The 144,179-nt window shown below is 40.4% G+C and overlaps 2 protein-coding genes and 3 pseudogenes across 4 annotated transcripts; all 5 read right to left on the minus strand.

Moving 5' to 3' along the window:
* Positions 1-9,625: 9,625 nt before the first annotated feature.
* Positions 9,626-35,465, minus strand: Mrgpra2a (MAS-related GPR, member A2A). 2 transcript variants are annotated; one of them, NM_001172588.2, is made up of 2 exons: positions 35,371-35,465; positions 9,626-10,798 (listed from the first exon to the last, which is right to left on the minus strand). In NM_001172588.2, the coding sequence occupies exons 1-2, from the start codon at positions 35,379-35,381 to the stop codon at positions 9,814-9,816; spliced, it is 996 nt and encodes a 331-aa protein (NP_001166059.1). In that variant the 5' UTR covers positions 35,382-35,465; the 3' UTR covers positions 9,626-9,813. The 2 variants fall into 2 exon arrangements, with proteins under 2 accessions (NP_001166059.1, NP_001371138.1); NM_001384209.1 differs by having other exon boundaries at positions 9,626-10,801.
* An 11,642-nt stretch (positions 35,466-47,107) lies between these two features.
* Mrgpra2b (MAS-related GPR, member A2B) lies at positions 47,108-72,883 on the minus strand. Of its 2 annotated transcripts, none has more exons than NM_153101.3 (2): positions 72,789-72,883; positions 47,108-48,272 (listed from the first exon to the last, which is right to left on the minus strand). In NM_153101.3, the coding sequence occupies exons 1-2, from the start codon at positions 72,797-72,799 to the stop codon at positions 47,288-47,290; spliced, it is 996 nt and encodes a 331-aa protein (NP_694741.2). In that variant the 5' UTR covers positions 72,800-72,883; the 3' UTR covers positions 47,108-47,287. The 2 variants fall into 2 exon arrangements, with proteins under 2 accessions (NP_694741.2, NP_001368930.1); NM_001382001.1 differs by having other exon boundaries at positions 47,108-48,275.
* On the minus strand, positions 85,754-86,608 carry Gm7255 (predicted gene 7255; annotated as a pseudogene).
* On the minus strand, positions 122,492-123,550 carry Mrgprc4-ps (MAS-related GPR, member C4, pseudogene; annotated as a pseudogene).
* Gm9717 (predicted gene 9717) lies at positions 138,676-139,614 on the minus strand (annotated as a pseudogene).

Here is a 144,179-nt window from a genome sequence, read left to right on the forward strand (position 1 = left end):
CTTTGACAAGGGAGCTAAAACCATCCAGCGGAAGAAAGACAGCATTTTCAACAATTGGTGCTGGCACAACTGGTTGTTATCATGTAGAAGAATGCGAATCGATCCATACTTATCTCTTTGTACTAAGGTCAAATCTAAGTGGATCAAGGAACTTCACATAAAACTAGAGACACTGAAACTTATAGAGGAGGAAGTGGGGAAAAGCCTTGAAGATATGTGCACAGGGGGAAAATTCCTGAACAGAACAGCAATGGCTTTTGCTGTAAGATCGAGAATTGACAAATGGGACCTAATGAAACTCCAAAGTTTCTCCAAGGCAAAAGACACCGTCAATAAGACAAAAAGACCACCAACAGATTGGGAAAGGATGTTTACCTATCCTAAATCAGATAGGGGACTAACATCCAACATATATGAAGAACTCAAGAAGGTGGACTTCAGAAAATCGAATAACCCCATTAAAAATGGGGTTCAGAACTGAACAAAGAATTCTCACCTGAGGAATACCGAATGGCAGAGAAGCACCTGAAAAAATGTTCAACATCCTTAATCATCAGGGAAATGCAAATCAAAACAACCCTGAGATTCCACCTCAAACCAGTCAGATTGGCTAAGATCAAAAATTCAGGTGACAGCAGATGCTGGCGTGGATGTGGAGAAAGAGGAACACTCCTCCATTGTTGGTGGGATTGCAGGCTTGTACAACCACTCTGGAAATCAGTCTGGCGGTTCCTCAGAAAATTGGACATAGTACTACCGGAGGATCCAGCAATACCTCTCCTGGGCATATATCCAGAAGATGCCCCAACTGGTAAGAAGGACACATGCTCCACTATGTTCATAGCAGCCTTATTTATAATAGCCAGAAGCTGGAAAGAACCCAGATGCCCCTCAACAGAGGAATGAATACAGAAAATGTGTTACATCTACACAATGGAGTACTACTCAGCTATTAAAAAGAATGAATTTATGAACTTCCTAGCCAAATGGATGGACCTGGAGGGCATCATCCTGAGTGAGGTAACACATTCACAAAGGAACTCACACAATATGTACTCACTGATAAGTGGATATTAGCCCCAAACCTAGGATTCCCAAGATATAAGATACAATTTGCTAAACACATGAAACTCAAGTAGAATGAAGACTGAAGTGTGGACCCTATGCCCCTCCTTAGAATTGGAAACAAAACACCCATGGAAGGAGTTACAGAGACAATGTTTGGAGCTGAGATGAAAGGATGGACCATGTAGAGACTGCCATATCCAGGGATCCATCCCATAATCAGCATCCAAACGCTGACACCATTGCATACACTAGCAAGATTTTATTGAAAGGACCCAGATGTAGCTGTCTCTTGTGAGACTATGCCGGGGCCTAGCAAACACAGAAGTGGATGCTCACAGTCAGCTAATGGATGGATCACAGGGCTCCCAATGGAGGAGCTGGAGAAAGAACCCAAGGAGCTAAAGGGATCTGCAACCCTATAGGTGGAACAACATTATGAACTAACCAGTACCCCGGAGCTCTTGACTCTAGCTGCATATGTATCAAAAGATGGCCTAGTCGGCCATCACTGGAAAGAGAGGCCCATTGGACACGCAAACTTTATATGCCCCAGTATAGGGGAACGCCAGGGCCAAAAAGTGGGAGTGGTTGGGTAGGGGAGTGGGGGTGGGTGGGTATGGGGGACTTTTGGTATAGCATTGGAAATGTAAATGAGCTAAATACCTAATAAAAAATGGAAAAAAAAATATGTGTTTTCTCATTATTATCCAGTATACGCTTCATTTGTTATCTGGATATTTGGTCTTGAAAACTTCTAAGGATACTGAGTTTAGTCATTATTTGCTAATAGCATTTCATGCTCCTCCAGGCAATACCTGGGCTGGAGTTAACTAAGAATAAGCAAGCCACTCACAGAACATACACGTTAAGATATTAATATCGTATACTGGCTGGTTTCATGTCAACTTGACACAAGCTTGAGTCATAAGAGACTAAGGAGCCTCAGGTGAGGAAATGCCTCCATGAGATCCAGTTGTAAGGTATTTTCTCAATTAGTGATCCGTGAGGAGGACTTAGCCTATTGTGGGTGGTGCCATCCCTGGGCTTGTGGTCCTGGGATCTATAAGAAAGCAGGCAGAGCAAGTCTTGAGGCACAAGCCAGTAAGTAGTGCCCTTACATGGCCTCTGCATCAGCTTCTACGTTCAGGTTCCTGCTCTATTTGAATTCCTGTCCTGACTTCCTTTGGTGAAGAACAGCAATGTGGATGTGTAAGTCAAATAAACCTTTTCCTCCCCAACTTGGTATTTAGTCATGGTGTTTTGTCACAGCAATAGAAACCCTAACTAAGACAACATGTAAGGGCAGATTCCTTTGTACAATAAAGTACAAATGTCTTCCTGTAGTGTGGAATAGAAAAGTATCTTTTTCTACCACTCTGCATGGTTAGCATTAACTCTTCAATCATATGATCAGTTTTACATGGATGATGGCATCCCACTGCCATGAGTCTTATTGGCTGTTAACATAGCTTCTTAGTAGTGAAATAATTTTCTTTTTTTTTAAAAGATTTATTTATTATTATATGTAAGTACACTGTAGCTGTCTTCAGACACACCAGAAGAGGGAGTCAGATCTTGTTACAGATGGTTGTGAGCCACCATGTGGTTGCTGGGATTTGAACTCTGGACCTACGGAAGAGCAGTCGGGTGCTCTTACCCACTGAGCCATCTCACCAGCCCTGTGAAATAATTTTCTAACATGTATTTTGCAGGTTGGAGCACACTATATGCAAAAACAAAACATTACTATTAAGAGAATAAAGAGTAGGAAACTCAGGAAGGATTCCTTGAATCCTTTCATGCTTAGGAGACAAGAGTCAAGAAAAGATCAAAACTGAAGAAACCCCCCCCCCTCTCTCTCTCTCTCTCTCTCTCTTTCTCTCTCTCTCTTTTTCTCTTTCTCTCTCTTTTACATCAGAGACACTTTTGTGAATTATCTTAACTCCTTCCCAGATATAAACAATTTTTAGAACATACTCTTAGAAATAGTGTCTTTGGCAGCCTAAATATTTACTCTTCTCAGGAAATAATGCCCCTCTTTGTTTTTAGATCTAAATTTTGAGGGCTAGGGGCTGCTATTCTCGACCTGATGTGAACATTCTCAAATTATGTTTGCACCTAACATATATGTCATAAATGGAATACCAATAAGAACCAAGGTTAAGGAGATACTCAGTTATTTCCAGGTAACCATAACCATGTGTAAGAAACATGTCTCCTTGCCTGATCACATTTACTTGCTTTGGAAGGGCTAGCTTGAAAGTTTCTGTTTTTGTTGTTGCTTTTAGGTCTTGGTGCATATCTCAAGATGGCCTCAAGCTCTAACTTCTCCTGCTTTAGCTTCCCAAGTTCTCGCATTATAAGCATGCAACCACCATGTACAGCATGAGTTCATTTTGGTTTTTCTAACTTCCCTCCTTGTCTCTGAAAGCTCTTTTTGAAGATGCCACAGAGGAAACATCTGCTGGCTTGTTTTGGACTGTTCCTCATTCCTGGGATGAGAACTATTCTGGTTCATCTGATACCACAATGGGGTGTATGTAAATCACAGACATTAAGGAGTTAGTACCAATAAATCCATTTATGAGCAAACTCAAGCAACTAAGAAGTTGAAGAGTACTTAGTCAAGTCCATCTGGAGTTCATGGTAAATTTAATTCTGTCTGTCCCATGGGTGAAGTGCTAGCATCTAAAAAATTATAGTTTGTTAGAAGATAAATTTTGAAGTATGTCTGTAGACAACATTTACTAGAATTCCAAGGAGCATTTATTCCTTTGAAGAACTGTGGAGCTAGCCAGTGCCTTCTCCCTCACCCTGGAGGATCAGGGGGAAAGAAATAGTAGTTCAGAAGTGGGGGCTGGACAGGAGATTCACCTTTGGAATTCATGATAACATACTGGACCTAGACAGTTTATATCTTTACTAAAAATAAGCCAAATATATCTGAAAACAATAAAGTCTAAGCAATGTTTTACTTTTAAAGTCTAAGCAATGTTTACTTTTAATAATATTCAATAGAATAAACCATTAAATGCACAGCATTATTTCTCTCTTTTGTAAACCTGTAGCAAGGTTTCTTTTATTTTTCAGCTAATTTCAGAACTGACATTTGAAAGCAAAGTTCTTACATAAGCAGCTTTTCCATTCCTCCTAATCTTTACAATTTTTCCCTATAATACCTGCATTTCAATGAAAGCCTATGTAAGATAAGGAGATCTAAGGTAATATCTGTACCTGTTTTTATGAACTTGGCAAAACAGCTCTAGTTGTAAAACTGGGTGAGTACACACACACACACCACACACACACACACACACACACACACACACACACACACACACACACACAAACACACCCACACACCCACCCACCATTTCCTTATCTATTTACTTGTTGATTAAACCCCAGACTGAGTCCATGAATTGGCTATAATGACTAGTTCTATAACAAACATATATTTTTTAGAGAGCTCTGTTGCACCATGACATTGATTTCTTCCAGTGTGTATTTTAGCTCCTAATTCAGGTTTTGGGGAAGATTTATACTGATTTGCATAGTGATTACATTAATTTAAACTTTTAGCCAGTAGTTGACAAAAGTTCCTATTTCTTGACATCTTTACAAATACTTATGAATTTTGATTTTCTTGATGATGACCATTCTTGAGGAATTCTCAATGTAGTTGTAATATATGCTTCCCTGATGGATATGGATATTGACCACACTTTCACAACCATTCTTCATTTGAATCCGTTTGTTCTATTCATTTGTCCATTGTCTTAGATACTTTTCTGTTGCTGTGACAAAACATCATGACCACAGAACTTATATTAAGCATTTAATTGGGCTTGCAGTTTCAGAAAGTTAATGACTGGGATGGAAGAGCAGAGGCATGGTAGTAAGAATAGGTGATAGGTCACATCTTTAAGCACAAGTATGAGACAGAGAGAGCTCAAAATGGTGTCTTTTGAAACCTCAGAACCTGTTTACATAGTGGATTAAGTTGATGGATTTCCATCTATTGAATTATCCCTGCACCCCTGGGATGCAGCCTACTTGATCATGGTGAATGATCATTTTGATGTGTTTTTTGGATTTGGTTTGTGAGAATCTAATGAGTATTTTTGCATCGATATTCATAAGGGAAATTTGTCTGAAGTTCTCCTTTCTTGAGTCTTTGTGTGGTATAGGTATCAGTGTTACTGTGGTTTCATAGAACAAATAAGGTAGTGCTCCTTCTGTTTCTATTTTGTGGAATCGTTTGAGAAGTATTGGTGTTAGGTCTTTGAAGGTCTGATAGAATTTTGTACTAAGCCTATCTGGCACTTTTTTTTTTTTCGGTTGGGAGACTTATTAATGACCGATTCTATTTCCTTCGGGTTATGGGACTGTTTAGATGTTTTGTCTGATACTGATTTAACTTGGTACCTGGTATGTGTCTAGAAAATCACCCATTTCATCTAGATTTTCCAGTTTTGTTGAGTATAGGCTCTTGTAGTAAGATCTGATGATTTTTTGAATTTCCTCAGTTTTTGTTATGTCTCCCTTTTCATTTCTGATTTTGTTAATTTGGATACTGTCTCTGTGCCCTCTAGTTGTTTTGCCTAAGGGTTTATCTATCTTGTTGATTTTCTCTAGAACCAGCTCCTGTTTTTGTTGATCCTTTGTATAGTTCTTTTTCTTTCTACTTGGTTGACTTCAGCCCTGAGTTTGAATATTTCCTGCCATCTACTCCTCTGGGATGTATTTACTTCTCTTTATCTAGAGCTTTCAGATGTGTTTTTAGGCTGGTAGTGTGTGCTCTCTCCAATTTCTTTATGGAAGCACTCAGAGCTATGAGTTTTCCTCTTAGCCCTGCTTTCATTGTGTCCCATAAGTTTGGGTATGCTATGGCTTCATGTTTATTAAATTCTAAAAAGTATTTAATTTCTTTCTTTATTTCTTCCCTAATCAAGATATTCTTGAATAGAGAGTTGTTTTCTTTCATAAGCTTTATGTTTGTTGTTGTTGTTGTTGTTGTTGTTGTTATTAAAGTCCAGTCTTAGTCTGTGGTGTTCTGTAGAATGCATGGGATTAATTCAATCTTGTTTCTGTTCAAGTCTCTTTTGTGTTTGATTATATGGCCACTTTTGGAGAAGTTACCATGAGGTGCTGTATTCTTTAGTTTTGCATGAAATGTTCTGTAGATATCTGTTAAATGCATTTGGTTCATAACTTCTCCTTGTTTCATTGTGTCTCTGTTTAGTTTGTGTTTCCATGATCTGTTCATTGGTGAGAGTGTGGAATTGAAGTCTCCCACTATTATTTTGTGAGGTTCACTGTGTACATTGAGCTTTAGTAATGCTTCTGTACAAAAATGGGTGCCCTTGCCTTTAAGGCATAGATGCTCATAATTGAGAGTTCATTTTGGTGGATTTTTTTCTTTGATGAGTATGAAGTGTACTTCCCCATCTTTTTTGATAACTTTTGGATGAAATCTATTCAAAGGATATTAAAATGGCTACTCCAGCTTTTTTCTTGGGACCATTTGCTTGGAAAAAATTTCGAGCTTTTTACTCTGAGTTAGTGCTTGTCTTTGTCATTGAGGTGTTTTTCCTGTATGCAGCAAAATGCTGGGTCCTGTTTATGAATAGAAATATGTAGCATTGGTGGTGGGGAACAGGGGGTAGCCACTAGAAAGTCACAGATGCTATGGAAGTAAGAAGTTCCCAGGACACATCTGGGATGATATTAGCTGAAATACCTAACAAAGGAGAGATATGACATGTAGTTACTACCTCCAGTACATAGGCATGGCCTCAAGTTGAGGAATGGAGCCTATCACCCATCTCAAAAATGTTTACCCACTATTGTTCATGTGTAAAGGAAATGCAGGGACAAAAAAAAAATGGAGCAGAGAATGAAGGAAAGGCCCTCCAGAAACCACTCTACCTAGGGTTCCATCTTATCAGCACACATCAAATCTCAATATTATTTCTGATGCCAAGAAGCACTTAATGACAGGAGCCTGGTATATCTGTGACCTGAGAGGCTCTGACAGCACTGACTAATACAGATGCAGATTCTTACAGCCAACCTATTGGACTGAGTCTGGGGACCCCAATGGAAGAGTTAGGGGAAGGAATGAAGGAGCTGAAGAGGATTGCAACCCTATATGAGGAACAATATCAAATAACTGGAACCCCTCCTTCCCCCAGAGCTCGCAGGGAATGAATCACCAAACAACGAGTCCATAAACATGGAGGGATCCATGGCTCTAAGTACATATGCAGCATTGTTTTTTTTCTGGCATCAATGGGAAGGAAGACCCATGGTCTTGTGGAGGCTTGGTGCCCTAGGGGAGTGGGATGGTAGTGGGGTGAAGAGGGCATGGGTTGTTGGGTGGAGGAGCACCCTCATAGAGGCAAAGGGGAGGGGGATTGGATGGGGGTTTTGGAGGGGAAACTGGGAAAGGGAGAAACAGTTGAAATGTACATAAATAAAATGACCAATAGAAAAAGAAAGAAAGGAAGGAAGAAAAAGGAAGAACGAACGAGAGAAAATAAAACTTAGAGCCCACACTCAATGACATGCTTCTTTTAGCAAGGCCATAACCCTCAGTCCTCCCCAAGAAGCCACTAACTGGAGACCAAGTATTCAAAGCTATGATTTTACAGGGGCTGTTCTCATTCAATCCACCACACTCATGTTGATTGAATGATTTTTTTCTATCAGTGTTTAATATTTTCTTTCTTTGAATATTTTGAATACTAATCCTCAATGTTATGAACATCTGGCCAAACCTTTCTTCCATCAGTGTCTCATAAGTTTCTTCTCCCTTTTTTCTTTTATTTTCTTTTTCTTTTTTTTCCTTTGTGGAATGTTTTAATTTGATGCTATGCCATTTGCCAATTTCAGCATTTGATTGGTGCAGGCAGGGAGACTGCAAGCCTAACCTTTGATATGATTTCCTATGGGGAAAGGAAAACAGGAAAGAAGACATTGAAATTAAGTGTTAAGGAGTTAAAATGGGGCTCAGCAGTTGAGACTCTCTTCCAGATGACCTAAATTCAATTGGGAGCATATACATGGCAGCTCCTAACTTTCTATAACTGCAGTTCCAGGGGATCTTGTACCCTCACAATGACACACATGCAGCCAAACATCATGCACATAAAGTAAAAATAAATAATATTTTAAAAAGGAAATAAAAAAGACAAAGAAAAAGTTGCATAAGTGAGAATTCATCTCTAAATATTTTTATGGATTGGTCTGATTAAAAGTTCATATAGAAAGATGTTAAGCCTTCCAAAATAGGACATAAAAGAGTGAAATAAAAATAAACAAAACAGAAAACAGGTTTTTGATCTTTTAAGGTCAGTCATAGGGGCAGCTGTGGAAGATTTTGACTCTGTGCATCGTTTCCCTTTGGGACTACGTATCTCTGTTTTAGTTGGTGAAAACAAATTTGTTTAATATTTGGCTTTGTCTCTCCTTTTTGTTGGTACTTGCTTAGCAACCACAAGGTATGTTGTGTGTGCAGAGACAGTTGTAACTAGCCCTTCATGAATAGGTACGATAGACAAGTTTCCACTGGCTGGTCCTAGTCTCTCATGCCTTTAGATGGGTCTTGGTAGTTGGAAATTGCCTATTGGAGTGCAGTGGTCTGCACCATAATAGACTGCTCTGTATTTCTGACTTTCCACACCATAGCTCCTACATGTAATTTCTGGCAACTGCTTCCCCTAAACCCTTAGCTCTACTTGCTAACTTCTGTAATCGATGGCCCCAAACTTTAAACATCGTTATTCTCACATGACTATACTTAATCTCTCACTGTGTTCATATCTTTGGCTCAAGATCTTTCCCTTGTAGTTAACTTCAGACAAGCACTGCATACATTATAGCAAGATCTGAGAATTCTCAGAGATATGACCATGTAGGGAACTTGGATTTCCCAAGCTCAGGAATCTGTCCAAATGGATTGCCAAAACTACACAGAGATGGGAGGAATAGTAGAGAACTTTCCCAGTGCCATTACATTATACAGGCTACAGGAACCTTGGCTGGTCAGAATGCAACTTTGGTTGGCACTCAGAACAATGTTAATTTTCCTTTTCAACTCTCTCCTTTCTCTTTTCCCTCTGCTCATTTGTTCTGTTGCAGCACATCTGTGACTTCCATGTATGAAAGCAGGTTTTTTTCTACTCTACTCTCTCAATTCTCTTTTTAATGCTACTATTTCTAACACATTAAAATGTGTTTGTGCATGTGTGTGCATGTGTGTGTGTGTGTGTGTGTGTGTGTGTGTGTGTGTATGTTGAGGCGCCTTTTTTCCCCTTATTTTCTGTATATGAAACCCTGCCTTCTGTTGTACACCCCAGATGTCATGTGTTACTTCGTCTTTCATGTTCTGTTTTGTAAAACCTGTATTCAGGTACAGAACAATCACAGACAAGAGAGTCATGGCTCTGGACCTGGGCTATTTCCATGGCAACAAAACTTGCAAAGAAACCGCAAGAAAACTTCAGAGGAAGTTAGGAGAATTTGATTAATGTCAAGAAGGATGCAGACATGATACTTTCTGATTAATGCTTTTATTCAGGAGGGGTAGAAAAACTAAGTTAGTGGAGAGATGTTGAAGTTGTTGGTGGACCACTGAGGCATGTCAAATCAGTAAGCTGAGAGAAGAGTGGACAGTGGTCAAGTGCAGCAGGGCAGTGCTCACTCCAAAGCCACCTCTGAGATCCAGGTAGAGGCTCTTCATCAAGGCTCTGCTTTGTTACTTGACATCTCTACCATGTTTTCAGCTGTCTCAGGAGTGTCCTGCAGTGCACTCTGGAGAACCATTTTGAGGGTCTGGTGCTTCAACCGATGTCTGAAAGAGCCCACGAAGAAGTAGATGATGGGGTTGGCACAGCTGTTAATAGCAGTCAGGACTTCTAATGCTAGATAAAGATTAACATCTAATACATGGAAATCATCCTTAATCTTGAATAACAGGATGCAGTAGATGACAAAGGGCAACCCGCAGAGGAGAAAAACCAAAAGGGTCAGCAAGATGGTCACATGAAATCTGGTAAGCTTCATCTGCCCAGCGCCACAGAACAACCTGGCCAGCAGAGCCAGGCTGGACAGACAGAGGACCACAAGCAAAAATATCATGTACGAGGCGGTAAAGATGTTAGTTGCCAGACACTCATTGTCATTATCATATCTGGTATGTAAGACAGCACAGAAATAGCTATTCAGAATGCAGATCAACAGGGATAGGACCCAGATCACAGCACACATGACAGTTGATGTATGTACTGGACGGTGGCAGCGATACCAGGTGGGGCACAGGACAGACAGGCAGCACTCAGTGCTGATGGCACTGAGCATGCTTATCCCTGTGATGTAGACAACCATTATAATGGTGTTAAAGCACAAGTGAAAGATGATGCTGAGGTAGGAAACTTTGAGAAGAAACAGGGTGGAAGCTATGATACTACTGAGGAGGAAAAGGAAGTCAGCCAGGGCCAAGTTTAGGATGTAGACTGAGAAGGCATTCCTGCGCAAGTGGAAGCCCAGGAGCCAGAACACAATGGCGTTTCCCATCAGTCCGACCAGTCCGAAGATGATGATCATCAATTTTGGGATCAGAATCCTAATGTTGATACTTCCAGGGAGGGTTTCGTCCATTGGATTTGTTGTCACTGGTGCTGTTGGTGAGGCTGAGGTCTTAAAGGCAAGAAATGCTTCACCATTGCTGCTGGGAACACAAAGGAGACATGAGGCCTTCCCTATGAACTCACCTTTTGTTTTCCTTTTTTGTTGGCTTTTTTTAAAAAAAATAATTTTCAAATGTTATTCCCTTTCCTGCTTTTCTCCCTTCTGGAAACCCCCTATTCCCTCCTCTCTCCCACTGCTTCTATGAGGGTGTTCCTCCACCCCACCACACACACACTCCCACATCTCTGCCCTAGATTCCCCTACACTGGGGCATCTATGGAGTCTTCATAGGTTCAAGGACCTCTTCTTCCATCCTCTGCTTCATATGCAGCTGGAGCCATGTGTACTCCTTAGTTGATGGCTTAATCCCTGAGAACTGGGGGGTGTCAAAGGGGGTGTGGAGGTCTGGTTGGTTGATATTGTTGCTCTTCCTGTTATGTTGAAAACCCCTTCAACTCCCTCAGTCCTTTCTCTAACTTCTCTAATAGGTACCCTGTTCTCAATCTAATGGTTGGCTGCTAATATCCACCTCTGTGTTTGTAAGGCTTGGGCAGGGCCTCTCAAGAGACAGCCTTATCAGGCTCCTTTCAGAATGCACTTCTTGGCATTCAAGATATTGTCTGGGTTTGGTAACTGTATATGGGATGAATCCCCAGGTCAGACATCCTCTGGGTGACCTTTCTTTTAGTCTTTGCTCTACACTTTATCTCCATATTTGCTGCTGTGAGTATTTAGTTCTCCTTCTAAGAAGGACTGAAGCTCCCAAACTTTGGTATTCCTTCTTATTGAGCTTCATGTGGTCTGTGAATTTTATCCTGGTTTGCACCTTTTGGGCTAGTATCCACTTATCAGTGAGTGCATACCATGTGTGTTCTTTTGTGATTGGGTTACCTCCTTCAGGATATTTTCTAGTTCTATCCATTTGCCTAAGAATGTCATGAATTCATCATTTATAATAGCTGAGTAGTTCTCTGTTTTGTAAATGTACCATATTTTTTCTATCAATTCCTCTGTTGAGGGAAATTTAGGTTCTTTCCAGCTTCTGGCTATTATAAATAAGGCTGCTATAAACGTAGTAGAGCATGTGTCCTTATTACATGTTGGAGCATCTTCTGGGTATATGCCCAGGAGTGGTATTGCTGGATCCTCCAGTAGTACTAGGAGCAATTGTCTGAGGACCCACCAAACTGATTTGTAGAGTGGTCGTACCAGCTTGTATTCCCACCAGCAATGGAGGAGTGTTCCTCTTATTCCACATTTGTGCTAGCATCTGCTGTCACTCATCTGCTGCTGAATTTTTGATTTTAGCAATTCTGACTGATGTGAGGTTGAATCTTAGGGTTGGTTTGATTGAACACACCTTTTGTTAAAGACATATTTTATTAATACATATTTGTTGGGAACAAGCAAAAGAAACCAATTCTAAGAACTACCATTTCATTTTCAAACTTCATTTAATCATAGAAACTAAATCAAAGGTCCCAGGACCCAGTGGGAGGTGGGGACTTCCCAATACCCAACCAGCTTCTACTATAAGGAAATAGTTGTCAGAGTCCAGATATCTCAGGGCTCACTTCTTCATCTTGCTGGCAGGGTCAAACTAATTTTCTATTCCCAGGCCTAGGAACTTACTCCTAACTTCATTGGTGAAAACTCCCTTGCTCCACCCCTCATGTCAAAACATGATTGGACAATGTTACAGTCCATTCTTCTCCCCTATCACTAAAGTTCCATTCCTTAAATAATCTGTACAACATTACTTCAAGGTAATAGTTAAGCTCTAGGGTCTGTTCTGCAGCCCCATGGACGACTTGATTCAGCAGAATAAGCTTGATTGCAATAAATTTTTGTCATCTGCACTGCCATAATATTTGCATTTTGTTGGATTTATGTTGGATTCAAGCAGACCCCATGCCATACTAACTGTATAAGGTGATGAGTTTTATTATGAGATTTTCAGGTGTTTATAATGCACATTTTATGATCATTAATTAATTGTTGGGCCTAGCTTGCTTGCTAGAAATAACTGTTCTTGTGTTTCAGGGGAGGTGATACAGCCTGGCAAAGGACAGGCAACTTATTAAGATCCCCAAATCTCTGGAGCCCACCCCTCTCCTTTGAGCATTTCCTTAGAATCATCACCTCCGTGTTTTTGATTATATGTGGATGGGAGAAAAGCCAGAGAAGAAATACCCAAAGCTGGTAAATATCCAACTTTGAGATGGCAGTTAATACTGTAGATTAAGAAACCATCAAGAAGCTGGACTCCAGAAATTCAAATAACCCCATTAAAAATGGGGTTCAGAGCTAAACTAAGAATTCTCAACTGAGGAATACCGAATGGCTGAGAAGTACCTGAAAAATGTTCAACATCCTTAATCATCAGGGAAATGCAAATCAAAACAACCTTGAGATTCCACCTCACACCAGTCAGAATGGCTAAGATCAAAAATCAGGTGACAGCAGATGCTGGCAAGGATGTGGAGAAAGAGGAACACTCCTCCATTGTTGGTGGGATTGCAAACTTGTACAACCACTTTGGAAATCAGTCTGGCAGTTCCTCAGAAAATTGGACATAGTACTACCAGAGGATCCCACAATACCTCCCCTGGGCATATATCCAGAAGATGTCCCAACCGGTAAGAAGGACACCTGCTCCACTATGTTCATAGCAGCCTTATTTATAATAGCCAGAAGCTGGAAAGAACCCAGATGCCCCTCAGTAGAGGAATGGATACAGAAAATGTGGTACATTTATACAATGGAGTACTACTCAGCTATTAAAAAGAATGAATTTATGAAATTCCTAGGCAAATTGATGGACCTGGAGGGCATCATCCTGAGTGAGGTAACAGAACTCACATGATATGTACTCACTGATAGCGGATATTAGCCCAGAAACTTAGAATACCCAAGATATAAGATACAATTTGTAAAACACATGAAACTCAAGTAGAACGAAGACCAAAGTGTGGACACTTTTCCCTTTCTTAGAATTGGGAACAAAACAACCATGGAAGGAGTTACAGAGATAAAGTTTAGAGCTGAGACGAAAGGATGGACCATCTAGAGACGGCCATATGTGGGGATCCATCCTGTAATCAGTCTCCAAACGCTGACACCATTGCATACACTAGCAAGATTTTGCTGAAAGGACCCTGATATAGCTGTCTCTTGTGAGACTATTCTTGGGCCTAGGAAACACAGAAGTGGATGCTCACAGTCAGCTATTGGATGGAACACAGGGCCCCCAATGGAGGAGCTAGAGAAAGTACCCAAGGAGCTAAAGGGATCTGCAACCCTATAGGTGGAACAACAATATGAACTAGCTAGTACCTCCAATGTTTACTCTGTGTCACAGTTTGATGGGATTATATAAGTTTTATATATTTTTTATTACATATTTTCCTCAATTACATTTCCAATGCTATCCCAAACGTCTCCCACACCCTCCCCCACCCCCAATCCCCTACCCACTCATTCCCATTTTTTGGCCCTGGCGTTCCCCTGTACTGGGGCATATAAAGTTTGCCTGTCCAGTGGGCCTCTCTTTCCAGTGATGGCCGACTAGGCTTATATTTTTAAAGATAATCATGGCTGAAAGTGCATCCTGAGTCCCTGGAGAGTCTGAATTTATAATGTTGGATCTGCTAAAGCTTTGGGGGATTTTGCAGTTGGAGTGGGTAGAGGACTGTGTGGATTTTTCATTGTGAGAGAGTCAGAAGTCATTTGAGGATCAACCATAAAACCTTGTAGTTTAATGTGATATTTTTGGGGTGTCAGGTTGGGAAGGGGTGGACTTTGTCAGAGTGCGTCTTCTCTGTAATTTTTATTAGGTTAAGAAACAGGTGGGAGATCTATGAAGCATATCTTTCTGTATGTATGTAAGGTTACCTCCAGAGATCAGCTGATGAGAATGGACACAATAAATATATTAAACCATTGGTGGACTCCATATGATGGTTGTGTTGCTGGGACTTGTGGGCTACTTGGATGAAATAAGTCAGTGACAGTGTGTTCCTTGGGGTCACAGCTTTCTCTAGCATCCTCTCTGTATGCTGAGTTTGTTTATTAGTTCTTGTGGCCTTAGGGGGACTTAGAGCTGTTAATGTAAATCAGACCTTTTCACCTGAAAAAGTTAGGACTGGACCTTCTCATTCTTAATTAATATTTAAATCTTTTATCTTGCCTGAACTCAACAGCAAGGACTTCTAGTACTGTGATGGTTTGTATATGGTGCCCAGGATGTGGCAGGATTAGGTGTGGCCCTGTTGGAGTAGGTGTGTCTCTTTGGGTGTGGGTTATAAGACCCTCATCCTAGTTGCCTAGAAGCCAGTATTATGCTAGCAGACTTCAGATGAATAGGTAGAACTCTCAGCATCTCCTGCACCATGCTTGCCTGCCTGGATGCTGCCATGCTCCTGCATTGATGATAATGGACTGAACCTATGAGCCTGTAAACCAGCTATCAAATATTTTTTTCCTTATAAATGTTGCTCAGATCACCATGGACTAAGGCTGATGATCTTCAATAACAACATAAATAATAGAAAGCCCACATACACATGGAAGCTGAGCAACACTCTTCTCAATGATATCTTGGTCAAGGAAGAAATAAAGAAGGAAATTAAAGACTTTTAAGAATTTAATGAAAATGAAGCCTCAACATACCCAAACTTTTAGGACACCATGAAAGCAGTCCTAAGAGGAAAACTTATAGCTCTATGTGCCTCCAAATAGAAACTAGAGAGACTATACACTAGCAGTTTGACAGCACACCAAAAGCTCTAGAACAAAAGGAAGCAAATTCACTCAAGAGGAGCAGACAGCAGGAAATAATCAAAATTATGGCTGAAATTTAACCAAGTGGCAAAACACAAGAACTATTCAAAGAATCAACCACACCAGGAGCTGGTTCTTTGAGAAAATCAACAAGTTAGATACACCCTTAGCTAGACTAACTTGAGGGCACAGGGACAGTATCCTAATTAACAAAATCAGAAATGAAAAGGGAGATATAACAACAGAACAGGAGGAAGTCCAAAACACCATCACATCTTACTACAAAGGGCTACTAAACAAAACTGGAAAACCTGCATGAAATGGACAAATTCCTAGACAGATACCAGGTACCAAAATTAAATCATGATCAGATTAATGATATCAACAGACCCATATCCCCTAAAGAAATAGAAGTAGTCGTTAATAGTCTAATAATAATAATAATAATAATAATAATAATAATAATAATAATAATAAAAAGCCCAGGACCTGATGGGTTTAGAGCAGAGTTCTATCAGTCCTTCAAAGAAGCCCTAGTTCCAACTCTCCTCTAAATATTCCACAAAATAGAAACAGAAGCTACTCTAACCAATTCATTCTACGAAGCCACAGTTACTCTGATATACAAACCACATAAAGACCCTACACAGAGGGAGAACTTCAGACCAATTTCCCTTATGAATATCGATGCAAAAATACTCAATAAAATTCTCGCTACCAGAATCCAAGAAAACAACAAAATGATCATCCATCATGATTAAGTAGGCTTCATTCCAGGGATGCAGGGATGGTTCAATATATGGAAATCCATCAACATAAACAAACTCAAAGAGAAACACCATATGATCATCTCATTAGATGCTGAGATATTGTTTGACAAAATCAAACACCAGTTAATGATAAAAGTCTTGGAAACATCAGGAAATCAAGGCCCGTACCTAAGCATAGTAAAAGCAATATACAGTAAACCAGTAGCCAACATCAAACTAAATGGAGAGAAACTTGAAGCAATCGCTCTGAAATCAAGAACTAAACAAGGCTGGCCACTTTCTCCCTACCTATTCAACATTGTACTTGAAGTCCTAGCCAAAGCAATTATACAACAAAAGGAGATCAAGGGGATATAAATTGGAAAGTAAGAAGTCAAAATATCACTATTTGAGATGATAGGATAGTATATATAAGTGACCATCAGACTTTCAAAAGTGAAATCCTAAACCTGATAAACAGCTTCAGGGAAGTAGCTAGATATAAAATTAACTCAAACAAATCAGTGGCCTTTCTTTACACAATGAATAAAGAGGTTGAGAAAGAAATTAGGGAAACAACACCCTTCACAATAATCACAAATAATATAAAATACCTTGGTGAGACTCAAACTAAGGAAGTGAAAGATCTATATGATTATCTCTTCAAGTCTCTGAAGAAAGAAATTGAAGAAGATCTCAGAAGATTGAAAGATCTCCCATGCTCATTGATTGACAGGATTGAGGTAGTAAAAATGGCTATCTTACTGAAAGCAAACTACAGATTCAATGCAATCCCTATCAAAATTCCAACTCAATTCTTCACCGAGTTAAAAAGGGCAATTTTCAAATTCATTTGTAATAACAAAAAACCTAGGATAGCAAAAACTATTCTCAACAATAAAAGAACCTCTGGGGGAATCACCATGCCTGACCTCAAGCTGTACTATAGATCAATTGTGATAAAAACTACATGGTATGGGTAAAGCAATAGACAGGTAGATCAATGGAATAGAATTGAAGACCCAGAAATGAACCCACACACCTATGCTCACTTTGACAAGGGAGCCAAAATCATCAGGTGGAAAAAAGATAGCATTTTCAACAAATGGTGCTGACTCAACTGGCAGTTATCATGTAGAAGAATGCAAATTGATCCATTCTTGTCTCCTTGTACAAAGCTCAAGTCTAAGTGGATCAAGGACCTCAGCATAAAACCAGAAGCACTGAAACTTGTAGAGGAGAAAATGAGGAAAAGCCTCGAAGATATGGGCACAAGGAGAAAATTCCTGGATAGAACAGCAATGGCTTGTGCTGTAAGATTGAGAATCGACAAATGGTACCTCATGAAACTGCAAAGCTTTTGTAAGGCAAAAGAAACTGTCAATAAAACAAAAAGACACCAACAGATTGGGAAAAGATCTTTACCAATCCTAAATCAGATAGGGGACTAATATCCAATATATATAAAGAACTCAAGAAGATGGACTCCTGAAAACCAAATAACCCTATTAAAATTGGGGTACAGAACTAAACAAAGTATTCTAAACTGTGGAATACTGAATGGCTGAGAAACACCTGAAAAAAATGTTCAGCATCCTTAATCATCAGGGAAATGCAAATAAAAAATCCCCTGAGATTCTACCTCACATCAGTCAAAATGGCTAAGGCAAAAAATTCAGGTAACAGTAGATGTTGGCAAGGATGTGGAGAAAGGGGAATACTCCTCCATTGTTGGTGGGATTGCAAGCTGGTACACCACTCTGGAAATCAGTCTGGTGGTTCGTCAGAAAACTGGACATAGTACTACCAGAGGATCCCACAATACCTCTCCTGGGCATATATTCAGAAGATGTTCCAACCGGTAAGAAGGACACATGCTCCACTATGTTCATAGCAGCCTTATTTATAATAGCCAGGCATTGGAAAGAACCCAGATGTCCCTCAAGAAAGGAATGGATATCCAAAATGTGGTACATTTGCACAATGGAGTACTACTTAGCAATTAAAAACAATGAATTTATGAAATTCTGAGGCAAATGGATGGATCTGAAGGATATCTTCCTGAGTGAGGTAACCCAATCACAAAAGAGCACACATGATATGCACTCAGTGATAAGTGTATATTAACCCAGAAACTTAGAATACCCAAGGTACGATTTGCAGAACACATGAAATTCAAGAAGAATGAAGACCAAAGTGTGGATATTTCGTTCCTTCTTTGAATTGAGACCAAAATATCCATGGAAGGAGTTATAGAGACAAAGTTCAAAGCTGATACAGAAGAAAGGACTATTCAAAGATTGCCCCACCCCGGGGATCCATTCCATATACAACCACCAAACAGAGACACTATTGCATATGCCTGCAAAATTTTGCCGACAGGACCCTGATATAGTGGTCTCCTGAGGGTATTGGCCAGTGCATGAGAAATACAGAGGTGGATGCTCACAGACATCCATTGGACTGAGCATAGGATCCCCAATGAAGGTACTAGAGGAAGGACCCAAGGAGCTGAATGGGGTTTGCAGCTCCATAGAAGGAACAACAATATGAACTAGCCAGTATCCCCAGAGCTCCCAGGGACTGAACCACCAACCAAAGGATAGAGGGAGTGTGTTTTTCAGAGGGGAAACCAGGAAAGGGGATAACACTTGAAATGTAAATAAAATATCCAATAAAAAAAAATAAGAGTTGCCTTGGTTATGGTGTATGTTCTCAGGAATAAAACCCTAACTAAAACAAGTATTATGTTGAATCATACAGTAAAAGCAAGCATCTTTGACTTTTCTTGTTTTATTTGAGATATTAGAGAAAAGGCTTTCAGCTTTTCCTGTGATATTGCCTGGGCCTCACTGAGTGTGGTGTTTATTATGTTGAGACACACTCCTTTTGGACCTATCCATTAAGTTTCATCTTTGGCATTTTGAAAGTAATGCATTTTAAGAAATGTCATTTTTGCATCTGTTTGGATGATTTTACTTGAGTTTTGGTTTTGGTTTTGGTTTTGGTTTTGATGTGTGTGTGTGTGTGTGTGTGTGTGTGTGTGTGTGTGTGTATTCATGGGTGAAGGGCAGAGACTGATGTCCATTGTTGTTTTTCTCAAATGCTTGATAGCTTAGTTTTTTAAGACAGAGCATCTCACTGAGCCTATAGCTCACTCATTTAGCCAGACTAATTGTCCCCCAAGCCCAGAATGACCCTCCTGTCTTTGCTTTCTTTACTGGTATGTGCCATACCTGGTTTTATGTGAGGTGCCAGGTGTTTGAGTTCTGGGTCTCATGCTTGTGCAAAAGGCACTTTACCAAGTGAATAATCTTCCCAGAATCTCCCTCCCTATATTTCGTTCATTAGCAAATGTCATGATTTCTTATTTTCTAGAGTTGAGGACTGAAGCTGAGGCTTGTGTGTACCAAACACAAATACCACCCCCAGGTCTCCTTGAAATCTCTTGAGCTTATTGGCAAGAATACGATCTATGTGTGCAAGGAATGGGTTATGGATTTAGTGCTCACAATCGGACTGTGTGCACCTAGAGATTCTAAGCAGCTTGCTCATTTACTCTGAGTCATTTACTCTGAGCTTCCAAACTTGAGGTTTGGGGTGATCTTGCTGTTGGGGGGGGGGGGATGTTGTCACTGTCTTACCACTAGGAGGCAGACGAAGCAAAGGTTTGTCCTATGTTCAAAGGTGGTGATAAAAGGCACTAGAGAGGACCACACACAGGGAGTGTGCCTTCAGAAGTCTCCACTGGCTCTGTGTTAGATGCAGGCACCTCTTCTGCTCTCCAGCATGTGCTCAGGCACTGTAGCACTCTTTCTAGCTGTGGTGTACCCAGAGCTCTCATACAATGGTTTGGTGTCCATTTTACAGTTTTTCCTCAGTCATTACTGCCTGGGACTGGGAGAGGGGTGTAGTGGGCATTGTGGTAGGAAACACTGACATCCCTAAGCCCACAGAGACAATGTAGCACTTTGGAGGAACAGGATATTTCTGTTGCAGGCTTCCTTTTGCTGAGGTAAATTCATGGTTAAAAGTAGCATGCTCAGATACAGGTAAGCAGGCCAAGGCAGAACCCAACCAACAGTGGGCTACTGTTCTTCCCATCTTGCATGGGGATAGGTCCAGAGGCTTCACAATGGTCTCTGTCTTGGGAAGAGACATCTATATGGCTCACACTGATTTCTAAGGCAACACCTTGAGGATTCTACTTTGTCTTAAGTTAGTAGCTGGGACTTTAGTAGGTGATGTGCTGTGTGAGGTGGGAGCTGGATGGTAGGATATAATGAAGTTTGTTATACCAGACAGCTAATGGATGAAGGAATGTGCATTGTCAGGGATCCCCTGAAGCCCAGACTAAGGCTGCTGCAGCAGCAAGTGAATCCCAAACCTGTCCCTTTTGGGGACAGTCTCTGTGGCCTGCCAGGGTGGGGTTAGAGAGTCAGTATGAAAACGCTGGCCAGTGGATGAGGTGTTTTAGCTCTGTCTAGTGTTGGATCTCACTGAAGTGGGCCTGATATTTTGTAAGGCTAAGTCACAGGTTCGCTTTCCTGTCTTATACCCCAGTGGGTGGAGTCTTCTGTCATGGTGAGGTGGGGTAGAGATGGGAGAGACAGCCATTAGCCCTCGGATAATGAAGTTCTAGAGTCTCAGGTCTGAGCCACTTGCTTAAAGGAAGGGATGTGGGGTTCTGACTAGCACTAGGTGTCATAATGAAACACCTGAAATAATATTTTCAATTTAAGATCTGGACTCAATTTACTTTATTTTCTTGATTTAGCAGGGATCTCTCTCTACTAATATGGGGAGAGGTGATACAGGAAACTTTCCCTTTCTGCTTCTAAGGTGTCTTAAAAAATACTAAAACCAGTTATTCTAGTCTTGTGCCTAGTTCTCAGTTCTCCTGAAGATGCTGTGGTCAATGAATATGTGTTTCACAATGAAAATAGATGGGGGATGATATTGAATTATTTGGGACCTTTCTGCATTTCCATTGATCAGTTATAAGGCTTTCATGTGAAGTGAGGCCTATGAGGGGCAGGAGGAATAACACCACGCTGTAGACCAAGACAAGCAAAAACCCCAGAAATACTGAACTTTAGATTTACAGAATAAACAATAGACCCTAACATAGAATGATAAACAAAGGCATAGGAGACACAATTCTCTTAACCTGAGTAGGGCTTCAATCAAAAGAGAAAAGGCCCATAATGTGTTTCTTTGCCAAAAGAAGGTTTAAGACTCTATCTGCACCTGGGTGGTGGTGCCACCTTTGATCCCAACTCTTGGGAGGCAGAAGATCTCTGTCAGTTACAGGTCAGTATGGTCTACAGAGTGAGTACCAGTACTCAAACCTTATTTGAAGGAGAGAGAGAGAGAGAGAGAGAGAGAGAGAGAGAGAGAGAGAGAGAGAGAGAGACTCCTCAGCCCAGAAGCATGTACTAAGGGAGGGGTTCCAGCATTTCTTAGCTTGCTCACTGTTGCCAAGGAGGTAGATTATATTAGGAGAGCTGGGAAACTCTTGGCCTTTTGCTTGGGGGAAAACACCAAATATTTTTATATAGCAATGCCCATATGTACCTTGCACCTCTTTTGGATGTAAATGTCTTCTCTGACAAGCAGTGTAGATCTAGGATGTTGATTGTTATCTTGGCACTGGATCTACTAGGGGAGAAAGTACTAACTGCTGAAGAGGTAATAAAGCCAAACACAAGGGTCAGCTGAAGTCTAAATACTGGAGTTCAAGTTTCAGGTACAAATGCAAGGGATACAGAAAGTAAGGTTGTGTGATATAATAAAGAACCGATTACAGAGCTTCTGAGGCAGCACTATTTTTGGCTCCAGACAACCGGCCACCTTCCTGGTGAGAGCACAGGGGTCCGCCCTGCCCGAGAGGTTTCTGCCTCAGGCTCCGCGGGAGCCAACTTGGTTCCGGGACTCCGCAGAGGGCAGGCTGCACGGGTGAGGGTGTGGAATACAGAGGCCAGCAGTTTCTGGGACAGGCAAGAGCCAGAGACCTTCTGAGGCGGCGCCATTTTCGGCTCCAGACAACCGGCCACCTCCCTGGCCAAAGCAACACAGCTTCAGGGAAAGATTCTGTTTTGGGCCTTCATCTTCAGCCAGGAGAAGGTCCAAACATCAGATAACTGTGCACCTTCTCTGAAAGAGGAGAGCTTGCCTGCAGAGACTGCTCTCACCACTGAAACTCAGAGGAGAGAGCTAGTCTCCCACGTCTGCTGATAGAGGGTAACAAAATCAACAGAGGAACAATCTCTAAACAAAGACAACTATAACAACTAACTCCAGAGATTGCCAGATGGCGAAAGGTAAACGTAAGAATCCTACTAACAGAAACCAGGACCACTCACCATCATCAGAACCCAGAACACCCACTTTGCCCAGTCCAGGGCACCCTAACACACCTGAATGGGTAGACCTGGATTGAAAAGCATATCTCATGATGATGGTAGAGGACATCAAGAAGGACTTTAATAACTCACTTAAAGAAATACAGGAGAACACTGCTAAAGAGTTACAAGTCCTTAAAGAAAAACAGGAAAACACAACCAAACAGGTAGAAGTCCTTATAGAAAAACAGGAAAACACATCCAAACAGATGATGGAAATGAACAAAACCATACTAGACCTAAAAAGGGAAGTAGACACAATAAAGAAAACCCAAAGTGAGGCAATGCTGGAGATAGAAACCCTAGGAAAGAAATCTGGAACCATAGATACGAGCATCAGCAACAGAATACAAGAGATGGAAGAGAGAATCTCAGGTGCAGAAGATTCCATAGAGAACATCGGCACAACAATCAAAGAAAATGGAAAATGCAAAAAGATCCTAACTCAAAACATTCAGGAAATCCAGGACACAATGAGAAGACCAAACCTACGGATAATAGGAGTGGATGAGAATGAAGATTTTCAACTCAAAGGACCAGCAAACATCTTCAACAAAATTATTGAAGAAAACTTCCCAAATCTAAAGAAAGAGATGCCCATCAACATACAAGAAGCCTACAGAACTCCAAATAGACTGGACCAGAAAAGAAATTCCTCCTGACACATAATAATCAGAACAACAAATGCACTAAATAAAGATAGAATACTAAAAGCAGTAAGGGAAAAAGGTCAAGTAACATATAAAGGCAAACCTATCACAATTACACCAGATTTTTCACCAGAGACTATGAAAGCCAGAAGAGCCTGGACAGATGTTATACAGACACTAAGAGAACACAAATTTCAGCCCAGGCTACTATACCCAGCCAAACTCTCAATTACCATAGATGGAGAAACCAAAGTATTCTATGACAAAACTAAATTCACCTATTATCTCTCCACGAATCCAGCCCCTCAAAGGATAATAACAGAAAAATAGAACAATACAAGGACGGGAACCAAGCACTAGAAAAAATAAGAAGGTAATCCCTCAACAAAACTAAAAGAAGACAGCCACAAGAACAGAATGCCAACTTTAACAACAAAAATAACAAGAAGCAACAATTACTTTTCCTTAATATCTCTTAATATCAATGGACTCAACTCCCCAATAAAAAGACATAGACTAAGAAACTGGCTACACAAACAAGACCCAACATTTTGCTGCTTACAGGAAATTCATCTCAGAGAAAAAGATAGACACTACCTCAGAATGAAAGGCTGGAAAACAATTTTCCAAGCAAATGGTATGAAGAAACAAGCTGGAGTAGCAATTCTAATATCTAACAAAATCGACTTCCAAACCAAAATAATCAAAAAAGACAAGGAGGGGCACTTCATACTCATCAAAGGTAAAACCCTCCAAGAGGAACTCTCAATTCTGAATATCTATGCTCCAAATACAACGGCAGCCACATTCATTAAAGAAACTTTAGTAAAGCTCAAAGCACACATTGCACCTCACACAATAATAGTGGGAGACTTCAACACACCAATGGACAGATCATGGAAACAGAAACTAAACAGGGACACAGTGAAACTAACAGAAGTGATGAAACAAATGGACTTAACAGATATCTACAGAACATTTTATCCTAAAACAAAAGGATATACCTTCTTCTCAGCACCTCATGGTACCTTCTCCAAAATTGACCACATAATTGGTCACAAAACAAGCCTGAACATATACAAAAATATTGAAATTGTCCCACGCATCCATTCAGATCACCATGGACTAAGGCTGATCTTCAATAACAAAATAAATAATAGAAAGCCAACATTCACGTGGAAACTGAACAACACTCTTCTCAATGATACCTTGGTCAAGGAAGGAATAAAGAAAGAAATTAAGGACTTTTTGGAGTTTAACGAAAATGAAGCCACAACATACCAAAACTTATGGGACACAATGAAAGCATTCCTAAGAGGAAAACTCATAGCTCTGAGTGCCTCCAAAAAGAAACTAGAGAGAGCACACATTAGCAGCTTGACAACACACCTAAAAGCTCTAGAATAAAAGGAAGCAAATTCACCCAAGAGGAGAAGAAGGCAGGAAATAATCAAACTCAGGGGCGAAATCAACCAAGTGGAAACAAGAAGAAGTATTCAAACAATCAACCAATCAAGGAGCTGGTTCTTTGAGAAAATCAACAAGATTGATAAACCCTTAGCCAGACTCACTAGAGGGCTCAGGGAAAGCATCCTAATTAACAAAATCGAAATGAAAAGGAAGACATAACAACAGATCCTGAAGAAATCCAAAACACCATCAGATCCTTCTACAAAAGGCTATACTCAACAAAACTGGAAAATCTGGATGAAATGGACAAGTTTCTAGACAGATACCAGGTACCAAAGCTAAATCAAGATCAGGTTAATGATCTCAACAGTCCTATATCCCCTAAAGAAATAGAAGCAGTCATTAATAGTCTCCCAGCCAAAAAAAGCCCAGGACCAGATTGGTTTAGTGCAAAGTTCTATCAGACCTTCAAAGAAGATCTAATTCCAGTTCTTCACAAACTATTCCACAAAATAGAAACGGAAGGTACTCTACCCAACTCATTCTATGAAGCCACAATTACTCTGATACCTAAACCACAAAAAGACCCAACAAAGATAGAGAACTTCAGACCAATTTCCCTTATGAATATCGATGCAAAAATCCTCAATAAAGTTCTTGCTAACCGAATACAAGAACACATCAAAACAATCATCAATCCTGACCAAGTAGGTTTCATCCCAGGGATGCAGGGATGGTTCAATATACGGAAATCCATCAATGTAATCCAGTATATAAACAAACTCAAAGACAAAAACCACATGATCATCTCGTTAGATGCTGAGAAAGCATTTGACAAAATCCAACACCCATTCATGATAAAAGTCTTGGAAAGATCAGGAATTCAAGGCCCATAGCTAAACATGATAAAAGCAATCTACAGCAAACCAATAGCCAACATCAAAGTAAATGGTGAGAAGCTGGAAGCAATCCCACTAAAATCAGGCACTAGACAAGGCTGTCCACTCTCGCCCTACCTATTCAACATTGTACTTGAAGTCCTAGCCAGAGCAATTAGACAACAAAAGGAGATCAAGGGGATACAAATTGGAAAGGAAGAAGTCAAAATATCACTTTTTGCAGATGATATGATAGTATATATAAGTGACCCTAAAAATTCCACCAGAGAACTCCTAAACCTGATAAACAGCTTCAGTGAAGTAGCTGGATATAAAATTAACTTAAACAAGTCAATGGCCTTTCTGTACACAAAGGATAAACAGGGTGAGAAAGAAATTAGGGAAACAACACCCTTCTCAATAGTCACAAATAATATAAAATACCTTGGCGTGACTCTAACTAAGGAAGTAAAAGATCTGTATGATAAGAACTTCAAGTCTCTAAAGAAAGAAATTAAATATCTCAGAAGATGGAAAGATCTCCCATGCTCATGGATTGGCAGGATCAACATTGTAAAAATGGCTATCTTGCCAAAAGCAATCTACAGATTCAATGCAATCCCCATCTAAATTCCAACTCAATTCTTCAATGAATTATAAAGGGCAATCGGCAGATTCATCTGGATTAACAAAAAACCAAGGATAGCAAAAACTCTTCTCAAGGATAAAAGAACCTGTGGTGGAATCACTATGCCGGACCTAAAACTGTACTAAAGAGCAATTGTGATCAAAACTGCATGGTACTGGTATAGTGACAGACAAGTGACCAATGGAACAGAATTGAAGACCCAGAGATGAATCCACACACCTATGGTCACCCGATCTTTGACAAGGGAGCTAAAACCATCCAGTGGAAAAAAGACAGCATTTTCAACAAATGGTGCTGGCACAACTGGCTATCTGTTATCATGTAGAAGAATGAGAATTGATCCATTCCTATCTCCTTGTACTAAGGTCAAATCTAAGTGGATTAAGGAACTCCACATAAAACCAGAGACACTGAAACTTATAGAGGAAAAAGTAGGGAAAAGCCTCGAACATATGGGTACAGGGGAAAAATTCCTGAATAGAACAGCAATGGCTTGTGCTGTAAGATCGAGAATCGATAAATGGGACCTCTTAACATTGCAAAGCTTCTGCAAAGCAAAAGACACCGTCAATAAGACAAAAAGGCCACCAACAGATTGGGAAAGGATCTTTACCTATCCCAAATCGGGCAGGGGACTAATATCCAATATATATAAAAAACTCAAGAAAGTGGACTCCAGAATATCAAATAACCCCATTAAAAAATGGGACTCAGAGCTGAACAAAGAATTCTCACATCAGGAATACCGAATGGCAGAGAAGCACCTGAAAAAATGTTTAACATCCTTAATCATCAGGGAAATGCAAATCAAAACAACCCTGAGATTCCACTTCACTCCAGTCAGAATGGCTAAGATCAAAAACTCAGGTGACAGCAGATGCTGGCGAGGATGTGGAGAAAGGGGAACACTCCTCCATTGTTGGTGGGATTGCAAGCTTGTACAACCACTCTGGAAATCAGTCTGGCAGTTCCTCAGAAAATTGGACATAGTACTACCGGAGGATTCCGCAGTACCTCTCCTGGGCATATATCCAGAAGATGTCCCAACCGGTAAGAAGGACACATGCTCCTCCATGTTCATAGCAGCCTTATTTATAATAGCCAGAAGCTGGAAAGAACCCAGATGCCCCTCAACAGAGGAATGGATACAGAAAATGTGGTACATTTACACAATGGAGTACTACTCAGCTATTAAAAAAATGAATTTATGAAATTCCTAGGCAAATGGATGGACCTGGAGGGTATCATCCTGAGTGAGGTAACCCAATCACAAAGGAACTCGCACAATATGTACTCACTGATAAGTGGATATTAGCCCATAATCTTAGGATACCCAAGATGTAAGATACAACTTGCCAAACGCATGAAATTCAAGAAGAACGAAGACCAAAGTGTGGACACTTTACCCTTTCTTAGAAATGGGAACAAAACAACCATGGAAGGAGTTACAGAGATAAAATTTGGAGCTGTGACGAAAGGATGGATCATCTAGTGATTGCCATATGCAGGGATCCATCCCATAATCAGCTTCCAAATGCTTACATCATTGCATACACTAGCAAGATTTTGCTGAAAGGACCCAGATATAGCTCTCTCTCTTGTGAGACTATGCTGGGGCCTAGCAAACACAGAAGTGGATGCTCACAGTCAGCTATTGGATGGGTCACACGGCCCCCAATGGAGGAGCTAGAGAAATTACCCAAGGAGCTAATGGGAACTGCAACCAGCAATATGAACTAACCAGTACCCCGGAGCTCTTGTCTCTAGCTGCACATGTATCAAAAGATGGCCTAGTCGACCATCACTGCAAAGAGAGGCCCATTGGACTTGCAAACTTTATATGCCCCAGTACAGGGGAACGCCTGGGCCAAAAAGGGGGAGTGGGTGGGTAGGGGATTGGGGGGGGTGGGTATGGGGGATCTTTGTGATAGCATTGAAAATGTAAACGAGGAAAATACCTAATTAAAAAAAGGAAAATAAAAAGAACCGATTAATCCCCAATAATGGATTATAAATATACCAAAATTGTCAGAAATGCCAGATAAATAATTCAATAGCCCAGTGTTAAAGACTATGAACATCCTGTAGGCATATTTGAACAAACAGAGGAAGAGAGGGTGTCAGCTGAAAACATAGGTGAGTCTGGATATGGAGGTGCACTCTTTTAGTGTCAGCTCTCAGGAGGCAGAGGCATGTGGTTCTCTGTGTGTTCAAGTCCAGCCTGGTCTGCATAGAAAGTTCTAGGTCAGCCAGGGATACAAGGTGAAACCCTATTTAAAAAAAAACAAAACTAAAGCAATAATAGCAGCAGCAACAGCAGCAGCAACACTTGTTGAGAAACATCAGAAACAAGGAAGAGAAGTTCAGCAAGAAAAATGAAGCTAAAACAAAACAAAACAAAAAGCCTAAAAAAACTGAATACCAAAACCAAACTATTCAAAATCAAACCCAATCCCAAATGGAAATGTTGAAGTTTAAAACACATTAAGGTAAAACCCCCCAGGAACCATGAGCAGCAAGCTACACCATGCAGAAGAGGAGCAGGTACTGAAGACAAGGTTCAGGAATTATTAAATCCATGAAGCAATAAAGAAAACACAGATGATATTTCTGCAACTTTTGAGAGCTCTGGGCCACTACTAAGAGATCAAACCCAAGAATCGAAGAGTTTAATCTACTTACAAAATGAAACACATCAGAATTTTGCCTGGAATTCTAAAATGCAGAAACACATGGTCTTACAGCTATGTACTTGATAAAAAGAAACATAGGAAGTCTGGATGTCTCTCATACCAACCAAGATTGCTTTGAAACAATACTATTCCTTGAAAGTGACAGATTAGTAAATAACCCCCTCCCACACATGGGCACAACTAAGCAATTCATGGCCACCCACTGAGCACCACTGATCTCCCAAGAGATCCTACACATTTGAGGAAGAAAGATAGCTCCACACACCAGAGCCCTGCAGGAAAGGAGGAATACATATTACACAAGAGGAATAGAAGAAGTGTTTGGAAGTTAGTAAGAGTAATGTATTATGTAAACCAGAAAGCTTGAAAGATGAATTTGTGTGTGTGTGTGTGTGTGTGTGTGTGTGTGTGTGTGTGTGTGTGTGTGTGAGAGAGAGAGAGAGAGAGAGAGAGAGAGAGAGAGAGAGAGAGTGAGAGAGAGAGAGAGAGGAAATAACATATTAAAACCAACCAGTAAAACGATTACATCAAATTACAAGCCTCTGAATGTAGTCCTCAATAATAACCCAATACTAAACAGTCTTAATTCTTCTTTAGAAAGTCATGGAAGGGCAAGATAGAAATGCTGGTTGAGTATATGAAACATCCCTCAATGCAAAAATATAGTCTGAGAGTGAAAGGATGAAGACAAAGGGCAAAGAAAGTAAAGGAAGGGAGGCAGGAGCAGCCATACTGATCTCCAACAGAGGAGACTTATGCCAAAACTAGTCAGTAGAGAGGAAGTCTTCCATTGCATATTAGTAAAGAGAGTGATCCAAAAGGAAGACACAAAGATCTGAAAGAGAGAGAGAGAGAGAGAGAGAGAGAGAGAGAGAGAGAGAGAGAGAGAGAGAGAGAGAGAGAGAGAGAGAGGCTTGAGAAGAGGGACAAGATCTGTAAGAGTTTGGGCAGGGGGTGTGGGAGATGAGGGAATGTAAGGGAGGTGTATTTGATGAAACTACAATATGTACATTATAAAATAATGGGGAAAACCCATTATTTAGTTAATATGTCAATAAAAAATTGAAAAAAGAGAATATAAGGATTGAAAATACATGTGCACTAAATGTTAGCACACATAATTTGTAAAGCAAATAACTGGATATATAATGATTGATAGGTCCAGGAACAAAAATAGTGGATGACCCTAATGCTCCACCCTCACCAATAAATACATTATCCAGAGAAAGTACTAACAAATAAACTTTAGAGTAAATATATCCCATAGATTAAAGAGACTATACATATTGAGAATATTCCATGTGATAGCTGTGGAATACACATTCTTCTCTACGAGAGATCATAATTTAGGTGACCCATGGAATCTCAGTGACTCAATTGCTTAAGCAGGACCTCAAAATGACAATATTAGTTGACATCCCAATATTGATTGGGGAATTCTCACAAGCTGCTACTCATGTATGAGATCCTCTTACTCTAAGAGGCATGGGATACTCCCCTCTCCAACAGAGCTGAAGCCCTTGTAGACGGTTTGTGAACCATCCTACAGGTAAGGGACATAAACACCTGGGCATGAAAAAAAAAGAGGAGAGAATATGTTATCTTCAGGGGTATGTCCCCTGATAGATTATGCAATCCCAAGTCATCAGCTTAAACACATATCCAATCAAGCAACACCAAATGATCTCAGCATGTTGTATGTATGTGTGTATGTGAGTATGTATATATGTATGTATATGTGCATACATGTGTTAAAATAATAAAGATTATGTTATGGATTTTATGGAGGAGCACATGGGAGGAGGACATGGGATGAGGATACGGGAGGAGTTGGAGTGGGGTGAGGAGGGGTAGAAATGATGTACATGTAGTACTCATGTATTAAATTCTTAAAAAAATAAATAACCAAATTCTTTACAAATAGAAATAGATTGAAATGATTTCTTTTGTCTTAAAAGATCATACTAGAATAAACCAAGAAACCAATAGCAAAGAAACTAAGAAAACTTAAATATATGGAGAGAGAAACTTATCTTGGATAAAGAAACTAGGGAGGAAATAAAAGATAACATTGTCACATGGTCAGCCCTAAAACATACATACATGTGACAATACACAGACCTAACATATTGTACCTAGGATTATATATGCACATATCTGTGTATGTATGTATGTACGCATGTATGCGTGTGTGTGTATATATATATCCTATGCATGTATATATACGATATGTATGTACATATGTATCCTATATACATAGATAAATATATGCATGAAATAACAATTAGGGAAAAAAGAGAAGGGTGTGGAGGGATATGTGGGAGTGTTTTAGAGAGAAAATGGAAGGAAAAATGTAATTAAATCATAATCTCAAATATAAAAATACTATTAGAAAAATAATTGACAAAACATGCTATTTCGAAAAAGAATCCTAGAATCATATGAAAATCAAAACAGAGATTACATAAGTTTCAAATACAACAAAGGCAGTTTATAGCTAGGAGTGCTGTTTTTAAAATATCAGAGCCCAATGGAGGAGCTAGAGAAAGTACCCACGGAACTGAATGGATATGCAACCGTAAAGGAGGAACAACAACATGAACTAGCTAGTACCCCCAGACCTAGTGTCTCTAGCTGCATATGTAGCAGAACATGGCCTAGTCAGCCATCATTGGGAGGAGAGGCCCTTGGTCTTCAAAGATTATGTGCCCCAGGAGAGGGGAATGCCAGGGCCAGGGAGCAGGAGTGGGTGGTTTGGAGAGCAGGGCTGGGGGAGGGTATAGGGAACTTTCTGGATAGCATTTGAAATGTAAATGAAAAAAATATCTAATAGTAATAATAATAAAGAACATCTAAACAAAATATCAGAGCAAACTAAAACAACTTAAGGATGTACCTCCAAATTCTTAGAAAACCAAGAACAAGACAAACCCGAGGTTAATAGACAGAGACAATCAAGATCAGGGCAAAGGTCAATGAAGTGGCCACTATAGAACAATACACTGAACCAATAAGATGAGCTGGTCCTCTGAGAAGCTAAACCAGCATTAGTATCATCAGTTAAATGAACCTAAAGTGACAGAGATAAGACCAAATTAAATTAGAGACTAAAGAGGGGACATAATGACAGAGGATTACTAGGGAATATTTTTGAAGAGTTATTATCTGATAAATTGGAAAAATCTAGAAGAAATGGATTCATTTCCAGACAATATTTAAAATGCAGTAGTTTTCTTATATAGCAGTAGGAAAGGTTTTAGAGTTTTACTGTAGTGAACAGACACCATGACCAAGGCAACTTCTATAAGGACAACATTTAATTGGGGCTAGCTTATAGGTTCAGAGGTTCAGTCCATAAGGCAAGAACATGACAACACCCAGGCAGGCATGGTACAGGCAGAGCTGAGAGTTCTACATCTTCATCTCAAGGCCTAAGGAGAAGACTGGCTTCCAGACAGCTAAGATGAGGGTCTTAAAACCCACACCCACAGTGACACACTTCCTCCCACAAGGCTACAGCTTCTAATAGTGCCACTCCCTGGGCCAAACATATACAAACCATCACAGGAAATATACTGAAGAAGAAATCAGGGCAATAGTCATAGTCAATGACCCAGGAAATTCCTAGGAGTAAGTATAACCAGGGTCAAAAGAATGGAATAGTGAAATAGGCTCAGAGGAAAGAAATTGAAGAAGACACTTAAAGCTTTGGAAAGATCCATGTCTGTCAATTGTCTGCATTAGTAATGTGAAAATGGATTTAGGGCAGTTTCCACCAAAGTCCAATTACATTCTTGCATAAATAGAAATAAAAATCCTATAATCATACAAAAACACAAAAGGCCACAAAAGACTATGGCAATCTTGAGCAAGAACAGTGCTAGGAGCATCACAATGTCTGGTTTCAAGCGGTAATACTGACCTCCACCAATGAACCAAGAGTGATACCAGCACAAGAAACGGAAAATGGAGACCAGTGTTGTACATTAGAGAATGCAATTGTAAAAACACACACAACTACTTTGATCTGACCCTCAACAACGGCCTCTTCAGGAAACAATGCTATTAAACAGGAAATCCACAGGTAGAAGATTGAAACTACCCCTATTTCTCATGCTGCCCAAAATCAATTAAAATGATCATTCCAGTCCAAATGAATATCACTAAGGCAATAAACAGGAATGGATGCTGGTGAGGGCACAGTGAAAACAGATCCCTTGACTACTGGAGGGAATATAAGTTATTGCAGCCAGTAAGGCAACCAGTGTGGCTATCATTCAAAAAGTAGGGTTAAAATTGCCATAGGCTCCACGTAGGCTGCTTTTGGGTGTACAGCTCAAGAAATCAAAGTCAGTATACAATAGAGACAATTATAACTGTTATAATTATGTTTATTGTGGTCTTATTCACAATAGTCAATTTATGGAAGCAAACTACATGTTCATAAAAGGATGTATGGATAAAGGAACCACACACACACACACACACACACACACACACACACACACACACACACACACACACTAGTTTTATTCAACTCTAGAGGAAACAATAAGGGGCTGAAATATGGCTCAGTGGATCAAGTGCTTGGGTTCAGATCCCCAGTTCCCTTGTACAAAGCCATGGAGATGGTTCAGGGGGTAATGCACTTGTCCTGCAAATATGAGGAGTGGAGTTCAGATCTCCAGAACCTACTTTTAAGCTGGGTAGCTGCATCAGCACCCTGTAATCCAGGCGCTTGGGCGGCAGAAACAAGGGATACTGGCTGATTTTATGTCAACTTAACACAAGCTTAAAGGAGGGAACCTCAAAAATGCCTCCATAAGATCCAGTTTTAGGGCATTTTCTTAATTAATGACTGATGGTATTGGGCCTGGTTAGTTGTTGTAGTGCCACCCGTGGGTTGTTGGTACTAGGTTCCATATGAAAGCAGGCCAAGCAATCCATGAGAAGCAAGGCAGTAAGCAGCATCTCTCCATGGCCTTTGCATAGGCTCCTGCCTCCAGGTTCCCGCCCTGCTGTATAGTCCCTGTTTTCACTGTTTCTGATGATAAACTGTTATATGGAAGTGCGAGCAAAACAGACCATTTCCTACCCACATTGCCCTTACCTCCCAAGTCGCTGTTGGTCATGGTTTCATCACAGCACCCTAACTAAGACAGGGGTCCCCCAGAGCGAGCTGGCAAGCCAGATTAGCTGGAATTGGCCTAGCTCTAGGATTAGTGAGAGACCCTGACCCAATCAATAAAGTTTTTGTGGGGAGTGTGGTCAAGGAAGATCCCTTATTTCTACTTCTAACCTATACTCACACGTGCATAAGCAATGGAATTATTTCAGATTGAGGAACATTGAGGGAATTGGAGAACTGAAAAAAATCCCACACGACAGTACAATTCGGGGTTATTTAGGGGATGGTGCAGAAGAGCAAGAGGAGGGAGGGTAGAGAGGGTGGTGAAGGCATGAATCCCATCCAGGTACTACATTTACATACAAAACATTATTAGCAAAATCAGTTATTCTGCATGATTTATACATCCTGATAAAAAAGATAGCTGTTCAAATTTGTCTCATAATGAGGAGATGGCTGTTTATTCAGCTGCTATGTTGCTTCCATATCTTAATTAATTTCTTGTCTTCATATCCTTGAACTTTACTGACAGTTTTAAGGATCATTGGACTGGGCTGGATTTCCCATCATTTCTCTACCTATTATAAAATCAATGCTGTTGTAGATTTGTTAGTGTCTTTCAGAGAACTCACAATCTCTTGAGATTTATAAAGCTACATTTTTTTCCCCTGGTTGTTGAGCATATGTGGGGACATACACTCCTTTTCATTTTTCTTTGGAAGGGACACATCTCCTCCCTGCTTAGTGTCTAATTTGTGATGCTGAATGGACAGCTCTTGCTGGCCCTATGCAGTCAGAGAATGCTCTCTGTTTCTCTAGATAGCTGGGCAGTCCCTTTGCCCTGAATTTGGGTGGGGTAGCTGACTGGGCTCTGTTGTTTGACAAGACCATTGGCTGACATCTGCTCCCCAACAGAGCAAGAGGATGTGCACTGAAATTACTTCAGTTCTGCTGGAACACTGCATGCATTCTCTGGTCATAAGGGTCTGTGATTTGAGCTCATCTGTTGAGCAGGTCAGCAGTAAAAGCTCTAGAGGTAAGGAGGTCAGAATGGAGTCTCATGAATATTAGCTAGCAGCTTCTAACCATTCCCTGTCCAGCCTGTTTGCACCAAACTCACCAAAACGGAGTTGCACACTGCTCATCTTTTCCTCTATTGGTCCTCATGGCAATGAAAATATACTGCCTGAGTATGGTGGTATGTGGATATAAGCACACAAAAGATATAACAATAGATTCACAAGTAAGTTGTAGATAGACTCTTACCTTTCCCCCATTCCTCTTGCTGGATATAGCTTGCTGGCTTGTGTAGGAGGAAAACTACAGTTACTACAGGATATTCGTTTGCTCTGGAGAAGTGCATTTAAAGTTGGAAGGAAGTAAAGTTTATCAATACCCCAGACAGCCTTATGGTTTCCTGCTCAGAGTCCTATTGGCAACAGAGAGTGTATGTTCTGTTATGTAATTTTCCTTCTGAGGTATTTCTCAATTTCTCCTTTTTCTATGCTTTCTCATAGGAAATCCCTCAACTTGCACTTTCTGTAAGTGACTGCTGCTTGGAGTTTCCTGTCACCTGGACAATAATACCAAGCAAAGTGAGAAGTATCCTTAAGTGCTCAGTAGGGATGAAACAAAGTCTCTATTGTGCTTCATACTCCCGTTGGCCTGGCTTCTCCTTTTCTCTAGTTTCTTCCAAATAACATAGAAATGCATCAAACAAAAGGTGAATGTCTTTTAAAACATTGTTCTTTGAAATCAATTGCTTGTTAAAGTATTTATTCCTAAACATCTTAATAGATGAGCTTATAGTTTTGATCAGGAAACATTCATTTTTATTTTAGAATTTGTCTCTGTAAACAATTATACAATCCAACCCCATGAGGTGTACAATTGTTCTGTGCATACTAGAAATACTGAGGAGTGACTTAAAAATCTATCAATCATCTGTCTGTCCAGCCAGCCATTCATCAATCCATCATCCATCCATCCATCTACCCACCAACTCACCCACCCAGTCACCTACCCAGTCACCCACCCTATCTCTCTCTCTCTGTCTGTCTATCTATCTATCTATCTATCTGTCTGTCTGTCTGTCTGTCTGTCTGTCTGTCTGTCTGTCTGTCTGTCTATCTATCTATCTATCTATCTATCTATCTATCTATCTATCTATCTATCTATCTGAGATGTGTTCTCATATATTCAAGATGGCCTTAAACTGGCTATATACCTGAGAATGACCATGAGCTTCTGATTTTCTTCCAATGCTGGGATAATAGGCATATATCACCACAGATAATTTAAGTGAATCTGGTAATCAAACCCAGGGATTCCTTCCTGTTAGGGAAGTGCTTTACAATCTGAGACATATCCTTATCCCCAGCCCATGAGTGAGAGAATTAAACAGGTAGTCTGTATCTGGTAAGTGAACAGTGGTGAGTGGAGCAAGGGTACCAAGAGTATTTGCAAGGTTTTGACTCTATCAACACACTGTTGAATCTGAATGTAGCAAGCCTGGAATTGACACGTATGGTCAAGAGACTGGGTTGAATGTGGGGAGGCCATTGGAGCAGAGGCTGTATGGAAAACAGTTATACAGAAGAGGGGAGGACTGGGCAGGTGATGTGGAAATGAAGACTTTGGCAGTCCTACTGATGTGGAGGTTGACTAAATACAGAATAGGTCATTGTATGGAGAGGGTGATAAGGTTAAAGAAGGTTAAAATATAGAGAAGAGAGGATTGACCATCTTGATGGATATGGTAGTTGCTATAAGTGAGGACAGGGTTGGTGCTCAATAAATCTGTAAACCAGAAAGGCCATGATCTAATAGAGTAAACAGTTACATCCTCATTAGTGACATTAAGAATGTAATTTTAAAATTTTTCTACCAATTTCTCTTTAAAAATAAAAACACCACCTATCTAACTAATGGCCCAGCTCTGCATCACTATTACCTCTGTGACTTTTAGATGTTGTGATTGTGCACCTCATTGAAGGCATATGCTTCAGTTATGTTGGATAAACGAGTTTTTTTATAGAAAGGAAGGTACTATAAAAACACTGGAAATGAATTTTATCACAGCTTACCCAATTTAATAGCAAGGATGTTAATGACACACAGTTGATAAGACATCATCAGCATACATGTACAGAAAGATTCAGAGTGTAGTTTTTTGTGATTTATCTTAAAGATGAATTTTTCACCCCTCTCAATTTGGTTTTACTCAATAGGTCTTTGCATGGTAGGAAACACTTTAGGAAAAACTGTGTAACTGACAAAATCACAAACACCTAAGTTTTGCAATAAGTTTAGCCACCCATGACATCACATCATGACACTCTGCCTGTGCTTGAACTTACAGCATTGTTATAGAATTTCCTGATACCTGTTGGGTGTCATAAAGGCCAAACTCTTCTATAACATTTGGACAGAAGCTGGCTAGATTCTGTCAACTTGACACAATCTGAGACATATCTGGAAGGGGGAATATTAAGTGATCATTTACCTTCATCAGATTGTTCTGTGGGCATTTTGATGGGAAATTTTCTTAATGAATAATAATAAAACGTGAAGGCCTAGATCATGGTGGGTAGTACCAACCATGGGCAGGTGGGCCTGGATTGAATAAGAAAACATGCTGAGCAAGCCATGAAGTTCAAGCCAGGAAGTAGTCTTCCTCCATGGTCTTCTCTTCAGTTCCTGACAGCAGGTTCTTCCTTGGTGTCCCCTGTGATGGACTGAAGTATGTAAGCCAAGTAAACCCTTGTCTCCCATATTAGTTTTGGTAAATCATAGTAGTAGACAAGCAAACTAGGTCAAAACATAGAATACGTAATCATCAGAGTTGTCTTCTGGGGAGAACTCTGAAGCCAAGGAACCTGAATTTTCAGCATTGAAACATAAGTGCCATCAAGCAGGGAGTGTGTGTGTGTGTGTGTGTGTGTGTGTGTGTGTGTGTGGTGAATATATAGCCTATATGATTTTTTAATAGATAACACATGACATACTTATATGAAAACATATTTATCAGATTGAACATATAGTAATAAAATAATCCATGAGTATACTTGGTTGAAAAATTTGAATGCTGTATGCTATAATTTCATAACTAATTTTGAAAGACATTATTTTTATTTTTACTTATGTGTATGTGTGTGTATGTGCTTGTATCTGTGTATGTGCACTTGTGTGCAGGTCCCTGTGGAGGTCAGAACTGGGCATTAGTCCCCTGAAGCTGGAGTTATAGTCAGGTGTGAGTTGCCTGATGTGGGTACTAGGAACTAAATTCTTTGGATGGGCACTAAGACTTCTGGTGCTGTATATTGGAATCTGGGCTCTTTGGAATTACTAACAGTACCAGAGCTCATGGTACCCATCACCAAAAACATTTGTAGGAAGAGCCCGACATTAAATCCCTATGTATTATTATTATTATTATTATTATTATTAATCATTAATTCTTTAATCCTTTTTTACTATCCATACTTCATCCTCCTCCTGGTCTGCCCCACTAAGTTATATTATATTAGAGAGCTGGCAATCTGAGAAATCATTGTGTTAACTTATTAGAATGAAAACTTTTCCACACTCTTTCATAAAGCAGGATTTGTAGGGATGGAGAGAAGGGCACTCAATCATTGTGGAGCTCAGTCTTGCAGCTCTGTCCAGGTAGACAGCCTTATTTCTAAAACCTGTAAAATATGTGTTTTCTCATTATTATCCAGTATACGCTTCATTTGTTATCTGGATATTTGGTCTTGAAAACTTCTAAGGGTACTGAGTTTAGTCATTATTTGCTAGTAGCATTCCATGCTCCTCCAGGCAATACCTGGGCTGGAGTTAACTAAGAATAACCAAGCCACTCACAGAACATACACGTAAAGATATTAATATCGTATACTGGCTGGTTTCATGTCAACTTGACACAAGCTTGAGTCATAAGAGACTAAGGAGCCTCAGGTGAGGAAATTCCTCCGTGAGATCCAGTTGTAAGGTATTTTCTCAATTAGTGATCTGTGAGGAGGTCTTAGCCTATTGTGGGTGGTGCCATCCCTGGGCTTGTGGTCCTGGGATCTATAAGAAAGCAGGCAGAGCAAGCCTTGAGGCACAAGCCAGTAAGTAGTGCCCTTACATGGCCTCTGCATCAGCTTCTACGTTCAGGTTCCTGCTCTATTTGAATTCCTGTCCTGACTTCCTTTGGTGAAGAACAGCAATGTGGATGTGTAAGTCAAATAAACCTTTTCCTCCCCAACTTGGTATTTAGTCATTGTGTTTTGTCACAGCAATAGAAACCCTAACTAAGACAACATGTAAGGGCAGATTCCTTTGTACAATAAAGTACAAATGTCTTCCTGTAGTGTGGAATAGAAAAGTATCTTTTTCTACCATTCTGCGTGGTTAGCATTAACTCTTCAATCATATGATCAGTTTTACATGGATGATGGCATCCCACTGCCATGAGTCTTATTGGCTGTTAACATAGCTTCTTAGTAGTGAAATACTTTTCTAACATGTATTTTGCAGGTTGGAGCACACTATATGCAAAAACAAAACATTACTATTAAAAGAATAAAGAGTAGGAGACTCAGGAAGGATTCCTTGAATCCTGTCATGCTTAGGAGACAAGAGTCAAGAAAAGATCAAAACTGAAGAAACCCTCTCTCTCTCTCTCTCTCTCTCTCTCTCTCTCTCTCTCTCTCTCTCTCTCTCTTACATCAGAGACACTTTTGTGAATTATCTTAACTCCTTCCCAGATATAAACAATTTTTAGAACATACTCTTAGAAATAGAGTCTTTGGCAGCCTAAATATTTACTCTTCTCAGGAAATAATGCCCCGTCTTTGTTTTTAGATCTAAATTTTGAGGGCTAGGGGCTGCTATTCTCGACCTGATGTGAACATTCTCAAATTATGTTTGCACCTAACATATATGTCATAAATGGAATACCAATAAGAGCCAAGGTTAAGGAGATACTCAGTTATTTCCAGGTAACCATAACCATGTGTAAGAAACATGTCTCCTTGCCTGCTCACATTTACTTGCTTTGGAAGGGTTAGCTTGAAAGTTTCTGTTTTTGTTGTTGGTTTTAGGTCTTGGTGCATATCTCAAGATGGCCTCAAGCTCTAACTTCTCCTGCTTTAGCTTCCCAAGTTCTGGCATTATAAGCATGCAACCACCATGTACAGCATGAGTTCATTTTGGTTTTTCTAACTTCCCTCCTTGTCTCTGAAAGCTCTTTTTGAAGATGCCACAGAGGAAACATCTGCTGGCTTGTTTTGGACTGTTCCTCATTCCTGGGATGAGAACTATTCTGGTTCATCTGATACCACAATGGGGTGTATGTAAATCACAGACATTAAGGAGTTAGTACCAATAAATCCATTTATGAGCAAACTCAAGCAACTAAGAAGTTGAAGAGTACTTAGTCAAGTCCATCTGGAGTTCATGGTATACTTAATTCTGTCTGTCCCATGGGTGAAGTGCTAGCATCTAAAAAATTATAGTTTGTTAGAAGATAAATTTTGAAGTATGTCTGTAGACAACATTTACTAGAATTCCAAGGAGCATTTATTCCTTTGAAGAATTGTGGAGCTAGCCAGTGCCTTCTCCCTCACCCTGGAGGATCAGGGGGAAAGAAATAGTAGTTCAGAAGTGGGGGCTGGACAGAAGATTCACCTTTGGAATTCATGATAACATACTGGACCCAGACAGTTTATATCTTTAGTAAAAATAAGCCAAATATATCTGAAAACAATAAAGTCTAAGCAATGTTTCTAACGACATTTTATAATACTGCATCTATTAAGGGTTAATTTATAAATCTATATAAAAATATGTGTGTGCTTGTGCATGTGTCTCAGAAGGACATTTTCTGTTGCAGCCAGAAAATTTAACTCTAATGAGTCAATGAACATAGAGACCTAGATTTAATATTGTCATTTTATAAATAATACTAGTTTTGTATTGATAAGTTTGTAAATTTAGTATATTACATCAAATTAAATACTAAAATACCTCATATCACCATTCATAATAAAATTTATTATTTATTAACAATGGGTAAGTGTTGAATGACAACTTTATCTTCCAATCCTAATAATGCCAAAATTTATGTTCATTTCACATGGGTCAAAGCCTAGAAAGGAATGCAAAAGTGTCTCTACATGAAAATCAGTCCTTTAGAGTTTCAAAAATCTTTTATGCATACATATTTTGTTTGCCTAGAAAAAATCAGTTCAGAAATTTTCTGAGCATTTAAGAAATGGATACATTTATTTATTTATTTTTATTTTTTAAACAATATTTTTATTAGATATTCTCTTCATTTACATTTCAAACGCTACTCTGAAAGTCCTCTATACCCTCCCCCTGCCCTGCTTTCCAACCCATCAACTCCTCCTGGCCCTGGCATTCCACTGTACTGGGGTATATTAAAATGGATACTTTTAGTAATATTCAATAGAATAAACCATTAAATGCACAGCATTATTTCTCTCTTTTGTAAACCTGTAGCAAGGTTTCTTTTATTTTTCAGCTAATTTCAGAACTGACATTTGAAAGCAAAGTTCTTACATAAGCAGCTTTTCCATTCGTCCTAATCTTTACAATTTTTCCCTATAATACCTGCATTTCAATGAAAGCCTATGTAAGATAAGGAGATCTAAGGTAATATCTGTACCTGTTTTTATGAACTTGGCAAAACAGCTCTAGTTGTAAAACTGGGTGAGTACACACACCACACACACACACACACACACACACACACACACACACACACACAAACACACACACACACCCACCCACCATTTCCTTATCTATTTACTTGTTGATTAAACCCCAGACTGAGTCCATGAATTGGCTATAATGACTAGTTCTATAACAAACATATATTTTTTAGAGAGCTCTGTTGCACCATGACATTGATTTCTTCCAGTGTGTATTTTAGCTCCTAATTCAGGTTTTGGGGAAGATTTATACTGATTTGCATAGTGATTACATTAATTTAAACTTTTAGCCAGTAGTTGACAAAAGTTCCTATTTCTTGACATCTTTACAAATACTTATGAATTTTGATTTTCTTGATGATGACCATTCTTGAGGAATTCTCAATGTAGTTGTAATATATGCTTCCCTGATGGATATGGATATTGACCACACTTTCACAACCATTCTTCATTTGAATCCGTTTGTTCTATTCATTTGTCCATTGTCTTAGATACTTTTCTGTTGCTGTGACAAAACATCATGACCACAGAACTTATATTAAGCATTTAATTGGGCTTGCAGTTTCAGAAAGTTAATGACTGGGATGGAAGAGCAGAGGCATGGTAGTAAGAATAGGTGATAGGTCACATCTTTAAGCACAAGTATGAGACAGAGAGAGCTCAAAATGGTGTCTTTTGAAACCTCAGAACCTGTTTACATAGTGGATTAAGTTGATGGATTTCCATCTATTGAATTATCCCTGCACCCCTGGGATGCAGCCTACTTGATCATGGTGAATGATCATTTTGATGTGTTTTTTGGATTTGGTTTGTGAGAATCTAATGAGTATTTTTGCATCGATATTCATAAGGGAAATTTGTCTGAAGTTCTCCTTTCTTGAGTCTTTGTGTGGTATAGGTATCAGTGTTACTGTGGTTTCATAGAACAAATAAGGTAGTGCTCCTTCTGTTTCTATTTTGTGGAATCGTTTGAGAAGTATTGGTGTTAGGTCTTTGAAGGTCTGATAGAATTTTGTACTAAGCCTATCTGGCACTTTTTTTTTTTTCGGTTGGGAGACTTATTAATGACCGATTCTATTTCCTTCGGGTTATGGGACTGTTTAGATGTTTTGTCTGATACTGATTTAACTTGGTACCTGGTATGTGTCTAGAAAATCACCCATTTCATCTAGATTTTCCAGTTTTGTTGAGTATAGGCTCTTGTAGTAAGATCTGATGATTTTTTGAATTTCCTCAGTTTTTGTTATGTCTCCCTTTTCATTTCTGATTTTGTTAATTTGGATACTGTCTCTGTGCCCTCTAGTTGTTTTGCCTAAGGGTTTATCTATCTTGTTGATTTTCTCTAGAACCAGCTCCTGTTTTTGTTGATCCTTTGTATAGTTCTTTTTCTTTCTACTTGGTTGACTTCAGCCCTGAGTTTGAATATTTCCTGCCATCTACTCCTCTGGGATGTATTTACTTCTCTTTATCTAGAGCTTTCAGATGTGTTTTTAGGCTGGTAGTGTGTGCTCTCTCCAATTTCTTTATGGAAGCACTCAGAGCTATGAGTTTTCCTCTTAGCCCTGCTTTCATTGTGTCCCATAAGTTTGGGTATGCTATGGCTTCATGTTTATTAAATTCTAAAAAGTATTTAATTTCTTTCTTTATTTCTTCCCTAATCAAGATATTCTTGAATAGAGAGTTGTTTTCTTTCATAAGCTTTATGTTTGTTGTTGTTGTTGTTGTTGTTGTTGTTATTAAAGTCCAGTCTTAGTCTGTGGTGTTCTGTAGAATGCATGGGATTAATTCAATCTTGTTTCTGTTCAAGTCTCTTTTGTGTTTGATTATATGGCCACTTTTGGAGAAGTTACCATGAGGTGCTGTATTCTTTAGTTTTGCATGAAATGTTCTGTAGATATCTGTTAAATGCATTTGGTTCATAACTTCTCCTTGTTTCATTGTGTCTCTGTTTAGTTTGTGTTTCCATGATCTGTTCATTGGTGAGAGTGTGGAATTGAAGTCTCCCACTATTATTTTGTGAGGTTCACTGTGTACATTGAGCTTTAGTAATGCTTCTGTACAAAAATGGGTGCCCTTGCCTTTAAGGCATAGATGCTCATAATTGAGAGTTCATTTTGGTGGATTTTTTTCTTTGATGAGTATGAAGTGTACTTCCCCATCTTTTTTGATAACTTTTGGATGAAAATCTATTCAAAGGATATTAAAATGGCTACTCCAGCTTTTTTCTTGGGACCATTTGCTTGGAAAAAATTTCGAGCTTTTTACTCTGAGTTAGTGCTTGTCTTTGTCATTGAGGTGTTTTTCCTGTATGCAGCAAAATGCTGGGTCCTGTTTATGAATAGAAATATGTAGCATTGGTGGTGGGGAACAGGGGGTAGCCACTAGAAAGTCACAGATGCTATGGAAGTAAGAAGTTCCCAGGACACATCTGGGATGATATTAGTTGAAATACCTAACAAAGGAGAGATATGACATGTAGTTACTACCTCCAGTACATAGGCATGGCCTCAAGTTGAGGAATGGAGCCTATCACCCATCTCAAAAATGTTTACCCACTATTGTTCATGTGTAAAGGAAATGCAGGGACAAAAAAAATGGAGCAGAGAATGAAGGAAAGGCCCTCCAGAAACCACTCTACCTAGGGTTCCATCTTATCAGCACACATCAAATCTCAATATTATTTCTGATGCCAAGAAGCACTTAATGACAGGAGCCTGGTATATCTGTGACCTGAGAGGCTCTGACAGCACCTGACTAATACAGATGCAGATTCTTACAGCCAACCTATTGGACTGAGTCTGGGGACCCCAATGGAAGAGTTAGGGGAAGGAATGAAGGAGCTGAAGAGGATTGCAACCCTATATGAGGAACAATATCAAATAACTGGAACCCCTCCTTCCCCCAGAGCTCGCAGGGAATGAATCACCAAACAACGAGTCCATAAACATGGAGGGATCCATGGCTCTAAGTACATATGCAGCATTGTTTTTTTTCTGGCATCAATGGGAAGGAAGACCCATGGCCTTGTGGAGGCTTGGTGCCCTAGGGGAGTGGGATGGTAGTGGGGTGAAGAGGGCATGGGTTGTTGGGTGGAGGAGCACCCTCATAGAGGCAAAGGGGAGGGGGATTGGATGGGGGTTTTGGAGGGGAAACTGGGAAAGGGAGAAACAGTTGAAATGTACATAAATAAAATGACCAATAGAAAAAGAAAGAAAGGAAGGAAGAAAAAGGAAGAACGAACGAGAGAAAATAAAACTTAGAGCCCACACTCAATGACATGCTTCTTTTAGCAAGGCCATAACCCTCAGTCCTCCCCAAGAAGCCACTAACTGGAGACCAAGTATTCAAAGCTATGATTTTACAGGGGCTGTTCTCATTCAATCCACCACACTCATGTTGATTGAATGATTTTTTTTCTATCAGTGTTTAATATTTTCTTTCTTTGAATATTTTGAATACTAATCCTCAATGTTATGAACATCTGGCCAAACCTTTCTTCCATCAGTGTCTCATAAGTTTCTTCTCCCTTTTTTCTTTTATTTTCTTTTTCTTTTTTTTTCCTTTGTGGAATGTTTTAATTTGATGCTATGCCATTTGCCAATTTCAGCATTTGATTGGTGCAGGCAGGGAGACTGCAAGCCTAACCTTTGATATGATTTCCTATGCGGAAAGGAAAACAGGAAAGAAGACATTGAAATTAAGTGTTAAGGAGTTAAAATGGGGCTCAGCAGTTGAGACTCTCTTCCAGATGACCTAAATTCAATTGGGAGCATATACATGGCAGCTCCTAACTTTCTATAACTGCAGTTCCAGGGGATCTTGTACCCTCACAATGACACACATGCAGCCAAACATCATGCACATAAAGTAAAAATAAATAATATTTTAAAAAGGAAATAAAAAAGACAAAGAAAAAGTTGCATAAGTGAGAATTCATCTCTAAATATTTTTATGGATTGGTCTGATTAAAAGTTCATATAGAAAGATGTTAAGCCTTCCAAAATAGGACATAAAAGAGTGAAATAAAAATAAACAAAACAGAAAACAGGTTTTTGATCTTTTAAGGTCAGTCATAGGGGCAGCTGTGGAAGATTTTGACTCTGTGCATCGTTTCCCTTTGGGACCACGTATCTCTGTTTTAGTTGGTGACAACAAATTTGTTTAATATTTGGCTTTGTCTCTCCTTTTTGTTGGTACTTGCTTAGCAACCACAAGGTATGTTGTGTGTGCAGAGACAGTTGTAACTAGCCCTTCATGAATAGGTACGATAGACAAGTTTCCACTGGCTGGTCCTAGTCTCTCATGCCTTTAGATGGGTCTTGGTAGTTGGAAATTGCCCATTGGAGTGCAGTGGTCTGCACCATAATAGACTGCTCTGTATTTCTGACTTTCCACACCATAGCTCCTACATGTAATTTCTGGCAACTGCTTCCCCTAAACCCTTAGCTCTACTTGCTAACTTCTGTAATCGATGGCCCCAAACTGTAAACATCGTTATTCTCACATGACTATACTTAATCTCTCACTGTGTTCATATCTTTGGCTCAAGATCTTTCCCTTGTAGTTAACTTCAGACAAGCACTGCATACATTATAGCAAGATCTGAGAATTCTCAGAGATATGACCATGTAGGGAACTTGGATTTCCCAAGCTCAGGAATCTGTCCAAATGGATTGCCAAAACTACACAGAGATGGGAGGAATAGTAGAGAACTTTCCCAGTGCCATTACATTATACAGGCTACAGGAACCTTGGCTGGTCAGAATGCAACTTTGGTTGGCACTCAGAACAATGTTAATTTTCCTTTTCAACTCTCTCCTTTCTCTTTTCCCTCTGCTCATTTGTTCTGTTGCAGCACATCTGTGACTTCCATGTATGAAAGCAGGTTTTTTTCTACTCTACTCTCTCAATTCTCTTTTTAATGCTACTATTTCTAACACATTAAAATGTGTTTGTGCATGTGTGTGCATGTGTGTGCATGTGTGTGTGTGTGTGTGTGTGTGTGTGTGTATGTTGAGGCTCCTTTTTTCCCCTTATTTTCTGTATATGAAACCCTGCCTTCTGTTGTACACCCCAGATGTCATGTGTTACTTCGTCTTTCATGTTCTGTTTTGTAAAACCTGTATTCAGGTACAGAACAATCACAGACAAGAGAGTCATGGCTCTGGACCTGGGCTATTTCCATGGCAACAAAACTTGCAAAGAAACCGCAAGAAAACTTCAGAGGAAGTTAGGAGAATTTGATTAATGTCAAGAAGGATGCAGACATGATACTTTCTGATTAATGCTTTTATTCAGGAGGGGTAGAAAAACTAAGTTAGTGGAGAGATGTTGAAGTTGTTGGTGGACCACTGAGGCATGTCAAATCAGTAAGCTGAGAGAAGAGTGGACAGTGGTCAAGTGCAGCAGGGCAGTGCTCACTCCAAAGCCACCTCTGAGGTCCAGGTAGAGGCTCTTCATCAAGGCTCTGCTTTGTTACTTGACATCTCTACCATGTTTTCAGCTGTCTCAGGAGTGTCCTGCAGTGCACTCTGGAGAACCATTTTGAGGGTCTGGTGCTTCAACTGATGTCTGAAAGAGCCCACGAAGAAGTAGATGATGGGGTTGGCACAGCTGTTAATAGCAGTCAGGACTTCTAATGCTAGATAAAGATTAACATCTAATACATGGAAATCATCCTTAATCTTGAATAACAGGATGCAGTAGATGACAAAGGGCAACCCGCAGAGGAGAAAAACCAAAAGGGTCAGCAAGATGGTCACATGAAATCTGGTAAGCTTCATCTGCCCAGCGCCACAGAACAACCTGGCCAGCAGAGCCAGGCTGGACAGACAGAGGACCACAAGCAAAAATATCATGTACGAGGCGGTAAAGATGTTAGTTGCCAGACACTCATTGTCATTATCATATCTGGTATGTAAGACAGCACAGAAATAGCTATTCAGAATGCAGATCAACAGGGATAGGACCCAGATCACAGCACACATGACAGTTGATGTATGTACTGGACGGTGGCAGCGATACCAGGTGGGGCACAGGACAGACAGGCAGCACTCAGTGCTGATGGCACTGAGCATGCTTATCCCTGTGATGTAGACAACCATCATAATGGTGTTAAAGCACAAGTGAAAGATGATGCTGAGGTAGGAAACTTTGAGAAGAAACAGGGTGGAAGCTATGATACTACTGAGGAGGAAAAGGAAGTCAGCCAGGGCCAAGTTTAGGATGTAGACTGAGAAGGCATTCCTGCGCAAGTGGAAGCCCAGGAGCCAGAACACAATGGCGTTTCCCATCAGTCCGACCAGTCCGAAGATGATGATCATCAATTTTGGGATCAGAATCCTAATGTTGATACTTCCAGGGAGGGTTTCGTCCATTGGATTTGTTGTCACTGGTGCTGTTGGTGAGGCTGAGGTCTTAAAGGCAAGAAATGCTTCACCATTGCTGCTGGGAACACAAAGGAGACATGAGGCCTTCCCTATGAACTCACCTTTTGTTTTCCTTTTTTGTTGGCTTTTTAAAAAAAATAATTTTCAAATGTTATTCCCTTTCCTGCTTTTCTCCCTTCTGGAAACCCCCTATTCCCTCCTCTCTCCCACTGTTTCTATGAGGGTGTTCCTCCACCCCACCACACACACACTCCCACATCTCTGCCCTAGATTCCCCTACACTGGGGCATCTATGGAGTCTTCATAAGTTCAAGGACCTCTTCTTCCATCCTCTGCTTCATATGCAGCTGGAGCCATGTGTACTCCTTAGTTGATGGCTTAATCCCTGAGAACTGGGGGGTGTCAAAGGGGGTGTGGAGGTCTGGTTGGTTGATATTGTTGCTCTTCCTGTTATGTTGAAAACCCCTTCAACTCCCTCAGTCCTTTCTCTAACTTCTCTAATAGGTACCCTGTTCTCAATCTAATGGTTGGCTGCTAATATCCACCTCTGTGTTTGTAAGGCTTGGGCAGGGCCTCTCAAGAGACAGCCTTATCAGGCTCCTTTCAGAATGCACTTCTTGGCATTCAAGATATTGTCTGGGTTTGGTAACTGTATATGGGATGAATCCCCAGGTCAGACATCCTCTGGGTGACCTTTCTTTTAGTCTTTGCTCTACACTTTATCTCCATATTTGCTGCTGTGAGTATTTAGTTCTCCTTCTAAGAAGGACTGAAGCTCCCAAACTTTGGTATTCCTTCTTATTGAGCTTCATGTGGTCTGTGAATTTTATCCTGGTTTGCACCTTTTGGGCTAGTATCCACTTATCAGTGAGTGCATACCATGTGTGTTCTTTTGTGATTGGGTTACCTCCCTCAGGATATTTTCTAGTTCTATCCATTTGCCTAAGAATGTCATGAATTCATCATTTATAATAGCTGAGTAGTTCTCTGTTTTGTAAATGTACCATATTTTTTCTATCAATTCCTCTGTTGAGGGAAATTTAGGTTCTTTCCAGCTTCTGGCTATTATAAATAAGGCTGCTATAAACGTAGTAGAGCATGTGTCCTTATTACATGTTGGAGCATCTTCTGGGTATATGCCCAGGAGTGGTATTGCTGGATCCTCCAGTAGTACTAGGAGCAATTGTCTGAGGACCCACCAAACTGATTTGTAGAGTGGTCGTACCAGCTTGTATTCCCACCAGCAATGGAGGAGTGTTCCTCTTATTCCACATTTGTGCTAGCATCTGCTGTCACTCATCTGCTGCTGAATTTTTGATTTTAGCAATTCTGACTGATGTGAGGTTGAATCTTAGGGTTGGTTTGATTGAACACACCTTTTGTTAAAGACATATTTTATTAATACATATTTGTTGGGAACAAGCAAAAGAAACCAATTCTAAGAACTACCATTTCATTTTCAAACTTCATTTAATCATAGAAACTAAATCAAAGGTCCCAGGACCCAGTGGGAGGTGGGGACTTCCCAATACCCAACCAGCTTCTACTATAAGGAAATAGTTGTCAGAGTCCAGATATCTCAGGGCTCACTTCTTCATCTTGCTGGCAGGGTCAAACTAATTTTCTATTCCCAGGCCTAGGAACTTACTCCTAACTTCATTGGTGAAAACTCCCTTGCTCCACCCCTCATGTCAAAACATGATTGGACAATGTTACAGTCCATTCTTCTCCCCTATCACTAAAGTTCCATTCCTTAAATAATCTGTACAACATTACTTCAAGGTAATAGTTAAGCTCTAGGGTCTGTTCTGCAGCCCCATGGACGACTTGATTCAGCAGAATAAGCTTGATTGCAATAAATTTTTGTCATCTGCACTGCCATAATATTTGCATTTTGTTGGATTTATGTTGGATTCAAGCAGACCCCATGCCATACTAACTGTATAAGGTGATGAGTTTTATTATGAGATTTTCAGGTGTTTATAATGCATATTTTATGATCATTAATTAATTGTTGGGCCTAGCTTGCTTGCTAGAAATAACTGTTCTTGTGTTTCAGGGGAGGTGATACAGCCTGGCAAAGGACAGGCAACTTATTAAGATCCCCAAATCTCTGGAGCCCACCCCTCTCCTTTGAGCATTTCCTTAGAATCATCACCTCCGTGTTTTTGATTATATGTGGATGGGAGAAAAGCCAGAGAAGAAATACCCAAAGCTGGTAAATATCCAACTTTGAGATGGCAGTTAATACTGTAGATTAAGAAACCATCAAGAAGCTGGACTCCAGAAATTCAAATAACCCCATTAAAAATGGGGTTCAGAGCTAAACTAAGAATTCTCAACTGAGGAATACCGAATGGCTGAGAAGTACCTGAAAAATGTTCAACATCCTTAATCATCAGGGAAATGCAAATCAAAACAACCTTGAGATTCCACCTCACACCAGTCAGAATGGCTAAGATCAAAAATCAGGTGACAGCAGATGCTGGCAAGGATGTGGAGAAAGAGGAACACTCCTCCATTGTTGGTGGGATTGCAAACTTGTACAACCACTTTGGAAATCAGTCTGGCAGTTCCTCAGAAAATTGGACATAGTACTACCAGAGGATCCCACAATACCTCTCCTGGGCATATATCCAGAAGATGTCCCAACCGGTAAGAAGGACACCTGCTCCACTATGTTCATAGCAGCCTTATTTATAATAGCCAGAAGCTGGAAAGAACCCAGATGCCCCTCAGTAGAGGAATGGATACAGAAAATGTGGTACATTTATACAATGGAGTACTACTCAGCTATTAAAAAGAATGAATTTATGAAATTCCTAGGCAAATTGATGGACCTGGAGGGCATCATCCTGAGTGAGGTAACAGAACTCACATGATATGTACTCACTGATAGCGGATATTAGCCCAGAAACTTAGAATACCCAAGATATAAGATACAATTTGTAAAACACATGAAACTCAAGTAGAACGAAGACCAAAGTATGGACACTTTGCCCTTTCTTAGAATTGGGAACAAAACAACCATGGAAGGAGTTACAGAGATAAAGTTTAGAGCTGAGACGAAAGGATGGACCATCTAGAGACGGCCATATGTGGGGATCCATCCTGTAATCAGTCTCCAAACGCTGACACCATTGCATACACTAGCAAGATTTTGCTGAAAGGACCCTGATATAGCTGTCTCTTGTGAGACTATTCTTGGGCCTAGGAAGCACAGAAGTGGATGCTCACAGTCAGCTATTGGATGGAACACAGGGCCCCCAATGGAGGAGCTAGAGAAAGTACCCAAGGAGCTAAAGGGATCTGCAACCCTATAGGTGGAACAACAATATGAACTAGCTAGTACCTCCAATGTTTACTCTGTGTCACAGTTTGATGGGATTATATAAGTTTTATATATTTTTTATTACATATTTTCCTCAATTACATTTCCAATGCTATCCCAAACGTCTCCCACACCCTCCCCGCCCCAACCCCCTACCCACTCATTCCCATTTTTTTGCCCTGGCGTTCCCCTGTACTGGGGCATATAAAGTTTGCCTGTCCAGTGGGCCTCTCTTTCCAGTGATGGCCGACTAGGCTTATATTTTTAAAGATAATCATGGCTGAAAGTGCATCCTGAGTCCCTGGAGAGTCTGAATTTATAATGTTGGATCTGCTAAAGCTTTGGGGGATTTTGCAGTTGGAGTGGGTAGAGGACTGTGTGGATTTTTCATTGTGAGAGAGTCAGAAGTCAATTGAGGATCAACCATAAAACCTTGTAGTTTAATGTGATATTTTTGGGGTGTCAGGTTGGGAAGGGGTGGACTTTGTCAGAGTGCGTCTTCTCTGTAATTTTTATTAGGTTAAGAAACAGGTGGGAGATCTATGAAGCATATCTTTCTGTATGTATGTAAGGTTACCTCCAGAGATCAGCTGATGAGAATGGACACAATAAATATATTAAACCATTGGTGGACTCCATATGATGGTTGTGTTGCTGGGACTTGTGGGCTACTTGGATGAAATAAGTCAGTGACAGTGTGTTCCTTGGGGTCACAGCTTTCTCTAGCATCCTCTCTGTATGCTGAGTTTGTTTATTAGTTCTTGTGGCCTTAGGGGGACTTAGAGCTGTTAATGTAAATCAGACCTTTTCACTTGAAAAAGTTAGGACTGGACCTTCTCATTCTTAATTAATATTTAAATCTTTTATCTTGCCTGAACTCAACAGCAAGGACTTCTAGTTCTGTGATGGTTTGTATATGGTGCCCAGGATGTGGCAGGATTAGGTGTGGCCCTGTTGGAGTAGGTGTGTCTCTTTGGGTGTGGGTTATAAGACCCTCATCCTAGTTGCCTAGAAGCCAGTATTATGCTAGCAGACTTCAGATGAATAGGTAGAACTCTCAGCATCTCCTGCACCATGCTTGCCTGCCTGGATGCTGCCATGCTCCTGCATTGATGATAATGGACTGAACCTATGAGCCTGTAAACCAGCTATCAAATATTTTTTTCCTTATAAATGTTGCTCAGATCACCATGGACTAAGGCTGATGATCTTCAATAACAACATAAATAATAGAAAGCCCACATACACATGGAAGCTGAGCAACACTCTTCTCAATGATACCTTGGTCAAGGAAGAAATAAAGAAGGAAATTAAAGACTTTTAAGAATTTAATGAAAATGAAGCCACAACATACCCAAACTTATAGGACACCATGAAAGCAGTCCTAAGAGGAAAACTTATAGCTCTATGTGCCTCCAAATAGAAACTAGAGAGACTATACACTAGCAGTTTGACAGCACACCAAAAGCTCTAGAACAAAAGGAAGCAAATTCACTCAAGAGGAGCAGACAGCAGGAAATAATCAAAATTATGGCTGAAATTTAACCAAGTGGCAAAACACAAGAACTATTCAAAGAATCAACCACACCAGGAGCTGGTTCTTTGAGAAAATCAACAAGTTAGATACACCCTTAGCTAGACTAACTTGAGGGCACAGGGACAGTATCCTAATTAACAAAATCAGAAATGAAAAGGGAGATATAACAACAGAACAGGAGGAAGTCCAAAACACCATCACATCTTACTACAAAGGGCTACTAAACAAAACTGGAAAACCTGCATGAAATGGACAAATTCCTAGACAGATACCAGGTACCAAAATTAAATCATGATCAGATTAATGATATCAACAGACCCATATCCCCTAAAGAAATAGAAGTAGTCGTTAATAGTCTAATAATAATAATAATAATAATAATAATAATAATAATAATAAAAAGCCCAGGACCTGATGGGTTTAGAGCAGAGTTCTATCAGTCCTTCAAAGAAGCCCTAGTTCCAACTCTCCTCTAAATATTCCACAAAATAGAAACAGAAGCTACTCTAACCAATTCATTCTACGAAGCCACAGTTACTCTGATATACAAACCACATAAAGACCCTACACAGAGGGAGAACTTCAGACCAATTTCCCTTATGAATATCGATGCAAAAATACTCAATAAAATTCTCGCTACCAGAATCCAAGAAAACAACAAAATGATCATCCATCATGATTAAGTAGGCTTCATTCCAGGGATGCAGGGATGGTTCAATATATGGAAATCCATCAACATAAACAAACTCAAAGAGAAACACCATATGATCATCTCATTAGATGCTGAGATATCGTTTGACAAAATCAAACACCAGTTAATGATAAAAGTCTTGGAAACATCAGGAAATCAAGGCCCGTACCTAAGCATAGTAAAAGCAATATACAGTAAACCAGTAGCCAACATCAAACTAAATGGAGAGAAACTTGAAGCAATCGCTCTGAAATCAAGAACTAAACAAGGCTGGTCACTTTCTCCCTACCTATTCAACATTGTACTTGAAGTCCTAGCCAAAGCAATTATACAACAAAAGGAGATCAAGGGGATATAAATTGGAAAGTAAGAAGTCAAAATATCACTATTTGAGATGATAGGATAGTATATATAAGTGACCATCAGAATTTCAAAAGTGAAATCCTAAACCTGATAAACAGCTTCAGGGAAGTAGCTAGATATAAAATTAACTCAAACAAATCAGTGGCCTTTCTTTACACAATGAATAAAGAGGTTGAGAAAGAAATTAGGGAAACGACACCCTTCACAATAATCACAAATAATATAAAATACCTTGGTGAGACTCAAACTAAGGAAGTGAAAGATCTATATGATTATCTCTTCAAGTCTCTGAAGAAAGAAATTGAAGAAGATCTCAGAAGATTGAAAGATCTCCCATGCTCATTGATTGACAGGATTGAGGTAGTAAAAATGGCTATCTTACTGAAAGCAAACTACAGATTCAATGCAATCCCTATCAAAATTCCAACTCAATTCTTCACCGAGTTAAAAAGGGCAATTTTCAAATTCATTTGTAATAACAAAAAACCTAGGATAGCAAAAACTATTCTCAACAATAAAAGAACCTCTGGGGGAATCACCATGCCTGACCTCAAGCTGTACTATAGATCAATTGTGATAAAAACTACATGGTATGGGTAAAGCAATAGACAGGTAGATCAATGCAATAGAATTGAAGACCCAGAAATGAACCCACACACCTATGCTCACTTTGACAAGGGAGCCAAAATCATCAGGTGGAAAAAAAATAGCATTTTCAACAAATGGTGCTGACTCAACTGGCAGTTATCATGTAGAAGAATGCAAATTGATCCATTCTTGTCTCCTTGTACAAAGCTCAAGTCTAAGTGGATCAAGGATCTCAGCATAAAACCAGAAGCACTGAAACTTGTAGAGGAGAAAATGAGGAAAAGCCTCGAAGATATGGGCACAAGGAGAAAATTCCTGGATAGAACAGCAATGGCTTGTGCTGTAAGATTGAGAATCGACAAATGGTACCTCATGAAACTGCAAAGCTTTTGTAAGGCAAAAGAAACTGTCAATAAAACAAAAAGACACCAACAGATTGGGAAAAGATCTTTACCAATCCTAAATCAGATAGGGGACTAATATCCAATATATATAAAGAACTCAAGAAGATGGACTCCTGAAAACCAAATAACCCTATTAAAATTGGGGTACAGAACTAAACAAAGTATTCTTAACTGTGGAATACTGAATGGCTGAGAAACACCTGAAAAAAATGTTCAGCATCCTTAATCATCAGGGAAATGCAAATAAAAAATCCCCTGAGATTCTACCTCACATCAGTCAAAATGGCTAAGGCAAAAAATTCAGGTGACAGTAGATGTTGGCAAGGATGTGGAGAAAGGGGAATACTCCTCCATTGTTGGTGGGATTGCAAGCTGGTACACCACTCTGGAAATCAGTCTGGTGGTTCTTCAGAAAACTGGACATAGTACTACCAGAGGATCCCACAATACCTCTCCTGGGCATATATTCAGAAGATGTTCCAACCGGTAAGAAGGACACATGCTCCACTATGTTCATAGCAGCCTTATTTATAATAGCCAGGCATTGGAAAGAACCCAGATGTCCCTCAAGAAAGGAATGGATATCGAAAATGTGGTACATTTGCACAATGGAGTACTACTTAGCAATTAAAAACAATGAATTTATGAAATTCTGAGGCAAATGGATGGATCTGAAGGATATCTTCCTGAGTGAGGTAACCCAATCACAAAAGAGCACACATGATATGCACTCACTGATAAGTGTATATTAACCCAGAAACTTAGAATACCCAAGGTACGATTTGCAGAACACATGAAATTCAAGAAGAATGAAGACCAAAGTGTGGATATTTCGTTCCTTCTTTGAATTGAGACCAAAATATCCATGGAAGGAGTTATAGAGACAAAGTTCAAAGCTGATACAGAAGAAAGGACTATTCAGAGATTGCCCCACCCCGGGGATCCATTCCATATACAACCACCAAACAGAGACACTATTGCATATGCCTGCAAAATTTTGCCGACAGGACCCTGATATAGTGGTCTCCTGAGGGTATTGGCCAGTGCATGAGAAATACAGAGGTGGATGCTCACAGACATCCATTGGACTGAGCATAGGATCCCCAATGAAGGTACTAGAGGAAGGACCCAAGGAGCTGAATGGGGTTTGCAGCTCCATAGAAGGAACAACAATATGAACTAGCCAGTATCCCCAGAGCTCCCAGGGACTGAACCACCAACCAAAGGATAGAGGGAGTGTGTTTTTCAGAGGGGAAACCAGGAAAGGGGATAACACTTGAAATGTAAATAAAATATCCAATAAATAAATAAGAGTTGCCTTGGTTATGGTGTATGTTCTCAGGAATAAAACCCTAACTAAAACAAGTATTATGTTGAATTATACAGTAAAAGCAAGCATCTTTGACTTTTCTTGTTTTATTTGAGATATTAGAGAAAAGGCTTTCAGCTTTTCCTGTGATATTGCCTGGGCCTCACTGAGTGTGGTGTTTATTATGTTGAGACACACTCCTTTTGGACCTATCCATTAAGTTTCATCTTTGGCATTTTGAAAGTAATGCATTTTAAGAAATGTCATTTTTGCATCTGTTTGGATGATTTTACATGAGTTTTGGTTTTGGTTTTGATGTGTGTGTGTGTGTGTGTGTGTGTGTGTGTGTGTGTGTGTGTATTCATGGGTGAAGGGCAGAGACTGATGTCCATTGTTGTTTTTCTCAAATGCTTGATAGCTTAGTTTTTTAAGACAGAGCATCTCACTGAGCCTATAGCTCACTCATTTAGCCAGACTAATTGTCCCCCAAGCCCAGAATGACCCTCCTGTCTTTGCTTTCTTTACTGGTATGTGCCATACCTGGTTTTATGTGAGGTGCCAGGTGTTTGAGTTCTGGGTCTCATGCTTGTGCAAAAGGCACTTTACCAAGTGAATAATCTTCCCAGAATCTCCCTCCCTATATTTCGTTCATTAGCAAATGTCATGATTTCTTATTTTCTAGAGTTGAGGACTGAAGCTGAGGCTTGTGTGTACCAAACACAAATACCACCCCCAGGTCTCCTTGAAATCTCTTGAGCTTATTGGCAAGAATACGATCTATGTGTGCAAGGAATGGGTTATGGATTTAGTGCTCACAATCGGACTGTGTGCACCTAGAGATTCTAAGCAGCTTGCTCATTTACTCTGAGTCATTTACTCTGAGCTTCCAAACTTGAGGTTTGGGGTGATCTTGCTGTTGGGGGGGATGTTGTCACTGTCTTACCACTAGGAGGCAGACGAAGCACAGGTTTGTCCTATGTTCAAAGGTGGTGATAAAAGGCACTAGAGAGGACCACACACAGGGAGTGTGCCTTCAGAAGTCTCCACTGGCTCTGTGTTAGATGCAGGCACCTCTTCTGCTCTCCAGCATGTGCTCAGGCACTGTAGCACTCTTTATAGCTGTGGTGTACCCAGAGCTCTCATACAATGGTTTGGTGTCCATTTTACAGTTTTTCCTCAGTCATTACTGCCTGGGACTGGGAGAGGGGTGTAGTGGGCATTGTGGTAGGAAACACTGACATCCCTAAGCCCACAGAGACAATGTAGCACTTTGGAGGAACAGGATATTTCTGTTGCAGGCTTCCTTTTGCTGAGGTAAATTCATGGTTAAAAGTAGCATGCTCAGATACAGGTAAGCAGGCCAAGGCAGAACCCAACCAACAGTGGGCTACTGTTCTTCCCATCTTGCATGGGGATAGGTCCAGAGGCTTCACAATGGTCTCTGTCTTGGGAAGAGACATCTATATGGCTCACACTGATTTCTAAGGCAACACCTTGAGGATTCTACTTTGTCTTAAGTTAGTAGCTGGGACTTTAGTAGGTGATGTGCTGTGTGAGGTGGGAGCTGGATGGTAGGATATAATGAAGTTTGTTATACCAGACAGCTAATGGATGAAGGAATGTGCATTGTCAGGGATCCCCTGAAGCCCAGACTAAGGCTGCTGCAGCAGCAAGTGAATCCCAAACCTGTCCCTTTTGGGGACAGTCTCTGTGGCCTGCCAGGGTGGTGTTAGAGAGTCAGTATGAAAACGCTGGCCAGTGGGTGAGGTGTTTTAGCTCTGTCTAGTGTTGGATCTTACTGAAGTGGGCCTGATATTTTGTAAAGCTAAGTCACAGGTTCGCTTTCCTGTCTTATACCCCAGTGGGTGGAGTCTTCTGTCATGGTGTGGTGGGGTAGAGATGGGAGAGACAGCCATTAGCCCTCGGATAATGAAGTTCTAGAGTCTTAGTTCTGGGCCACTTGCTTAAAGGAAGGGATGTGGGGTTCTGACTGGCACTAGGTGTCATAATGAAACACCTGAAATAATATTTTCAATTTAAGATCTGGACTCAATTTACTTTATTTTCTTGATTTAGCAGGGATCTCTCTCTACTAATATGGGGAGAGGCGATACAGGAAACTTTCCCTTTCTGCTTCTAAGGTGTCTTAAAAAATACTAAAACCAGTTATTCTAGTCTTGTGCCTAGTTCTCAGTTCTCCTGAAGATGCTGTGGTCAATGAATATGTGTTTCACAATGAAAATAGATGGGGGATGATATTGAATTATTTGGGACCTTTCTGCATTTCCATTGATCAGTTATAAGGCTTTCATGTGAAGTGAGGCCTATGAGGGGGCAGGAGGAATAACACCACGCTGTAGACCAAGACAAGCAAAAACCCCAGAAATACTGAACTTTAGATTTACAGAATAAACAATAGACCCTAACATAGAATGATAAACAAAGGCATAGGAGTCACAATTCTCTTAACCTGAGTAGGGCTTCAATCAAAAGAGAAAAGGCCCATAATGTGTTTCTTTGCCAAAAGAAGGTTTAAGACTCTATCTGCACCTGGGTGGTGGTGCCACCTTTGATCCCAACTCTTGGGAGGCAGAAGATCTCTGTCAGGTCCAGGTCAGTATGGTCTACAGAGTGAGTACCAGTACTCAAACCTTGCTTGAAGGAGAGAGAGAGAGAGAGAGAGAGAGAGAGAGAGAGAGAGAGAGAGAGAGAGAGAGAGACTCGTCAGCCCAGAAGCATGTACTAAGGGAGGGGTTCCAGCATTTCTTAGCTTGCTCACTGTTGCCAAGGAGGTAGATTATATTAGGAGAGCTGGGAAACTCTTGGCCTTTTGCTTGGGGGAAAACACCAAATATTTTTATATAGCAATGCCCATATGTACCTTGCACCTCTTTTGGATGTAAATGTCTTCTCTGACAAGCAGTGTAGATCTAGGATGTTGATTGTTATCTTGGCACTGGATCTACTAGGGGAGAAAGTACTAACTGCTGAAGAGGTAATAAAGCCAAACACAAGGGTCAGCTGAAGTCTAAATACTGGAGTTCAAGTTTCAGGTACAAATGCAAGGGATACAGAAAGTAAGGTTGTGTGATATAATAAAGAACCGATTACAGAGATTCTGAGGCAGCACTATTTTTGGCTCCAGACAACCGGCCACCTTCCTGGTGAGAGCACAGGGGTCCGCCCTGCCCGAGAGGTTTCTGCCTCAGGCTCCGCGGGAGCCAACTTTGTTCCGGGACTCCGCAGAGGGCAGGCTGCACGGGTGAGGGTGTGGAATACAGAGGCCAGCAGTTTCTGGGACAGGCAAGAGCCAGAGACCTTCTGAGGCGGCACCATTTTCGGCTCCAGACAACCGGCCACCTCCCTGGCCAAAGCAACACAGCTTCAGGGAAAGATCCTGTTTTGGGCCTTCATCTTCAGCCAGGAGAAGGTCCAAACATCAGATAACTGTGCACATTCTCTGAAAGAGGAGAGCTTGCCTGCAGAGACTGCTCTGACCACTGAAACTCAGAGGAGAGAGCTAGTCTCCCACGTCTGCTGATAGAGGGTAACAAAATCAACAGAGGAACAATCTCTAAACAAAGACAACTATAACAACTAACTCCAGAGATTGCCAGATGGCGAAAGGTAAACGTAAGAATCCTACTAACAGAAACCAGGACCACTCACCATCATCAGAACCCAGAACACCCACTTTGCCCAGTCCAGGGCACCCTAACACACCTGAATGGGTAGACCTGGATTGAAAAGCATATCTCATGATGATGGTAGAGGACATCAAGAAGGACTTTAATAACTCACTTAAAGAAATACAGGAGAACACTGCTAAAGAGTTACAAGTCCTTAAAGAAAAACAGGAAAACACAACCAAATAGGTAGAAGTCCTTATAGAAAAACAGGAAAACACATCCAAACAGATGATGGAAATGAACAAAACCATACTAGACCTAAAAAGGGAAGTAGACACAATAAAGAAAACCCAAAGTGAGGCAATGCTGGAGATAGAAACCCTAGGAAAGAAATCTGGAACCATAGATACGAGCATCAGCAACAGAATACAAGAGATGGAAGAGAGAATCTCAGGTGCAGAAGATTCCATAGAGAACATCGGCACAACAATCAAAGAAAATGGAAAATGCAAAAAGATCCTAACTCAAAACATTCAGGAAATCCAGGACACAATGAGAAGACCAAACCTACGGATAATAGGAGTGGATGAGAATGAAGATTTTCAACTCAAAGGACCAGCAAACATCTTCAACAAAATTATTGAAGAAAACTTCCCAAATCTAAAGAAAGAGATGCCCATCAACATACAAGAAGCCTACAGAACTCCAAATAGACTGGACCAGAAAAGAAATTCCTCCTGACACATAATAATCAGAACAACAAATGCACTAAATAAAGATAGAATACTAAAAGCAGTAAGGGAAAAAGGTCAAGTAACATATAAAGGCAAACCTATCACAATTACACCAGATTTTTCACCAGAGACTATGAAAGCCAGAAGAGCCTGGACAGATGTTATACAGACACTAAGAGAACACAAATTCCAGCCCAGGCTACTATACCCAGCCAAACTCTCAATTACCATAGATGGAGAAACCAAAGTATTCTACGACAAAACTAAATTCACCTATTATCTCTCCACGAATCCAGCCCCTCAAAGGATAATAACAGAAAAAAGAACAATACAAGGACGGGAACCAAGCACTAGAAAAAATAAGAAGGTAATCCCTCAAAAAAACTAAAAGAAGACAGCCACAAGAACAGAATGCCAACTTTAACAACAAAAATAACAAGAAGCAACAATTACTTTTCCTTAATATCTCTTAATATCAATGGACTCAACTCCCCAATAAAAAGACATAGACTAACAAACTGGCTACACAATCAAGACCCAACATTTTGCTGCTTACAGGAAATTCATCTCAGAGAAAAAGATAGACACTACCTCAGAATGAAAGGCTGGAAAACAATTTTCCAAGCAAATGGTCTGAAGAAACAAGCTGGAGTAGCAATTCTAATATCTAACAAAATCGACTTCCAACCCAAAATAATCAAAAAAGACAAGGAGGGGCACTTCATACTCATCAAAGTTAAAACCCTCCAAGAGGAACTCTCAATTCTGAATATCTATGCTCCAAATACAACGGCAGCTACATTCATTAAAGAAACTTTAGTAAAGCTCAAAGCACACATTGCACCTCACACAATAATAGTGGGAGACTTCAACACACCAATGGACAGATCATGGAAACAGAAACTAAACAGGGACACAGTGAAACTAACAGAAGTGATGAAACAAATGGACTTAACAGATATCTACAGAACATTTTATCCTAAAACAAAAGGATATACCTTCTTCTCATCACCTCATGGTACCTTCTCCAAAATTGACCACATAATTGGTCACAAAACAAGCCTCAACATATACAAAAATATTGAAATTGTCCCACGCATCCTTTCAGATCACCATGGACTAAGGCTGATCTTCAATAACAAAATAAATAATAGAAAGCCAACATTCACGTGGAAACTGAACAACACTCTTCTCAATGATACCTTGGTCAAGGAAGGAATAAAGAAAGAAATTAAGGACTTTTTGGAGTTTAACGAAAATGAAGCCACAACATACCGAAACTTATGGGACACAATGAAAGCATTCCTAAGAGGAAAACTCATAGATCTGAGTGCCTCCAAAAAGAAACTAGAGAGAGCACACATTAGCAGCTTGACAACACACCTAAAAGCTCTAGAATAAAAGGAAGCAAATTCACCCAAGAGGAGTAGAAGGCAGGAAATAATCAAACTCAGGGGCGAAATCAACCAAGTGGAAACAAGAAGAAGTATTCAAACAATCAACCAATCAAGGAGCTGGTTCTTTGAGAAAATCAACAAGATTGATAAACCCTTAGCCAGACTCACTACAGGGCACAGGGAAAGCATCCTAATTAACAAAATCGAAATGAAAAGGAAGACATAACAACAGATCCTGAAGAAATCCAAAACACCATCAGATCCTTCTACAAAAGGCTATACTCAACAAAACTGGAAAATCTGGATGAAATGGACAAGTTTCTAGACAGATACCAGGTACCAAAGCTAAATCAAGATCAGGTTAATGATCTCAACAGTCCTATATCCCCTAAAGAAATAGAAGCAGTCATTAATAGTCTCCCAGCCAAAAAAAGCCCAGGACCAGATTGGTTTAGTGCAAAGTTCTATCAGACCTTCAAAGAAGATCTAATTCCAGTTCTTCACAAACTATTCCACAAAATAGAAACGGAAGGTACTCTACCCAACTCATTCTATGAAGCCACAATTACTCTGATACCTAAACCACAAAAAGACCCAACAAAGATAGAGAACTTCAGACCAATTTCCCTTATGAATATCGATGCAAAAATCCTCAATAAAGTTCTTGCTAACCGAATACAAGAACACATCAAAACAATCATCAATCCTGACCAAGTAGGTTTCATCCCAGGGATGCAGGGATGGTTCAATATACGGAAATCCATCAATGTAATCCAGTATATAAACAAACTCAAAGACAAAAACCACATGATCATCTCGTTAGATGCAGAGAAAGCATTTGACAAAATCCAACACCCTTTCATGATAAAAGTCTTGGAAAGATCAGGAATTCAAGGCCCATACCTAAACATGATAAAAGCAATCTACAGCAAACCAATAGCCAACATCAAAGTAAATGGTGAGAAGCTGGAAGCAATCCCACTAAAATCAGGCACTAGACAAGGCTGTCCACTCTCGCCCTACCTATTCAACATTGTACTTGAAGTCCTAGCCAGAGCAATTAGACAACAAAAGGAGATCAAGGAGATACAAATTGGAAAGGAAGAAGTCAAAATATCACTTTTTGCAGATGATATGATAGTATATATAAGTGACCCTAAAAATTCCACCAGAGAACTCCTAAACCTGATAAACAGCTTCAGTGAAGTAGCTGGATATAAAATTAACTTAAACAAGTCAATGGCCTTTCTGTACACAAAGGATAAACAGGCTGAGAAAGAAATTAGGGAAACAACACCCTTCTCAATAGTCACAAATAATATAAAATACCTTGGCGTGACTCTAACTAAGGAAGTGAAAGATCTGTATGATAAGAACTTCAAGTCTCTAAAGAAAGAAATTAAAGATCTCAGAAGATGGAAAGATCTCCCATGCTCATGGATTGGCAGGATCAACATTGTAAAAATGGCTATCTTGCCAAAAGCAATCTACAGATTCAATGCAATCCCCATCTAAATTCCAACTCAATTCTTCAACGAATTATAAAGGGCAATCGGCAGATTCATCTGGATTAACAAAAAACCAAGGATAGCAAAAACTCTTCTCAAGGATAAAAGAACCTGTGGTGGAATCACTATGCCGGACCTACAACTGTACTAAAGAGCAATTGTGATCAAAACTGCATGGTACTGGTATAGTGACAGACAAGTAGACCAATGGAACAGAATTGAAGACCCAGAGATGAATCCACACACCTATGGTCACCCGATCTTTGACAAGGGAGCTAAAACCATCCAGTGGAAAAAAGACAGCATTTTCAACAAATGGTGCTGGCACAACTGGCTATCTGTTATCATGTAGAAGAATGCGAATTGATCCATTCCTATCTTTTTGTACTAAGGTCAAATCTAAGTGGATTAAGGAACTCCACATAAAACCAGAGACACTGAAACTTATAGAGGAAAAAGTAGGGAAAAGCCTCTAACATATGGGTACAGGGGAAAAATTCCTGAATAGAACAGCAATGGCTTGTGCTGTAAGATCGAGAATCGATAAATGGGACCTCATAAAATTGCAAAGCTTCTGCAAAGCAAAAGACACCGTCAATAAGACAAAAAGGCCACCAACAGATTGGGAAAGTATCTTTACCTATCCCTAATCGGACATGGGACTAATATCCAATATATATAAAGAACTCAAGAAAGTGGACTCCAGAATATCAAATAACCCCATTAAAAATGGGGCTCAGAGCTGAACAAAGAATTCTCACATCAGGAATACCGAATGGCAGAGAAGCACCTGAAAAAATGTTTAACATCCTTAATCATCAGGGAAATGCAAATCAAAACAACCCTGAGATTCCACTTCACTCCAGTCAGAATGGCTAAGATCAAAAACTCAGGTGACAGCAGATGCTGGCGAGGATGTGGAGAAAGGGGAACACTCCTCCATTGTTGGTGGGATTGCAAGCTTGTACAACCACTCTGGAAATCAGTCTGGCAGTTCCTCAGAAAATTGGACATAGTACTACCGGAGGATTCCGCAGTACCTCTCCTGGGCATATATCCAGAAGATGTCCCAACCGGTAAGAAGGACACATGCTCCTCCATGTTCATAGCAGCCTTATTTATAATAGCCAGAAGCTGGAAAGAACCCAGATGCCCCTCAACAGAGGAATGGATACAGAAAATGTGGTCCATTTACACAATGGAGTACTACTCAGCTATTAAAAAAATGAATTTATGAAATTCCTAGGCAAATGGATGGACCTGGAGGGTATCATCCTGAGTGAGGTAACCCAATCACAAAGGAACTCGCACAATATGTACTCACTGATAAGTGGATATTAGCCCATAAACTTAGGATACCCAAGATGTAAGATACAACTTGTCAAACGCATGAAATTCAAGAAGAACGAAGACCAAAGTGTGGACACTTTACCCTTTCTTAGAAATGGGAACAAAACACTCATGGAAGGAGTTACAGAGATAAAATTTGGAGCTGTGACGAAAGGATGGATCATCTAGTGATTGCCATATGCAGGGATCCATCCCATAATCAGCTTCCAAATGCTGACATCATTGCATACACTAGCAAGATTTTGCTGAAAGGACCCAGATATAGCTCTCTCTTGTGAGACTATGCCGGGGCCTAGCAAACACAGAAGTGGATGCTCACAGTCAGCTATTGGATGGGTCACACGGCCCCCAATGGAGGAGCTAGAGAAATTACCCAAGGAGCTAATGGGAACTGCAACAAGCAATATAAACTAACCAGTACCCCGGAGCTCTTGTCTCTAGCTGCACATGTATCAAAAGATGGCCTAGTCGACCATCACTGCAAAGAGAGGCCCATTGGACTTGCAAACTTTATATGCCCCAGTACAGGGGAACGCCTGGGCCAAAAAGGGGGAGTGGGTGGGTAGGGGATTGGGGGGGTGGGTATGGGGGATCTTTGTGATAGCATTGAAAATGTAAACGAGGAAAATACCTAATTAAAAAAAGGAAAATAAAAAGAACCGATTAATCCCCAATAATGGATTATAAATATACCAAAATTGTCAGAAATGCCAGATAAATAATTCAATAGCCCAGTGTTAAAGACTATGAACATCCTGTAGGCATATTTGAACAAACAGAGGAAGAGAGGGTGTCAGCTGAAAACATAGGTGAGTCTGGATATGGAGGTGCACTCTTTTATTGTCAGCTCTCAGGAGGCAGAGGCATGTGGTTCTCTGTGTGTTCAAGTCCAGCCTGGTCTGCATAGCAAGTTCTAGGTCAGCCAGGGATACAAGGTGAAACCCTATTTAAAAAAAACAAAACTAAAGCAATAATAGCAGCAGCAACAGCAGCAGCAACACTTGTTGAGAAACATCAGAAACAAGGAAGAGAAGTTCAGCAAGAAAAATGAAACTAAAACAAAACAAAACAAAAAGCCTAAAAAAACTGAATACCAAAACCAAACTATTCAAAATCAAACCCAATCCCAAATGGAAATGTTGAAGTTTAAAACACATTAAGGTAAAACCCCCCCAGGAACCATGAGCAGCAAGCTACACCATGCAGAAGAGGAGCAGGTACTGAAGACAAGGTTCAGGAATTATTAAATCCATGAAGCAATAAAGAAAACACAGATGAATATATCTGCAACTTTTGAGAGCTCTGGGCCACTACTAAGAGATCAAACCCAAGAATCGAAGAGTTTAATCTACTTACAAAATGAAACACATCAGAATTTTGCCTGGAATTCTAAAATGCAGAAACACATGGTCTTACAGCCATGTACTTGATAAAAAGAAACATAGGAAGTCTGGATGTCTCTCATACCAACCAAGATTGCTTTGAAACAATACTATTCCTTGAAAGTGACAGATTAGTAAATAACCCCCTCCCACACATGGGCACAACTAAGCAATTCATGGCCACCCACTGAGCACCACTGATCTCCCAAGAGATCCTACACATTTGAGGAAGAAAGATAGCTCCACACACCAGAGCCCTGCAGGAAAGGAGGAATACATATTACACAAGAGGAATAGATGAAGTGTTTGGAAGTTAGTAAGAGTAATGTATTATGTAAACCAGAAAGCTTGAAAGATGAATTTGTGTGTGTGTGTGTGTGTGTGTGTGTGTGTGTGTGTGTGTGTGTGTGTGTGAGAGAGAGAGAGAGAGAGAGAGAGAGAGAGAGAGAGAGAGAGAGAGAGAGAGAGGAAATAACATATTAAAACCAACCAGTAAAACGATTACATCAAATTACAAGCCTCTGAATGTAGTCCTCAATAATAACCCAATACTAAACAGTCTTAATTCTTCTTTAGAAAGTCATGGAAGGGCAAGATAGAAATGCTGGTTGAGTATATGAAACATCCCTCAATGCAAAAATATAGTCTGAGAGTGAAAGGATGAAGACAAAGGGCAAAGAAAGTAAAGGAAGGGAGGCAGGAGCAGCCATACTGATCTCCAACAGAGGAGACTTATGCCAAAACTAGTCAGTAGAGAGGAAGTCTTCCATTGCATATTAGTAAAGAGAGTGATCCAAAAGGAAGACACAAAGATCTGAAAGAGAGAGAGAGAGAGAGAGAGAGAGAGAGAGAGAGAGAGAGAGAGAGAGAGAGAGGAGGCTTGAGAAGAGGGACAAGATCTGTAAGAGTTTGGGCAGGGGGTGTGGGAGATGAGGGAATGTAAGGGAGGTGTATTTGATGAAACTACAATATGTACATTATAAAATAATGGGGAAAACCCATTATTTAGTTAATATGTCAATAAAAAATTGAAAAAAGAGAATATAAGGATTGAAAATACATGTGCACTAAATGTTAGCACACATAATTTGTAAAGCAAATAACTGGATATATAATGATTGATAGGTCCAGGAACAAAAATAGTGGATGACCCTAATGCTCCACCCTCACCAATAAATACATTATCCAGAGAAAGTACTAACAAATAAACTTTAGAGTAAATATATCCCATAGATTAAAGAGACTATACATATTGAGAATATTCCATGTGATAGCTGTGGAATACACATTCTTCTCTACGAGAGATCATAATTTAGGTGACCCATGGAATCTCAGTGACTCAATTGCTTAAGCAGGACCTCAAAATGACAATATTAGTTGACATCCCAGTATTGATTGGGGAATTCTCACAAGCTGCTACTCATGTATGAGATCCTCTTACTCTAAGAGGCATGGGATACTCCCCTCTCCAACAGAGCTGAAGCCCTTGTAGACGGTTTGTGAACCATCCTACAGGTAAGGGACATAAACACCTGGGCATGAAAAAAAAAGAGGAGAGAATATGTTATCTTCAGGGGTATGTCCCCTGATAGATTATGCAATCCAAAGTCATCAGCTTAAACACATATCCAATCAAGCAACACCAAATGATCTCAGCATGTTGTATGTATGTGTGTATGTGAGTATGTATATATGTATGTATATGTGCATACATGTGTTAAAATAATAAAGATTATGTTATGGATTTTATGGAGGAGCACATGGGAGGAGGACATGGGATGAGGATACGGGAGGAGTTGGAGTGGGGTGAGGAGGGGTAGAAATGATGTACATGTAGTACTCATGTATTAAATTCTTAAAAAAATAAATAACCAAATTCTTTACAAATAGAAATAGATTGAAATGATTTCTTTTGTCTTAAAAGATCATACTAGAATAAACCAAGAAACCAATAGCAAAGAAACTAAGAAAACTTAAATATATGGAGAGAGAAACTTATCTTGGATAAAGAAACTAGGGAGGAAATAAAAGATAACATTGTCACATGGTCAGCCCTAAAACATACATACATGTGACAATACACAGACCTAACATATTGTACCTAGGATTATATATGCACATATCTGTGTATGTATGTATGTACGCATGTATGCGTGTGTGTGTATATATATATCCTATGCATGTATATATACGATATGTATGTACATATGTATCCTATATACATAGATAAATATATGCATGAAATAACAATTAGGGAAAAAAGAGAAGGGTGTGGAGGGATATGTGGGAGTGTTTTAGAGAGAAAATGGAAGGAAAAATGTAATTAAATCATAATCTCAAATATAAAAATACTATTAGAAAAATAATTGACAAAACATGCTATTTCGAAAAAGAATCCTAGAATCATATGAAAATCAAAACAGAGATTACATAAGTTTCAAATACAACAAAGGCAGTTTATAGCTAGGAGTGCTGTTTTTAAAATATCAGAGCCCAATGGAGGAGCTAGAGAAAGTACCCACGGAACTGAATGGATATGCAACCGTAAAGGAGGAACAACAACATGAACTAGCTAGTACCCCCAGACCTAGTGTCTCTAGCTGCATATGTAGCAGAACATGGCCTAGTCAGCCATCATTGGGAGGAGAGGCCCTTGGTCTTCAAAGATTATGTGCCCCAGGAGAGGGGAATGCCAGGGCCAGGGAGCAGGAGTGGGTGGTTTGGAGAGCAGGGCTGGGGGAGGGTATAGGGAACTTTCTGGATAGCATTTGAAATGTAAATGAAAAAAAATATCTAATAGTAATAATAATAAAGAACATCTAAACAAAATATCAGAGCAAACTAAAACAACTTAAGGATGTACCTCCAAATTCTTAGAAAACCAAGAACAAGACAAACCCGAGGTTAATAGACAGAGACAATCAAGATCAGGGCAAAGGTCAATGAAGTGGCCACTATAGAACAATACACTGAACCAATAAGATGAGCTGGTCCTCTGAGAAGCTAAACCAGCATTAGTACCATCAGTTAAATGAACCTAAAGTGACAGAGATAAGACCAAATTAAATTAGAGACTAAAGAGGGGACATAATGACAGAGGATTACTAGGGAATATTTTTGAAGAGTTATTATCTGATAAATTGGAAAAATCTAGAAGAAATGGATTCATTTCCAGACAATATTTAAAATGCAGTAGTTTTCTTATATAGCAGTAGGAAAGGTTTTAGAGTTTTACTGTAGTGAACAGACACCATGACCAAGGCAACTTCTATAAGGACAACATTTAATTGGGGCTAGCTTATAGGTTCAGAGGTTCAGTCCATAAGGCAAGAACATGACAACACCCAGGCAGGCATGGTACAGGCAGAGCTGAGAGTTCTACATCTTCATCTCAAGGCCTAAGGAGAAGACTGGCTTCCAGACAGCTAAGATGAGGGTCTTAAAACCCACACCCACAGTGACACACTTCCTCCCACAAGGCTACAGCTTCTAATAGTGCCACTCCCTGGGCCAAACATATACAAACCATCACAGGAAATATACTGAAGAAGAAATCAGGGCAATAGTCATAGTCAATGACCCAGGAAATTCCTAGGAGTAAGTATAACCAGGGTCAAAAGAATGGAATAGTGAAATAGGCTCAGAGGAAAGAAATTGAAGAAGACACTTAAAGCTTTGGAAAGATCCATGTCTGTCAATTGTCTGCATTAGTAATGTGAAAATGGATTTAGGGCAGTTTCCACCAAAGTCCAATTACATTCTTGCATAAATAGAAATAAAAATCCTATAATCATACAAAAACACAAAAGGCCACAAAAGACTATGGCAATCTTGAGCAAGAACAGTGCTAGGAGCATCACAATGTCTGGTTTCAAGCGGTAATACTGACCTCCACCAATGAACCAAGAGTGATACCAGCACAAGAAACGGAAAATGGAGACCAGTGTTGTACATTAGAGAATGCAATTGTAAAAACACACACAACTACTTTGATCTGACCCTCAACAACGGCCTCTTCAGGAAACAATGCTATTAAACAGGAAATCCACAGGTAGAAGATTGAAACTACCCCTATTTCTCATGCTGCCCAAAATCAATTAAAATGATCATTCCAGTCCAAATGAATATCACTAAGGCAATAAACAGGAATGGATGCTGGTGAGGGCACAGTGAAAACAGATCCCTTGACTACTGGAGGGAATATAAGTTATTGCAGCCAGTAAGGCAACCAGTGTGGCTATCATTCAAAAAGTAGGGTTAAAATTGCCATAGGCTCCACGTAGGCTGCTTTTGGGTGTACAGCTCAAGAAATCAAAGTCAGTATACAATAGAGACAATTATAACTGTTATAATTATGTTTATTGTGGTCTTATTCACAATAGTCAATTTATGGAAGCAAACTACATGTTCATAAAAGGATGTATGGATAAAGGAACCACACACACACACACACACACACACACACACACACACACACACTAGTTTTATTCAACTCTAGAGGAAACAATAAGGGGCTGAAATATGGCTCAGTGGATCAAGTGCTTGGGTTCAGATCCCCAGTTCCCTTGTACAAAGCCATGGAGATGGTTCAGGGGGTAATGCACTTGTCCTGCAAATATGAGGAGTGGAGTTCAGATCTCCAGAACCTACTTTTAAGCTGGGTAGCTGCATCAGCACCCTGTAATCCAGGCGCTTGTGCGGCAGAAACAAGGGATACTGGCTGATTTTATGTCAACTTAACACAAGCTTAAAGGAGGGAACCTCAAAAATGCCTCCATAAGATCCAGTTTTAGGGCATTTTCTTAATTAATGACTGATGGTGTTGGGCCTGGTTAGTTGTTGTAGTGCCACCCGTGGGTTGTTGGTACTAGGTTCCATATGAAAGCAGGCCAAGCAATCCATGAGAAGCAAGGCAGTAAGCAGCATCTCTCCATGGCCTTTGCATAGGCTCCTGCCTCCAGGTTCCCGCCCTGCTGTATAGTCCCTGTTTTCACTGTTTCTGATGATAAACTGTTATATGGAAGTGCGAGCAAAACAAACCATTTCCTACCCACATTGCCCTTACCTCCCAAGTCGCTGTTGGTCATGGTTTCATCACAGCACCCTAACTAAGACAGGGGTCCCCCAGAGCGAGCTGGCAAGCCAGATTAGCTGGAATTGGCCTAGCTCTAGGATTAGTGAGAGACCCTGACCCAATCAATAAAGTTTTTGTGGGGAGTGTGGTCAAGGAAGATCCCTTATTTCTACTTCTAACCTATACTCACACGTGCATAAGCAATGGAATTATTTCAGATCGAGGAACATTGAGGGAATTGGAGAACTGAAAAAAATCCCACACGACAGTACAATTCGGGGTTATTTAGGGGATGGTGCAGAAGAGCAAGAGGAGGGAGGGTAGAGAGGGTGGTGAAGGCATGAATCCCATCCAGGTACTACATTTACATACAAAACATTATTAGCAAAATCAGTTATTCTGCATGATTTATACATCCTGATAAAAAAGATAGCTGTTCAAATTTGTCTCATAATGAGGAGATGGCTGTTTATTCAGCTGCTATGTTGCTTCCATATCTTAATTAATTTCTTGTCTTCATATCCTTGAACTTTACTGACAGTTTTAAGGATCATTGGACTGGGCTGGATTTCCCATCATTTCTCTACCTATTATAAAATCAATGCTGTTGTAGATTTGTTAGTGTCTTTCAGAGAACTCACAATCTCTTGAGATTTATAAAGCTACATTTTTTCCCCTGGTTGTTGAGCATATGTGGGGACATACACTCTTTTTCATTTTTCTTTGGAAGGGACACATCTCCTCCCTGCTTAGTGTCTAATTTGTGATGCTGAATGGACAGCTCTTGCTGGCCCTATGCAGTCAGAGAATGCTCTCTGTTTCTCTAGATAGCTGGGCAGTCCCTTTGCCCTGAATTTGGGTGGGGTAGCTGACTGGGCTCTGTTGTTTGACAAGACCATTGGCTGACATCTGCTCCCCAACAGAGCAAGAGGATGTGCACTGAAATTACTTCAGTTCTGCTGGAACACTGCATGCATTCTCTGGCCATAAGGGTCTGTGATTTGAGCTCATCTGTTGAGCAGGTCAGCAGTAAAAGCTCTAGAGGTAAGGAGGTCAGAATGGAGTCTCATGAATATTAGCTAGCAGCTTCTAACCATTCCCTGTCCAGCCTGTTTGCACCAAACTCACCAAAACGGAGTTGCACACTGCTCATCTTTTCCTCTATTGGTCCTCATGGCAATGAAAATATACTGCCTGAGTATGGTGGTATGTGGATATAAGCACACAAAAGATATAACAATAGATTCACAAGTAAGTTGTAGATAGACTCTTACCTTTCCCCCATTCCTCTTGCTGGATATAGCTTGCTGGCTTGTGTAGGAGGAAAACTACAGTTACTACAGGATATTCGTTTGCTCTGGAGAAGTGCATTTAAAGTTGGAAGGAAGTAAAGTTTATCAATACCCCAGACAGCCTTATGGTTTCCTGCTCAGAGTCCTATTGGCAACAGAGAGTGTATGTTCTGTTATGTAATTTTCCTTCTGAGGTATTTCTCAATTTCTCCTTTTTCTATGCTTTCTCATAGGAAATCCCTCAACTTGCACTTTCTGTAAGTGACTGCTGCTTGGAGTTTCCTGTCACCTGGACAATAATACCAAGCAAAGTGAGAAGTATCCTTAAGTGCTCAGTAGGGATGAAACAAAGTCTCTATTGTGCTTCATACTCCCGTTGGCCTGGCTTCTCCTTTTCTCTAGTTTCTTCCAAATAACATAGAAATGCATCAAACAAAAGGTGAATGTCTTTTAAAACATTGTTCTTTGAAATCAATTGCTTGTTAAAGTATTTATTCCTAAACATCTTAATAGATGAGCTTATAGTTTTGATCAGGAAACATTCATTTTTATTTTAGAATTTGTCTCTGTAAACAATTATACAATCCAACCCCATGAGGTGTACAATTGTTCTGTGCATACTAGAAATACTGAGGAGTGACTTAAAAATCTATCAATCATCTGTCTGTCCAGCCAGCCATTCATCAATCCATCATCCATCCATCCATCTACCCACCAACTCACCCACCCAGTCACCTACCCAGTCACCCACCCTATCTCTCTCTCTCTGTCTGTCTATCTATCTATCTATCTATCTATCTGTCTGTCTGTCTGTCTGTCTGTCTGTCTGTCTATCTATCTATCTATCTATCTATCTATCTATCTATCTATCTATCTATCTATCTATCTATCTATCTATCTATCTGAGATGTGTTCTCATATATTCAAGATGGCCTTAAACTGGCTATATACCTGAGAATGACCATGAGCTTCTGATTTTCTTCCAATGCTGGGATAATAGGCATATATCACCACAGATAATTTAAGTGAATCTGGTAATCAAACCCAGGGATTCCTTCCTGTTAGGGAAGTGCTTTACAATCTGAGACATATCCTTATCCCCAGCCCATGAGTGAGAGAATTAAACAGGTAGTCTGTATCTGGTAAGTGAACAGTGGTGAGTGGAGCAAGGGTACCAAGAGTATTTGCAAGGTTTTGACTCTATCAACACACTGTTGAATCTGAATGTAGCAAGCCTGGAATTGACACGTATGGTCAAGAGACTGGGTTGAATGTGGGGAGGCCATTGGAGCAGAGGCTGTATGGAAAACAGTTATACAGAAGAGGGGAGGACTGGGCAGGTGATGTGGAAATGAAGACTTTGGCAGTCCTACTGATGTGGAGGTTGACTAAATACAGAATAGGTCATTGTATGGAGAGGGTGATAAGGTTAAAGAAGGTTAAAATATAGAGAAGAGAGGATTGACCATCTTGATGGATATGGTAGTTGCTATAAATGAGGACAGGGTTGGTGCTCAATAAATCTGTAAACCAGACAGGTCATGATCTAATAGAGTAAACAGTTACATCCTCATTAGTGACATTAAGAATGTAATTTTAAAACTTTTCTACCAATTTCTCTTTAAAAATAAAAAAGACCACCTATTTAATGGCTCAGCTGTGCATCACCATTTCCTCTGTGACTTTCAGATGCTGTGACTGTGTGCCTAGTTGAAGGCACATGCTTCAGTTATGTTGAAAAAACAAGTTTTTCACAGAAAGTAAGGTATTATAAAAAACACTGGAAATGAATTTTATCACAGCTTACCCAATTTAATAACAAAGATGTTAATGACACACAGTTGATAAGACACCATCAGCAGTCAAGTACAAAATAATTCAGAGTGTGGTTTTGTGGGATTTAGCTTAAAAATGCATTGTTCACCCCTCTCAATTTGGTGTTACTCAATAGGTCTTTGCATAGTAGGAAACACTATGGTAAAAACTGTAACTGACAAAATCACAAACACCTAAGTTTTGCAATAAGCTGAGCCACCCATGGCATAACATCCTGACACTCTGCCTGTGCTTGAACTTACAGCATTGTTATAGAATTTCCTGATACCTGTTGGGTGTCATAAATGTCAAGCTCTTCTATAACATTTGGACAGAAGCTGGCTAGATTCTGTCAGCTTGACACAAACTGAGACATATCTGGGAAGGGGGAATATTAAGTGATCATTTGCCTTCATCAGATTGTCCTGTGGGCATGTTGATGGGAAAATTTCTTAATGAATACTAATAAAACATGAAGGCCTAGATCATGGTGGGTAGTACCAACCATGGGCAAATGGGCCTAGGATGCATTAGAAAACATGCTGAACAAGCCATGATGATAAAGCCAGGAAGTAGTCTTCCTCCATGGTCTTCTCTTCAGTTCCTGACACCAGGTTCTTGCCTTGGCTTCCCCTGTGATGGACTCTAATCTGTAAGCCAAATAAACACTTGTCTCCCCAAGTTAGTTTTGGTCAATCATAGTAGCAGACCAGTAAACCAGGTCAGAAACATAGAATAAGGAATCATCAGAGTTCTGGACTGGGGAGAACTCTGAAGCCAAGGAACCTGAATTTGGAGCACTGAGCCCTAAGTGCCATCAAGCAGGGAGTGTGTGTGTGTGTGTGTGTGTGTGTGTGTGTGTGTGTGTATGTGCGTTTGTGTGTGGTAAATATATAGTCTATATGATTTTTTAACAGATGACACATGATAGATTTGTATGAAAATATATTTATCAGACTTAATGTATAACAATGCAAAAAAAAGTCATCCATCCATTACAACCACCCATAACAAGATCTGATACCCTCTTCTGGAGTGTCTGAAGACAGCTACAGTGTACTTACATATATTAAATAAATAAATAAATAAATAAATAAATAAATCAATCAATCAATCAATCAATCTAATAAAATAAAGAAACCCAATCTCAAAAAAACCCCAATGCCTCCCAGACAGCATTTCTCTGTGTAGTCCAATATGGCCTCAAACTCACAGCGATCTGCCTTCCTCTGCCTCTGAAGGGTTAAAGGTGTGTGCCATTATACCTGGTCCAATATACTTGGTTGTAAAATTTGAAATCTTAATGCTATAATTTCATAACTATTTTTGAAAGATCCTATTTTTATTTTTACTCATGTGTATGTGTGTGTGCTTGTGTCTGTGTATATGAACATGTGTGCAGGCCCCTGTGGGGGCCAGAACAGGGCATTGGGTCCCTCAAAGCTGAAATTATAGGCAGTTGTGAACTGCCTGATGTGGGTACTAGGAACTAAATTCTTTGGACGGGAACTAAACATACTTAGCCACAGAACCATTTCTTCAGGTCCTCATAGCTATTTTTGAAAACTATGTTCTGAGTACTCACACTCTACTTGCTAACCAGTAAAGGTTTAAATATAGACTGCTGTCTACAGAGATGCTGTGTTGTTTTAGCATCTCAAGGTGGTCCCTTCTGTATACATGTGTTCTTTGTGGGATGAACAACCACTAGTACCAAATAGTCTTGATCTCTTTTTTTGAATTTTTTATTAGATATTTTCTTTATTTACATTTCAAATGCTATCCTGAAAGTTCCCTAACCCCCCCACCCCGCCTTGCTCCCCTCCCACTTCTTGGCCTTGGCATTCTTGTACTGGGGCATATAAAGTTTGAAATACCAAGGGGCCTCTCTTCCCAATGACAGTGACTAGGCCATCTTCTGCTACTGTTGGCTACTGGTTTGCTGTATATTGCTTTTACTATGTTTAAGTATTGGTCTTGATTTCTTGATCTTTCTAAGACTTTTATCATGAATGGGTGTTGCATTTTGTCAAATGCTTTCTCAGCATCTAATGAGATGATCATGTAGTTTTTGCCTTTGAGTTTGTTTGTATAGTGGATTATGTTAATGGATTTCCATATATTGAACCATCCCTGCATCCCTGGGATGAAACCCTACTCGATCATTATGATGATCATTTTGATGTGTTCTTAAATTCGATTTGCAAGAATTTCATTGAGTATTTTTTGCATTGATATTCATAAGGAAATTGGCCTGAAGTTCTCTTTCTTTGTAGGGTCTTTACGTAGTTTAATTATCAGAGTAATTGTGGCTTCACAGAATGAATTGTGTAGAGAACCTTCTGTTTCTATTTTGTGGTCTAGTTTGAGGAGAATTGGTATTAGGTTTTCTTTGAAGGTTTGATAGAAATCTGCACTAAACCCATTTGGTCTTGACTGTTTCTATTTGTTTAGGGAATATGTGACTGTTTAGATTGTTAATCTGGTCCGGATTTAACTTTGGTACCTGGTATCTGTCTAGAGTATTGTTCATTTTATCCAGAATATACAGTTTTGTTGAGTATAGGCTTTTGTAGTAGAATCTGATGGTTTTTTTTTAGATTTCCTCATATTCTGTTATTATGTCTCCCTTTTCATTTCTCATTTTGTTAATTTGGATACTTTCCATGTACCCTCTAGTTAGTCTGAAAAAGGGGTTATCTATTTTGTTGATTTTCTCAAAGAACCAGCTGCTGGTTTCGTTGATTCTTTGTGTAGTTCTTTTTCTTTCCACTTTGTTGATTTAAGCTTTGAGTTTGATTATCTCCTGCTGTCTATTCCTCTTGGGTGAATTTGCTTCCTTTTGTTCTAGATCTTTCAGGTGTGTGGTCAAGCTGCTAGTGTGTGCTCTCTCCAGTTTCTTTTAGAAGGCATTCAGAGTTTTCCTCTTAGGACTGCTTTCATGGAGTCCCATAATTTTGGGACACTAACATATGTTGTGGCTTCATTTTCATTAAATCTAAAAAGTCTTTAATTTCTTTCTTTATTTCTTCTTTGACCAAGTTATCATTGATTAATGTGTTGTTCAGCATCCACATGCATGTGGGCTTTTTATTATTTATGTTTTTGTTGAAGATCAGCCTTAGTCCTTGGTAATCTGATAAGATGCATCAGATTATTTCAATTTTTCTTTGTCTGTTGAGGTCTGTTTTGTGATTGATTTATATGATCAGTTTTGGAGAAGGTACCATGAGGTTCTGAGAACAAGGTATATCTTTTTGTTTTAGGATAAAATGTTATATAGATATCTGTTAAATCCATTTGTTTCATAACTTCTGTTAGGTTCCCTGTGTCTCTGTTCAGTTTTTGTTTCCATGATCTGTTCATTGATGAGAGTGGGTTGTTAAAGTCTCCTACTATTGTGTGTGGTGCAATGTGTGCTTTGAGCTTTAGTAAAGTTTCTTTAATGTTTATGGGAGTCCTAGTATTTGGAGCATTGTTGTTCAGAATTGAGAGTTCATCTTGGTCGTTTACCTTTGATGAGTATTATGTGTCCCTCCTTGTCCTTTTCTTTTCTTTTTTTATTAGATATTTACTTTATTTACATTTCAAATACTATCCCCAAAGTTCCCTATATCCTCCCCCTTGCCTTGCTCCCCTACCCATACACTCCCAATTCTTGGCCCTGGCATTCCCCTGTACTGGGGCATATAAAGTTTGCAATACCAAGGGGCATCTCTTCCCATTGATGGTCGACTAGGCCATTTTCTGCTACATATACAGCTAGAGATACGAACTCTGGGTGTACTGGTTAGTTCATATTGTTGTTCCACCTATAGAGTTGCATATCCCTTCAGCTCATTGAGTGCTTTTTGTAGCTTCTCCATTTGGGGCCTGGTATTCCATCCTATAAATTACAGTGAGCATCCACTTCTGTATTTGCCAGGCACTGGAATAGTGCCATACGAGACAGCTATATCCGGGTCCCTTCAGCAAAATCTTTCTGGCATATGCAATAGTGTCTGAGTTTGGTGGCTGGTTATGGGATGGACTCCTGGGTGGGGCAGTCTCTGCACAGTCCATCCATTTGTCTTAGCTCCAAACTTTGTCTCTGTAACTCCTTTCATGGGTATTTTGTTCCCCATTCTAAGAAGGAGCAAAGTATCCTTTTGTGACTGGGTTACCTCACTAAGGATGATATCCTCCAGATACATCCATTTGCCTAAGAATTTCATAAATTCATTGTTTTAAGAGCTGAGTAGTACTCCATTGTGTAAATGTGCCACATAATGTAATATAGATATTGTTGTCCACAAAGCTAAATAAAATGATTTATAAACAAAAAGAACATAGCATGACCACATGAATCAAGAATTCTGGACTATGGATTCCAATTCAGAGCTTGTGCATACTCTATAGTCTGGGTCATTCTTCTTGTGTATAACCCAGGACCTTTAAATCACATGGAAATGATTTCCTTCTCTCATGGTCAGGGTTGGATCCATTTCCTGCTCCTCTGTAACCTCAGAAAGGCAAGCATCACATTTGCCTCCCCAGGGCTTAAAATAACACAGAAAAGATGGAGATAACAGGGTTTTGTTGAGGTACATTAAGGGAAAGATAATTCTACATGTTCAACAGAATGGATTCTGAGTTCTACCCCTAACTCTGGGTAGAGATGTGACTTTGTTTTGTGCAACAGATTACAGATCTCATGCATTTACCTCCTCTCTTGAGTTAACCATGCTTTAGACACAAATATATTTTGAAAAGCTGTGTAATCCATGAATAAATTAAATAAGAATACAATGTTAAAAAGCAATAGACAACACAATTTGTAGATGGATCACCCACATATATATCAGTCACCACTAAAGAGGACACTGGTTTTCTGGACAGATGTCAGCCACACACCTAGGCTGGAAGAAAATGTCAGAGGAATTAATGGTAATTAAGCAACATTTAATTTGTTTTTGTTTTATTTTTTACATTTTTTATTAGGTATTTTCATTTACATTTCAAATATTTTCCCCAGAAAGCTTTTGGAGGGGAATGCATGAAAATGCACAGATAGAGCATAGCTGGATACCCCATGTCTCTTTCTCCCTCCATCCTCCTCAGAGCATCAGAAGGTGAGCTGCTCTGTTGTTACAAGTGTAGCAAGCTGTTCAAAGGGTTTAACCTGGATGTCCAGGTGGTATAAGGCTGGAGATGTAGCTCAGTGGCAGAGTTCTTGCTTTGTTACACAGGGAAAGAAAAAAATGTCTATCCTGAATATAAAAAGACCTTTGGTGACTTTTCAAATATGAGGTTTCTGTTAGGTCATATCAACTCTAAAGGCAGTATTTAGAGTTAAGTGTGACTCAGGGAATGAAACGTTAAATTTACTCTGAAGCCAGAGCTCTTTCCTCTGCTCTCAAACAGACTGTTATCAGACAAGTGGGGACATTCTGCTTGCTCCCCATGACTTACTTCCCCAATCCCCCTAATTTTATTTTTATCATCTCATCTGCAGCCCAAGGAACAGCAGGGATGGAATATCCTTGGGAGGAGGGTGGGGAGGAGGGATTCAAAAAAAGGATCCTGCCTTTTGGCTTGTTGAGTAAAGGCCTTAAGGCTTGGTCTGACTTGACATTATTTTGGGTTGACTTTAGCTGTTTTTGGCAAATCTATGCCAATTCTTGTCTGTTCAGAGCCATTCTGGACATTGCAGCCTAGGATCCTTGTTGCAGCAAAGACCAAGTATCTGGTAGAGGTCCAGGATAGTAAAGATGTGTGTGTGTGTGTGTGTGTGTGTGTGTGTGTGTGTGTGTGTTGGTAACCATTCTCTGAAGAATATTAATGTTGTTGTTGTTGTTATTATTATTATTATTATTATTATTTGCCGCAGGCCCTCTGGTCCCCTGTGCCTGCGTAGGAAAGAGTCTCTAGAGTAGATGGGCAGAGATTAGGATGAAAAATGACAATCAGTCAAGCACACAAGAGAGGTGTTGAATCTGAATGTAATTTTCCAGTCGAGCATCAGACTTTTATAATACAGAATAAATTGCAGAACAAGGCACATTGAATTTTTCCAGGTGCAAAAGGAGTGACTTCAAAAGGAACCAGATAAATGTATAACACTAGAGATTAGCACAGATGCAAGGGGAGTGACTACAAAGGGAATTTGTAGGGACCAAATAAATGTTTACATTAGAGATTAGCACTTTCTGCCAGGCAAGAGTTTTACACTTAGAGTTAATTGCCTCAGGGTAGTTAACTCTTGACACGCCTCAAGAATAATGTAGTGTCACTGACCCCAAAATTCTCTAGGCCTCGTTAATTCTTATCTATATCTGAAGACTATCCATTTTCAGTATAGTATACAAATTTGCTCTTGGCATGGAATGTAGTCTATAATACGAATTTCTATCTCAGTGAGAATATTAGACTCTATCTGTAAACAGCTGAGTAAAATGGCAAGTGCTTAATTAGTTACTGAATGGGTTAAGCTCCTTGCTGCTATCTGGAATCTAAGAACACTGGGAAAAGGCTTTAGCTATGTTAGAATACAATCTTAAAAGGCATTTACTATAAGGTAATGCTTAATAGAGTGCACGTGAATCTATACACTAGACTAATGCGGGAATGGAAAAATTAATTTTATGGTTTATATAGATTAGGGAGAAAATGCCAGGCCTCTGGGAAGGGAGTTTCCTTGAAACTCTTTGCTTCATGAACCAGCTTCCCAGCTTTCGCTTTGTCAAGCTGACTCCACCAGAGTCCCTGGCAATTATTATTATGTCTTGACTGCTTATTTTCTCACCCCTGCCACAAAAATTTAATATGGTGGTCAAAATAGTAGAGTCCTCAATTCACATTCCAAGCATACCAGCAAGTCATCTCCAATTTACCCATTTCAATTTTGTGGTTGTAACTATAGTTTATAAACAAGTTACTCTCTCTTTTGACATATCTGTTTTTTATCCTGGATTGATTCAAAGTCACTTGTATCTGTATGATAGATTTGTGTAAGGATACCTCTTCTATATTGCTGGGAGCCCCTGATAATAGGGCTAAAATTCACATGTATTTTTATGACCAAAGCTGTCATGGTAATATTAATGTCTGACATGCCTCATCTCCACTTACAGAAAGAACATGTCATAGCAGTCTCTCTAGGCAGGCAGCTGTCAGTCAGGCACAAAGAATATGTGCTCATTTTGATTATAGTTATGGTAGAGAATGAATTTCTAGATCTTTTTAAAATCAATATGGTTTTTATATTTAGGCCATGATTATAGTAATGTCAAATCTCACAGCTTTTGTTTAGAAAACAGGGCCCACATTTCTTATGGAATAAGATCAGACCAGTGACTTCTGTACCTCCATGAACTGCTTTTGTTTACATGGAAGGAAAAGAGATCTAAGGTGGTTATCTCAAGGTGATTGAATCAGCTGAAAATATAGACTTCATGACTTAGAACTCACAGCATCCACATCCTCAGGTACGTCAAGGCTTCTGGCTGCTGGGGTCAGCTGGCTGGAGACATGGGATCCTTCTGCTGTAGCCCGGGGTCCCGAGAGTGTATAATGTAGTATGGTGTGTGGGCCTCACGCCTGTCTTTGTAAATTGTGTATCAGCAATTATTAGCATGTCGAGCGTTGTGATTGGACAAGTGTAAAACATTTTGTTGAAGGTGTTATCTCATGAGAATGTTTCACAGGAAGCCATGAGGCTCCTTTGTCTTTTTTTTTCCTTTTAAAATAATTATTTAGAGGAAAATTTTTATTGGATATTTTATTTACATTTCAAATATCTTCCCCTTTCCAGGTCTCCACTTTGGAGGCTCCCATAGCAACACTGCTCCCCCTGCCTCCATGAGGGTGTTCCCCCATATACCCACTCACTCCCATCTTCCTGCACTGGCATTCTCCTACACTGGGGCATCAAACACCTTCAGGCCCAAGGGATGCTCCTCCTACTGATGTCCAACAAGGCTGTCCTCTGCCACATATGTGGCCGGAGCCTTGGGTCCCTCAATGTGTACTCTTTGGCTGTTGGGTCAGTATCCAGGAACTCTGGGGTTTCTGGCCTGTTGATACCTTTGCTCCCCACATGGGTCTGCAAACCCCCTTAGATTCTTCAGTCTCTTCCTCAACTCCTTCATCTTGGACTCCGTACTCAGTCCAGTGATTAGCTTTGTGTATCCACCTCTTTATTCGTCAGACTCTGGCAGAGCCTATCAGAAGACAGTCATATCAGGCTTCTGTAAGCAAGCACTTGTTGGCATCCACAATATTGTTTGGATTTGGTGATTGTATATGGAAAGGATCCCCAGGTGATTAGACTCTGGATGGCCTTTCCTTTAGTCTCTGCTCCACACATTATCTCCAAATTTCCTCTTGTGAGAATTTTGTTCCTCCTTATAAGAAGCACTGAAACATCTACACTTTGGTCTTCCTTCTTCTTGAACTTCATATGGTCTGTGAATTTAATCTTGGGTATTCTGAATTTTTGGGCTAATATCCACTTATCAGTGATTGTGTACTCTGTGTGTTCTTTTGTCACTGAGTTACCTTACTCAGGATGATATTTTCTAGTTCCATTCATTTGCTGGGGAATTTCATGAATTCATTGTTTTTAATGGCCGAGTAGTATTCCATTGTGTTAATGTACCACATTTTTTTTATTCATTCCTTTGTCGAGGGACATCTGGGTTCTTCCCAGCTCCTGGTTTTGTTGATTATATTTATAGTTCTTTTGGTTTCTACTTAGTTGATTTCAAATCTGAATTTGATTATTTCCTGCTATCTACTCCTCTTGGGTGTATTTGCTTCTTTTTATTCTAGAACTTTCGGGTGTGTGGTCAAGCTCCTAATGTATGCTCTCTCCAATTTATTTTTGGAGGCACTCAGAGCTATGAGTTTTCCTCTTAGCACTGCTTTCATTGTGTCCTATAAGTTTGGGTACATTGTGCCTTGATGTTCATTAAACTCTAAAAATTCATTAATTTCATTCTTTATTTCTTCCTTGATCAAGTTATCATTAAGTAGGGTGTTGTTCAGCTTCCATGTTTATGTGGGTTTTCTGTTGTTTTTGTTACTATTGAAGACCAGCCTTAGTCCGTGGAGATTGGATAGGATGCATGTGATTATTTCAGTCTTCTTGTATCTGTTGAGATCTGTTTTGGGACCAATTTTATGGTCAGATTTGGAGAAGGTACCATGAGGTGCTGAGAATAAGGTATATTCTTTTGTTTTAGAATGAAATATTTTATAGATATCGGTTAAATCCATTTAGTCCATAATTTCTGTTAGTTTCACTGTGTCTCTGTTTAGTTTGTGTTTCCATAATCTGTCCATTGCTGATAATGGGGTCTTGAAGTCTCTCACTATCATTGTGTGAGGTGCAATGTGTGCTTTGAACTGTATTAAAGTTTCTTTTATGAATGTGGGTTCCCTTGCATTTGGAGCATGGATGTTCAGAATTGAGAATTCTTCTTGTTAGATATTTCCTTTGATGAGTATGAAGTGCCCTTTCTTATAATTTTTGATAACTTTTGGTAGAATGATGAGTTTATTTTATATTAGAATGGCTTCTCAAGCTTGTTTCTTATGACCTTTTTCTTGGAACAGTGTTTTCCAACCTTTTACTCTTAGGTAGTATCTGTCTTTGACACTGAGGTGCATTTCCTGTATGCACAAAATTCTGGGTCCTGTTCATGTATCCAGTTCGTTAGTCTATGTCTTTTTATTGGGGATTTGAGTCCATTGATGTTAAGAGATATTATATTAAGTGATAGCGATGATTGTTGCTTCTTGTTATTTTTGATGTTATTTTTGTGTTTGTGTGGTTATCTTCTTTTGGGTTGGTTGAAAGTACATTCCTTCCTTGATAATTCTAGGGTGTAGTTTTCCTCCTTTTGCTGGCCTTCTTATTGTATCCTAGATTTTCTGGATGTTTTCTGTTATGAGATTTTTGCATTTTCATTTTCTTGAACTTTTGGGTCAATGTTTTCTATGGTATCTTCTACACCCAAGATTTTTTCTTCTATCTTTTGCATTCTGTTGGTGATGCTTGCATCTATGACTCTTGATCTCTTTTTTAGGCTTTCTACCTCCAGGGTTGTCTCCCTTTGTGTTTTTTTTATTGTTTCTTTTTCCATTTTGAGATCCTGGATCATTTTGTTCAATTCCATCTCCTGTTTGATTGTGTTTTCCTGTAATTTTTAAAGGGATTTTTGTGTTTGCTCTTTAAGGGCTTCTACCTGTTATCCTGTGTTTTCCTGTATTTCTTTAAGGGTGTTATTTATGTCTTTCTTAAAATCCTCTATCATCATCATCATAAGATGGGACTTTAATTCAGAGTCTTGCTTTTCTTGTGTGTTGTAGTATCCAATGCTCACTGTGTTGGGAGAACTGCGTTCTGATGATTCCAAGTAGCCTTAGTTTCTATTCATTATATTTTTGCCCTCAGTTCTTGCCATCTGGTTGTCTCTGGTGTTAGCTGCTCTTGCTTTCTCTAACTGTTGTTTGTCTCTCCTGCAAGTCTGTGTGTCAGTACTCTTGGTAGATGAGTTCTTTTTGGGAGGAATTTGGGTATGGAGAGCTGTGGTACAGAGTCAGCTCTGGGGTGCAGATGGAAACTGGAAATATCCAGTTCCAGGCTCCTCTGTTCCTGTGTACTGAGGGTTCCAGGCATGTCCCTTTGAGCAGAAATGGTGGTCTTACCTGTGCTCACAGGCTTGTCTGCACTCCTGGGAGACCAGCTCTCTTGGTGGTATTTTGGTATGGAGCACCGTGATACAGGATCATCTCCTGGCTCCTTTATCTTTACATTCAGGTACAGAACAATCACAGGCAAGAGAGTCATGGTTCTGGACCTTTGTTATTTCCATGGCAACAAAAGTCCCAAAGAAACAGCAAGAAAGCTTCAGGGGAAGATAGCATGAGAATTTGATTAATGTCAAGAAGGATGTAGACATGATACTTTCTGATTAATGCTATTATTCAGGAGAGGTAGAAAACAAAGTCAGTGGAGAGCTCTTGGAGATGGTGGACCACTGAGGCATGTCTAGTCAGTAAGCTGAGAGGAGAGTGGACAGTGGTCAAGTACATCAGGGCAGTGCTCACTCCAAAGCCACCTCTGAGCTCCAGGCAGAGGCTCTTCATCATGGCTCTGCTTTGCCTCTTGACATCTCTACCATGTTTTCAGCTGTCTCAGGAGTGTCCTGCAGTACATTCTGGAGAACCATTTTGAGGGTTTGGTGCTTCAACCGATGCCTGAAAGAGCCCACGAAGAAGTAAATGATGGGGTTGGCACAGCTGTTAACAGCACTCAGGACGAGTGATGCCAGAAAAACATCATAAGCAAATACACCATAATCAATCTTAATCCAGATTAACAGGAACCAGTAGATGGCAGAGGGCAACCCACAGAGGAGAAAAACTAAAACTGTCAGCATGATGGTCACGAATAATCTTGTAAATTTCATCTTCCCAGCACCACAGAACAACCTGGCCAGCAGAGCCAGAGTGGACAGACAGAGGACTACAAACAAAAACATCAGGTATGCATTAATAAAGAAATTCGATGCCAGACACCCATTGTCATTTTTATATTTGGTATCTAAGAGACCACAGAAATACGTATTCAGAAAGCAGATCAACAGGGACAGGTCCCGTATAGCAGCACATATGACAGTTGATGTGTGTTTTGTGCAGTGGGAGCGATACCAGATGGGACACAGGACAGACAGGCAGTGCTTAGTGTTGATGGCACTGAGCATGGTCAGGCCTGTGTTGTAGAGCACCATCATGATTGTGTAAAAACGGTAAAGAAAAATAATGTTGAGGTAGGAAACCTTGAGAAGTTGCATTGTGGAAGCTATGATGTGACCAAGGAGGAAAAGGAAGTCAGCTATGACCAAATTTAAGATGTAGATTGAGAAAGCATTCCTGTGCAAGTGGAAGAGCAGGAGCCAGAACACAATGGCATTTCCTGTCAGTCCGGCCAGTCCACACATCCACTCCAACCTTTCTGTCCTTGATTCCCCTACACTGGGTCATCTATCGATCCTTCATAGGTACAAGGATCTCTTCTTCCATTGATGCATGACATGGCCGTCCTCTGCTATATGTGCATCTGGAGCCATGTGTACTCCTTTGTTGATGGCTTAGACCCTGTGATATCTGGGGGAGTGTCCGGTTGGTTGATATTGTTGTTCTTATGGGGCTGCAAATCCCTTCAACTCCCTAATTCCTTCCTCTAACTCCTCTATTAGGAACCCCATGCTCTGTCCAATTGTTGACTACTAACATCTGCTTCTGTATTTGTAAGCCTTTGACAGGGCCTTTCAGGTGACAGCCTTTTTTTTTTTTTTGAGACAGGGTTACCTTATCTAGCTCCTTTTGGCATGCACTTGTTTGCATCCAATTTAGAGTCTGGGTTTGGTATCTCTATATGGAATGAATCCCCAGTTGGGACAGTCTCTGAATGACCTTTCCTTTAGTCTCTGCTCTATACTGTATCTCCATATTTGCTCCTGTGAGTATTTTGTTCTCCTTCTAAGAAGGACTGAAACACCTACACTTTGTTCTTCCTTCTTATTGAGCTTCATGTGGTCTGTGAATTTTATCCTGGTTGTTTGCAGCTTTTGGGCTATATCCGCTTATCAGTGAGTGCATACCATGTGTGTTTTTTTTTTTTTTTTTTTTTGTGATTGGGTTACCTCACTCAGGATGATATTTTCTAGTTCTATCCATTTGCCTAAGAATTTCATAAATTTATTGTTTTTAATTGCTGATTAGTACTCCATTGTGTGCATGTACCATATTCTCTGTATCCATTCCTCTGTTGAGGGAATTCTAGGTTCTTTCCAGATTCTGGCTATTATAAATGAGACTGCTATGAACATAGTTGAGCATGTGTCCTTATTACATGTTGGAGTATCTTCTGGGTATATGCCCAGGAGTGGTATTGTTGGATCCTCTGGTAGTACTATATCCAGTTTTCTGAGGAGCCACCAAATTGATTTCTAGAGTGGTTGTACCAGTGAGCATTCACATCAGCAGTGGAGGAGTGTTCCTCTTTCTCCACATCCTCACAAGCATCTGCTGTACTTCATCTGCTGCTGAGATTTTCATTTTTAGCTATTCTGAATGGTATGAGGTGGAATCTCAGGGTTGGTTTGATTGAACACACCCTTTGTTAAAGACATATTTTATTAATACATTTTTGTTGGGAACAAGCAAAATAAACCAATTGTAAGAACTACCATTTCATTTTCAAATTCCATGCAATCATAGAAACTAAATACAAGGTCCCAGGACCCAGTGGGAGCTGGGGACTTCCCAATAGCCAAACAGCTTCTATTATAAGGAAATAATTGTCAGAGTCCAGATATCTCAGTGGCAAATTCTCCATCTTGCTGGTAGGGTCAAATTAAGTTTCTCTTCCCAGGCCTAGGAACTTACTCCTAACCTGATTGGTGAAAACACCCTTGCTCAACCCCTTATATCAAAACATGATTGGACAATGCTACAGCCCATTCTTTTCCACCATCATTAAGATTCTATTCCTTAAGTAATCTGTACAACATTCCTTCAGGGTGAGGGTTCAGCTCTTGGGTCTGTTCTGAAGCCACGTGTACCAGAATCAGCTTGATTACAATAAATTTTTGTCATTTGCACTGCCATGGTATTTGTGTTATATTGCATTTATGTTGGATTTAACAGACCTCATGGCATACTAACTATATAAGGTGATGAATTTTATTATGAGATTTTCAGGTGTTTATAATGCACTTTTTGTGATCATTAATTAATTGTCAGGCCAAGCTTGCCTGTTAGGAATAATGGTTTTGTGTTTTAAGGGAGGTGATAGAGGCTGGCAGAGGGCAAGCAATTTATTAAGAACCTCAAATACCAGGGTTGTCTAGGGCTGTGTTGAATTGGCAAAAACCCAACCCAACCCAAGAAACAGAAACCAACCAAACAAGCAATACCATGGCTAATAAAAAGGAATATTCCTGAGGGCATTTCAAGACTCTCTGGCCAGACTCTATCCATTGGATGCTCAAGGGTGTAAACTAGAACAACAATATGAAAGACTTTCCTGTGAGGCAAATGGCAACCCAGGATATTCTTACACTGGTGGAAATGCTTTCTCAGGTTCATTTGCTGATGTTCTCAGAGGCTATTGAAGTCATGACTCTTGTGAGTCCAGGTACTGCTTGAGTTGGTTGTAGACATAGCCATCGTTCTTTTTTTTTTTTTTTTTTTTTTTTTTTTTTTTTTTTTTTTTTTTTTTTTTTACTTTTTAGTTTTTTATTCTTTGTGAGTCTCACATCATGCACCCTAGGCCACTCATCTCCCTGTCCCCTCATATCCACCCTTGCCCTTGCAATTCCCACCCTCCCCCCCCCAAAAAAAACATACACCCAAACAAAATAAACGAAACGAAACATAGAAAGCATTTTGTCATGGAAGCTGTAGAGTTTCCCACAATATACCCTTCTGTCACCACATTTTCACTAGTGAACATTCATTGCAATGAGGCATTGGTGTGGTTCAAGGTCTCTGACTTCTTTTTTTTTTTTTTTTTTTTCATTTTTTATTAGGTATTTAACTCATTTACATTTCCAATGCTATACCAAAAGTCCCCCATATCCACCCACCCCCACTCCCCTGCCCACCCACTCCCCCTTTTTGGCCCTGGTATTCCCCTGTACTGGGGCATATAAAGTTTGCAAGTCCAATGGGCCTCTCTTTCCAGTGATGGCCGACTAGGCCATCTTTTGATATATATGCAGCTAGAGTCAAGAGCTCTGGGGTACTGGTTAGCTCATAATGTTGTTCCACCTATAGGGTTGCAGATCCCTTTAGCTCCTTGGCTACTTTCTCTAGCTCCTCCATTGGGAGCCCTATGATCCATCAATTAGCTGACTGTGAGCATCCACTTCTGTGTTTGCTGGGCCCCGGCATAGTCTCACAAGAGACAGCTACATCTGCGTCCTTTCAAAAAAAATCTTGCTAGTGTATGCAATGGTGTCAGCGTTTGGATGCTGATTATGGGGTGGATCCCTGGCTATGGCAGTCTCTACATGGTCCATCCTTTCATCTCAGCTCCAAACTCCGTCTCTGTAACTCCTTCCATGGGTGTTTTGTTCCCAAATCTAAGGAGGGGCATAGTGTCCACACTTCAGTCTTCATTCTCCTTGAGTTTCATGTGTTTAGCAAATTATATCTTATATCTTGGGTATCCTAGGTTTGGGGCTAATATCCACTTATCAGTGAATACATATTGTGTGAGTTTCTTTGTGAATGTGTTACCTCACTCAGGATGATGCCCTCCAGGTCCATCCATTTGGCTAGGAATTTCATAAATTCATTCTTTTTAATAGCTGAGTAGTACTCCATTGTGTAGATGTACCACATTTTCTGTATCCATTCCTCTGTTGAGGGGCATCTAGGTTCTTTCCAGCTTCTGGCTATTATAAATAAGGCTGCTATGAACATAGTGGAGCATGTGTCCTTCTTACCTGTTGGGGCATCTTCTGGATATATGCCCAGGAGAGGTATTGCTGGATCCTCCGGTAGTACTATGTCCAGTTTTCTGAGGAACCGCCAGACTGATTTCCAGAGTGGTTGTACAAGCCTGCACTCCCACCAACAATGGAGGAGTGTTCCTCTTTCTCCACATCCTCGCCAGCATCTGCTGTCACCTGAATTTTTGATCTTAGCCATTCTGACTGGTGTGAGGTGGAATCTCAGGGTTGTTTTGATTTGCATTTCCCTGATGATTAAGGATGTTGAACATTTTTTCAAGTGCTTCTCTGCCATTCGGTATTCCTCAGGTGAGAATTCTTTGTTCAGTTCTGAGCCCCATTTTTTAATGGGGTTATTTGATTTTCTGAAGTCCACCTTCTTGAGTTCTTTATATATGTTGGATATTAGTCCCCTATCTGATTTAGGATAGGTAAAGATCCTTTCCCAATCTGTTGGTGGTCTTTTTGTCCTATTGACGGTGTCTTTTGCCTTGCAGAAACTTTGGAGTTTCATTAGGTCCCATTTGTCGATTCTCGATCTTACAGCACAAGCCATTGCTGTTCTGTTCAGGAATTTTTCCCCTGTGCCCATATCTTCAAGGCTTTTCCCCACTTTCTCCTCTATAAGTTTCAGTGTCTCTGGTTTTATGTGAAGTTCCTTGATCCACTTAGATTTGACCTTAGTACAAGGAGATAAGTATGGATCGATTCGCATTCTTCTACACGATAACAACCAGTTGTGCCAGCACCAATTGTTGAAAATGCTGTCTTTCTTCCACTGGATGGTTTTAGCTCCCTTGTCGAAGATCAAGTGACCATAGGTGTGTGGGTTCATTTCTGGATCTTCAATTCTATTCCATTGGTCTACTTGTCTGTCTCTATACCAGTACCATGCAGTTTTTATCACAATTGCTCTGTAGTAAAGCTTTAGGTCTGGCATGGTGATTCCGCCAGAAGTTCTTTTATCCTTGAGAAGACTTTTTGCTATCCTAGGTTTTTTGTTATTCCAGACAAATTTGCAAATTGCTCCTTCCAATTCGTTGAAGAATTGAGTTGGAATTTTGATGGGGATTGCATTGAATCTGTAGATTGCTTTTGGCAAGATAGCCATTTTTACAATGTTGATCCTGCCAATCCATGAGCATGGGAGATCTTTCCATCTTCTGAGATCTTCTTTAATTTCTTTCTTCAGAGATTTGAAGTTTTTATCATACAGATCTTTCACCTCCTTAGTTAGAGTCACGCCAAGATATTTTATATTATTTGTGACTATTGAGAAGGGTGTTGTTTCCCTAATTTCTTTCTCAGCCTGTTTATTCTTTGTATAGAGAAAGGCCATTGACTTGTTTGAGTTTATTTTATATCCAGCTACTTCACCGAAGCTGTTTATCAGGTTTAGGAGTTCTCTGGTAGAATTTTTAGGGTCACTTATATATACTATCATATCATCTGCAAAAAGTGATATTTTGACTTCCTCTTTTCCAATTTGTATCCCCTTGATCTCCTTTTGTTGTCGAATTGCTCTGGCTAATACTTCAAGTACTATGTTGAAAAGGTAGGGAGAAAGTGGGCAGCCTTGTCTAGTCCCTGATTTTAGTGGGATTGCTTCCAGCTTCTCTCCATTTACTTTGATGTTGGCTACTGGTTTGCTGTAGATTGCTTTTATCATGTTTAGGTATGGGCCTTGAATTCCTGATCTTTCCAAAACTTTTATCATGAATGGGTGTTGGATCTTGTCAAATGCTTTTTCTGCATCTAACGAGATGATCATGTGGTTTTTGTCTTTGAGTTTGTTTATATAATGGATTACATTGATGGATTTTCGTATATTAAACCATCCCTGCATCCCTGGAATAAAACCTACTTGGTCAGGATGGATGATTGCTTTAATGTGTTCTTGGATTCGGTTAGCGAGAATTTTATTGAGGATTTTTGCATCGATATTCATAAGAGAAATTGGTCTGAAGTTCTCTATCTTTGTTGGATCTTTCTGTGGTTTAGGTATCAGAGTAATAGTGGCTTCATAAAATGAGTTGGGTAGAGTACCTTCTACTTCTATTTTGTGAAATAGTTTGTGCAGAATTGGAATTAGATCTTCTTTGAAGGTCTGATAGAACTCTGCACTAAACCCATCTGGTCCTGGGCTTTTTTTGGTTGGGAGACTATTAATAACTGCTTCTATTTCTTTAGGTGATATGGGACTGTTTAGATGGTCAACTTGATCCTGATTCAACTTTGGTACCTGGTATCTGTCCAGAAATTTGTCCATTTCGTCCAGGTTTTCCAGTTTTGTTGAGTATAGCCTTTTGTAGAAGGATCTGATGGTGTTTTGGATTTCTTCAGGATCTGTTGTTATGTCTCCCTTTTCATTTCTGATTTTGTTAATTAGGATTTTGTCCCTGTGCCCTTTAGTGAGTCTAGCTAAGGGTTTATCTATCTTGTTGATTTTCTCAAAGAACCAACTCCTCGTTTGGTTAATTCTTTGAATAGTTCTTCTTGTTTCCACTTGGTTGATTTCACCCCTGAGTTTGATTATTTCCTGCCGTCTACTCCTCTTGGGTGAATTTGCTTCCTTTTTTTCTAGGGCTTTTAGATGTGTTGTCAAGCTGCTAGTATGTGCTGTCTCCCGTTTCTTCTTGGAGGCACTCAGAGCTATGAGTTTCCCTCTTAGAAATGCTTTCATTGTGTCCCATAGGTTTGGGTACGTTGTGGCTTCATTTTCATTAAACTCTAAAAAGTCTTTAATTTCTTTCTTTATTCCTTCCTTGACCAAGGTATCATTGAGAAGAGTGTTATTCAGTTTCCACGTGAATGTTGGCTTTCCATTATTTATGTTGTTATTGAAGATCAGTCTTAGGCCATGGTGGTCTGATAGGATACATGGGACAATTTCAATATTTTTGTATCTATTGAGGCCTGCTTTGTGACCAATTATATGGTCAATTTTGGAGAAGGTCCCGTGAGGTGCTGAGAAGAAGGTATATCCTTTTGTTTTAGGATAAAATGTTCTGTAGATATCTGTCAGGTCCATTTGTTTCATAACTTCTGTTAGTTTCACTGTGTCCCTGTTTAGTTTCTGTTTCCACGATCTGTCCTTTGAAGAAAGTGGTGTGTTGAAGTCTCCCACTATTATTGTGTGAGGTGCAATGTATGCTTTGAGCTTTACTAAAGTGTCTCTAATGAATGTGGCTGCCCTTGCATTTGGTGCGTAGATATTCAGAATTGAGAGTTCCTCTTGGAGGATTTTACCTTTGATGAGTATGAAGTGTCCCTCCTTGTCTTTTTTGATAACTTTGGGTTGGAAGTCGATTTTATCCGATATTAAAATGGCTACTCCAGCTTGTTTCTTCAGTCCATTTGCTTGGAAAATTGTTTTCCAGCCTTTCACTCTGAGGTAGTGTCTGTCTTTTTCCCTGAGATGGGTTTCCTGTAAGCAGCAGAATGTTGGGTCCTGTTTGTGTAGCCAGTCTGTTAGTCTATGTCTTTTTATTGGGGAATTGAGTCCATTGATATTAAGAGATATTAAGGAAAAGTAATTGTTGCTCCCTTTTATTTTTGTTGTTAGAGTTGGCATTCTGTTCTTGTGGCTGTCTTCTTTTTGGTTTGTTGAATGATTACTTTCTTGGTTGTTCTAGGGCGTGATTTCCGTCCTTGTATTGCTTCTTTTCTGTTATTATCCTTTGAAGGGCTGGATTCGTGGAAAGATATTGTGTGAACTTGGTTTTGTCGTGGAATACTTTGGTTTCTCCATCTATGGTAATTGAGAGTTTGGCCGGGTATAGTAGCCTGGGCTGGCATTTGTGTTCTCTTAGTGTCTGTATAACATCTGTCCAGGCTCTTCTGGCTTTCATAGTCTCTGGTGAAAAGTCTGGTGTAATTCTGATAGGCCTTCCTTTATATGTTACTTGACCTTTCTCCCTTACTGCTTTTAATATTCTATCTTTATTTAGTGCATTTGTTGTTCTGATTATTATGTGTCGGGAGGAATTTCTTTTCTGGTCCAGTCTATTTGGAGTTCTGTAGGCTTCTTGTATGATCATGGGCATCTCTTTTTTTATGTTTGGGAAGTTTTCTTCTATTATTTTGTTGAAGATATTAGCTGGCCCTTTAAGTTGAAAATCTTCATTCTCATCAATTCCTATTATCCGTAGGTTTGGTCTTCTCATTGTGTCCTGGATTACCTGGATGTTTTGAGTTAGGATCCTTTTGCATTTTGTATTTTCTTTGACTGTTGTGTCGATGTTCTCTATGGAATCTTCTGCACCTGAGATTCTCTCTTCCATTTCTTGTATTCTGTTGCTGATGCTCGCATCTATGGTTCCAGATCTCTTTCCTAGGGTTTCTATCTCCAGCGTTGCCTCGCTTTGGGTTTTCTTTATTGTGTCTACTTCCCCTTTTAGTTCTAGTATGGTTTTGTTCATTTCCATCACCTGTTTGGCTGTGTTTTCCTGCTTTTCTTTAAGAGCCTGTAACTCTTTAGCAGTGCTCTCCTGTAAATCTTTAAGTGACTTATGAAAGTCCTTCTTGATGTCCTCTATCATCATCATGAGAAATGTTTTTAAATCTGGGTCTAGATTTTCGGTTGTGTTGGGGTGCCCAGGACTAGGTGGGGTGGGAGTGCTGCGTTCTGATGATGGTGAGTGGTCTTGATTTCTGTTAGTAGGATTCTTACGTTTGCCTTTCGCCATCTGGTAATCTCTGAAGCTAGCTGTTTTAGTTGTCACTGTTAAGAGCTTGTTCTTCAGGTGACTCTGTTAGCCTCTATGAGCAGACCTGGAGGGTAGCACTCTCCTTAGTTTCAGTGGGCAGAGTATTCTCTGCAGGCAAGCTCTCTTCTTGCAAGGCAGGTACCCAGATATCTGGTGTTCGAACCAGACTCCTGGCAGAAGTTGTGTTCCACTCACTAGAGGTCTTAGGATCACGGGTGGAATCCTGTGTGGGCCCTTGCGGGTGTCAGGCGACTCAGCTGGCAAGGTAGCCGGGGCTCGAGTGGAGTGGAAGGGGTTTGTGCCCCAGATCAAGCCCGGGTAGCCTGCTTCCCTATGTACCGCAGTCTCAAGTTCCACGCGATTGGATTGGGGTAGGCGCTGTGTTCCACTCACCAGAGGTCTTAGGGTCCCGTGGGGAGTCCCGTGTGGGCCCTTGCGGGTGTTGGGCAAGACTCTGCTGTCAAGGTAGCCCGGGGCTCGAGTCTCGAGTCGAGCGGAAGGGACTTGTGCCCCAGAACAGGCCCGGGTATGTACCGCAGTCTCGAGTTCCGCGCGATTGGATTGGGGCAGGCACTGTGATCCACTCACCAGAGGTCTTAGGGTCCCGTGGGGAGTCCCGTGTGGACCCTTGCGGGTGTTGGGCAAGACTCTGCTGGCAAGGTAGCCCGGGGCTCGAGTCACGAGTCGAGCGGAAGGGACTTGTGCCCCAGATCAGGCCCGGGTAGCCTGCTTCCCTATGTACCGCAGTCTCGAGTTCCGCGCGATTGGATTGGGGCAGGCACTGTGATCCACTCACCAGAGGTCTTAGGGTCCCGTGGGGAGTCCCGTGTGGACCCTTGCGGGTGTTGGGCAAGACTCTGCTGGCAAGGTAGCCCGGGGCTCGAGTCTCGAGTCGAGCGGAAGGGACTTGTGCCCCAGAACAGGCCCGGGTAGCCTGCTTCCCTATGTACCGCAGTCTCGAGTTCCGCGCGATTGGATTGGGGCAGGCACTGTGATCCACTCACCAGAGGTCTTAGGGTCCCGTGGGGAGTCCTGTGTGGACCCTTGCGGGTGTTGGGCAAGACTCTGCTGGCAAGGTAGCCCGGGGCTCGAGTCACGAGTCGAGCGGAAGGGACTTGTGCCCCAGATCAGGCCCGGGTAGCCTGCTTCCCTATGTACCGCAGTCTCGAGTTCCGCGCGATTGGATTGGGGCAGGCACTGTGATCCACTCACCAGAGGTCTTAGGGTCCCGTGGGGAGTCCCGTGTGGACCCTTGCGGGTGTTGGGCAAGACTCTGCTGGCAAGGTAGCCCGGGGCTCGAGTCTCGAGTCGAGCGGAAGGATAGCCATCGTTCTTGTGGTGCATCCAGAATACAAAAGTTACTGAACCGTGGAATTTTTTACTGGAATTTCAAAGGAAAGCTAGAAAGTCTGACAGTGTGTATCAGGGTGCATTATTTACAGAGGACACCCCCAGGAGTGTGATAAGTGAGCCTTCAGGGTAAAGCCTAAACTGCAATGGCCATCCCAGGATGTTGGCGATGCCACTGATAGATAATTCTGCAAAGGAAAGGCACAGATACCAAGTGGAACTAGCTTCAGAGAGAGGCCATGTGGGCTGCAAACAGCAAGTTTCTAGGTGCTTAGCTGCCCAAGCCTGTTGGTACTTAGGTCATGATATCATATGCTCTAGATATTGGATCTGGGCCACAGTGTGCTTCCTGCTGGGTTTTGTTCGTGCTGTAATACTATCCTTTCTCTCCATTTCTCCATTTCTCCTGGCTGGGATGGCAATGCTTACTCTGTATCACAGTTTGATGGGATTATATAATTTTTATATTTTTATAGGTAATCATGGCTGAAAGTGCATCCTGAGTCTAAGGAGAGACTGAATTTATAATGTTGGGTCTGCTAAAGCTTTGGAGAGTTTTGCAGTTGGACTAGGTAGAGGACTGGGTGATTTTTCATTGTGAGAGAGACAGAAGTCATTTGAGAATCTACTGTAAAACCTTTTGGTTTAATGTGATGTTTTGTGGTGTCAGGTTGGGAAGTGGTGGACTTTGTCACAGATCATCTTGACTGTAAATTTGATTAGGTTAAGAAACATGTGGGAGATCCATGAAGCATATCTTTCTATATGTGTGTAAGTTCACCTCCAGAAATCAGGTGATGAGAATGAACACAATAAATATATTAAACCATCAGTGGACTCCATATGATGGTTGTATTGCTGGGATTCTGGGCCAACTTAGATGAAATAGTTCAGTGGAAGTGTGTTCCTTGGGGTCACAGCTTTCTCTAGCATCCTCTCTGTATGCTGAGTTCATTCATTAATTCTAATGGCCTTTGGAAGAACTAAAGCTGTTAATATAATTCAAATCTTGTCACCTGAAAATGTCAGGACTGGACATTCTCACACTTAATTAATATTTAAATCTTTTATCTTGCTTGCACTAACCAGCAAGGAGTTCTAGTACTTGGATGGTTTGTATATGCTTGGCCCAGGATGTGCCATGATTAGGTGTGGGCCTGTTGGAGTAGGTATGTCATTGTGGGTATGGGTTATATGACATTCATCCTAGCTGTATGGAAGCCACTATTCTGCTAGCTGCCTTCAGATGAAGTTGTAGAACTCTCAGCTCCTCCTGCACCATGCATGCCTGTCTGGATGCTGCTATGTTCTTGTCTTGATGATAATAGACTGAACCTCTGAACATGCAAACCCACCACCAATTAAATATTGTTATACGAGTTGCCTTGGCCATGGTATCTGTTCACAGCAATTAAATCCTAAGACAAGTACTATGTTGAATAATACAGTAAAAACCATCTTTGACTTTTCTTGTTTTATTTGAGATCTCAGAGAAAAGGCTTTCAGCTTTTCCTATGGTATCATCTGGGTATCACTGAATGTGGTATTTATTATGTTGAGACACACTCGTTTTGGACCTAACCATTATGATTCATCTTTGGCATTTTGAAAGGAATGAATTTTAAGAAATGTCATTTTTTCCATCTCTTTGGATGATTATACTTGAGTTTTGTTTTTGTGTGTGTATATGTGACAATATGTGTGTGTTCATGTGTGACTGTGTGACTGTGTGTGTGTGTGTGTGTGTGTGTGTGCGCGCGCGTGCACGCATTGGGGAAGGACAGAGTCTGATGTTCATTGTTGTTTTTCTCAATTGCTTGATAGCTTAGTTTTTAAGACAGAACATCTCACTGAGCCTACAGCTCATTCATTTAGTCAGACTCATTGGCCTGAAAGCCAGGAAGGACTCTCCTGTCTTTTCTTTCTTTACCAGTATGTGACATGCCTGGTTTTATATGACATACCAGGCATTTGAGTTCTGGGCCTCATACTTATGCAGAAAGCACTTTATCACCTGAAAAAACTTTCCAGAACCTCCCTTCCTTTATTTTGGTCATTAGTGAAAGTCATGATCTCTCTCTCTCTCTCTCTCTCTCTCTCTCTCTTTTTGGTGAGGACTGAAGCTGAGGCTTGTGTGTGCTAAATAGACATACCACCCTCAGGCCTCCTTGAAGTCTCTTGAGTGTGTTGGCAAGCATACCATCTATGTATTCAAGGAATGAGCTGTGGATTTAATGCTCACAATCTGGGCGTACCTAGAGATTCTAAGCAGTTTGCTCATTTACAATGAGCTCCCACTTGTGGTTTGTGGTGATCTTGCTGTTGGGGGCTGTTGTTACTGTCTCACCACTAGGAGGCACACCAAGCCCAGGTTTGTCTGAATTTCTGAGGTGGTGTTAAAAGGTGATAGAGGACCACATAAAGGGGAAGTTTGCCTTAAGAATTCTCAGGCTGGCTCTGTGTTCGATCTAGGCACCTCTTCTGCTCTCCAGCATGTGCTCAGGCACTGTAGCACTCTTTCTGGCTGTGGTGTACCCATAGCTCTCATACAATGGTTTGGTGTTGATTTCAAGATTTTTCCTCAGTCATTACTACCTGGGACTGGCAGAACGGTGTAGTGGGCATTGTGGTAGGAAATACTGACATTCTTAAGCCCACAGAGACCATGTAGCACTTTGGAAGAACAGGATATTTCTGTTGCAGGCTTCCTTTTGTTGAGGTAAATTCATGGTTAAATACAAAATGCTTGGATACAGGTAAGGAGGCCAGTGCAGAGCCCCACCAACAGTGGGCCACATTTGTGCCTATCTGGCATGGGGATAGGTCCAGAGGCTTCACAATGGTCTCTGTCTTGGGAACAGACAACAGGCCAATACCAGAGCCTCACACTGAATTCTAAAGCAACACCCTGAGGATTCTACCTTGTCTTAAGTCAGTGGCTTGGACTTTAGTCAGTGATGTGTTGTTTGAGGTTGAGAGTTGGATGCTGAGGTATACTAAACTGTTACACCAGAGAGCTAATGGATGAAGAAATGTGCACTATGTCTGGGATCCCCTAAATCCCAGAATAAGGCTGCTGCTGCAGCAAGTGAAATCCAAGCCTGTCCCTTTAAGGGACAGTCTCTGTGGCCTGCCAGGGTGGGGTTAGAGAGTCAGTATAAAAACGCTGGCCAGTGGATGAAGTGTTATAGCTCTGTCTAGTGTTCGATCATGCTGAAGTGGGTCTGATATTCTGTAAGTCTAAGCCACAGGTTCACTTTCCTGCCTTATCTCCCAGTTGGTAAAGTCTTCTGTCATGGTGAGGTGGGGTAGATATGGGAAAGCCAGTCATTAGTCTTGGGCTAGTGTAGTTCTGGAGGCTCACATTTGGGTCACTTGCTTAGGGGAAGGTGAATTGGGGTACTGACTGGCATTTGGTGTAGTAATGAAAGACCTGTTTCAAGATTTTCACTCTAAGATCTGTACTCAGTTTACTTTACTTTCTTGATTTAGCATGGATATCTCTATACCATTGTGGGGAGAAGTGATACAGGCAACTTTTCCCTTTCTACTTCTAACGTTTCTTAAAAAATACCTGGTATTCTAGTCTTATGCCTAGTTTTCTCAGTCCTTGTGATAATGTTGTGGTGTATGAATAGGTGTTCCACAATGAGGACAGATGGGGGAAGATAGTGAATTATCTGTGACCTTCCTGCATTTCTGTTGATCAGCCACAAAGCTGCCAGGAGAAGTGAGTCATATGAGAGGCAGGAGGAATAACACCACAATGTAGACCAAGATAAGGAAAACTGCAGAAATACTGAACTTTAGTTTTATAGAAGAAAGAATAGATTCTAACAAAGACTGATAAACCAAGGCATAGGAGTTGGGGCACAATTCTCTTGACCCAAGTAGGGCTGCAGTCAAAGAGCTAAGCTCCATAGGTTGTTTCTCTGCAAAAACAAGGTTTATGATTCTATCTGCACTCAGGTGGTGGTGCCACCTTTGATCCCAAAACTTGGGAGGCAGAGAATCTCTTTCAATTCTAGCCCAGCATGGTCTACAGCGTTTGTACCAGGAAACCTAGTGTTACACAGAGAAATCCTCTCTTGAGAGGGGGGAGGGAAAGAGGGAGAGAGGGGTCATAAGGGAGAGAGAGAGAGAGAGAGAGAGAGAGAGAGAGAGAGAGAGAGAGAGAAAGACAGAGTCTCTTCAGCCCACAAGCATGTACTGGGGGAGGGGTCCCCAACATTTCCTAGCTTACTCACTGTTGCCAAGGAGGTGAGTCTAGATATGGAGATACACTGTTTTATTCTCAACTCTCAGGAGGGAGAGGCAGGTGGATCTCTGAGCATTCAAGCCCACCCTGGTCTACAAAGCAAGTCCTAGTTTAGCCAGGGCTACTAGGTTAGACCCTGTCTTAACAAACCAAAACTAAATCAGCAGTAACAATAGCAGCAAAATCAATAGCAACAGCAGCAACAACAACAGCACTTGGTGAGAAAAATCAGAAAGAAGAAAACAAGAAAGAGAAGTTCAGCAAAAAAAAAAAAAAAAAAAATGAGACAAAAAAAAAATACCCCAAACTACTCAAAATCAAAGCCAAACTCAAATGGACATGTTGACATTTAAAAAAAAACACATTAAGTTAAATAAAAACCCAACTGGAAGGATTAGCGGCAGGCTACACCATGCAGAAGAGGAACAGGAGGAACAGGAACTCAAGACAATGTCAAGGGAATATTATATCCATGAAGCAATAAAGAAAAGACAGTTTGATATAACTGCTACTTTTTAGAGTTCTGGGCCAGTATTAAGATATCAAACACAAAAATGGAAAAGTTTAACCTACTTACAAAGTGAAAGATATCAAAAATTTGCTTGGAATTCTAAAATGCAGAAACACATGTTGTACAGCCATGCACTTGATAAAAAGAAACACAGGAAGTCTGGATGTCTCTCATGTCAACCAAGATTGCTTTGTGACAACATTATTCCTTGAAAGTGACAGAGTAGTAAATAACATTCTCCCCCAGACAGGGACAGCTAAGCAATTCATGGACACCTACTGAGCACCACAGACTCCCAAGAGATCCTACACACTTGAGGAAGAAAGATAGCTCCAAACACCAGAGCCTAGCAAGAAAGATTTCACGAGAGGAATAGATGAACAGTTGGAAGCTAGTAAGAGTATTCAGTAATCCAGAAAGCTGCATGGTACTGGTATAGCTACAGACAAGTAGACCAATGGAACAGAATTGAAGACCCAGAGATGAACCCACACACCTATGGTCACTTGATCTTTGACAAGGGAGCTAAAACCATCCAGTGGAAAAAGGACAGCATTTTCAACAAATGGTGCTGGCACAACTGGCTGTTATCATGTAGAAGATTGCGAATTGATCCATTACTATCTCCTTGTACTAAGGTCAAATCTAAGTGGATTAAGGAACTCCACATAAAACCAGAGACACTGAAACTTATAGAGGAGAAAGTGGGGAAAAGCCTCGAAGATATGGGTACAGGGGAAAAATTCCTGAATAGAACAGCAATGGCTTGTGCTGTAAGATCGAGAATCGATAAATGGGACCTCATAAAATTGCAAAGCTTCTGCAAGGCAAAAGACACCTTCAATAAGACAAAAAGACCACCAACAGATTGGGAAAGGATCTTTAACTATCCCAAATCAGACAGGGGACCAATATCCAATATATATAAAGAACTCAAGAAGGTAGACTCCATAAAATCAAATAACCCCATTAAAAAATGGGGCTCAGAACTGAACAAAGATTTCTCACCCGAGGAATACCGAATGGCAGAGAAGCACCTGAAAAAACGTTCAACATCCTTAATTATCAGGGAAATGCAAATCAAAACAACTCTGAGATTCCACCTCACACCAGTCAGAATGGCTAAGATGAAAAATTCAGGTGACAGTAGATGCTGGTGAGGATGTGGAGAAAGAGGAACACTCCTCCATTGTTGGTGGGATTGCAAGCTTGTACAACCACTCTGAAAGCCAGTCTGGCGGTTCCTCAGAAAATTGGACATAGTACTACCGGAAGATCCAGCAATACCTCTTCTGGGCATATATCCAGAAGATGTCCCAACCGGTAAGAAGGACACATGCTCCACTATGTTCATTGCAGCTTTATTTATAATAGCCAGAAGCTGGAAAGAACCCAGATGCCCCTCAACAGAGGAATGGATACAGAAAATGTGGTACAATTACACAATGGAGTACTACTCAGCTATTAAAAAGTATGAATTTATGAAATTCCTAGCCAAATGGATGGACCTGGAGGGCATCATCCTGAGTGAGGTAACCCAATCACAAAGGAACTCTCACAATATGTACTCACTGATAAGTGAATATTATCCCAGAAACTTAGGATACCCAAGATATAAGATATAATTTGCTAAACACATTAAACTCAAGAGAATGAAGACCAAAGTGTGGACACTTTGCCCCTTCTTAGAATAAGAAACAAAACACCCATGGAAGGAGTTACAGAGACAAAATTTGGAAGTGTGACGAAAGGATGGACCATCTAGTGATTGCCATATCCAGAGATCCATCCCATGATCAGCTTCCAAACACTGACACCATTGCATACACTAGCAAGATTTTGCTGAAAGGACCCAGATATAGCTGTCTCTTGTGAGACTATGCCAGGGCCTAGCAAACACAGAAGTGGATGCTCACAGTCAGCTATTGAATGGACCACAGGGCCCCCAATGGAGGAATTAGAGAAAGTACCCAAGGAACTAAAGGGAACTGCAACCCTATAGGTGGAACAACAATATGAACTAAGCAGTACCCCGGAGCTCTTGTCTCTAGCTGCATATGTATCAAAAGATGGCCTAGTCAGCCATCACTGCAAAGAGAGGCCCATTGGACTTGCCAGCTTTATATGCCCCAGTACAGGGGAATGCCAGGGCTAAAAAGGGGGAGTGGGTGGGTAGGGGAGTAGGGGGGTGGGTATGGGGGACTTTTGGTTTAGCATTGGAAATGTAAATGAGTTAAATACCTAATAAAAATGGAAAAAAAGAAAGATGAATGTGTGTGTGTGTGTTTGTGTGTGTGTGAATGTGTGTGAGAGAGAGAGAGACATAGAGAGAGACAGAGACAGAGAGAGAGATAGAGAGGCAGAGAGAGAGACAGAGAGAGAGAGACAGAGAGAGAGAGAGAGGGAGAGAGAGAGAGAGAGAGAGAGAGAGAGAGAGAGAGAGAGAGAGAGAGAGAGAGAGAGAAAGAGATAGGAGACAAAGCATTAAAACAAACCAGTAAATGATGACATCAAATTATAGGCTTCAGAATATATCCCTCAGTAATAACCCAATATTAAACAGCCTTAACTATCCATTAGAAAGACACGGAATGGCAAGATTAAAATGCTGGTTGACTTCAGGAAGCACCCCTCAATGAAAAAATGTATTTCTGAGAGTGAAAGGATAAAGACAATGGGTCAAGAAAGTGAAGGGAGGCAGGCAGTAACAGCCATACCCATCTCTAACATAGAAGATTTAAGTCAAAACTAGGCAGTAGAGACAAAGACACCCATTGCATATTAGTAAAGAGAGTGATCCAAAAGGAAGACACAAGGATCAGAAAAAAGAAAAAAGAAAAAGAGTGCTTGGGAAGAGGAAGGAGATCAGCAAGAGTTGGGGCCTCGAGGCGGGAGGTGTTGGGTCCGGCCAGCGGCCCACATGTCTGGGTTCTAGCCTGGGAGACATTTTTGGAATTTGGAAGAGAAGAAGGAACTAGGTAGATGAGAGAAAGAATGGAGCTAAGAAAAAGGTTCTGATCAAAGCTCAATTTTACTATTCGGGGCACTGGGTTATGAAGAAAGGGAAGGGGCCCATTCACGCCAAATCATCCTTGGAGTACAGTTTCAGGTGACCACGTGTCTGCTCCAGAACAGCTAGGTGGCAGGTAGCAACAGTGGGAGTGTCAGACCGATAGGGTGGCAGGCTCCACCTCTGATGCTCTCCTAGCGCTGTCAAACCTGATCAGCCAGATTTCAGGCTGGGGGGGGGGAGGTTACGGGGAGGGGGGAGGGTAGAGGGAGAAGGGGGGAATGTAATGGAGGTGAATTTGATGAAAATACAATATGTACATTATAAAAATGATACAGGAAAACCCATTATGTAGTTAATATGTTAATAAAAACTGAAAAGAGAGGAATGAATGATTGAAAATAGGTATGCACTAAATGGTGGGACACACAATTTGTAAAGTAAATAACTGGATATAAAATGATTGATAGGTCCAGGAACAAAAATAGTGGTTCACGTGAATGCTTCACCTTCACCAATAAATACATAAATCCAGAGAAAGTACTAACACATAAAGTGTAGAGTTAAATTATTTGTCTTAGTCAGGGTTTCAAATTCCTGCACAAACATCATGATCAAGAAGCAAGTTGGGGAGGAAAGGGTTTATTTGGCTTACACCTCCATACTGCTGTTCATCACTAAGGAAGTCAGGACTGGAACTCAAGCAGGTCAGGAAGCAGGAGCTGATGCAGAGACCACGGAGGGATGTTCTTTACTGGCTTGCTTTTTCTGGCTTGCTCAGCCTGCTCTATTATAGAACTCAAGACTACCAGCCCAGAGATGGCACCATCCACAAGGGGCCTTTACCCCTTAATCACTAATTGAGAAAATGCCTTACAGCTGGATCTCATGGAAGCACTTCTCCAATGGAAACTCCTTTCTCTGTGATAACTCCAGCTTGTGTCAAGTTGACACACAAAACCAACCAGTACACTATCCCATAGATCTACTGCTGTTCATCACTAAGGAAGTCAGGACTGGAACTCAAGCAGGTCAGGAAGCAGGAGCTGATGCAGAGACCACGGAGGGATGTTCTTTACTGGCTTGCTTTTTCTGGCTTGCTCAGCCTGCTCTATTATAGAACTCAAGACTACCAGCCCAGAGATGGCACCACCCACAAGGGGCCTTTACCCCTTAATCACTAATTGAGAAAATGCCTTACAGCTGGATCTCATGGAAGCACTTCTCCAATGGAAACTCCTTTCTCTGTGATAACTCCAGCTTGTGTCAAGTTGACACACAAAACCAACCAGTACACTATCCCATAGATCAAAGAGACTTTACATATGGAGAATATTCCATGTGATAGCTGTGGAATACACATTCTTCTTAACAGACAATGGAGATCTCTCTAAGAGAGATCGCAATTTAGGTGACCTGTGAAGTCTCAGTGACACAATTGTTTAAGCAGGACCTCATAGTGACAATATCAGTTGACATACCAATGTTGATGGGGGAAATCTCACAAGGTGCAACTCTAGGTGAAGAGCTACAGGTAATCAATGGCTCTTAAAAGAGGGGAGAATACTGTACCTTCCTGAGCTGCTTACACCTCACCATCTCAATTCCTTTACACTTACAATGGGTAGAATCAAGTATGTCTCCCAGGTGGCTTCTTGAGGAGGGGAAGGAGTAGAACTGATTGTCCCTTTGGGCCCTAACAAGTGAAATAGCCTTCCGTTAGTCTGAGATGGAAACTCATGGTTGGAGCACTGGAAGTGGGCTTCTTGTCACTTTGGCCTGTCACTTAGATAGCCTTGGCTCTAGCTTCACTCCCAAGTCCTACTGGGTATCTGATGCAGAAATTCAGAGCTTTCAGGCCTTAATTTCAGTATTCATGAAGGCCAAGAGTCTCTTACTATAAGAGGCATGGGATACTGCCCTCCCCCACAGAGCTGAAGCCCTTGTGTTGTGTTTGTAAACCATTCTACAGGTAAGGGACATAAACACCTGGGCATGAAAAAAAAGTGGGGAGAATATGTTCTCGTAAGTGGTAAGTCCCATGATCGATTATGCATCCCCAGGTCATCAGCTCTAAACACATATCCAATCAAGCAACACTTAATGATCTAAGTATATTGTATGTATGTGTATGTGTGGGGAGCCGCCCTCACATTTGCTGTTGCAAGATGGCGCTGACATCCTGTGTTCTAAGTGGTAAACAAATAATCTGCGCATGTGCCAAGGGTAATTCTCCACTCCATGTGCTCTGCCTTCCCCATGACGACAACTTGGCCGATGGGCTGCAGCCAATCAGGGAGTGACACGTCCTAGGCGGAGGATAATTCTCCTTAAAAGGGACGGGGTTTCGCCATTCTCTCTCTTGCTCTCTGGCTCGTAAAGATGTAAGCAATAGAGCTCTTGCTCTTGCTCTCTTGCACTCTTGCTCTCTTGCTCTCTTGCTCTCTTGCTCTCTGGCTCCTGAAGATGTAAGCAATAAAGCTTTGCCGCAGAAGATTCCGGTTTGTTGCGTCTTTCCTGGCCGGTAGCGAACGCGTGTAAGATGTATGCACATATGCATACATGTATGTTACAATAATAAAGAAGAAGTTATGGATTTTATGGAGGAGGACATGGGGGGAGGACACGGGAGGAGTTGGTGTGGGAAGAATAGGGGTAGAAATGTTGTACATGTAGTACTCATGTATTAAGTTCTCAAAAAATTAAATAACCCAATTCTTTACATATACAAATAAATTGAAATGATTTCTTTTGTCTTATAAGATCATAGTAGAAGAAACCAAGAAACTGATAGCAAAGAAACTATGAAAACTTAAAAATATATGGAGATAGAAGCTTTTCTTAGATAAAGAAACTAGGAAGGAAATAAAAGATAACATCTTTGTGTGGGTGTGGTCAGCCCTAAAACATACATACAGGTTATTGTGGTAACTCACCATCCCAAATAAGCCCTGGCAATGAAAACACAACTCAATTCATATGAATACATACTATGTGCCTAGATTGGGTAGATCTACTGCTACACTACCATCTTCCAGATCAAGGACACCCCTTAAAACTTGTGGTTTCTCCAGGCTACTTTCTTCTGCTCAGCTTTTCTTCTTCTTCCTCCTCCTCTGTATCCTCTTCCTCTTCCATTTTCTCCTTTTTCTCCCTTCCCACCTTCTGTTCCACCTTCCCTTTCATCTGCCCAATCATCAGCTCTCCATTATTTTACAAATTAAGGTGGGAAGCAGGTTTACAGGAAACCACCTGAGTGCTGCTGACTCATTCCTTATTCCCAGACACTCACAGAAGAACTGAATTACCATCAAATATAGTTAGGCCCTAGGTTATCTGCAACAACATGTGACATTACACAGACCAAACAGGTTGTATTTAGGAATATATGTGTTTGTATATATGTATACACACACACACACACACACATATATCCACATATATATCCATATATATACATATATATATGGATATATATATGTATATATATCTTCAATGTATGTATATACATAGAATGCATATGTATGAATCTTATATGCATATATATATATATATGTATATATATATATATGAATGAAATATCAATTAGGGAAAAATAGAAGGGTGGGGTTGGATATGGGGGAGGTCTTGGAGAGAGAAAATAGAAGGAAGAAATGTAATTCAATTGTAATCTCATATTTAAAAGTAATATCGGAAAAATAAATGATAAAAAATGCTATTTTTAAAAAAAACCCTAGAATCATATGAAAATCTAAACAGAGCTTACATAATTTCATGTACAGAGAAGGCAGTGCTAATTGGTAGTTTATAGTTAGGAGTGCTTTTTAAAAAATATCAGAGCAAACTAAAACAACTTAAGGATGTACCTCCAAAGTCTTAGAAAACCAAGAACAAGACAAACCCTAGTTGATAGACAGAGGCAATCAAGACCAGGGCAAAGGTCAATGAATTGGACACTAAAGAACAATACACTGAACCAATAAGATGAGCTGGTCCTCTGAGAAGCTAAACCAGGATTAGTACCATCATCCAAACAAACCTAAAGTGACAAAGATAAGTCAAAAAAATTAGAGATTAAAGTGGGGTCATCATGACAGAGGAGTACTAGGGAATATTTTTGTAGAGTAGTTATCTGATAAATTGGAAAAAATCTAGAAGAAATGGATATATTGTCAGACAATATTAAAAATGTACTAGGTTTTTTTTTATTGCAGTAGGAAATGTCTTATTTTGGATTTTACTGCTCTGAACAGACACCATGATTAAGGCAACTCTTATAAGGACAACATGTATTTGGGGATGGCTTACAGGTTCAGTGGTTCAGTCCATAATTAAGGCAGGAACATGGCAGCATCCAGCCAGGTATGTCGCAGACAGAGCTGAGAGTTCTACATCATCATCTGAAGGGCTCTAGGAGAAGACTGGCTTCCAGGCAGCTAAGATGAGGGTCTTAAAACTCACACCCACAGTGACACACTTCCTCCAACAAGGCTACACCTTCTAATAGTGCCACTCCCTGGGCCAAGCATATACAAACCATTACAGGAAATATACTGAAGAAGAAATCAGGGCAATAGTCATAGACATTGACCCAGGAAATTCCTAGGAGTAAGTATAACCAGGGTCAGAAAGAATGGAATAACGAAATAGGCTCAGAGGAAATAAATTGAAGACACTTAAAGCTTTGGAAAGATCTATGTCTGTCTATTGTCTGCATCAGTAATGTGAAAATGGATCCAGGGGAGTCTCCACAAAAGTCCAATTACATTCTTGCACAAATAGAAACAAAACCCCTAAAATTCATAGAGTAGCATACAAGGCCAGAAATGACCAAGGCAATCCTGAGCAAGAACAGTGCTAGAAACATCACATTGTCTGGTTTCAAATGGTAATAATGACCTGTACCAATGAATCAAAAGTGATACCAGCCCAAGAGATAGAAAATGGAGACCAGTGTCATAGATTAGAGGATTCACCTACTTCCATCTGACCCTCAACAAAGGTAAGTAAGATGGCCTCTTCAGGAAACACTGCTATTAAACAGGAAATCCACAGGTAGAAGATTGAAACTACCCCATCTCTCATGCTGCTCAAAATCAATTAAAATGATCATCCCAGTCCAAATGAATATCACTAAGGCAATAAACAGGAATGAATGCTGGTGAGGGCACAGTGAAAACAGATCCCTTGACTACTGAAGGGAGTATAAGTTATTGCAGCCCATAAGGCAATCAGTGTGGCTATCATTCAACAAGGAGAGCTATAATTGCCATAGGTTTCATGTAGGTTGCTTTTGGGTGTATAGCTTAAGAAATCAAAGTCAGTATACACTAGAGACTATTACAACTATTATAGTTATAATCATGTTTATTGTGGTCTTATTCACAATAGTCAAATTATGGAAGCAACCTACATGCTCATAAAAGGATGTATGGATAAAGGAAACACACACACACACACACACACACACACACACACACACACACACACACACACACACACAGAGAGAGAGAGAGAGAGAGAGAGAGAAATTATAGTTTTATTCATGTATAGAGGAAATAATGTGGTGATAGGATATGCCTCAGTGGATCAAGTCGTTAGATCACCAGTACCCTTGTACAAAGCCATGGAGATGGTTCAGTGGATAATACAATTGTTGTGCAAATATGAGGAGTGTAGATCTCCAGAACCTACTTGTAAGCTGGATAGCTGCATCAGCCACCTGTAATCTAAGCACTTTCGAGGCAACAATCAATGCTGGCTAATTTTATGTCAACTTGACACAAGATAGAGACATCTGAAAGGAGGAAACCTCAAAAATGCCTCCATAAGACCCAGTTGTAGGGCATTTTCTTAATTAATGACTGGTGGGGTTGGGCCCAGATCATTGTTGTAGTGCCATCCCTGGGATGGTGGTCCTGTGGTCCTTAAGAAAGTAGGCCGAGCAATCCATGAGAAGCAAGGCAGTAAGCAGCATCTCTCCATGTCCTTTGCATTGACTCCTGCCTCCAGGTCCCTGCCCTGCTAGATTTCCTGTCCTCACTGTTTCTGATGATGAACTGTTATATGGAACTGTGAATAAAACTAACCATTTCATACCCACGTTGTCTTTCCCTACCCAAGTAGCTTTTGGTCGTGGTTTCATAACAGCAATAGTCACCCTAACAAAAACAGGGGTTCCCCAGAGTGAGCTTGCAAGCCAAATTAGCTAGAATTTGCTAGCCCTAGGATTAGTGAGATACCCTGACTCAATCAATAAATTGTGTGTGTGTCATGTTATGCACTCACTGATAAGCAGATACCAGAAACTTAGAATATCAAAGATACAATTTGCAAAACACATGAAACTCAAGAAGAAGGAAGACTAAAGTGTGGATACTTAGCTCCTTCTTAGAATGGGGAACAAAATACCCATGGAAGGAGTTACAGAGACAAAGTTAGGAGCTGAGACGGAAGGATAGACCATCCAGACACTGTCCCACTTGGCCATCCATCCCATATACAACCACAAAACCCACACACTCTTGTATATGGTAGAAAGATTTTGATGACAGTTCCCTGACATAGCTCTCTCTTGTGAGGCTATGCCAATGCCTGACGAATACAGAAGTGGATGCTCACAGTCATCTATTGGATGGAACACAGGGTCCCCAATGAAGGAGCTAGAGAATGTACCCAAGGAGCTAAAGAGGTCTGCAACCATATGGAAGGAACAACAATATCAATTAACTAGTACCCCCCAGAGCTGTGTCTCTAGTTGCGTATGTAGCAGATGATGGCCTAGTCAGCCATCAATGGGAGTAGAGGCCCTTGGTCTTGGGAAGATCATATGCCCCAGTACAGGGGAATGCTAGGGTCAGGAAGCAGGAGTGGGTGGATTGGGGAGCAGGGCAGGGGGAGGATATAGGGGCCTTGGGGATAGCATTTGAAATGTAAATGAAGAAAATATGTAATAAAAATGCCATTTAAAAATAAACTGTGTGTTTGGATAGTGTGATCAAGTGAGATACCTCATTTCTTACTTCTAACCTACACAAACCTGTGTGTGAGCAATGAAATTATTTCAGATTGAGGAACACTGGGGAGATTGGAGAACTGAAAAAAAAAAACCCACACGACAGTAAAATTGGGAGTACTTACGAGATGGTGGAGAAGTGCAAGAGGAGGTAGGGAAGAAAATATGGTGAAGGTATGAATCCCTTCCAGGTACTGCAGTTACATAGGAAACATCATTATCAAACCCAATGATCTTGTATGATTAATATATCCTGATAAAAAGGATACCTGTTCAAATTTGTGTCATAATTAGGAGATGGTTGCTTATTCAGCTGCTTTGTTGTTTCCTCATCTTAATTAATTTCTTGTCTTCATATCCTTGAACTTTACTGACAGTTTTAAGGAGGATTGGACTGGTCTGGATTTCCTATCATTTCTCTCCCTGTTTTAAAATTAATGCTGTTGTAGCTTCATTAGTGTCATCTAGAGAACTAACAATTTCTTGAGATTTATAAAGCTATGTATTTTTCCCCTGATGGTTGAACATTTGTGGGGACAGACATTTCTTTTTCATTTTTATTTGGTGGGGACAGACCCCCATCTCTGCTTGGTGTGTAATCCATATTGGTGAACAGGCACCTAGTGCTGGCCCTAAGCAGTCAGTTCATGCTCTCTGGTTCTCTAGATAGCTGAGCAATCCCTTAGCTCTCAATTTGGGTGGGGTAGCTGGCTGGGCTGTTGTTTGGCAAGACCACTGGCTGACATCTGCAACCCCACAGAGCAAGAGCATGTGCACTGAAGTTACCTCAGGTCTGCTGGAACACCCCATGCATTCTCTGGTCATAACGGTCTGTGATTTGAGCTCATCTGTTGAGCAGGTCAGCAGAAAAACCTTCACTTGTAAAGAGATCAGGATGGAGTCTCATGAATATTAGCTAGCAGCTTCTAACCACTCACTGACCTGCCTGTCTGCATCAAATTCACCAAAATGGAGCTGTGCACTGCTCATCTTTTCCTCTCATGGCCCCAATGACAACTTTAATATGCTGCCCCAGTATGGATTTTTGTGGATATAAGCACACAAAAGATGTAACAATAGATTCAGAAATAAGTTGTAGATAGACCCTTACCTTTCCCCAATCCTCTTGTTGGATGTAGCTCACTGGCTTGTGTAGAAGGAAAGATACAGTCACTACAGAAAATTTCTTTGCTCTGAAGAAGTGCATTTAAAAGTTGGAAGGAAGTCAATGTTATCAATTCCCCAGACAGCTTGGTGGTTTTCTTCTCAGAGTCCTATTGGCAAGTGGGAGTGTAGGGTCTGTTACATCATATTCCTCCTGAGACATTTTTCAATCTCTGTTTTTGCTATGCTTTTATCTCTCAACTTGCACTCATCACTACTCCATTGTGTCTTTCCTCCTGTAATTGATTGTTTCTTGGAGTTTCCTGCCACCTGGACAATAATGCCAAGAAAAGTGAGCAGTGTCCTTAAGTGCTCAGTAGGGATGGAACAAAGTCTCCATCTTTTGCTTCATACTCCCAATGACCTTCCTTTCCTTTTCTCTGCTAAAGCAGCAATGTTGGTATATTTCCAGATTCTTCCAAATATCATAGAAATGCATCAAAGGAAAGGCTAATGTCTCATGACTTTAATCCCAGCACTCAGGAGGCAGAGGGAGGTGGATTTCTGAGTTTGAGACCAGCCTGGTCTACATAGTGAGTTCCAGGACAGCCAGGGCTAATACACAGAAACCCTGTCTCAAAAATCAAAAATCAAAAATCAAAAAAAAGGATGGGGGCAAGTTTGTTTGGATGCAATTGTGTATTAAACTATTTATTCCTAAATATCTTAATAGTTAAGCTTACAGTTTTGATCAGTAAGCATTCATTTTCATTTTATATTTTTTTCTCTGTTAACAGTTATACAATCCAACTACATGAGATGTAAAAATGTTTTATGTATGCTAGACATACTGAGAAGTGACTTAAAGACACTGCTCTCTGTATTTAATCTATCTATTAAGATTGGGTCTCATGTATTCAAAGAGGGCCTCAAACTTTCTATATACATTAGAATGACTTTGAATTTCTGATTTTCTTGTCTTTTTCTTCTAACTAGGTTAATAGGCATATGCCAGAACAGATAATTTATGTGAGTCTGGGAATTATCCCCATGGATTCATACATGGTAGGGAAGTGCTTTATAACCTGAGACATATCCTCATGCCCAGCCCATGAATAAGAGATTTAAACAGGTAGTCTGTGTCTGTTAAGTGAGCAGTGGTGAATGGAGCAAGGGCACCAAGAGTGTGTGCAAGGTCTTGACTCTAACAAGACACTGTGGACTCTGAATGTAGCAAGCCTGGACTTGATATGTATTGTCAAGAGATTGGGTTGAATGTGGGGAGGCTATTGGAGCAGAGACTTTATGGAAAACAGTTATACAGAAGAGGGGAGGATGATGTGCAAATGAAGGCTTTGGCAGTCCCACTGATGTGCAGCTTGACTCAATACAGAACAGGTGATTGTATAGAGTGGGTGGTATGGTTAAAAAAGGTTAGAATGTAGAGAAGAGAGGATTGATCATCTAGATGGATATGGTATTTGCTATAAATGAGGACAGGGCTGGTTCTCAATAAATCTGTAAACCAGACAGGCCATGATCTAATTGAGTAAACAGTTAAATACCCATGAAAGAGATTAAGAATGTAATTTTTAAATGCAGAAATAAAGTGCTTCACAACCTGCATAAGATTGCAGTAGTCAACACTCTAGGAGGTTAAGGGGAGGCAACCCACCCCTAGTTGAAGAATATCAGGCACTCAATGTTGCTGAGTTGCAGGGTAGGCTTTTCACAGGGACAAGATCCCAAGACATTTTGCCCATTTTTAAGTGGTCAGCCTTATACATACACTTCTTGGATTCAGCAGGTTTCATATGTAAAACAAAAATCATAAAACATGTGCAGTTTCTGCTCTATTCTTTTGCTGTGAAGAGACACCATGACCCAGGTAACTCTCAGAAAACATCTAATTGGGGGGCTTGACTACAGCCCTAGAGGGTTAGTCCTTAATTATCTTACAGCAGACAGACATGGTGCTGGAGCAGTACATGTGAGTTTTAAAATCCTGATCTGCAGTCAGGCAACAGGCAGAGAAATGGGGGAGAAGAGAGAGAGAGAGAGAGAGAGAGAGAGAGAGAGAGAGAGAGAGAGAGAGAGAGAGAGAGAGAGAGAGAGAGAGAGAGAGAAACAGAGACAAAGAGACAAAGAGACAAAGAGACAGATTCAGTCAGAATCAGAGAGACACGCAGAAATAGAGAAATACAGACAGAAAGAGACACATAGACAGAAAGAGGTACACAGACTGAGACACAGACAGACAGACAGACAGACAGGCACACACACACACATACACACACACACACAAACACACACACAAAACATCAAAATCCATACCCAAGTAACACACTTCTTCCAAAAAAGCCATACCTCCTATTTCTTCTCAAGTAGTTCCACTCTGTGTTGACAAAGCATTAAAATATGAGTCTGTCGTGTCCATTCTCATTTAAACCATCACATATAGAAGATGACACAACTAGAGATGGGGAATGTGTGCAGCACACAGAATGAGTAGGAGTGGTGGAGGGAACTGTTTAATAATAAAAACACATTGCCCTCATATATGAAATTCTCAAACTTGTCATTGCAAAGAAATGAACTCTTTAACATGGAGCAAAATCCTAACACTAAGATAGGAAGTCATAATGGTTACCTTACAAGATGTTCAGCCACAGGGATGTGGGACAGAGCAAGGCACATCCGGTGATGTGTATCTGGCTAGTATCATGGCTCTGGTCCTGGATGGAGTGTGGATGTGGAAATGGAGCTGAAATAAAGAAGTTGAAAAGTTTCTCCAGCAAATTTCTGCCCTAAAATCACAAGGATAAGAAGGGAAGCCTGGCCAGGGTTAGGATGCAGATGGAGAAGGCATTTCTGATTATCCAGAAGCCCACATCCAGAACACAACTGCATTTTCTGCTAGCCAAGCTCAGGCATTGATGCTCAGCACACACTAATCAGGGTCTTTATTTCTGCTGATTCAGAGATGACTTGGTATCATTTTAAATTTTAATTAGTCATATGCTTTTGTCATTGTCCCCATATTACCTATAGGAAAGTAGAGATGCAAGGCAGTTCAGAAATGGTTCCAGGCTGTCTCAGCTAGTGTTTTACTGCTGTGAACAGACATCACAAACAGGGCAACTCTTATATAAGGCCAGCATTTAACTGGGGCTGGCTTCCAGGTTCAGAGGTTCAGTCCATTATCATTAAGGAGGGAACATCAACCTCTGTTGTGCCCTGTGTAGTAGACAATAATCTGGCTGAATGGTTGCCAGAAGGATAAAGGATATGCATCTACTCTCTTGTAATATGGGAGATCTGGAAATGACAGTTCACACACATTAGAAGAGAAAATGGAAATTTGAAACCCATCAAAAACATTAGTGCAGGAATTAGGAACAGTGCTTCAGTGGATAACAAAGGCAGACTTTAGGGTCTTTGATGTCTTCCTATCTCTGAAAGCCCTGCTCAGTCCAGACTGCCCAGTCCTCAGCAGGACAGAAGGCTGTGAGTGAAAGGTAGCAGGAACCTTGACCTATCAAGGCTGAATGCATGCATCGCTCATGTGCTCCCCTGGTTTCTGCAACCCTGCTTAGGTTGAGGAGGATGTGGAGGAAAAGCCACAACTTCTGTTACTGTCTTGCAGGGAGCACTGGACTTCTGCTTTGAGCTACTTTTGTTAGAAACTGTTCTCATTACCAAGACCATACACCTGACATAAAGCAACTTGTGAGTGGAAAGACTTTTTTGCTTTTGGCTCGAAATTTGAAAGAGTAGAGTCCATCATGACTTAGATCTTGGGATTGTTTGTGTTTTCTTCTAGCCATAGCTGCCCTGTGTCATGTAGCACTAAGAGAAGTCACATGTAAGCATGACTCTGATTCTACATCAGAATGTCCCCATAATCCCTTAGCCTTAAGCCCAACATTCAGATTTCTCCTGGGTCTTCCCTGGCTGTGTAATGAGTGGTGTGAACTGAAGTTAGAGAAAATGGCACTGGCTTTGTGGTCCTTGAGGCTGACAGCTTAGAACAATGACTGTGGAAAGTACAAATGTTTCAAGTCTAGACCAGAGCCAAATTCTGTTGGGCTACATTTATCTTTCCTATTAACCATTCATCAATATTTCTGTACTTGACTTAATCTCCTTAACATTAGGTCTTAATATCGTAACAGGCCATGCACCTCAACCATGTTGAAGGCTAAGAATGCTATTAGAGAATATTTGAATCTTATAGCAGTGATTTTTCTCCTTGGACTTAACCTGCATAAACGAGGTTTCCATTGGCATTTTAAAATTTTATTTATGGCTTTTTCCCTGCCCCCCTGTAATTTATTCCTGTAGAACTCTCAGGAAGCCGTTTCTAAATGGGAACATTGTATTTGGGGCAATTTGAACCTGTGTTCTTGAGCCATAGATTTTATATGTGGCTCATAATAAGCTCTCTCATGTTCCTTTGATGTGAGAGTTGTGGTTTGTGTGAGTGATGGAAGGAGCTGTCTTTATCTACACTTGTTACTAGATGCTGTATGATTCATGTGTATTCTCTTGGTGATTTCTCTTCTTAAAATAGTTTGCTGTACATATGGAGCAACCCATGGCTTCAGCCATATACATAGTAGAGAATGGCCTCATTGGCCATTAATGTGAGGAGAGGCCCTTGGTCCTGTGAAGGCTCAATGACCTAGTATAAAGGAATGCCAGGGTGGGGTGGTGGGTGGAGGGGGGTTGGTGGAGGAGCACCCTCTAAGAAGCAGGAGGACTGGATTGGATAGGGAGTTTCTACAGGGGAAACTGGGAAAGGGGATACTATTTGAAATGTAAATAAATAGAATATCCAACAAAAAAAAAGAGAAAAAATTAGTTTTTTTTTTTTTTTTTGTAGAAAGGGCTTGTTCCAGGGCCTCAATATATTTAAATTGAATTCCAATGGGACAGGCATCAAGGATCCCAAAACTTAAAAAAAAAAAAAACAAAAAACATTCACTTTCTGGAGGGTTATATGAAAATTGAAAGGATTTTCTGCCATTAGCAAATGCAGTATTTAGGAAATCTTGCCCCTTTATAGCCCACAATTCAGATGAAAATAAGAATAAAATCGTGTAAAGTAAGGTACAAAGTAATTATGAATGGGGAGGCAAATGTCTTTGGAGCTTGTGTTTCTGGCTTGTAGTTGGAATTTGCTCTCTTGGCCTGTCTACCTCTCTGCTCCTTGATCTTTAGGTTAGTGTCCTAGTCAGCTGTTTTGTGTTGTGATAAAGCACTGACCAAAAGCAACCTGGACAGGAAAAGGTATATTTCACTTTATATGTTGGGTCTATATTCAATGAAGTCAGGGAAGAAGCCCAAGCAGGGACCCAGAAGTAGGAATGGAATGAGAAACCAAGACTGGCTTGCTCTCTGTAGCTTTCTGTGCTTGCTTTCTTATACACCCCTAGATTGCCTGCTCAGGGGTGGCACCACCCAAAGTGGTCATGGCTCTCCCACATCAATCATTGATTAAGACCATGCCATACAAGCAAACCTACATATCATTTTGGTGGAGACAATTTCTCAATCAAGGTTTCCTCTTCCCAGAGCACCCTAGTTTGTGTCAACTTGACAAAAGCTAAACAGAACAGCTAGAAAAGGTATTAAGATTAACACTGCCCTTTGCATGACAGATAACATCTTACTGAAACAACAGCCTGTGATGTTTAAGTGAGCAATTAACTGTCAATTAGACTTTTGTGGTGAGAGATATGACTCATGAATTCTTGAGAGTGCTTTAAAATGTAGGGTTAAAGTTGGGTGCACTCTCTGATTGACAGATATTCACTGAGTATGTACTATTCTCCAAAGTATCTTCATTGATGCAGTGCACAGCTGTTAACAAAACAAAGTCTTGAGAGGCTACATTCTTTGGAGGAAAACTGGCACCTCCTGCAGGTCTCTCCAGTTTATCTATCTGTGGTTCTCCTGTCTTTTTGATCCATGACTACTGTGCTTTCAAGCCTCTGACACATTTTCCATCTGCCTCATTGCATCTGACTCTCTTCAGTGGGACAACAGAAACAGTTGGGGGAAGGTAAATGTCTTCATATTGCTCCACTTCTCTCTATAGCGTCCCTTAGTATCATTTACTATGTTCTCTGCCTTTGCTCCTGCTACTCTACATGAAACACCTCTTCTTCCATTAAGGCCATTCTTATAAGAGATCAGAATATTGGAGGTTGAAGACTCATTCAGAGTATAATGCAGGTTTGGCAAAGGCCACAGTTACCCACATTAAAGGGCTGTATTGCTTGCTGCTTTGGGTAAGTGGAAGAATTAATATTTATGCACTCTTCTCATTTCCTGGCTTCTTTTGATTCATTTCATTGTCTGGTTTTAAAAAAAATGTATGCATGTATTCAGCAAATGGAGGTTCCTGAACACACATAGAGAAACAAGTATTTTCAGGTGGAGTTGGAGAGAGTAGACAATGATGAACACAATGATAACCCATAATTATGATTTACAAAATTATATCTCTAACAGGACACTTTAGTCTCAGTCGAGCTTATTTCTATCTGTTTATGTTTGCTTTTCAATTCTTTTATAACCAGTTACTAGGAATGCACAGCCTCTAACAACACAGTGATTGTATATGGTTTCTATATGTCAGGAATCAGATTCCATCTTAACTAGTGCTTCTTTTCATGGACTTATAAGGATATAGTCAAGGAGTTGACTGGATTATGTGTCCCATTTTAGACTTAGGTTCTGTTATTACCTTACTGGCTGACATCAGAACCTAGTCCACTTCACAACATAGCAGTCTGTTCCAGAAAGACAACAGCCAAGTGTCTCTGGAACTTCCTGTCTTACAGCCAAACTCTCTAAAATTTCATTTATCAGGCTCCATTGTCTTCCTTCTGTCATTTCTTACTGTTCCTTAGCTTTATACACTGTAGCCACAATGGCCTCACTGTTATTCTTCACACCCACTGAACCTCTGCTATTTCCTCCCATCTTTACAGGATCCAGTTTCTGTCTTTGCCCTGCTCAATCTCAGCTTTTGCTGAGAGATCAGACACTTGCTGATCTCATACATTTCCTGCTATTGCCCTGGTCATTGACCTAATCATTGCCTAACATTCTACTCAACATTTTGTGTTCATTTTATTGGTTCCATGTGAGGGAGTGCTTTTCTGAGTTTTAATGAGGAAAGTGACTGTAAACATTCTTGTACAATGATTAATTGTATGAACATAAATATTAATATCTCTGGATCAAATACTTAACTTTAAGATTATTAAGTTAAATGATTATATACATACTTAAAATTATTATTTTTTATTTTTAAGTGTGTGCATACCATGTGTGTTCTTTTGTGATTGGGTTACCTCACTCAAGATGATATCCTCCAGATCCATCCATTGTCTAAGAATTTCATAAACTCATTCTTTTTAATAGCTGAGTAGACCTCCATTGTTTAAATGTGCCACATTTTCTCTATCCATTCCTCTGTTGAGGAACATCTGGGTTCTTTCCAGCTTCTGGCTATTATAAATAAGGCTTGTATAAACATAGTGGAGCATGTGTCCTTATATGTTGGAGCATCTTCTGGGTATATGTTCAGGAGTGGTATTGCTAGATCTTCTGATAGATCTATGTCCAATTTTCTGATGAACTGCTAAACTGATTTCCAGTGTGGTTGTGCCTGCTTGCAGTCCCACTAGCAATGGAGGCGTGTTCCTCTTTTTCCATATCCTTGCCAGCATCTGAATTTTTGATTTTAGCCAATCTGAGTGGCTTGAGGTGGAATCTCAGGGTTGTTTTGATATGCATTTCCCTGATTACTAAGGATGTTGAACATTTCTTTAGGTGTTTCTCAGCCATGTATTATTTCTCAGTTGAGAATTCTTTGTTTAGCTATGTACCTCCTTTTTTAATCAGGCTATTTGGTTCTCTGGAGTCTAACTTCTTGAATTCTCTGTATATATTGGATATTAGCCCTCTATTGGATGTAGGATTGGTAAAGATCTTTTACTAATCACTTAGTTGCCATTTTGTCCTATTGACAGTGTCCTTTACCTTACAGAAGCTTTGAAATTTCATGAGGTCCCATTTGTCAGTTCTTTATCTTAGAGCATAGGCTATTGTTGTTCTAATCTCCCCTGTGACATGTATTTGAGGCTCTTCCCTCCTTTCTTTTCTGTTAATTTCAGTATATCTGGTTTTATGTGGAGGTCCTTGATCCACATGAACTTGATTTTTGTACAAGGAGATAAGAATGTCAATTTGCATTCTTCTACCTGCTCACTGCCAGTTGACCCGTGTTGAAAATAATGCTGTCTTTTTTCTAAGTGGATAGTTTCAGCTTCTTGTTCAAAGATCAAGTGACCATATTTATATGCGTTCATTTATGGGTCTACAATTCTTTTTTCTTTTCTTTTCTTTTCTTTTCTTTTCTTTCCTTTTCTTTTCTTTTCTTTTTTATTGGATATTTATTTCATTTACATTTCCAATGCTATCCCAAAAATCCCCCACACGCTCCCCAACCCACTCTCCCACCCACCCACTCCCACTTCTTGGCCCTGTCATTCCTCTGTACTGAGACATATAAAGTTTGCATGACCAATGGGCCTCTCTTTCCACTGATGGCCGATTAGGCCATCTTCTGATTCATATGCAGCTAGAGTCAAGAGCTCCGGGGGGTTGGGGGGTACTGGTTAGTTCGTATTGTTGTTCCACCTATAGGATTGCAGATCTCTTTAGATCCTTGGGTACTTTTTCTATCTCCTCCATTGGGGGCCCTGTGATCCATCCAATAGCTGACTGTGAGCATCCACTTCTGTGTTTGCTAGGCCCTGGCATAGTCTCACAAGAGACAGCTCTATCTGGGTCCTTTCAGAACAATCTTGCTAGTGTATGCAATGGTGTCAGCATTTGGAAGCTGATTATGGGATGGATCCCCGGATATGGCAGTCTCTAGATGGTCCATCCTTTCGTCACAGCTCCAAACTTTGTCTCTGTAACTCCTTCCATGGGTGTTTTGTTCCAATTCTAAGAAGTGGCAAAGTGTCCACACTTTGGTCTTCGTTCTTCTTGAGTTCCATGCGTTTAGCAAATTGTATCTTATATCTTGGGTATCCTAAGTTTCTGGGCTAATATCCACTTATCAGTGAGTACATATTGTGTGAGTTCCTTTGTAGAAGGGTCTACAATTATATTCACAGATGTCTCATCATAGAAATGGATACAGAAACTGTGGAAATTTACACAGTGGAGTACTACTTAGCTATTAAAAATAATGAATTCATGAAATTCTTAGGCAAATGGATTGAACTAGAAAATATCATCCTGAGCAAGGTGACCCAATCACAAAAGAACACACATGATATGCACTCACTGATAAGTGGAGATTAGCCTAGAGGCTCAGAATACTCAAGATACAATTCATAGACAACATGAAGCTCAAGAAGAAGGAAGACCAAGGTATGGATACTTCGTTTCCTCTTATAAGGGGAAACAAAACACTCATGGGAGGTGTTGCAGAGAGAAGGTTTGGAGCAGAGACTGAAGGAAAGGACATCCAGAGATTGCCCTACCTGGGGATCCATCACATATATAGTCACCAAACTCAAGCAGTATTGTGGATGACAACATGTGCTTGTTGTCAGAAGCCTGATATAGTTGTCTCCTGAGAGGCTGTGCCAGTGCTGATGAATACAGACATGGATGCTCATACCAATCCATTGTACTGAGCACAGAGTTCCCAATGGAGGAGCTAGGGGAAGGAACCCAGGTGCTGAAGGGGTTTGTAGCCCTATAGGATGAACAACAATATGAACTAACCATTAACCCCAGACCTTTCAGGGACTGAACCACCAACCTAAGAGTACACATGGAGGGACCCATGGCTCCAGTTGCATGTGTAGCAGAGGATGGCCTTGTAGCTCATCAATGGGAGGAGAGACTCTTGGTCCTGTGAAGGCCCTATACCCCAGTGTAGGGGAATGCCTAGGATAGAAGTAGAAGTGGGAGGGATGGTGTACAGGGGGATGACAGTAATGGGTTTTCAGAGGGAAAATCAGGAAAAGGGACAACATTTGAAATGTAAATAAAGAAAATATCTAATAAAAAACAAAAAGTGAAAAAAAAGAAAAAAGTGCAAAAAGGTGTTCAATTATGGGAGTGAGTATATTGAGGAGCAGTGGGGGGGGGAAGGGGAGAGGGGGCTTTTGGAGGGGAAACTAGGAAAGGGGATAACATTGGAAATATAAATATAGAAAATATCTAAAAAAATTAAATTATATACAAAATGTTTTGGAGGATATTTGAGAAATTCATTGACAAGGCCAAGAATGTTGGAGAAATTCTTATTTATGACTACTTTGAGACTTATAAGAAAATTGGATTAAAAAATAATCAATTGAAAGCACTGCAACCAGTGAGGTGTTTCTGAGAGAAGATTAAGTTAATGTTGTCTTGACTCTCAACATCTGCTTTCTGACATCTCAGTAGTTTTCTGAAGATGGCTATCTGTATATTCATCCTCCTCAGGAGTGTCCTCCAGAGCCCTCTTAATAATAGTTTGGCGGGACCAATGCTTTCTACAATGCCTAAAGGAGCCTACAATGAAGGAAATGATGGGTTTGGCAAAGCTGTTTACAAAGGGCAGGAGTGCAGTAACTTGATAAATGTGACAAATGGGATGATGCAAATGAACCCCAAACCAGTTTAACAGGAACAAGTAAAGCCCAACAGGTAGGCCACAGATGAGGTAGACCATCACTGTGAGAGAGATGATAACATACAGCAAGGACAGGGGTTTCCTCCTGGAGCCACAGAGGATCCTCAGTCGTAGGGCCAGACTGGACCCAGAGAGAAGCATAAATAAAAAAAAAAAGAAATCAGAAATGCAGTTAGAATAAAATCAACATTTTTCCACAACTGATGATGAGTCTCACCCAGGAATCCTGAGAAGTACTAATCGAGGATGCCCATGAGAAAGGACAGAACCCAGATTAGGGCACATATGATAGCTGACATGTTTCTTGTGTGGTGGCAGTGGTGCCAGATTGGCCACAATACAGGCAGGCAGTGCTCCATGCTAATAGCACTGAGGTAGCTCAGCCCTGCATTATTGGGAATGATTGCTGCATTCCATAAGATATCTTTGCTTAATTTATGGGCCTAGATGAAGTCAAGGATCCATAGCAGAGAGTCAATGAACTGGCAGGAGAGGAAGAAGGAATCTGCCAGAGCCAGATTGAGGACATAGTCTGAGATGGGCTATCCTGTGCATGTGGAATCTCAGGAGCCAGAGTACAATGGTATTTCCTGCCAGTTCCACCAGGACAGTGATGAGGACCAGAAAGGATGGAGTCAGGATTGTACTGCAGTTGGGATGACCAGTTTCATTCAGTGGTGTGATTCTGTGTTGTGGGATGAGATGATTGGATCCATGCTCACAAATCTTCCAGTGGTATCCCTGTGAACACAGACTACATTTGATCACCTGAACATTGACCCTTCTGATCTTGGTTCCTGGATCCTGCTGAGACTAGCCTACACATGTGAGAGTGTGGACTACAGAAGCTAACAGCTTCTGAGGCAGACCCCGTTTCAGGCTCCAGATATCCGGGCACCTTCCCTGTCAGAGGAGAGGTGTCCACCTCACCTGGGAGTGTTTTGCTGGAGTACCATGGGGAAGCCATCTTGGTTCCCCGATCCCTCTGAGACTAGTCTGTGTAGGTGAGAGTTTGGAATACAGAAGCTAACAGCTTCTGGGACATGCCCTATTTCGGGCCTTCATCTTCTGCCAGGAGGCAGGTCCGAATGCCAGATATCTGTGCACCTTCCCTGCAAGAGGAGAGCTTGCCTGCAGAGAGTGCTCTAACCACTGACACTAAGGAGAGAGCTAGTCACACAGGTTTGCTGATAGAGGCTAACAGAATCACGAGAGGAACAAGCTCTAATCTCAGAAAACTATAACAACTAACTCCATAGATTACCAGATGGCAAAAGACATAGGTAAGAATTTTACTAACAGAAACCAAGACAACTCACCATCATCAAAACCCAGCACTCCCACCTCAGCCAGTCCTGGGCACCCCAACACACCCGAAAAGTTAGACCCGGATTTAAAAGCATATCTCATGATGATGATAGAGGATATCAAGAAGGACTTTAATAATTCACTTAATGAAATAGAGGAGAACACTGCTAAAGAGTTACAAGTCCTTAAAGAAAAACAGGAAAACACAACCAAACAGGTAGAAGTCCTTATACTTAAAAACAAAACAAAACAAAACAAAACAGGAAAACACATACAAATGGGTGATGGAAATGAATAAAACCATACTAGACCTTAAAAGGGAAGTAGACATAATAAAGAATACCCAAAGTGAGGCAACGCTGGAGATAGAAAACCTAGGAAAGAAATCTGGAACCATAGATGTGAGCATCAGCAACAGAATACAAGAAATGGAAGAGAGAATCTCAGGTACAGAAGATTACATAGAAAACATTGGCACAACAATCAAAGAAAATGCAAGATGCACAAAGATCCTAACTCAAAACATCCAGGAAATCCAGGACACAATGAGAAGACCAAACCTATGGATAATAGGAGTAGATGAGAATGAAGATTTTCAACTTAAAGGGCCAGTAAATATCTTCAACAAAATTATAGAAGAAAACTTCCCAAACCTAAAGATAGAGATGCCCATGAACATACAGGAAGCCTACAGAACTCCAAATCGACAGGACCAGAAAAGAAATTCCTCCTGACCCATAATAAACAGAACAACAAATGCACTAAATAAAGATAGAATATTAAAAGCAGGAAGGGAAAAAGGTCAAGTAACATATAAAGGCAGACCTATTTGAATAACACTAGACTTCTTACCAGAGACTATGAAAGGCAGAATATCCTGGACAGATGTTATACAGACACGAAGAGAACACAAATGCCAGCCCAGGATACTATACCCAGCCAATCTTTCAATTACCATAGATGGAGAAACCAAAGTATTCCAAGACAAAACCAAATTCACACATTATCTTTCACGAATCAAGCCTTTACAAGGATAATAACAGAAACAAAAAATAATACAAGGACAGAAACCATGTCCTAGAAAATAACAAGAAAGTAATCCTTCAACAAATCTAAAAGAAGACAGCTACAAAAACAGAATGCTAACAACAAAAATAATAGGAAGCAACAATTGCTTTTCCTTAATATCTCTTTATATCAATGGACTCAATTCCCCAATAAAGGGACATAGACTAACAGACTGGCTACAAAAAAAGCACCAAACATTTTTCTGCTTACAGGAAACCCATCTCAGGTGAAAGACAGACACTACCTCAGAATGAAAAGCTGGAAAACAATTTTCCAAGCAAATTTTCTAAAGAAATAAGTGGGAGTCGCCATTCTAATATCTAATAACTCCACTTCCAACCCAAAGTTATCAAAAAAGACAAGTAGGGGCACTTCATATTCATAAAAGGTAAAATCTTCCAAGATGAATTCTCAATTCTGAATATTTATGCTCCAAATGCAAGGACTGGCACATTCATTAAAGAAACTTTAGTAAAGCTTAAAGCACACATTGCACCTCACACAATAATAGTGGAAGATTTCAATACACCACTTTCATCAATGGACAGATCATGGAAACAGAAACTAAGCAGGGACACAATGAAACTAACAGAAGTTATGAAACAAATGGATATAACAGATATCTAGAGAACATTTTATCCTAAAACAAAAGGATATACCTTCTCAGCACCTCATGGTACCTTCTCCAAAACAGACCATATAATTGGTCAAAAAATAGGCCACATCAGATACAAAAATATTGAAATTGTCCCATGCATCCTATCAGATCAGCATGGACTAAGGCTGATCTTCAGTTCCAAAATAAATAATAGAAAGCCAACATTCACGTGGAAACTGAACAACACTCTCCTCAATGATAACTTGGTCAAGGAAGGGATAAAGAAAGAAATTAAAGTCTTTTTAGAGTTTAATGAAAATGAAGCCACAACATACCCAAACCTATGGGACACAATGGAAGCATTTCTAAGAGGAAAACTCACAGCTCTGAATGCCTCCAAAAAGAAACTAGAGAGAGCACACACTAGCAGCTTGACAACAGACCTAAAAGCCCTAGAATGAAAGGAAGCAAAATAACCCAAGAGGAATAGACAGCAGGAAATAATCAAACTCAGGGGCAAAATCAACAAAGTGGAAACAAGAAGAACTATTCAAAGAATCAACCAAACAAGGAGCTGGTTTTTTGAGAAAATCAACAAGATAGATAAACCCTTAGCAAGACTCACTAGAGGGCACAGGAACAGTATCCTTATTAACAAAATCAGAAATGAAAAGGGAGACATAACAAAAGATCCTGAAGATATCCAAAACACCATCAGATCCTTCTAGGGGGCACAGGGACAGCACCCTAATTAACAAAATCAGAAGTGAAAAGGGAGACATAACAACAGATCCTGAAAAATCCAAAACACCATCAGATCCTTCTACAAAAGGCTATACTCAATAAAACTGGAAAACCTGGATGAAATGGACAAATTTCTAGACAGATACCAGGTAACAAAGTTAAATCAGGATCAGGTTAATGATCTAAATAGTCATATATCCCCTAAAGAAATAGAAGCAGTCATATAGTCTCCCAACCAAAAAATGTCCAGGACCAGATGGGTTTAGTGTAGAGATCTATCAAACCTTTAAAGATGATCCAATTCCAGTTCTTCACAAACTATTCCACAAAACAGAAGCAGAAGGTACTCTCTCCAATTCATTCTATGAAACCACAATTACTCTGATACCTAAACCAAAGAAAGACCCAACAAAGATAGAGAACTTCAGACCAATTTCCCATCTGAATATCAATGTAAAAATACTCAGTAAATTTTTCGCTAAGCAAATCCAAGAACACATCAAAACAATCATCCATCCTGACCAAGTAGGTTTCATTCCAGAGATCCAGGGATGGTTTCATATATGTAAATCCATCAATGTAATCCATTATATAAACAAATCCAAAGACAAAACCACATGATCATCTCGTTAGATGTGGAGAAAGCATTTGACAAAATCCAACACATATTCATGATAAAAGTCTTGGAAATATCAGGAATTCAAGGCCCATACCAAAACATGATAAAAGCAGTCTATAGCAAACCAGTAGCCAACATCAAAGTAAATGGTGAGAAGCTGGAAGTAATTCCACTAAAATCAGGGACTAGATATGGCTGCCCACTTTCTCCCTACCTATTTACCTTTGTACTTGAAATCCCAGCCAGAGCAATTCGACAACAGAAGGAGTTCAAGGGGATACAGATTGGAAAGGAAGAAGTCAAAATATCACTATTTGCAGATGATATGATAGTATACATAAGTGACACTAAAAATTCCACCAGAGAACTTCTAAACCTGATAAACAGCTTCAATGAAGTAGCTGGATATAAAATTAAGTCAAAGAAGTCAATGGCCTTTCTCTACACAAAGGATAAACAGGCTGAGAAAGAAATTAGGGAAACAACATCCTTCCCAATAGTCACAAATAATATAAAATACCTTGGTGTGACTCTAACTATGGAAGTAAAGATATCTATGATAAGAACTTCAAGCCTCTGAAGAAAGAAATTAAAGAAGATCTCAGAAGATGGAAAGATCTCCCATGCTCATGGATTGGCGGGATCAATATAGTAAAAATGGCTATCTTGCCAAAAGCAATGTACAGATTCAATGCATTTCACATCAAAATTCCAATTCAATTCTTCAATGAGTAGAAAGGGAAATCTGCAAATTCATCTGGAATAACAAAAAACCTAGGATAGCAAAAACTGTTTTTTAGGATATAAGTACCTCTGGTGGAATCACCATGCTTGACCTAAAGCTGTACTACAGACCACTTGTGATTAAAAACTGCATGGTACTGGTATAGCTATAGCGACAAAGAAGTAGACCAATGGTATAGAATTGAAGACCCAGAAATGAACCCATACACCTATGGTCACTTGATCTTTGACAAGGGAGCTAAAAACCATCCTGTGGAAAAAAAGACAGTATTTTCAACAAATGATGCTGCGACAACTGGCTGTTATCATGTAGCAGAATACGAATTGATCCATTCCAATCTCCTTGTACTAAGGTCAAATCTAAGTGGATCAAGGAACTCCACATAAAACCAGAGACATTGAAACTTATAGAGGAGAAAGTAGGGAAAAGCCTGGAAGATATGGCCACAGGGGAAAAATTCCTGAATAGAACAGCAATGGCTTGTGCTGTAAGACCAAGAATCCACAAATCGAATCTCATAAAATTGCAAAGCTTCTGTAAGGCAAGAGACACCATCAGTAAGACAAAAAGGGCAGCATCAGATTGGGAAAGGATCTTTACCAATCCTAAGTCAGATAGAGGACTAATATCCAATATATATAAAGAACTCATGAAAGTAGACTCAAGAAAATCAAATAACCCCATTAAAACATAGGGTACAGAGCTAAAAAAAGAATTTTCACCCAAGGAATACTGAATGGCTGAGAAGCACCTGAAAAAACGTTTAGCATACTTAATCATCAGGGAAATGCAAATCAAAACAACCCTGAGATTCCACCTCACACCAGTCACAATGGCTAAGATAAAAAATTCAGGTGAGAGCTGATGCTGGCTAAGATTTGGAGAAAGAGGAACACTCCTCCAGTGTTGGTGGGATTGTAAGCTTGTACAACCACTCTGGAAATGAGTCTGGCAGTTCCTTAGAAAATTGGACATAGTACTACTGGAGGATCCCACAATACCACTCCTGGGCATATATTCAGAAGATTTTCCAAGCGGTAAGAAGGACACATGCTCCACTATGTTCATAGCAGCCTTATTTATAATAGCCAGCAGCTGGAAAGAACCCAGATGCCCCTCAATAGAGGAATTGATACAGTAAATGTGATACATTTACACAACAGAGTACTACTCAGCTATTAAAAAGTATGAATTTATGAAATTCCTAGGGAAATGGATGGACCTGGAGGGCATCATCCTGAGTGAGGTAACCCAATAACAAAAGAACTCACATGATATGTACTCACTGATAAGTGAATATTATCCCAGAAACTTAGGATACCCAAGATATAAGATACAATTTGCAAAACACATGAAACTCAAGAAGAGCAAAGTCCAAAGTGTGGACACTTTGCCCCTTCTTAGAATTGGGAACAAAAACATCCATAGAAGGAGTTACAGAGACAAAGTTTGGAGCTGTGACGAAAGGATGGACCATCTAGAGACAGCCATATCTGGGGATCCATCCCATAATCAGACTCCAAACCCTGACACCATTGCATTCACTAGCAAGATTTTGCTGAAAGGACCCTGATATAGCTGTCTCTTGTGAGGCTATGCTGGGCCCCAGCAATCACAGAAGTGGAGGCTCACAGTCAGCTATTGGATAGATCACAGGGCCCTTAATGGAGGAGCTAGAGAAAGTACCCAAGGATCTAAAGGGATCTGCAACCCTATAGGGGGAACAACAATATGAACTAACCAGTACTCCCCAGAGCTCATGTCTCTAGGTGCATATGTATCAGAAGATGGCCTAGTAGGCCATAAGTGGACAGAGAGGCCCATTGATCTTGCAAACTTTATATGCTTCAGTACAGGGGAACGCCAGGGCCAAGAAGTGGGAGTACGTGATTAGGGGAGTTGGGGGGGGAGGGTATGGAACCTTTTGGGATAGCATTGGAAATGTAAATGAAGAAAATACCTAATATAATAATAATAATAATAATAATAATAATAATAATAATAATAATAAACATTGACACTTCTTCTGGTGATCATAATGTAATATAGATATTGTTGTCCATATGGCTTAATAAAAACATTTATAAATAAAAGGAGAGTAACATAACCACTTGGGTCAAGAATTCTGGACTGTGGATTCAAATTCACAGCTTGTGTATACTCTATAGTCTGGGTCATACTTCATGTGTATAACTCAGGACCTTTTAATCACATGGAAATGATTCCCTTCTCTCATGGTCAGGGTTCTATCCATTTCCTGCCCTCCTGTAACCCCAGAAATGGAAGCATCAGATTTTCCTCCTCAGGGCTTAAAATAACACAGATAATATGAAGATATCAGGATTTTGTTGAGGTACATTAAGGTTATGATACTTCCACATGGTCAAAAGAATGGATTCTGAGTTATACACCTAATTCTGGGTCGAGACATGACAATGGTCTGTGCAACAGATTACAGACCACATGCATTAACCTCCTCCCTTGAGATGACCAAGCTGCACCTGTCAGTCATCTGGCCAGGGGATTGCTAAGGTGGCAGAAGGAATGACAACTCACTCATCTTTCACAGGAGTTCCACATTTTATGCACCCATCTCTGACCTTCCCTCAGTTGGTACAGTTAAGCCTGTCTGCTTCTCTAAAAGCACTCTGACTCAGAAAAGTGTAAGGTTCCTTTTTGTTTCTTTAGATCTCCTTTTCTTTTGAACATGGGCCAAAAGACCAAGCAACATTTTCCTGACAGTCTGGACTCCCTCGATCATTTCTGAAACCCACATCCCTTTCCCCCATAGAGTTTTTTCCCACCTTCCATTGCTGGACATACCTGCTTTCTTGGAATGTCAAAAGACAAGGCTTTTTCTCTTCCCCTTCTCCATCTCCCTCTTCCTGACAGCTGCCCAGATTTACAGCTTGTTTACTCTGTTGTTTTGCTCTGAAATATTAGTAAAACTGTGATTGTGTTTCCTTCTAAATCTGTTTTTACAATATTTTTTTGTGGGGGATGTTTTAAAATTCTTTCATTACTGAGGGAACCCTGATTTCTACCATAACACAAGGGCTCACTATGTCTTGGCTGACATATAGATTTATTTTTGTACACTGATTTTGTATTTATGTGTAGGCTGGTTTGGAGGAGAGTGGCAGAGGGTTATGTATAAGTCTGGACTGAATTTCTCAGCACCATAAAGAACAGAAGAAGGGGAGTGAGGTCTCAGTCCCAGGAAAAGAGGTAGAGAAATTAAAACAGAACAAAAAAGGAAGACTTAACTGGGGAGGTGTGAAGTAAGCCACATGAATGGATTCCATTCTTTCTCCAAGGAGGTCTTTAGTGATATTTACTTTGAAGGAAAAAGTCTTTGCTTGAGAGAAGCTTTTGAAGGGAAATAGAAGTGTAGATCTTAAAAAATAAACACCACCACGCACCCCCCTACTTGCATGTGGACAAGTACAAACACACAATGCTAGTTATAAAAATAGCAACTGAGCTGAAATCAACGGCTATTTTCTCTTTTGGTTTTCCAGTAGTTGAAGAAGTAAAAGTTAATATTTTTCTTTTTAAATTTTAGAAATGAGAAAAGGAAATCAGTGAAGAGGAAGAGAGTTAAGGTTATAGGGCAATTAAGGACAGATGCCCCATTCCAGCTTATCTCTTTTGCCTCACAAACTAGAGGTGACCGCTTAGAGGACAAACTTAGGAACCAGGCTCCCAATGGTCTACAGAGGGTCAGTACATTCTCCTATCATGCAGAAAATATAGTTTATTAATTAATTAATATATTTATTTCCATTTCTTCATTTTTCTTAGATTTATTTTTATTAGATATTTCCTTCATTTACATTTCAAATCTTATCCCCTTTCATAGCTTCCTCTCTGAAAATCCCCACTACCTTCCCCCCTTCCCCTGCTCCCCAATCCACCCACTCCTGCTTCCTGGCCCTGGCATTCCCCTATACTGGGGCCTAGAATCTTTGCAAGTCCAAGGGCTTCTCCTCCCATTGATGGCCAAGTAGTACATCCTGTGCTACATATGCAGCTATAGACAGGAGCTCTGGGGGTACTGGTTAGTTCATATTGTTGTTTCTCCTATAGGGTTGCAGACCACTTCAGCTCTTTGGGTACTTTGTCTAGCTCCTTCATTGGGGACCCTGGGTTCCATCCAATAGATGACTGTGAGCATCCACTTCTGTATTTGCAGGCACTAGCAGAGCCTCACAGGAGACAGCTATATCAGGGTCCTGTCAGTAATATCTTGTTGGTATATGCAATAGTGTCTGGGTTTGGTGGTGGTTTATGGGATGGATCCCTGGGTGTGGCAGTTTCTGGATGGTCCTTCCTTCAGTCTCAGCTCTGAACTTTGTCTCTGTAACTCCTTCCATGGGTATATTTTTCCCCATACTAAGAAGGAATGAAGTAGCTACACTTTGGTCTTCTTTCTTCAGTTTCATGAGTTTTGCAAATTGAATCTTGGGTATTCTATGATTCTGGGCTAATATTCACTTATCAGTGAGTGCATATCATGTGTGTTCTTTTGTGATTGGGTTACCTCACTCAGCATGATATCCTCCAGATCCACCCATTTGTCTAAGAATTTTATAAATTCATTGTTTTTAATAGCTGAGTATTACTCCATTGTAAATGTACCACATTTTCTGTATCCATTCCTCTGTTGAGGGACATCTGTGTTCTTTCCAGCTTTTGGCTATTATAAATAAGACTGCTGTGAACATAGTGGAGCATGTGTCCTAATTACAAGTTGGAACATCTTCTGTCTATATGCCCAGGAGATGTATTGCTGGATTTTCCAGTAGAACTATGTCCAGTTTTCTGAGAAACCGCCAAATTGATTTCCAGTCACCTTCGGTGACTTTTCAAATATGAGGTTTCTGTTAGGTTGTTATCAACTCTAAAGGCAGTATTTCGAGTTAACTGTGTCTCAGGGAATAAAATGTTAAATTTACTCTGAAGCCAGAGATCTTTCCTCTGCTCTCAAACAGACTCTATCAGAGAAGTGGGGACATTTTGCTTGCTCCCCATGACTTAGTTCCCCAATCCCCCAATTTTATTTTATCATCTCATCTGCAGTCCAAGGAACAGCAGGAATGGAATATCCTTGGGAGGAGAGAGGTTAGGACAGGAAGCTGCCTTTTTGGCTTGGTGAGTAAAGGCCTGAGTGCTCTGTCTGAGTTGACATTATTTTGGAGTTGACTTTAGCTGTTTTTGCAAATCTATGCCAATTCCTGTCTGTTCAGAGCCATTCTGTACATTGCAGCCTGGGAACCTTGTTGCAGCTAAGACCAAGTATCTGGCAGAGGTCCAGGATAGTAAAGGTGTGTGTGTGCGCGCGCGCGCGCTCGTGTGTGTGTGTGTGTGTGTGTGCGTGTGTGTTGATATCCATTCTTTGAAGAATCTTAAGGTTTATTATTTTCATTATTATTAACAAAATGTCACAGTGATTCCTCCATCATTCCATTTTATTGTGTCTTGACTATTTATATTCCCATGCTTGCCACAGAAAAGTTAACATGGTGATCAAAATAGTAAAGTCATCCATTCAGATTCCAAGCATCACAGAAAATCATCCACAGTTTACCCATCTCAATTGAGTGGTTGTAACTATAGTTTATAAACAAGATACTCTCTTTTGACATATTTGTTTTTTATCCTGGGTGATTCAGAGTCAGTTCTATCAGTATGACATATTTGTGTAAGGAGTTATCTTTTATACTGCTGGGAGCCCCTGATACTAGGGGCAAAAATCACATCTATTTTTATGGCCAAAGCTGTCATGATAATATTGATGTCTGACATGCATCATCTCCACTTACAGAAAGAACATGTCACAGTGGTCTCTCTAGCCAGGCAGCTGTCAGTCAGGGATAAAGAATAGGTGCTCGTTTTGATTATAGTTATTGTAGAGAGAACAAATTTCTAGGTCTTTCTTAATCAATGTTATATATATATATATTTCTGCCATGATTATAATAATGTCAAATCTCACAACCTTTGTTCAGAAAACAGGAATCCCACATTTCTTATGGAATAAGATCAGACCAGTGACATTTTGTAACTCCATGAACTGCCTTTGTTTCCATGGAAGGAAGAGAGATTTAAGGTGGTTATCTTAAGGTGATTGAATCACTGAAAATTTTGTCTTCATGACTTAGAACTCTCAGCATCCACGGCCTCAGGTACTTAAAGACTTCTGGATGCTGAGGCCAGCAGGCTGGAGACATGGGATCCTTCTGCTGCAGCACAGGGCACTGGGAGTATGTAATGTAGTATGGTGTCTGGGCCTATGCCTGTCTTTGTAAATTGTGTATCAGTCTTATGCTATTATTAGCATGGTGAGTGTTGTGATTGGACAGATGTAAAATATTTTTGTTGAAGTTGTTATCTCATGAGAATGTTTCACAGGAAGCCATGGTGCTCATTTGTCTTTAGTTTTTTTTTAATAATTATATAGAGGAAAAATTTTATTGGATATTTTCTTTGTTTTCATTTCAAATATTTTCCCCTTTCCAGGTCTCCCCTTTTGGATCTCCCTATACCATCCTCACTTCCCCTGCCTCTATGACGGTGTTCTCCCATCTAACCATACACTCCCATCTTCCCGCCCTGGCATCCCCCTACACTGGGACATCAAACAACTTTAGTCCCAAGGGCCACTCCACCCACTGATGTCCAACAAGGTCATCCTCTGCCATATATGTGACCAGAGCCATGGGTCCCTCCATGTGTACTCTTTGGTTGTTGATTCGGTTCGTAGAAACTCTGGGATATTTACACAATTGCTACCCTCATGGGGCTGCAAACCAACTCAGATCCTTCAGTCTTTCCCTCAACCCCTCCATCCAGGACCCAGCACTCAGTCCAGTGATTAGCTTTGAGCATCCACCTCTGTATTACTAAGGTTCTGGCAGAGCCTCTCAGGAGAAAGTCATATCAGACTTCTGTAAGCAAGCACTTATTGGTATCCACAACATTGTCCGGGTTTGGTGATTGTATATGGGATGTATCCCAAGATGGGGCAGACTCTGGAAGGCCTTTCCTTCAGTCTCTGCTCTACACTTTATCTCCATATTTCCTCTTGTGAGTATTTTGTTCCTCCTTCTTAGAAGCACTGAAGATTCCACACTTTGGTCCTTCTTTTTCTTAGGCTTCAAAGTATCTGTTAATTGAATCTTGGGTATTACAAACTTATGGACTAATATCCACTTATCAGTAAGTTGTACTGTGTGCATTCTTTTGTGACTGAGTTATCTCACTCAGGATGATATTTTCACACTCCATTCATTTGCCTGGGAATTTCATGAAGTCATTGTTTTTAATGGCTGAGTGGTGTTCTATTGTGTAAATGTACCACATTTTCTTTTCTTTTCTTCTCTTTTCTTTTTTATTCTTTTTTTACTAGATATTTTCTTTATTTACATTCCAAATGCTATCCTGAAAGTTCCATATACTTCCCCCCCCCACTGCTCCCCTACCCACCCACTCCCACTTCTTGGCCTTGGCGTTCCCCTGTACTGGGGCATATAAAGTTTGTAATACTAAAGGGCCTCCCTTCCCAATGATGGCCAAATAGGCCTGATATAGCTGTCTCATATGAGGCTGTGCCTGTGCCTGGCAAATACAAAAGTGGATGCTCACAGTCATCTATATGATGGAACACAGGGCCTCCAATGGAGAAGCTAGAGAATGCACCCATGGAGCTAAAGGGGTCAGAAAACCTATAGGTAGAACAACAATATGAACTAATCAGCACCCCCAGAGCTTGTGTCTCTAGCTACATATGTACCACATTTTCTGTATCCATTCCTTTATTGAGTGACATCTGGGTTCTTTCCATCTCCCAGTTTTGTTGATTCTTTTTATAGTTCTTTTTGTTTCTACTTGGTTGATTTGAAATCTCAGTTTGATTATTTCCTGCCATCTACTCCTCTTGGGTGTATTTGCTTCTTTTTGTTCTAGAGACATCAGGTATGTGGTCAAGCTACTAGTGTATGCTCTCTCCAGGTTCTTTTTGCAGGCACTCAGAGCTATGAGTTTCCCTCTTAGCACTGCTTTCATTGTGTCCTATAATTTTTGGTATGTTGTGCCTTTACGTTCACTAAACTCTAAAAAGTCTTTAATTTCTCCCTTTATCAAGTTATTCTTGAGTAGGGCATTGTTCAGCTTCCTTGTGTATGTGTGCTTTCTGTTGTTTTTATTATTGAAGACCAGCCCTAGCTGGTGGTTATCTGATAGGATGCATGGGATTATTTCAATCTTCTTTTATCTGTTGATGCCTGTTTTGTGACCAATCATATTCTCAGTTTTGAAGAAGATATTATGAGGTTCTGAGACGAGGGCATATTCTTTTGTTTTAGAATGAAATGTTCTATAGATAACTTTTCAATCCATTTGGTCCATAACTTCAGCTAAATTCACCGTGTCTCTGTTTAGTCTATGTTTTCATTATCTATCTATTGCTGAGAATGTGATCTTGAAGTCTCTCACTTATCATTGTGTGAGGTATAATGTGTGCTTTGAGCTTTTGTAAAGTTTCTTTTATGAATGTGGTTGCCCTTGCATTTGGAGCATAGATGTTCAGAATTGAGAGTTCTTCTTGGTAGATTTTTCCTTTGATGAGTATGAAGTTTATTCCTTATCCTTTTGATAACTTCAGGTTGAATCATGACTTTATTCGATATTAGAATGGTTACTACAGCTTGTTTCTTGGGACCATTTTCTTGGAGCACTGTTTTCCAGCCCTTTACTCTGAGGTAGTATCTGCCTTTGATGCTGAAGTGCATTTCCTGTATGCACAAAATTCTGGGTCCTGTTTACTTTCCAGTCTCTTTGTGTATGTCTTTTTATTAGGGATTTGAGCCCCCAGTTGATGTTAAGAGATATGAAGGTATAGTGATTGTTGCTTCTTATTATTTTTTATGTTATTTTCGTTTTTGTGTGGCTATCTTCTTTAGGGTTTGTTGAAAGATGAATCCTTTCTTGCTTTTTCTAGGGTGTAGTTTCCTTCCTTGTGTTGGCCTTTTCCATCTATTATATTTTGTAGGGCTGGATTTGTTGAAAGACATTGTGAAAATTTGATTTTGTCATGGAATATCTTATTTTCTCCCTCTATAATAATTAAGAATTTTGCTGGGTATAGTAGCCTACTTTGGCATTTGTGTTCTCTTATCATCTATATGACATCTGTGCAGGATCTTCTAGGTTTCATAGTCTCTGGTGAGAAGTCTTGTGCAATTCTGATAGGTCTACCTTTATATGTCACTAGACCTTTTTCCCTTACTGATTTTAAAATTCTTACTTTGTTTTGTGCATTTGATGTTTTAATTATTATGTGATGGGAGGAATTTTTTTTCTGCTCGAACCTACGTGGATTTCTGTAGTCTTCTTGTATGTTTATGTGCAACTCTTTCTTTTGTTAGGGAATTTTTCTTCTATAATTTTGATGAAGGTAATTTTTACCCTCAAGTTGGGAATCTTCACTCTCTTGTATAGCTATTATCTTTAGGTTTGGTCTTCTCTTTGTGTCCTGGATTTCCTGGATGCTTTCTGCCATGAGATTTTTGCATTTTCATTTTTTGACTGTTTTGTCAATGTTTTCTATGGTATCTTCTGCACCTGAGATTCTGTCTTCTATCTCTTGTATTCTTTAGTTGATGCTTGCATCAATGACTCTTGATTTCTTTTTTAGGATTCCTACCTCCAGGGTGTTCACCCATTGTGATTACTTTTTTTGTTTCTTTTTCCCTTTGTTTCTCCTGGATGATTTGTTCAATTCCTTCACCTGTTTGATATTGCTTTCCTGTAATTCTTTAAGGAATTTTTGTGTTTCCTCTCAAGGGCTTGTACCAGTTTATCTGTGTTCTCCTGTATTACGTTAAGGGAATTTTTTATGTCGTTCTTAATGTCCTCCATCATCATCATCATCATCATCATCATCATCATCATCGGTGACTTTTAATCACAGTCATACTTTTCTTGTGTGTTGGAGTATCCAGGGCTCACTTTGTTGAGAGAACTAGGTTCTGATGATGCCAAGTAGCCTTGGTTCCCATTGCTTATGTTTTTGCCCTTGCCTCTTGCCATCTGGTTATCTCTGGTGTTAGCTGGTCTTGCTATCTGTGACAGTGTCTTGTACCTCCTGCAAGGCTATGTGTCAGTACTCCTGGTAGACCAGTTCTTTCTGGGAAGAATTAAGGTGGGGAGAGCTGTGGCACAGGGTCAGCTCCAGGGTGCAGTTGGAAACTGGAAGTATCCTTTCTCAGGCTGCTCCTCTTTACCTGTGTCCTGTGGGTTCCAGGCATGCCCCTTTAAGCAGAAGTGGTAGTCTTACCTGTGCTCACAGGTTTGTCTGCACTCCTGGGAGACAAGCTCTCTTAGTGGTGCTTGGGTAATGAGCACTGTGACAGAGGATCATCTTCTCTCTCCTTTTTCTTTACATTCAGGTACAGAACAATCAAAGGTAAGAGAGGCATGATGCTGGACCTGGGCTATTACCATGGCAAAAAATGTTCCAAAGAAATAGCAAGAAAGTTTCAGATGAAGTTGGATGAGAATTTGAATAATGTCTAGAAGGATGCAGACATGATACTTTCTGATTAATGCTATTACTTGGGATAGGTAGAAATACTAAGTCAGTGGTGAGCTTTTGAAGGTGTTGTTGTACCACTGAGTTATTGCCAGTCAGTAAGCTGAGAGGAGAGTGGACAGTGGGCAAGTGCAGCAGGGCAGTGCTCAGTGCCAAAGCCACCTCTGAGGTCCAGGCAGAGGCTCCTCATCAGGGCTCTGCTTTGCTTCTTGAAATCTCTGCCACGTTTTCAGGTGTCTCAGCAGTGTCCTGCAGTGCATTCTGGAGAACCATTTTGAGGTTCTGTTGCTTCAACCGATGCCTGAAGGAGCCCACGAAGAAGTAAATGATGGGGTTGGCACAGCTGTTAACAACAGTTAGGACAATGGATGCAAAATAAAATGTAATATTTAGTACACTGAGAGGACGCTTAATCCAGACTACCAGGAACCAGAAGAAACACAGGGGCAACCCACAGAGAAGAAAAACCAAAACAGTCAGCATGATGGTCACGAATAATCTGGTAAATTTTGCCTTCCCAGTACCACAGAACAACCTGACCAGCAGAGCCAGGGTGGACAGACAGAGGACTACAAACAAAAACATCGGGTATGTTCCGATACAGAATTCCAATGCCCGACACACAGAGTAATATACATATTTGTGAAGAAAAAAATTACAGAAATATCCACTTAGAATGCAGATCAACAGGGACAGGACCCAGATCACAGCACACATGACAGTTGAAGTATGTTCTGGGCGGCGGCAGCGATACCAGATGGGGCACAGGACAGACAGGCAGTGCTCAGTGCTAATGGCACTGAGCATGCTCAGGCCTGCGATGTAGAGAACCATTCTGATGGTGTCAAAGCAATGGACCAAGGTACTGTTGGGTGGGGAAACCTGGAGAAGAAGCACTGTGGAATTTATGATGTGACAGAGAAGGAAGAGGAAGTCAGCCAGGGCCAAGTTTAGGATGTAGACTGAGAAGGCAGTCCTGTGCATGCGGAAGCCCAGGAGCCAGAACACAATGGCATTTCCTGTCAGCCCGACCAGTCCGAAGATGATGATCATCAAGTTTGGTATCAGGGTCTCGATGTCAATACTTCCAGGGATGGTTTCGTTCATTGGATTTGTTGTTGTGGGTGTCATTGTCGAGGCTGAGGTGTTTCGGGCCAGAAACCCTGCACTGGTGTTGCTGGGAACACAAAGAAGAAGTGAGGCCTTTACTATGACCACAACTTTTAATTTCTTTTTTGTTTTTGTTTTCTTTTTTTGTGGGGCGTGTTGTTGTTGTTGTTGTTTTTAATTTTGTGTATTGGATATTTTCTTTATTTAAATTTCAAATGTTATTTCCTCCCGGAAACCCCCATCTCATCCTCCCTCCCCCTGCTTCTATGAGGGTGTTCGTCAACCCAGACACCCACTTCCACCTTTCTGCCATCGATTCCCTTACACTGAGGCATCTATAGAACATTCATAGGTTCAAGGACATCTTCTTCCATCCATGCATGACATGACTATCATCTGCTACATATGCATCTGGAGCCACATATACTCCTTTGTAGTCCCTGGGAGTCTGGGAGTTTGGGTGGGGGAGGGTCTTGTTAGTTTATATTTTTTTCATCTTATGGGGCTGCAAACCCCTTCCACTCCCTCAGTCCTTTCTCTAACTCCTCTGTTAGGGACCCTGTGCTCAGTCTAATGGTTGGCTGCTAACATTGGCCTCTGCATTTGTAAGGCTCTGGCATGGCCTCTTAGGAAACATCTACATTAGGTTCCTGTCAGCATGCACTTTTTGCATCCACAATAGCGTCTGAGTTTGGTAACTGTATATGGGATGAATCCCCAGGGGGAACATTCTCTGGGTGACCTTTCCTTTAATGTTTGTTCTACACGTTATCTCCATATTTGCTTTTGTGCGTATTTGGTTCTCCTTCTAAGAAGGACCAAAACACCCACACTTTGGTCTTCCTTCCTGTTGAAGTTCATGTTGTCTGTGAATTTTATTCTGGTTACTTGCAGCTTTTGGGCTAGATTCCACTTACCAGTGAGTACATACCATGTGTGTTCTTTTGTGATTGGGTTACCTCACTCAGGATGATATTTTCTATTTCTATCCACTTGCCTAAGTATTTCATGAATTCCTCATTTTTTATAGCTGAGTTACACTCCATTGTGGAAATATATCATATTTTCTGTATCTACTCCTCTGTTTAGGGAAATCTAGGTTCTTTCCAGCCCCTGGGTATTATAAATAAGGCTGCTATGAAAATAGTAGAGCAGGTGTACTTATTAAATGTTGGAACATCTTCTGGGTATATGCCCATGAGTGGTATTGCTGGATCCTCTGGTAGTACTATGTCCAATTTTCTGAGGAACTACCAAACTGATTTCTTGAGTGGTTGTACCAGGGAGCATTCCGACCAGAAAGGGAGTAGTGTTCCTTTTTCTCCACATCCTCACCAGCATCAGCTGTAACTCATTTGCTACTGAGTTTTTGATTTTACCCATTCTGACTGTTGTGAGGTACACTCTCAGGGTTGTTTTGATTGAACACACCTTTTGTTAAAGACATATTTTATTAATACATATTTGTTGGGAATAAGCAAAAGAAACCAATTCTAAGAATTACCATTTCATCTTCAAACTCCATTTAATCATAGACTAAACCCAAGATCCTGGGACCCAGTGGGAGCTGGGGATTTCCCAAAAGACATACAGCTTCCAATAAAAGGAAATAGTTGTGAGAGTCCAGATATCACAGGGGTAACTTCTCCATCTTGCTGGCAGGGTCAAATGAAGTTTCTCTTCCCAGGTCTAGAAACTTACTCCTAACCTGATTGGTGAAAACTCCCTTACTCAACCCCTCATGTCAAAACATGATTGGATAATGCTACAGCCCATTCTTCTCCCCTATCATTAAGGTCCCATTCCTTAAATAATTTGTACAACATTCCTTCAAGGTCGTAGTTCAGCTCTAGGTTCTGTTCTGCAGTCCCATGGACCAGAATCAGCTTGATTACAATATTTTTTGTCATTTGCACTGCTATAGTATTTGAGTTATGTTGGATTTATGTTGGATTTAAGCAGACCACACAACATACTCACTGTATAAGGTGATGATTTTTATTATGAGGTTTTCAGGTGTTTAATGCACTTTTTATGATCATTAATGAATTGTCAGGCTTAGCATGCCTGCAAAGAACAATGGTTTTTGTGTTTCAGGGGAGTTGATAGAGGCTGGCAGAGGACAGGCAACTTATTAATAACCCCAAAGACCAGGAACCCAACCATCTCCTTTGAGCAGTCCCTTAGAATCATCACCTTGGTGTTTTGATTATATGTGGATGGGAGAAAAGCCAGAGAAGAAATATCCAAAGCCAGTAAATATCCAACTTTGAGATGACAGTCAATACTGTAGATTGAGACCATCCAGCTTAAAGAAAGTACAGAAAGTGTGAGGAAAAAATTTTGACAATATGGAAGGGAATGACAGTTGTCTAGGAAGAAAAATCAGAGTCTGGAATATTTCTTTCTTATTTCAGGATTTCATAGAGGACCTCCAGGCCAAATGAGGATGCAGACAGGCACCCAGGAATGAATGCAGAGCTTACTCCTTGTGATCTTGTAAGAGACACTAGCCACTATAATCCCTATGGAATAGAAAACGAAGAAAGTGGAAACCCAGCAAATCTTTTACTTCCCATTATGAGCTTAGCAATGTTCAAAGCTAATTTCAGGGCAATAGTTATTTGTCTGTTATATTAAACAATAACTTCAATAGGAACAAATTATATTTAGATTGTTGACTTGCATATATGGGTTTGTAGAATCCTTGCTTAACATGGACACAAAAACTAAACTTAACCAGACAGAGGAGTAATTTTCTGCTCTTGCTGTGTGAGCCAGTTTTAATACTCATCACTGATCTCTTGCTGTGCTGTTCAAGGCTCTGTCTACTCATATCACTAGAAGACCAAACTATGATGCCCTTCACCCCTACATACTCTCCTCATGATGCCTGCATAACTACACACTCCTCCCTTGGTGCTAATCATCATGACATACTCCCATTGTGATGTTCTACAACAATTCACACATCAAGATGGAAATCTCTCCCTCTACACAATCCCACCATGATGCCCTTTATCAGTACACACTCCTAACTTGATCCTATTAATAAATGCAGAAGTCCAACCTGATGTTATAAATAACTACACACTCCTACCATGATGTTCTACAACACTGTACACACCAACAAAGTGCTCAATATCTGTACAGAGTTCCAACATGATGCTCTACATCACATGGGGACACAAAGTTAACTAGATCACTACTCAAGTATATTCCTCAGCCCACAGTGTGTGTGGGCCTGTTGCATCAGTCTTTAGTGAAGAAAATGCCTATAGACTTGCCTGTCATTCAATCTGATGGAGACAATTTCTCAATTCTCTCTTGGTTTGTCAAGGTTTGTGTTGAGTTGACAAAAATCACAACCAAAAAAACCAAACCAAACCAAACCAAACCAAACCAAACCAAACCAAACCAAACCAAACCAAACCATACCAACCCAACCCAACCAAAGAAGATATACCATGGCCAATAAAACGGAATATTTCTGAGGGTCTTTCAAGCTTCTCTGGCCAGACACTATCCATTTCATGTTCAATGGTGTAAACTGAAACTGTGATTTTAAAGAGTTTCCTGTGAGACAAATGGCACCCCAAGAGATTCTTACACAAGTTGAAATGCATTCTCAGGTTCATTTGCTGAGATTCTTAAAGGATAGTAAAGTCATGATCCTTGTAAGACCAGGTACTGCTGGAGTTGATATTAGACATATCGATTCTGGATGCATCTTGTGGTGCATCCAGAATACAAAAGTTGCTGGATCATGGAATTTTCCACTTGAATTCAAAATGAAAGCTAGAAAGTCTGGCAATGTGTGTAGGGTAGCATTCTTTACAGAGATCAGCCCCAAGAGTATGACAAGTGAATCTTTAGGGTAATGCCTAAACTGCAATGGCAAGCCAAGGACATTGGAGATGCCACAGATAGATAATTCTGCAGAGTAAAAGAACAGATACCAAGTGGAACCAGCTTCTAAGGGAGGCCAAGTGGGGTACAAAGAGCAAGTCTCTAGGAGCTTAGCTGCCTAAGGCCATTGGTGCTTAGATCATGATATCATATGCCCTAGATATTGGACATGGTCCACAGTGTGCTTCTTGCTGGGTTTTGTTCTTGGTATGATAATATCCTTTCTCTCCATTTCTCCAATTATCCCCATTGGTGTGGCGATGTTTACTCTGAGTCACAGTTGATGGGATTATATTTTTTTTTATATTTTTATAGCATTCATGGCTGAAAGTACATCCTGAGTCTCAGGAGAGTCTGAATTTATAATGTTGGTTTTGATAAAGCTTTTGGGAACTTTTGCAGCTGGAGTGGGTAGAGGAATAGGTAGATTTTTCATTGTGAGAGAGACAGAAATCATTTGAGGATCAACTCTAAAACCTTGTGGTTTAAAGTGATGTATTAGGGTGTCAAGTTGGGAAGGGGTGGACTTTGTCACAGTTCATCTCGACTATAAATTTGATTAGGTTAAGAAAAACAGAGGAGATCGATGAAGTATAGCTTTCCTTATGCTTGTAAGGTCACCTCCAGAGATCAGGTGATGAGAATGGATGCAATAAATATATTAAACCATTGGTGGA

The sequence above is a fragment of the Mus musculus genome, chromosome 7 (genome assembly GCF_000001635.26).
Source record: "Mus musculus strain C57BL/6J chromosome 7, GRCm38.p6 C57BL/6J".
Taxonomy (NCBI): Eukaryota; Metazoa; Chordata; class Mammalia; order Rodentia; family Muridae; genus Mus; species Mus musculus.